General features: G+C 40.5%; 3 protein-coding genes and 1 long non-coding RNA gene across 5 annotated transcripts; 3 read left to right on the top strand and 1 right to left on the bottom strand.

Annotated features, from left to right (window-relative positions):
- The first annotated feature begins 72503 nt into the window (after positions 1 to 72503).
- LOC131256917 (autophagy-related protein 11) lies at positions 72504 to 104697 on the top strand. Its single transcript, XM_058258020.1, has 5 exons — positions 72504 to 74493; positions 79192 to 80812; positions 98237 to 98457; positions 100919 to 101090; positions 104037 to 104697. Exons 1-5 carry the CDS (start codon positions 73547 to 73549, stop codon positions 104436 to 104438), a joined length of 3363 nt encoding a protein of 1120 aa, XP_058114003.1. The 5' UTR covers positions 72504 to 73546; the 3' UTR covers positions 104439 to 104697.
- On the top strand, positions 80822 to 82160 carry LOC131256918 (uncharacterized). The gene is made up of 2 exons (XR_009177014.1): positions 80822 to 81925; positions 82022 to 82160. It is a non-coding gene; the product is annotated as an uncharacterized LOC131256918 (long non-coding RNA).
- Positions 104698 to 118613: 13916 nt separating the features above from the next.
- On the top strand, positions 118614 to 123710 carry LOC131254873 (uncharacterized). The gene is made up of 4 exons (XM_058255574.1): positions 118614 to 120012; positions 121722 to 121919; positions 122209 to 122475; positions 123130 to 123710. Exons 1-4 carry the CDS (start codon positions 118614 to 118616, stop codon positions 123138 to 123140), a joined length of 1875 nt encoding a protein of 624 aa, XP_058111557.1. The 3' UTR covers positions 123141 to 123710.
- A 612-nt stretch (positions 123711 to 124322) lies between these two features.
- Positions 124323 to 136388, bottom strand: LOC131256916 (uncharacterized). Of its 2 annotated transcripts, XM_058258018.1 has the most exons (6): positions 136085 to 136387; positions 132875 to 133159; positions 130903 to 131076; positions 130709 to 130815; positions 128102 to 128436; positions 124323 to 125250 (listed from the first exon to the last, which is right to left on the bottom strand). In XM_058258018.1, the coding sequence occupies exons 1-6, from the start codon at positions 136226 to 136228 to the stop codon at positions 124688 to 124690; spliced, it is 1608 nt and encodes a 535-aa protein (XP_058114001.1). In that variant the 5' UTR covers positions 136229 to 136387; the 3' UTR covers positions 124323 to 124687. The 2 variants fall into 2 exon arrangements, with proteins under 2 accessions (XP_058114001.1, XP_058114002.1); XM_058258019.1 differs by lacking the exon at positions 132875 to 133159 and having other exon boundaries at positions 136085 to 136388.
- Positions 136389 to 144179: the final 7791 nt, after the last annotated feature.

Raw genomic sequence — 144179 nt, 5'->3', positions numbered from 1 at the left:
ATGGCTGTTTTTTTACTGTTGTGCATGACCATTAATCTACTGCATGCTGACTGTTGTGAGATATCAGCTAGCATTTTTCTAGCTTTGGGCTAGCCATGCAGCAGTTACAGCTGGTCTCTACACTAATGGCACAACTGTTATAGTTTCTGCTGCAACAGCTCTTTTCAGTCCCTCTATATATACTGAGGGATATCTCTCCTAGTCCTCTAGTCTCTCTGCCAAGCAGTCACCCATCTTAGCCACGTAGTCGCACCGCGACTCGCACACGTTTCGCTCCGGTTCTCTCAAGGTCGCGAAGGAGTGACCCTCTGCGACATGATGCAGACGTGCGAAGTGCGCCACTAGCACCTCTACAGCCGCACTGCCTCACATTCCCAAGCCCTCGTACCGAGCTCGTGCCCGTGAACGTGACCATAACCGAGACCAAGTCTGAGCACGAGCGCGAGCGCGAGTGCGCGCGCGGGTGTTCCACTGATACGCACTGGAACACGCAAGGTCCATAGTCCTTGGACTAAGTAAATATTATAATACTCCATTGTTTTCATTTAAACCATTTTTTCTTCTCTTCCCTTTCCCATGCGGGACTAATCCTAAAAACCCACAAAACGGTGTTTTTTCAAAATAACTTTATATATCATATATTATTTCTTATTATTAAAAAATGCAACAATCCCCCACTTGATTTTTTATAACATATATTTTCTCGGTTAAACAATTCTACCAGAATAATTAGCTTATATGCATAAAGAAAGATATCTTTCAATTTTAATCTTTTCTTAGTGTAAGTATCTCAAAACTCTGTCGAAATGACTGATAGCCGTAGCGTTGAACCAGTTATTCCTAGATAACAGAGTCGAAAAAATCACACACATATTCGCTATGTGTTTGTTAGAATTCTCACAATCTTGCTCAGCACATTTAATGGCCATGTGCTTATCCTAATTCGTGAACGATCCCGAGAGAAAACTCCTAACTCTCATGAGAGACGGCACCATCTCTACATTCATATAGGTGAAATCCTTCCAGTGTCTCCGTTACTATAAGACACTTGTCTTTATAGACTGGATTTCATTAAGAGTTCTAAAACTCAACCCTCTTTCGTAACGCTCAACACTTATCTATTATGGATGATGTTATATAATTTAGTGCTAAAAAATTTCCACATATCAGTGACTTGTTCTTACCCAATAAACTCAAAATTAGAGATTTTCTGACTTTAGGTTGGGTTACCATCATTGGTGGAACTTTTGTTGAAGAATTTTAACCCCATCCCTCTAGATGTAGCATTTACTGCCTCTCTTGGTAGAGGTTTAGTGAAAGGATCTGCCAGGTTATTGCTTGATTTCATATAAGAAATAACAATGATTCCATCTCGAATTAATTGTCTGACATAATCATGTCGAAGACTGATATGTCTAGACTTACCATTATAAGTGCCACTATAGGCTCTAGCTAATGTGGCTTCACTATCACAATATAGTGACATAGCCGATATAGGCTTTACACAGAAAGAAATTTCTAACAGAAGATCCCTTAGCCACTCAGCCTCTTTGCCTGTTGCTGTCAGGGTTATGAATTTAGACTTCATAGTCGAATGTGTTATGCAAGTCTGTTTCTTGGATCCCCAAGATACAGCTGCACCTCCTAAGGTGAATACACACCCTGTAATAGACTTGTTGTCCCTTACACTCGATATCCAGCTCGCATCGGTATATCCTTCCAATACGGCAGAAAATTCTGAATAAAATAGTCCTAAGTCTTTGGTTGCTTTTAAGTAACTAAAGACTCATACTTGAATCAAATGAGGTCTTTGCTTCTTTTATATTTAGATGGTTAAACTTGTTTAATATCTTCTCAATATAATGAGATTGACACAAAGCATAACCCCCACAATGTTTTTTAACTTTGATACCTAGGATGGTATCAACTTGTCTAAGATCCTTCATTTTGAATACGGAAGATAGAAACCTCTTTGTTTCAGTCACACTTTCCATTTTATTACTTATTATTAACATGTCATCAACATACAGACAAATAATAACGATACAACTATCATCTACTTTTGAATATATGCATTTGTTAGCTACATTATTCATAAAACCATGAGATAGTATTTTGGAATCAAACTTTTCATGTCATTGTTTTGGTGCTTGTTTTAATTCATACAAAGATTTGACTAATCTACATACTTTATTTTCATTTCCTGATAGAACGAAACCTTCAGGTTGTTCCATGTATACCTCCTCATTGAGGTCACCATTCATAAATGCGTTCTTTACATCCATTTGGTGGATGTGAAGATGATGTATAGAAGCTAGCGCAAATAATATCCTAATGGATTTTATCCTAGCTACAGGAGAGTATGTGTAAAAGTAATCTATCCCTTCTTTTTATCTAAAATCCTTAGCTACTAGTCGAGCTTTAAAGGTTTGGATAGTCCCATCAGTGTGATATTTCTTCCTAAATACCCACTTACAACCTATGGGTCTAGAACTTGGAGGTAAGTTTATTAGTTCCCATGTTTGATTTAACAGTATAGATTCCATTTCATCGTTTATAGCTTCTTTCCAGAAAGCTGAGTCTCTATAAGATACAGCCTCTTTATATGTTTTAGGATCATCTTCTATAGTCATCACTATAGGTATTTTTCTTATAATATTTTCTCTATCTGCTTCTATAAGATGGAAAATGATGCGTTGTGAGTCTATGTAGTCATTTCCTAGACTCTTCTCTATTCTTGTCCTTTGACTCCTACAAGGTTCAACAGGAGCTTCCACTATCTGTGGAGCTGTGCTATATGATTCTCTATTGGGAGTTTGGATTTCATTATCCTTTGACTCTAAGGATAGTGAGTTCTCAAAGAACTCAACATCTCTTGATTATATTATTATATTAGACTCTATATCTAAAAGTCTATAAGCTTTACTATTTTGTGCATACCCTACGAAGGCGCACTTAATAGCTCTTGGTCCTAACTTAGTTCTTTTTGGATCAGGGGTTCTGCAATACGTAAGACACCCTCACACTTTTAGATATCCTATATTAGGTTTTCTACCTCTCCATATTTCATATGGAGATATTTTATATTTTTTAAACGAAATTCTGTCTATTATATAGCATGCTGCAAGCAGTGCCTCACCCCATAGACTTAGTGACAACTTTGCTCTTATCAGCATTGAATTGACCATTTCTACTAATGTTCTATTCTTCCTTTCAGCTATTCCGTTTTGTTGAGGTGTGTATGACACTGTACATTGATGTATCAGTCCATGTTCTTTACAGAAATTATCGAATTCATTGGAGAAGTATTCTCCTCCTCTATCGCTATGGAGAATTTTTATCTTCTTATTAAGTTGATTCTCTACTTCTGCTTTATATATTATAAACATGTTTAATGCTTCATCTTTACTCTTTAATAGGTAAACATACACATATCTAGAGCAATCATATATAAAAGTTATGAAGTACTATTTACCTCCACGAGTAAGAATGCCGTTTAACTCACAAATATCACTGTGCACAAGATCCAATACTTGAGACGATCATTCAACACTTGAAAAAAGTTTCTTCGTCATTTTGGATCTTATGCACACTTCACATTTATCGGTTCTATTATCTGTGTATGAGATTAAACCATTTTTAGCCATGAACTTCAAGGTACTATACCCTATATGGGCTAGCCTATCATGCCACAGTTCAGCAGATTCAACCATATACGTAGAAGTGCTACTTTCATTGAGAGAAAACTTAACCATTCCATTACAAGCATATCCCTTATCGATAAAATTTTCATTCTTGGACAGAATCAATTTACCTAACTTGTACACCACCTGTATGCCTGGTTTTCCTAGAAGATCCACATAAACTAAGTTTCGCCTTATGTCTAGGACGTGCAGTATATTAGTCAGAATCACTTTCTTTCTAGAGGTGAAGATCAGTTCGACAGTTCCTTTGCCGACGACATTCGATCGGACTTCATTACCTATTTGGACTTCTTGACCATCAGTCAATTCCTCATAGGTTTTGAAGGCTGATTTGTCGTAGCACACATATATTGTAGCGGCAGTATTATAGCACCAACCTAGAACTTTACCTTGGATGGTATTCACCTCAGTGATTATAGCCACGATATTGTCTTCTTTTACTGCACTTACCTCTTTTTTAGATTTGCGATAGCGGCATACTCGAGCATAGTGCCCGGTTTTCCCACAGACATAGCATGGGCCTTTAAACTTTTCGTTCTTCTTTTGGGTGTTTTTCTTGAATTTCCCTTTATTGGATTTCAAGGAATCGTCCTGCTCGGGATGTTTGTTATTAGTATTCTCTATTGCATGTACCTTGGACGAGGTATTCGCGTTATCATTCTTTCTATCGCGGTTACGAGATTCTTCCTCAATCCTAAGGTGTTTTTGGATTTGTTCCAATGTGTAATCCTCAGTTTTATGCAGCAGCTTCTTTTTATAGTCTTTCCATATCGGTGGTAATTTGGCGATTATAACCCCGACTTGGAATGATTCAGTGTAACACCCCAAACTTTTCAATACCCAAGTATTTAAAGTCCTCGGGTGTTACCATAAATTTAGTCAACCATATATATGAGTACGATACCAATTTAACTATTCTCACCTTGCATCTATCCTCAAACCTGAATCTGACCACGGGGAATGACCTTCATCCATAAATCAAGTCATCCGACCGTTGATCATGTGGTCGGATACATGTACCTTCCCTTGACTAAATCGGTGAATAACTCTTTAACCATAATGATTTAGATGCAAGTTATTTTGTAAGAATTGTTTAGAAATAGACATAGAACCAAGTAGAACTGTTAGATTTCACAAAACTCTTAGATTAACAATAATTACAAAAATGCCATCAACCTATACCTTGAATTCAAATTCACATGGTTCTCATGATCCGTTTCATGTGAAATTTTATACCGGGTCTAATTATCATAAATCAACCGTACACATAAAATTTCAGCCCTTAGATCCCATTAATTTAGCTACTTGATCTCTACATCCGTTCGTACACTTGTCAGATCAAGATTATGATCCGTTCACCTTGTTTACACCATACGAATATGCTTAACCCACCATTAGAATTACAATCTGAGAAACCTACACGTGTGAATAAGACACCCTAATCCGACGATACACATGCTTTACCCCTAATCCTCCTGAAACCCGCTTTACATATTATCCGTTTACGAAACTGACCGTATACCCACCTACATACATAGTAAGAGTGTTAACGATTAAGTTCTCTTATTTTTAGCTAGTCATCTGACCCCCGGTTATATTTAGATCTGCCAAACGGGCCACAAGAACATCACGGTAAATCGATCATCATAAAGATCTTAGGTTCTAAGTCCAAACTGCCCGGTAACTTGTTGATTTGAGGTGTACAAATATTATTTTGGAATTTTGCAGTATATTAGCCATTAAAAGAATATTTTATTCATCTTTGGGAGATCGGGACCCAAACTGTATCACAGGAAAGAGCACGAAAAATGATGCATGTTCGTCAAATTTCAAGACATTCGGACGGCACATTTCGACATGACAGGCGTCGGATGCCGGTTGACAAATGGATGGCGAGTTCGTAAATAGTGAATGCCATTACATGCCACCATTGATGCTTGAATCGGATAGTATGGCACACCCGATCAACAGATCTGCCCCATTTTTGGACCTTAATCCTAGCAGGATATGGGGAACGCGATGAACAGAGCGGATCGTACAACTATAAGTAGTAAAGTGAACTTCTCACAAAATATCTCAATTCATTAAAATTTCTATGTGCATGGGGTTTGACGTTAAATACCATTTAATGTATTAACAGATCGTGTGGCCCACCTGGAAAGCGGATCTGACTCAAACTTGGGGCTGTGGGCTACAACGACATGCAAATAGTGGTGAATGGCATGGATTCTCCGAAAGATCATCACAAGTGGACCCCACCTAATCAAATAGGATTGGCATTTTTTCCGCACAAGCTAGCTGTTGTTACAGCGACTAAACCGAGCGGAATGACGGGTTTCACCCCACTTCCCTACCCCGCGTGTGGGTCACCCGATCAATGGATTCTCACCATATTTTGGCCCCTGGCCTAAAACAACCCTACAAAACTAATGAACGGATTAGATCTATGAAAATGCCATTAAAGTGGACCCCACTCAATGCTATAGTAAGTCACAACTCTTCAAGATAGAAATCCTTCCGAAATATGTATTCAAATTCAAAAAGAACTACCTCCGTTTCTTCCTCCTAAAACAATCACGTTCCAACTAGGATTAGCATCAATAGATCAATCACGTTCCAACTAGGAATAGCATCAATAGATCTCACCACTCCATATGGGATGATCCCCACCCTCAGTGGACCCTGCTAACTGAAGGACCGATTTGGAAAAAGAACTCTCTCGCATGCTACACCAATGCCCATGAAAATCGTCATTGTAATGATATGTAGTTTAGATTTGGGGTGTGCCCCATTAGCATGGGCCACTTGAGTTTTGATCTTGCACCACCCATAGTCAGATGGCCTAAATAGGACCCATAAAACATGACAGACGGTATGGATCTCACTAATCCTCACTGAAGGCCCCACACATTGGTGGTGCATGTACACATAATGTGTACACTCCTGAGGATCACCAAAACCAAGGCTAGCCAAGATTTCAGCCCAGATTTCACGTGAAGGATATGCACGGGTCCTCATGTTTACAAAAGACTTCCCGTCCCACCAGTATAAGCCACGACATAAAGAAAAGAAGAAACGTGGGAGGAAGAGAAAGCTGAAAGATTCAGGTAAAACCCCATATCTGAACTCCAATTCCCACCATTATTAGAATTTAGCCGTTCTCCCGTTTAGTTGGATTTAAATTCTCCTGTTTTGATCACCTCATGTAGTTTTCTGTTTTAAAATTTCGATTCCAGTTCTAGTGCGGATCTCTTGAAACCGGTTGCATTTCGGCCACATTAAAAGGTCTGGCTCTCACTTCCTGATTTTAATATATAAATATCTATCTTTTCATCCATTGCTATAAAACCCCTCTCTTATTGGTATTATTACCAAATAAATCCTAATCGTGCATGCCAGTTGGCCGAAGTTTTCTATCCCACCTGCCATCTTGGATGGGGTACTACTTCTCTAGTAATCTGAGGGGCCCACATGATCTCTGGTTTGATCACTATACATATATTCCATGTGGAGTGTGGTTAACGTTACCTGGATCTTACATGTATCAATGTTCGACCGGCTAGGTAATCTAAACCTTAGGTTGAGACCTAACCCTAAATAGTTTGTAAGCTTGAACATAACTGTATAAATTTATAACTCATGATAGGGTTTGATTCTAAGGAAACACGCACTCCCTAGCAACACTGGTATGCGATTCAAAGTATAAGGTGATGATTTTTCTCCTTAAGCTTTTTATTTCCAAATTGGTTTAAGTTATAGTCTTTATCAAATGTTAAAATTTTTAATTCATAGCATGCGATCTGTTATATGATTTATATATGATTTACAATTGATAAATGGGAAATATGATTGCATGTGATAGTTGTTATATGATAGCTCTCATTTTAATTTATAGTTCACATCATGACCTGTTTTGATTATTATGCTTAACATATGCCTGTCATGCTATCGCAGTATATTCTCATATGAATTGTTGTAAGTCATTATGAACCTATATTCACTACACTTATTAGTGGGTAAACCCTCTAGTGTATGTGAACCCAGACTTAGGATGTAACATGATGGAGTGTGGAATCGAATGAACCCTCGATTGGAGGTTATGTAGGACATGAGATTCCCTATTCAATTAATTTGATTGATCACTGATCGATGGGTTTCATTAAGCATCCTAAGGTGGGAGAAATCTCATGAGATAGGGATGGTGGTAATGGGACACTATGCCCGAGCTGTCGGCCTACGCTAGGTGACGAGCCCCCCATAGTGACCATTGAGTAACTTAAAATGGTTGATTGTAATTGGAATAATAACGGGTTGGCTGATCATGCATCCATAGCATATTGGCGGTGACGGGTGGCTAATTTTGGATGTTGTAGCATGTTCCCTTGGGAGCATTAAGGGATTACTTTGCTAGCTCCCAGACCACCGACTATCGACCTATTTGTCCGACTGGATACATCCCCAGGTCGATGATTGCATGGGTGACGAGCCCAGTCCGACTGGATAAACATCCCCAGGTCGATGCTCATGCATGCATCCATGCATATAAAAAGACTGCATCATGTACTATTTTGAATGTTTGTTGTTTTTAACTATGCTTAGCTAAGGCGGCGGTGTGTAATCTTGAGGGGAATTCACACTGAGCTGGCCACTCATTCATCGAATATCCAACCGTACAGAGTATGCAGGTATAGGTGGAGAAAACGATAGTACTAACCCTGATGGTATGATGGTGGAGCCTGAAAACGGATATTACGAAGATGAGCCACAACAAGAAGCGGCCGGTTGTTTCGATTTAAATTAATAGCAGTAGTGCTCTTATGTTTAATTTGATACATTGATAATTTTTGTTTAAAAATAAAAAAGTGTAATAAGGCCCCCAGCTGAGTGGGCTAAATAATTGAGCTTATATGATATTAATCTATGCTTGCTTACGCTATCATACTCTGGTTTAAACTTCCGCTAGATCTCTGATTTATTAACTCTCGGGTTTCCAGAACAAGTCTCGTACTTGGGTTCTGGAAACACGGGGTGTTACAGTTGGTATCAGAGCAGAGTCTGAGATAGCCAGGCTGTGGGATCAAAAAAAAAAATTTATATGAAACTTTACAAAAATCCCCGTAGAATGTTGGTTGAAAGAACAAATGAAGAAACAAGAAATACTTAGGTCCCCTTAATTAATAATAATAATAAGATTATATATATATATATATATATATATATATATATATATATATATATATATATATAGATTGAACTGGCAAAGAGGCCCGATATTTAGAATGATTTAGGATATTTAGGTTCATTTAATCATGGCTTATTTAATGATTGACATATACTCAATGTTACTGTCATAGTCATACCATGCTAATTCACTAATCTATCACCTGAACCATGAAATTCTAAATCTCTCAGAAACCATGCCGCCAGTATTACGGTCCCAACGAACCAATACGATCGATGTCCACCCCATTCCACCAACCAAGCGCCAGAGGGAGCATAGCCCTGTCTACACACCAGGCCTTCCACCTGGAGTGGCGAATGAGGACACGAGGTCCGAAGCTGTTGGGGATTCTCCATCCTCTCAGGCCCTTGCATCAGGGCCACCCTCGCAATACTTTGAGCAGCGGACGCCTTCGGCTGAACCTTCAGCCAACGCAAATGCCGACACACCTATGGGGGCGGCAGCCTTTTCTGCTTTCGCACAAATGGCCGCGGCAATGCAACAACAACAGGACACATTCGCACGGCAACAGCAGGACATGCATGCATTGATGATGGAGACTTTACGGAGTAGGGATCGTCGAGAGTCATCACGAGATAGAGAGGGTCGAAGTGCAGATCTCTTTGAACGATTTCAGAGGCTTCGCCCGCCCACGTTCGAAGGGGCGCCAGATCCGGTGAAGGCGGAACACTGGTTGGCAAGAATCACTAAGCTAATGCGGCCTCTGGAGTGTTCTGATTCGCAAATGGTGACCTTAGCTACCTATCTGTTAGAAGGAGAAGCAGAAAACTGGTGGCAGAGTGTGCAGCGGGGTGTTCCAACCATGTACGCCTGGACATGGGCAGGCTTCCGAGAAAAATTCCTAGAAAAGTATTTTCCTTGGTCATGTAGGAACGAGAAAATAGCCCAGTTCTTGAAGCTGGAATAGGGTAGTATGACCGTTGCCCAATACGAGGCTAGATTTGACGAACTCTCCCATTTCATGCCTAAGGCCCTGGAAGATATGGAATACAAGCTACAAAAGTTCAAGGAAGGACTCAGGCCAGGTATTCAGTCACGGCTATGCGCCTGGGATTTCAGAGATTTTGCAGAACTAGTGGACAAAGCCATGCGGGTAGAAAAAGATTTTGAACGCACTATGAGGACTCGCCCTCTAGTGAGCGGCACCCTAGTCAGGCCTAGGCAGGCACCTTCCGCTCCACTAATACCAGAGAAAAAGAATAGAGTCATACCTGCGGGCGCTCCAATCATGCCTCCCATGAGGAATTGTGACTACTGCCACAAAGCTGGACATTTTGCACGAAATTGTTTCAAGAAAATGAAGGACGAAGGCATCACTCCACCGGCAAATCGCCCTCAGTCGGGTCCAGTAACAACCAGGGCAGCACCTTGGCAGCAGCCGCCTAGGTCAAGACCTTCAGCTCAGCAGAAGGTTTCCCCTGCCCACATGTATGCCATAGCCGCTACAGAAGCTGAAAAGGACCCTCATCAGACGATTCATGGTACAGCTCACATCAACGGTACCTCTGCACTCCTCCTATTTGATTCTGGTGCAACTTTATCTTTCGTAGACTCTACTATTGCAAATAGACTTGAACTGAAAATAACACGAATGCATGCCCCTTTAGTCGTAGCATCTCCCATGGGGACATTCATCGAAACAGACAAAATATGTCAAGCTTGTCCTCTAACCCTTGCAAGACGCGAAGTGGTTGTGGACCTGGTCATAATACCTATAAAACGGTTCGACATCATCCTAGGCATGGATTGGCTTTCTCAAGTCCGAGCAGTGATGGACTGCCACGGCAAAACGGTCACTATAACAGTCTCTGGGCAACCCTCTTTTACAGTAAAGGGAAAGAGTAGGCACAACATATTTGGAAGCTTACAAGCCCTAGACGAATCAAAATCAGTCGAGTCCACCATCAGCCCAATACCAGTAGTATCGGAATTCTCTGAGGTATTTCAAGAGATACCAGGACTGCCCCCAAGAAGAGCAATAGATTTTTGCATAGATCTTAAACCAGGAACTGCTCCCATATCATTACCCCCGTTTCGCATGCCCCCTTGCGAAATGGAAGAACTCAGGAATCAGATAAAAGAGCTGCTGACCCAGGGTTTCATTCGCCCCAGCGTTTCTCCGTGGGGAGCGCCGGTCTTGTTCGTGAAAAAGAAGGACGGGTCGATGCGTCTCTGCATTGATTACCGACGATTGAACGAAGTCACGATAAAGAACAAGTCTCGTACTTGGGTTCTGGAAACACGGGGTGTTACATTCAGGAAGATCGATTTTTATTGCTTTGATTTTGTTTACTATTAGCTGCAGTTTTTGGATTTGTAGCAGCAGCGGTTTATTATCTACCATGCTGAAGTCAAAATACCTGGCGATGAGAAACTTGTTGGTACCTTCTTCTTCAGCCTTGTATTTGAACTCTAAAGCGGCCCAGATCTCATTTATTGATGACGTCTGTTGGTACAGATCGTACGGGCTGTCGGACAGCTCGTTCAGAATGTGTCCTCAACATAAGAGTTCATCTTCGGCTTGTTTGGTGCAAGCAGCCACCTGTTCAGGTGTGTCTTTGTCGGATGCTTCAGGTAGCGCTTGCAGATTTAGATCTAATATGTAATAGATCTTCAGCGCCGTTAGGAGAAATTTCAGCTTGTCTTGGCATCTTGTAAAATTGGTTCCATCGAACCGATCAAAACGTATCAAGTCCTGATTCATCAGCTTGATGGATGAAACACTGTCGGCTTCCATTACTAAATAACGCTTTAAGATGGTTGAGATTATATAGATTAATATAATTTCTATATAATATGGAAACCGAAAAGTAAAATTAGCTTGAATAAGGACAGGCTAAAGCACATTTGAAAACGCTGTCCTTAAAGCGTTATTTGACCCTACTCAAATGGATTGAGTATGCTGATAGGTTACAGGCAAATCGCTTCTAAGATACGACGAGCCTGGTGTGGGTTTGTGTTCAGCAAACACGAAAGCCCACCAAATGGAACTCTTGTATACACTATCTGGCAGAATTACAATATAGAAAAAATCCCAAATAAGAAAGAAAGAGAAGAAATTCCTTTTGATTTAACCACTGCACTGGTCAGTTTTTCAGCCATTGGTTCAGATGAACCGTTCTAGACCACATCGTTGGTCTGTTCTTCTAGCAAAGGTTCAACCCTTACTATCTTGCTGGAACCACTGGAGTATTGGAGAGAAGTAGTGAGCTGTGTCTCAATTCGTATGGGTCTGCTGGAGTGGGTTGAGAGATGGTTTGGAAACCCATCCAAACCCTCCTTTTATACGCTATGGTGGCTAGGGGGTTATGGTCCAGAGACATAAATTCTATTAAGCTATTTCTGGCTGTTGAAAACTAGCCGTTTTATGGCCTTTTTTTACTGTTGTGCATGGCCATTAATCTGCTGCATGCTGACTGTTGTGAGACAGCAGCTAGCCGTTTTCTAGCTGTTGGGCTAGCCATGCAGTAGTTACAGCTAGTCTCTGCACTAATGGCACAGCTGTTATAGTTTATGCTACAACTGCTCTTTTCAGCCCCTCTATATATACTGAGGGATATCTCTCCCAGTCCTCTAGTCTCTTTGCCAACCATTCACCCCTCTTAGCCACTTAGTCGCACCGCGACTCGGATACGTCTCGCTCCGGTTCGCTCAAGGTTGCGAAGGAGCGACACGATGCGGATGTGCGAAGTGCTCCACTAGCGCCTCTACAGCCACACTGCCTCACATGCCCACTCCCTCGCACTGTGACCATGACCGAGACTGAGCCTGTGCCCGAGCCCGAGCCCGAGTGCGAGCGCGCGCACTAGAACACGCAAGGTCCATAGTCCTTGGACTAGGTGAGTAAATATTATAATACTCCACGGTTTTCATTTAAACCATTTTTTCTTCTCTTCCCTTTCCCATGTGGGACTATTCCTAAAAACCCAAAAAACGGTGTTTTTTCAAAACAACTTTATATATCATATATTATTATTTATTATTAAAATATATTTTATAAAAATCAATATTTTTGCAACATGTCCTTCTACCCACTTGCTGAAAAACAGTGACCAGAAACAATTCTTAAAAGTCTATACTAATTGTCATATTTCTTCGTCATGTGATGATATATTGAATAGGCAAATATGGGACCCATATCAAGGACTCAGGATGGCTAGCCGGCGTCCGGCCCCTAATCGTGTACACATGTTTAAAAAGTGAACAGACTGGGATTTACCAGAAATGACCAAATTCTAAAATATTTGTAGTCATTGATATTTGGTCTGAATTTTTGGTTCCAAACTTTCTGAGTAAAACTGTACCATTGTCGTTCCTTTTCTTCCCATAGGGTCTCTTTCACGGCTTTACCCAGCATTGGACCAACTAGCCTAGAAATTCATTCCTTTTCCTTTTGCATTCCACGTATTAAAGCCCGAATGCTGTGGATGCATGTTTTTTCTTGGTGCATTCCACGTATTGGCTGAATGCTGCGGATGGCATGCTTCCAAACATGTGTCTGAGATTAGAAACGGATCATTCTAGCGCATTCTTCAAGAAATAAGGTAAATACAAAGCTAAAGTGAACCACACCGTACAAAGCAATGGAATTTAACGTCTACCGTTGGTATGTGTCTGGCTATGGTATGCGTTTGTAATTATTTATCAAATGACTTGACGGCAGTTCATCCACATGAGATGTGGCATACGATGGGAGGGCCATCTCGGATGTATCATAGCCCCATCAGGATTATCTAATTGTCTAATTGGTGTCTTATTTTTTCAAAAAAAAAAAAACAATCTTGTTTTTTTTTGCGGCCAGAGTTCAAAGTGTTAATCGATGGTTGAGATTGTCGCATTAGTGCGACACTCAGATCATTGTTTCATCCATATCCGGGCCCACCTTCTGGAAGGTCTAGTTTCACATACATTTTGGCCACGTGTACAGTGGATTCTACTGCCATATTTAGCAAATGGTGGCAAACGCACCGTGTCCATCCAGAGCCTCGCTTGACTCTCAAGTTGACACTGGTGGAAGATTTTTAAACAGTAACTTTTTAGCCGATATTTTGGTAATAACTACTGGCACTTGGTTTGTTTTATGTCACTGGTGATGTGGCCATAATTGATATAACAGCTAGATTCAAGCATATCAATGAGCATAAAAATAATAAAATAAGGTAAGGACATGAAAAACAAAAATAGAATTCTTCTTTTGAAAGTGAATTATGATTTGTCTTTTATAAGATTTTTTTTAAAAAATATATTAATGCAATTAGGTAAAATGAAAAACTCACAACCAATCATAAAAAACGTTCATAAGAATGTATCTCTTAAAAACACTGCTAGATACTTGATAAGGATTAAGCCCATCGGCTAAGCATATACTTAAATTATAACTTTGAATTACTTCTACTAGATTATCGCCACTCTTAAGGTAGATTGAGATATAGTAAATTAATAGATTTGATTTGGTTTTATTGGAGTGAGACACCTTGTTCTATTAATTTTTTCTGCTATTTATAAATTTCTTCCGTAATTATTCCTCATACGTTCTCTTGTTCAATCTAACAGTTATGACAACCGATGAGTCGCCATGTCGACCTTCAAAATCCTTTCTTTCTTGATATGTGTTCATTTGACTATTCCTCTTCTACTTGACCACTTTTTTGCTTTTGGGTGCCTCTTAGCCGCTCGTTCCACTTCTGGACACCTCTCCACTACATCTTTCTTCTCGGGCACACCTTGTTAGATGCCTCTTGGCCACTTGGTTTACTTTTAGATACTTCTCGGTCTCTCCTTGTTTTATCATTCTGCCACATGTGACTTTGTAAAAAGCGCTCCAAGCATAGCATATTTTATCTTTTATTTGTTATAACATGCGTCTACCCTTGATTGACCATTTCAGGAATGGTCAGAAAATAAGGTACAACATTGTCCTCCATGTCGCTTCACCTTCGGTTGAAAAGGTGAGAGTGACGTTGATTCGTCGTTTAATGCAATAAATGTGATTGCTTGGCCGGACAAAAACATCAATTTTGACCATCTTGGTCAAACTCGACCATCTTGATCGAAAAAACATCAAAGTTAGTCGTTTTGATCGAATTCGTTGATAACTCCTAAATATTGCATATTTATCTTCTCAATTGCTTTAACTTTATTGATAATTAGGTGTTAATTTGATTTAATTATATATATATCTTCATTATGCGAGGTAATTTTAGACCTAAAGATGAAATCGTGCTTAAAATGATGAATTTATAACTCAAAATAATAATCGGTGAAGAATTTTAGATTTTGAAAACATTAATGAAGAATTCAAGTGCAAGAGATTAAAGAAAACAAATGACAAATGATAGGGAAAAAAAAAGACTAAAAAATCACAAAGTACAAAACGAAAATAACAGCCCATTCAATCTCACTTAAGGTTAGTTCGGTCCAACCAAATGTGCATATAACAGTCTAACGATAAAAAGTGATTTTAAGATATAATTCGGCTAGATACTTGGGTTCGACTGAAGACGTGTTTAGTGCCATCGAAAGATAGTTCAATGCAACTTTAGAGAAATAAAGACTTCAGACATATTTTAGAGAAATTCGACTGAACTCTATATGACTTCAGTGTGACCGAATGTGATTATTGGTATGATCGAAGCACAACAAAAGTACGTAAAATTGAAGTCAGTTATAAGTCAATATGAGTTTTTTCTATTTAAATGGGTGTTTTAGGCTTTCCAAAGTATGAATTAGGACTTTAAAAAAAGACCTAAAGGTGACGGAACTTCCACGGAGCCGTCCTTCTTCTTTGATCCCTCAAATTTAGTTTGTCTTTTATTTTTCTTCTAAGATGTTAGTCGTGTTAGGCCAATCTCTTAGTTAAGACAAATGGTTGAAGCTTGTAGTTTAATTACAATATTTAATTTATTTGATTCAATGACAATTATTTGAATGATGATAGAAAATTAAATTGGTTTTGATTTACATTAAAGTCTTTAAGCCACTTATTTCTGGATTTGTTATGCATTACGGGTACAATAAATGCTTTGATTTAACAATTGTTTAGCCTGGATTAAAGAATAATTCAATCTTTATGAATTGGTTGATCTATTGTTGCCTAAGAGTGCTTTATGTGATTTTGATTTTCTGTGATCAAGATTCAAGTGCTTCATGAGAGAATCGTTCAAATGAAATCATATCTTGTCGGTGTGAATGAATGATTTAATAGAGCCATCTTCCGATTAGATATAATAGGACTTCGATTTCAATTAAATTATACATTAAATCAATGAATGAGATATTGTAATTGCTATACGTGGATTTATGAATCATCGGTCTATGAATCATCGATCTTTTTTTATTTATTTTAAAAGCTTTTAACCTATTCATTGAATTAAAAATCCAAACAAATCGTTAGATTTATACCAATTCTAAGCTGTGTTCCTTATTCCCTGAGGATTCGACCTCAATTTTACTGAGTTATTGTTGCATCACTACCCTGTACTTGGGGTTGTCAATCATTGGGTTTGATCATTCAACCATCTTGGTAAAAAAATAAAAAAACATCAAGGTCAACCATCTTTGTCGAATTCGGCCATCCTGGTTGAATTCAGCTATTTTGGTCAAAAAATGAAAAATTCGGTTGCGACAAAAGAGATCGTCAGTTAATCCATTTTAGACAAGGCTTGTGGTTGACTGAAGTACTAGTTCGACCAATACCTTGGCCTGCTGCTTCTTGGACTAATTGCATGATTTGGTCACAATCCAGATGGTATGATTCAACCATTGGTGGTGGTACTAGACCTACCTGGTTTTGTCTTTCATGGTACAGTGGATTCCTAGTGAAAGCTTGCCCTCAGGTATACTCTGATTTCCTTATGTAGGAATGACATTCTAACCTCGCATTTCAGTTGCCTAAACTTAGCAAGTGGTGGAGGATTCTGCATTTCTTGTATTGTAGTAGGAGGCGTGTTCCATCATAGAGAAAATGCCTGCAATATTGGTTGTACCGAGGATATTTGTGCCATATTTTCAACAGAACTAGTATTAACCTGTTGATGAAGCACAACGGGTGTTCTTTCGGCAAACATATTTATCAGACGGTTTATGCTATCAGCATGGCTAACCATCAACCTATTAAAGGTTTATGTTTAAATTCGTAATTGTTTAGCTTGAAAATGTGATAATTATGAAATATGCTGAATTCCTCTTTAAACTTCAACTATGCCTATCGACATAATTTCAAGAGGTTCAACCTGAAATGTTGATGCCTTAAATGGGTTTATTAGTGGTGGAATAGGCACCAGATTGGGTGGTAAATTCACTTGCTCAGGTACCCATTGTACCTACAACTATTCCTCCTGAGCAACAATAATTAGTTCGTTAACTACAATAGCATTAGTAGTTGTGGAAGCATTACGACCACCCATTCAGTTAATGATTTCACACAATTAATGTCCCAATATGTATATCTATAATCAATGTTCCACCAAGTGTGCCAAAAATTGTTGGCACTCAATTTGTTTTCTGTCAAGTGTGGTGTGTGTGGTGCGTGCTATAATCAATATAATGGCTTGATTCAAACCGATCAACTTTGACCCAAAGTATCGAAATAAGTAGATACGTCTAATATGACTGTATATGATCAGAATTTAGGAAGTTTGGTCGCCTACTCAGCCAATTGCGAAATTTTATAATAATCAATGGATAATTGGAGGGTGGGGTTCTTTTTCTGAAAGTGGGGTGCACTTTACCTTTCACAAGAAATTACCTTTTAATCTACTAGTGCAATCAGATACAAAGGAAAAACTCACATTTGGTCATTACGAGTGACTACAAGAATGCATCTCTTAAGAGAACTATTTAATAGTGGATAAGGATAAAATTTACCATATGATCCTAGACCTAAATTATAGTTACGGATTACTTCTATTAGATTATCACTGCTTTTAAGATAGACTGAAATAAAGTAAATTGATAAATTTAATTTTTGTTAGTTATAGATTTCTTTTTGGACTATTATTTGTGTGTTTTTCTTCTTCAATCTAATTAGTATGGAAGTTGAGGAGTTGCCGAGTCAGCCTTTTAAATCCTTCGTTTTTACCTTACAAATCCTTCTTTTCTTTATTGTTATTTATTGCTCCACCGTTTCTCCATCGATTGACCAGTTTTCGCTTCCAGGCCCTCTTTGGCTTCTTATTCATGAAACCCATTAGAAGTAGGGTACAACGGTTGTTGGAATATTTGGTTGAATTAAATAGACTATTAAAATTGAGAACCAAAAAAGGAAAATAAAATTTTGAGAAAGAAGAACTTATTGAATTGAGTCGATGCATGACTGAGTCACTCGGCTTGAAATCGAATTTGCTCCCCTTGGACAGCGTCCCAAGTGCAACAGGTTTCCAAAGCAATCGACCTCCAGGATACAACGACTATGACCCGGTCCCAGCAGTGCACTCACTGTACACGGGCTCGAACCACTTGCAGTTTAATCCGAAAGTGCTGAGTTGACTCAGTGATGAACTATGAACTCAATAAAATTCTTAAAACCGTATCAGAGAGAGTTTTATAAGAAATAATAATTTTATATATTTGAAATTTAAACAGAAGTCCTTATATAGACTCTGAAGTGGTGCATAAGCTCCCTTTATAAAGGGTTAGGTCCGTTGGGTTTAAACCCAACAAGTGCGACCAACCGGAAGGGATGCATCTCTCTGTATTAAAAAGAAAAGGCGCAAGTGCGAGTACACTCTCGCAAATAAAGTCCTGCGAGTACCCATACACACACACCTGTGCCCACGCCCAGCCCAACTTGTCCCGTCGCATCGCGCACGCGCACACGCGCACGCACACGGATACAGACATGGACACGGACTCGGACTCGGCTCGGCTCGGCGCGCTCGTGCGTGTGTGGTCAATGACATAGATTAGAACTATTGGCATAGCCCCCCCAGGACCAAATTCACATGCCCCCTGAAAGGGGCTCAAGTCCTAGGCAAAAAGACTATCTTATATACAAGATAATTTATTTTGTCAAATCCGACGTGGGACAAAACCCACAACACAAAAGTACCAAAACTTTTCAAATGTGGAGGAAAATTACCAAAAATTTAAAAATTTAAATTTTTAGTATTATTTTAAAACAAAATATAACAATCCTCGACATGTTTTAAAATAAAACTCTTTCGGATTAAAGCGTAATAGTTGTGCAATGGTGCCGGTGTCACCATAGACTTGAACCGACATTAGAGTAAGCAAGACGGGTCTATAGGAATCAGGTGACATCATAGTCTTGAACTTGAATCCTTTTGATGTAGATCGCAAGTACATGCCACTCACACAACTCTTCCTCTGCAACTGATTCTGCGGTTCGGTGCGTTTCGGTCATACACCATTACCTGTATTTCATGAGTGCTCTAGAGAATTCGCCTAGATTCTCATAAGAAGCGGCCTCCACCTCCACACCCATATAGGTGAATTCCATCAAGTGTATGCAACAACTGTATACACCACCAAATATATGGCTATGGAGTCATTAAGAGTTCTAACAACCCATCCTTCTGCATTGCTGCTTGCACTGCACACCATAGAAGGGGCTCATACAACTCAGTGTAATCGTCTACCTCGTATCTTGTTGTTTACCCATTGAACCTATCTCATGGGATCTCCACTTGTATAGGTTGGGTTGCCAACACTGGCAGCTCATATATTAGGCTCAGCCCCATTCCCTTCGATGTATCATTGACTAACCTTTTAGATAGTCTTTTGATTAGAAGATCTGCTAAATTCTTTTCTGACCTCACAAAGTCAATAGATATGACTCCATCACGCAACATGTGTTTCACTATATTGTGTCTGAGTCTAATATATCTGCTCTTTCCATTATATATTTTACTCTTTACTTTCGCTATAGCCACTTGACAGTCATAATGAATAGACACGGCTGATACAGGATTTGGCCACAATGATATATCAGCTAAGAGATTTCTAAGCCACTCGACTTCTGATCCAGCCTTTTCTAAAGCAATAAACTCGGATTCCATAGTAGACCGAGTGATACATGTCTGCTTGGTAGACTTCCAAGAGACTGCTCCTCCACCCAAAGTGAAGACATATCCACTCGTGGATTTTGTCTCATCTGAATCACTAATCCAGTTAGTATCACTGTATCTTTTTAATACAGCAGGAAAACCATTATAATGTAAACCATACACTATACTGCCTTTTAGGTATCCCAAAATCCTAGACAAAGCATTCCAATGCTCTTTTCCAGGGTTATGTGTATATCTACTTAGCCTTCCTACTGCAAAAGCTATGTTTGATCTACTGCAGTTTATTAGATACATGAGGCTACCAATTATTTTGGAATACTCCAATTGAGACACACTATTTTTTGTATTCTTCATGAGAGTTACACTATAATCATAAGGAGTACTGACAGGTAAACAGTCAAAATGGTTAAACTTTCTCAATATCTTCTTAATGTAATGAGATTGTGATAATATAATAACACCATTTTTCCTGGTTACTTTAATACCCAAGATTACACTAGCATCTTCTAAGTCTTTCATGTCAAACTTAGATGACAAGAATTTCTTAGTTGTATTAACTAATTTTATATTAGTTCCAAAAATAAACATGTCATCAACATAAAGGCATATAATAACATAAACATTTCTATAAATTTTACTATATACACATCTGTCTACATCATTTATATGATAACCATTTGATTTTAAAACACCATAAAATTTTTAATATTATTTTAAAACAAAATATAACTATTCCTGTGGGCACTTCTAAGATCTTCCAATCAGGGTGGATTTTATGCTGTGTTTGATCTACCGTGGGGCCACGGTTTTGATGGAGTAGATTGGCATCTGTACGCATGCCTGCAAGTGAACCGACGGTTCCATCACACGTGCCATGCCAACGAAGCACATGTTTGCAAGAGCTGAGCAATTCGTCAAATAAAGCCCACCATGAACAGGGCCTGGCCCCAAAACCAAGCTACTCTGCACGTGTGCTTTGAACTTCGACAACCTGGATCATAGTTTTCTGTCCTTTCTTGTCACAAGTGTGGGTCACGTGATGAGATCACCGGGATTTTAGTCCAAAAATAAAAAATAAAAAATTTCAAGTGTGGCCCCAAATCCATGTAAAGACATGCCTAAAACATATAAAATTACTTGGTAGGGCTCACTTGGGTTTTGGATGCAGCTGAAACTTTGTCTGACCTCTCATCCAAGTGGAACACACACAATGGATGGGCTAGATTTGTGAACCACATCTCAGTGGGCACAATAAATGATTTTGAATGTTTTAATGGGAGGGTAATCCCTATCAACTGTTGTATGTGGTGTAGCCCACCCAAGTCATAGATTGACTTGAATTTTAAGCTCATGGCCTACCATGGAATGGTGCATCTGGCTGATGGGGAAGATGTTCTACACACATCACGGTGGGGCCCACGCAATTCAACCTCATGGGAAGTTCCCATGAGGTCAACCTCGTAGTACCATTTCCCATGTGTGCATGGTATCCTGAGAACTGCAACTGGTTCTCATGGGAACTTTTGGCACATGATATGGGACAAAATCTACACAATCTATTATATGATTCACATTCGAAAGTGGTCCTGGCTAACTTTTTTGCCCGATCTAAAATTTTAGTGGGCCATACCAAAGTGGAAAGATTTAGGCCCTTTTTTAAGATAAAGGCAGAAGGTTAGCTCAAGAGATTTTATGAGCTGACTCTTTTAGTGGACCGTTTAGATTTTGTGTCCACATCACATGCCAAGAGTTCTCACAAAGTTGTAATGAGCACTAGTTCCTGAGAATATTTTTGTGTACACACATATATATGTATGTGTGGGGAGGGAGAAATGCAAAAAACGCTAGTTATGCGTCCAACTAATTAGCCTTTGGGCCATTGTGGTGTTTATATGATCTAAACGTACGGTCTCATCATGAAAATGGGATGGCTTCAAGAATAAGGTTGATTGAACCATTAGATGTGCACGTCTCATTTGAACATAGATATTTTTAAGTGGTTGTTTATTGCTCTGTATAGTGTGCCCTACCTAATGGTTGGATCAACTTGATTTTTTTGGGCACCCTTTTTTATAGGGTGACAACGCTGCTAGATTGGCAAGATGTCATGTGAACACCATGGCCAATTAGTTGCCCATATAAGTAACTTTACCAGCCGTCCTCACACACAAACACTCATGGGTAGCCATTTCTAAATAACCTCACAAATGATCACGTCTAACCTTCATCTTAATGGCATGCAAGGGCATGAGTTTAGAATATTTCATTGGTTTAACTCACATAAGAAGTCATAAACATATGTTTGCAGTTGGCTACCAGCACGATACAATCCTCCTTTATATAGGTTTGGGACTGATAATAAGAATATAAAACTCCCACAAGCACAATATAATAGACTTTATATAAGTTAATAACAATCAACCACTATCCAATAATTTATTACTGAAGTTCATTTCAATGAGTTATTTATTAATAGTATGCAAATACATTAATAATTTATTTCAACAAATTATGTATTTATTAATGATATTCAAATATAATATTAGAAAGAAATACGTAATAAAGTCGCTTTGGGTGATAGAAAGGATAAAGATTAAATGGCTAGGGTCTTCTGATTTAGGAGATTTTTTAAAGAAATGATCCACCTATGACGATGGTTGTAAGATTAATGAGTAGGATGATTAGTCATGAGATTTGGAATTGCTTCTTTTTTTGAATCATGCCCCAAGATGAGCTTTTAATAAGGATGGATGGCGTGGATGCAGTCACATACATCACAGTGAGCCCCACAGTCATGGGTCGCACCCACCTCGGTTGATCCGGGGTCTCACCTAATCAGCTCCTCAGGCGAGGACTACAGTTTACAATCTGTCAGTGAAAGCTAGGAAACTGATATCAACGCCTGCAATAATTTTTAAGAAATACACCTGTTTTATTCTACTTTTGGTAAAAGGGAAGATCCCCTCTGTAAAAAGTAAAAAGGGGAGAAGATTACGATGCATGTATTCTATGTTCAGGTTGTTCATTCGTTTTTTTATTCTATCATTTTATAACATGAGCCTAAAATTGAAGCAGATCCAATTTTGAAGTATACCATACCATGAGAAATAGCAGTGATTTACCATTAAATTTTATGTGACCTTATCGATTGGATGGGAAATAATCATTACGGAAATATTAAGGTGGGCCCTAGGAAGTTTTTAATAAAAGGGTATTCAATCACCACTGTTTCCTATACCATGGTTCACCTGAGATTTGGATCTTCTTCATTTATGGGCTCATGCCCTGAAATGATCTAGATCTGGCATAATGAATGGATGGTGTGGATATAACTAGACTAAGGGTTGCACCTAATCGGCTTCCAAACTAGAGCGGGTGTAAAATGGTTTTAAGTAGGGGTGTATACAAACCGAGCTACCTCGGTTAGTCGCTCTACTCGACTTGAAAAAGCTCAATTCGACTTGGTTTGAAGCTGAGTTTGAGCCCAGTCGAGCTGATTTTTTGAGCTCGAAAATGAGTTCAAGCCAAGTTCAAGCAGGCCCTAGCTTGACTCGACTAGGATCACATCCAGCTCGAATCCAACTCGAATCAAACTCGAATCGTACCAGTTCGGTGACTCGGTTACTTTGCCATTGATGTTGCTCACCAAGTGTTTGATAAAATGACTCAACGAAAGTATTTGATAGAAAAAAATCCATTTTAAGTGCACTCTTGGACATGCTGTCATGCTTCCCCAAATGGCCGTGTTGTAAAGTGGATGGCCTGCAAAAAGTGCTGGGTGTTATTTTTGGTGCTTTCCAGAGCATAGTGGTATCCTTTCTGCTTCCTAAATCTTCACCGCTTGTTTCCTCTCATCTCATCAAAGTGTTTGTAAAACTTCGAGTCGTGCACCATAATTTTATTGGGTTTGGGCTCTTGGGGGTTATTTTATCACCTCATTTTTTTGTTGTTAAACTTAGGAGAGAGAAAAACTGTATATCTATTTTGGCATCAAGAGGAATTTTGAAGGATTTTGAAGGATTTTGAAGGTGCAGTCAAGGCGTTTGTGGAAATGCCTCAATGGCCAACTCGGCTCGAACTCAGACCGAGCTGCTGACCAAACCAAGTCAAGCTGGCCAGTCAGGCTCGAGGACCGAGCCGAGCCAAGTTTGAGCTGAGGCCAGCTCGACTCGGTTCGACTCAATGTACACCCCTAGTTTTAAGGCTTGGATGGGTCACATGCCACATGGCCGAGTACATTCGGACTCGATTGGAGTTGATCTGAGTCACCGAGTCATTTAACCATATGTACAGCTAGCCTTTAGCCAGGAGTAGCAGTGGGCTTACGTTGGCCTATGGGTCAACTCGATGGACCCATGCTAAATGGGTAGTGGGTCTGGGTCTGGCTCAGGCACAAGCTACAAATGTGACCCATTTAAGTATATGGGTTGTCAACTTGGCTCATGCATGTGGGTTAGCCAATGGACTCTGCCAAACCCATGAAGCGAAAAAGTATACATGCACATGTATGGTTATGTATGTATGTATTTACTAATTAAATGAGGCTGGAAATTCCTGGAGTCCATAACTTAAGGCTGTGATTAAGCCTGAGGTGGACCATGATGAGTTGGGTCGGGTTAAGGTTTGAGTTTTAAGTGAGGTGGGCTAGTAAATAATGAGTCCATGGTTCATTTCAGTTCAGAATTCTTGGCTTGTTTATGGGTCGGGTTCAAGCTTACTCCATAAAGACCTATACCTAATCCATTGCCAACCTTCTTTAACTAGGCTGGGAAAAGAAAATTTTGTGAATTTTGAATTTCTTATCTTATTAGAACGTCAAAAGGAAAGTTATTTGAAACATTGCCAGGGTATTAATACTTGATACACATGTTGTTAGAAATTGCACTTCAACTCATATTAAACAATCAAAATTATGGGACCCATATGACTGGGCAAAATAGGCCATCATCCAAAAATCATATTAATTAAACTACTCTAACCTTCATTAGTGGATGCAGGTTTACCTGACCACTATATATCTTTTATTTCCACTGTCCATTAAATGTCCATCAATCAACTAATTTGGTAATCAAGTAAGTATTACTTTTGGCTTATTGTCCATCAGACACAAATTGCCATGTCAACAAGAAGTTCCTGTAGAAGGAAGCTATGTATCGCCCACCACGACAGCCACGTGACATCCACTCCGTCCATCAGCTTTGCAAGCTCCTGCTAGGACATGAGTCTACAAATGAAGCAGGTCCAAAACATCAGTTTTCAGTTCATCCCCGTTGGAGTAATCTTATGAATGGTTTGAATGGCATATAAACATCATGGTGGGCCCCAAATTGGTTTGAATGGTGAGCATTTTCATCCCCACTATTTCTTGTAGTGTGGCCCACTTTAGTCTTCGATATGCCTCATTTTGGTTCATGTTCTACCATAAGTGGCAAAAATAAAAATAAAAATGGATAGTGTGGATGCCACGTATATATTGTGGGTTGGTATTTTTATAGACAAGAGTTTTGGATATGGATTACGATGGGCCCGCTAATGGTTCGAATGGTGGCTACTATCATCCCTACTTTTTCCGATGGTGTGGTTTACTTGAGTTTTGAATCTAACTCATTTATGGTCAAGTTCTAACATGAACGGGCAAAACAGATGGACCGAGTGAATGTCACATGAATATTGCAGCAGGCCCCATATAACATAGCTTCTTATATGCGGGGCACATAGGCAATTCGGATAGTTGTCCATCTAAGGTCCAAAATTTATATGATTTAATATGAGTTACCTTCATGCAACAAATAAAGTTTTTTATTTTAATGTGCCCATGAGTCATGCACGCCTTCGGCTAGAGTATCAAAGCCTTTTCTCCAACCAAAAAATCATGCAATGTACCAATTGTGGACTCAAAAGGAAGAAAATGACATTTCTTTTTTTCCCCATTCTTCCCAGACCGTGTCTTCGGCCACTTGAAATGGTCAAGGCAAGGCAAATGCCGACTACCCTTTTTTAAGAATTTATATTTCAACTTGGCATTGGAATTTTTTAGGGTTTGTTTGGTGCACATCAAACAGCTGTGTAGATGGTTTGATTAGGTTGACTAGGACAACGACTCTCAACATTGAGTTACATGGATGTTTCTTTAGTCATAATCAATAAGAAAATGAGTATATGAATTATATTTCGCTTCCAATGTTTGGACTTTGGGTGATCTTCCTTTAATATTTGGCCTATATTCTAAATAGGCTTAAAAGCATGAGTTATTAAAGTTATTAAAGTATATGATGTTTATAATAGATAATTTGTCTTCTACAAATATTTGGTAGACATTATAATAAGCTTAAAATGCATGGGTTATAAATGACCATTTGATATCTCTACTAATAAGAGCTTATTTACTTATTTATATAAAAAAATATTTTTCAAATAGAAATTGTTTGGCAATAATTTAATTTTATATGATCTATGGAATTTTTCTAAAGAAAAGATTCAACTTTTAATTGTTTATAATTTAAGTAGAGTATACTCTTGCAGATTTAACTTTTAATTGTTTATAATTTAAGTAGAGTATACTCTTGCTCTGGTGGTAGACTCTCAGGAGCAGCAACACACGGTCAAAGGTTCAAGTATCCATAGATGGTGAAATCCCACCACATGAGTGTGTGGTGGGGTGTGTGCTGGTCTTAAAAAAGAAAAATATCTTACAATCTCTCTTTCTCTCTCAAAGGTGAGTGCACATGATGAATGCCCCGCATGAAGAATGATCCACATCAAAGTATGGCTTCACATGATGGACTATCAACATCAAGTGGGCCCGCATGATAAATGGCCTATATTCAAGGTTGGCCCCACATGATAAATGGTCCACACCAAGATAGGTGTATATAATGGACAAAGTGGGCCTCACATGATGGATGACCCACATCAAAGTGTGACCGTGTATGATGGACGGTTCAGATAAAGTAGCCCCCACCTAATGGATGGTCCACATTCAAGGTCTCGCATGATGGACAACACATATCCAAAGTGGCACAACATGATGGATGATCCACATCGAAAGCGTGACCCAGATGATGGATTGTGGACATTAAAAGTGGGCCTTACATGATGCACATATGCAAAGTGGCCTAACATGATGGATGATCTACATAGAAAGTGCACCCCAGAGGATGGACTACGAACATTAAAAATGGGCCTTGCATGACGGATGGCACACATCAAAGGTAGGCTCCACATGATGAATGATCCACATTAAAGTATGGTCCCGCATGATGAATGACCCACGTCAATTGGGCCCCACATAATGGATGATCCACATCAAGGTACACTCCACATAGTGGACAACCCACATCAAATGTTAGCCCCTAGTGATGAATGGCCCACATCAAAGGCGGGCTCCACATGATGGACAACCCACTTCGAAGGTGGGGCTCACATGATAGAGGCATTAAATGTGGGCTCCATGTGATGGGCAGTGAACATTGAAGGGCCTTAGGTGAATGACAAGTAAAATTGATGGTGGCCCCACATGATGGATGGTCCACATCAAAGGTTGGCCCCTAATGATAAATGGTCCACATCCAAGTCAGGCCTTGCATGATGGATGGTATGCATCAAAGGTTTGACCCACACGATGGATGGTCCACATCAAAGGTGGGCACCACACAATAGACTATCCACACCCAATGTTCGACATTTTAAAAAGAACCTTTTTTTTTTTTTTTTTCCATTTAGAAAAAACAGTTTTAGAAAAAACAGTTTTAGCAAACAAGCTTACTACAAAACAAATGCTCAAATAAAAAAAGAGAGTAAAGTAGCTCTTATTAAATTAAATAAGAGATGCCAAACAAGCCCTTAAACTATAAAATACTTACTATATATAGTTATTTATATGAATTCATGTATATCTACATACATAAGAATCCATCCATCTATCTATTTTAATTAAGCATCTTATTCTCTAATGCAAGGGAATCCAACTTTAGCATCACCTTTGCACAAAGAGAAAATGCATTAGGCAACCAAAATGGTTCATCCAAGGACTATATATCTATTTTTGCCTGATGATAGTGCAATTTTCTACACTCAATGGGAGAAATCTCAAACAATCATACATTTTGAATCGTTCAATCACTATATATGATTATTATGTTATGGCCCATCCACCTGGCCACACCAAATCAACGGTTGGAACTTGAAATCCACTTACATGGCCAATTCTACATTTTAAAAATTCAGTCATCGAAATGATAAGCAATTTGATTAATGTTGATTACAATAACCTCTGCTTAAAAATTCAAGGGTGAAGTGCTTGTTAAGAAAAAAGTGTAAGTTAACCTACAATTATACGAAAATAGTGGAAAAAGAATGAGAGAATGTGGACCATCTATTCAATTTTATCATGCATAGCATGCATGAGCTTCACAAGATAAAGATGGTTTTGGAATGTGGGTTAGAGACAAAATAGGGAATGATCACCTACAACGGGTTGTATTTTAGCCTAACCTACAACCCATCCAATCATCATCAGGTGGGCAACTAGACCTTCGTTGGGCCTGGTCATGGGTCCGATGGGACTCATCAGAGTCGACTTAGACTCAGTCATGTCTAAGTCTATTTAGACTTGGTCGAGTCCAATTTAGTTCAGCCCAATGAGGATCCGTAGTGAAAATAGGCTCAATAGAGATGAGTCACCCTCTGGCTAGGCCGAGTCACAACCCGGCTCAGGAATGAATGAGTTGGACTGACTTGCAAGGTCTTAAAATCATGGGTCTGGTTGAAATTAACCATCCACCCATTTCACACAGGATGGCACCCCTATGATTGGACCCACCTAATTGCTGAACATTGCAATCTTCATGTTGGGGCCCACCATGGCTCAAATTCATGCACCATGGCTCAAATTCATGTATTTGGAACGTTAGTCAAAAACCTTCACTCTCATGAATTTCGTGGGAAAAGGGGGGCGTATTACAATGGTACTGGTGCCACCATAAGCTATGATGGTACTGAGGGGCCCACATCATGCATGCAAAAAATCAAAACCGTCCATCATATGATTAGCACATGTTACTATAAGGCCATAAAAATCAGGCTTACACGTGCATTAGTTGAGCCACACAACGGGGAACAAGTTAGGGACAGAACGTCCACCCTTGATTTGCATGGAGAGCCCACCGTACTTCAAAATTCAAGCCATTTGAGCCTTAATCTGGTCTGGATGAAAGGTCAGGCCAGAAATAAAAGGTGGAATTCAGGTGGGCAACTGTACAAATAAAAGGTGTGTCCATGTTATATTGCTCCCCTGTTCCGGTTCACTTGAGTGTTGGATCTAGCTGATTTTGGTCACCTAGAGTAATATGAGGTGACCTAGATGAGTTGGGTGACCTTGACATATCATGTGGCCTCACATGGAGGCGGATTAGGTGTTTCCTAAGTAACATCGAACTCTCTAAACCCTGATGTGGTATCATTTCATTGGCCTACAAAAGCTTGTCTAAGAAGGGTCGAGTAGCTACTTGACCTTGCGATCCTCATTTGAATGGTGAATAGTTTTATCCTCACTATTTCTTGTAGTGTGACTCACTTGAGTTTTCAATCTACCTCATTTCGTGTCATGTCCTGACATGGGCTAGCAAAATGGATGGATAAAGTGGATGCTTGCCATATGAATACTGTGGTGCGCAGTTCCAAGGAAAGTTTTGGAATTGGATGATTTGTAAATTTGAGATGGGCTTAGTGATGGTTTGAATAGTGGGCGTTTCCATCCCTACCATAACTTGTGGTGTGGCTCACTTAAGTTTTGGATCTACCTAATTTTGGGTCATTTTAGAAATAGATGTATAGAGTAAATGTCATATGGATAATGCAGTGGGCCTCGTATAGTGGCAACTCACATTCTTGTCTATCTAATGTGTGGTCCACAATTTATATGATTTAATTTGAATAACTTGCATGCAATATATAAAGTTTTTTCTCCTTTTTTTTTTTTTTTTTTGCCTGTGAATCATGCATGAAAGCTTTTTCTCTTGGCAAACGATCATGCAATTCTTTCAAGGATTTATACTTCGACTTGGAAATGAAAAGGAAAAAACAAAAACCATTTCCTCAATTCTTCCCAAATCACTTCTTCATGCGATTGAAACAGTCAAGGCATGGATGTTTCTTTCATCATAATCAATAAGAAAATGAGCATATGAATTATTTTCACTTCAAGGATTGTACTTTGGGCACTCATCTAACAATACTGGCATACATTTCAAATAGGCCTGTAAAGGCATGAGCTATCAAAGTATGCTTACTATAAATAACTTGTCCTCTTCCACTAATATTTGGCAAGATTTTTGAATAAGCTTAAAATGCATGGGATGTTATGGCCCGTTTGGATACCACCAAATAAATTACTTCTTCTGCTTATAGTAGTAGATAAGTAAGTTTAGTTTATGATCAATTATCAGTAGTTTTTTTATTTAAATCTACTTAAATCACTTTTGTTTAATAAATAGAAATCAAGATAAGCTACTTAAGGCATAAGAAAGTCACAATTCAAACGCCCCCTTAATGGTCAATTGGCATTGCTACTAATAAGGGCTTATTTATTTATTTTTTTAAAAAGTCTTTGTTAGAAAATAGCTCCTTTGATAAGGTCCTAATTTTATATTTACAAATTTTAGAAATAAAATATTTACCTTTTATTTCTTTGAAGTAATCCCCATCTTATCCTCTTCTATTCTTTTTACTATCTGCTCTCCCTGGGCACACAAGATGAATGATTCATATTGAAGGTGAGGCCCCACATCATGAATGGTCTACATCAAAGGTGGGCACCACATGATGGATTGTCTACACCTAAGTGTGGCCCCATGAACGATCCACATCAAGTGGGCCCGGATTGATGGATGGCCCACATTAAAGGTGGGATCCACATGATGAATGATGGAGATGGAAGGCAGGCTCACATGATGGAAGGTTGACATCTAAGTGGGCCTGCATTTATGGATGGCCCACATTAAAGGTGGGATCCACATGATGAATGATGGAGATCGAAGGCAGGCTCACATGATGGAAGGTTGACATCTAAGTGGGCCCGTATTATGAACGACCCATATTAAAGGTGGGGACCCCACATCATGACTGGTCCACATCAAGGTAGGTCCCACTGTAACATCTCGTCCAATCGGTACAGTGTCCTGAGGCGTCCACGTAGGATTTTACCGCAGGACCGAACGTTTGAAACGTTCGTGGCAGGGATTCCATGAGGTAATTAATCTAGGATTAGCCCATTTGCCTGTACCGGACAGGCCATGGCAAGACCAAGTGCGGGCCGCCAAGCCGGATGACCATTTACAATGAGCTACAGTCCGTCCGGGCTGTACCGCGACGCCGGAAGGTTAGAAAAATCTAGAAATTTAGGGGATCATAGGGCTCATTGGGCTTGTGGTCCATCGCGGACCGCGGACCCGGCAGACGCTTAGAAGTGGGATCTGGCACTGACTTAATGCACCGCATCAGCTTTGCAAGCTCTTGTTAGGACATGAGTCTACAAATGAAGCAGGTCCAAAGCATCAGTTTTCAGTTCATACCCGTCGGAGTAATCTTATGAATGGTTTGAATGGCATATAAACATCATGGTGGGCCCCAAAATGGTTTGAATGGTGAGCATTTTCATCCCCACTATTTCTTGTAGTGTGGCCCACTTTAGTTTTTGATATGCCTGATTTTGGTTCATGTTCTACCATAAGTGGCAAAAATAAAAATAAAAATGGATAGTGTGGATGCCACGTATATATTGTGGGTTGGTATTTTTATAGACAAGAGTTTTGGATATGGATTACGATGGGCCCGCTAATGGTTTGAATGGTGGCTACTATCATCCCTACTTTTTCCGATGGTGTGGTTTACTTGAGTTTTGAATCTAACTCATTTATGGTCAAGTTCTAACATGAACAGGCAAAACAGATGGACCGAGTGAATGTCACATGAATATTGCAGCAGGCCCCATATAACATAGCTTCTTATATGCGGGGCACATAGGCAATTCGGATAGTTGTCTATCTAAGGTCCAAAATTTATATGATTTAATATGAGTTACCTTCATGCAACAAATAAAGTTTTTTATTTTAATGTGCCCATGAGTCATGCACGCCTTCGGCTAGAGTATCAAAGCCTTTTCTCCAACCAAAAAATCATGCAATGCACCAATTGTGGACTCAAAAGGAAGAAAATGACATTTCTTTTTTTCCCCATTCTTCCCAGACCGTGTCTTCGGCCACTTGAAATGGTCAAGGCAAGGCAAATGCCGACTACCCTTTTTTAAGAATTTATATTTCAACTTGGCATTGGAATTTTTTAGGGTTTGTTTGGTGCACATCAAACAGCTGTGTAGATGGTTTGATTAGGTTGACTAGGACAACGACTCTCAACATTGAGTTACATGGATGTTTCTTTAGTCATAATCAATAAGAAAATGAGTATATGAATTATATTTCGCTTCCAATGTTAGGACTTTGGGTGATCTTCCTTTAATATTTGGCCTATATTCTAAATAGGCTTAAAAGCATGAGTTATTAAAGTTATTAAAGTATATGATGTTTATAATAGATAATTTGTCTTCTACAAATATTTGGTAGACATTATAATAAGCTTAAAATGCATGGGTTATAAATGACCATTTGATATCTCTACTAATAAGAGCTTATTTACTTATTTATATAAAAAAATATTTTTCAAATAGAAATTGTTTGGCAATAATTTAATTTTATATGATCTATGGAATTTTTCTAAAGAAAAGATTCAACTTTTAATTGTTTATAATTTAAGTAGAGTATACTCTTGCAGATTTAACTTTTAATTGTTTATAATTTAAGTAGAGTATACTCTTGCTCTGGTGGTAGACTCTCAGGAGCAGCAACACACGGTCAAAGGTTCAAGCATCCATAGATGGTGAAATCCCACCACATGAGTGTGTGGTGGGGTGTGTGCTGGTCTTAAAAAAGAAAAATATCTTACAATCTCTCTTTCTCTCTCAAAGGTGAGTGCACATGATGAATGCCCCGCATGAAGAATGATCCACATCAAAGTATGGCTTCACATGATGGACTATCAACATCAAGTGGGCCCGCATGATAAATGGCCTATATTCAAGGTTGGCCCCACATGATAAATGGTCCACACCAAGATAGGTGTATATAATGGACAAAGTGGGCCTCACATGATGGATGACCCACATCAAAGTGTGACCGTGTATGATGGACGGTTCAGATAAAGTGGCCCCCACCTAAAGGATGGTCCACATTCAAGGTCTCGCATGATGGACAACACATATCCAAAGTGGCACAACATGATGGATGATCCACATCGAAAGCGTGACCCAGATGATGGATTGTGGACATTAAAAGTGGGCCTTACATGATGCACATATGCAAAGTGGCCTAACATGATGGATGATCTACATAGAAAGTGCACCCCAGAGGATGGACTACGAACATTAAAAATGGGCCTTGCATGACAGATGGCACACATCAAAGGTAGGCTCCACATGATGAATGATCCACATTAAAGTATGGTCCCGCATGATGAATGACCCACGTCAATTGGGCCCCACATAATGGATGATCCACATCAAGGTACACTCCACATAGTGGACAACCCACATCAAATGTTAGCCCCTAGTGATGAATGGCCCACATCAAAGGCAGGCTCCACATGATGGACAACCCACTTCGAAGGTGGGGCTCACATGATAGAGGCATTAAATGTGGGCTCCATGTGATGGGCAGTGAACATTGAAGGGCCTTAGGTGAATGACAAGTAAAATTGATGGTGGCCCCACATGATGGATGGTCCACATCAAAGGTTGGCCCCTAATGATAAATGGTCCACATCCAAGTCAGGCCTTGCATGATGGATGGTATGCATCAAAGGTTTGACCCACACGATGGATGGTCCACATCAAAGGTGGGCACCACACAATAGACTATCCACACCCAATGTTCGACATTTTAAAAAGAACCTTTTTTTTTTTTTTTCCATTTAGAAAAAACAGTTTTAGAAAAAACAGTTTTAGCAAACAAGCTTACTACAAAACAAATGCTCAAATAAAAAAAGAGAGTAAAGTAGCTCTTATTAAATTAAATAAGAGATGCCAAACAAGCCCTTAAACTATAAAATACTTACTATATATAGTTATTTATATGAATTCATGTATATCTACATACATAAGAATCCATCCATCTATCTATTTTAATTAAGCATCTTATTCTCTAATGCAAGGGAATCCAACTTTAGCATCACCTTTGCACAAAGAGAAAATGCATTAGGCAACCAAAATGGTTCATCCAAGGACTATATATCTATTTTTGCCTGATGATAGTGCAATTTTCTACACTCAATGGGAGAAATCTCAAACAATCATACATTTTGAATCGTTCAATCACTATATATGATTATTATGTTATGGCCCATCCACCTGGCCACACCAAATCCACTGTTGGAACTTGAAATCCACTTACATGGCCAATTCTACATTTTAAAAATTCAGTCATCGAAATGATAAGCAATTTGATTAATGTTGATTACAATAACCTCTTCTTAAAAATTCAAGGGTGAAGTGCTTGTTAAGAAAAAAGTGTAAGTTAACCTACAATGATACGAAAATAGTGGAAAAAGAATGAGAGAATGTGGACCATCTATTCAATTTTATCATGCATAGCATGCATGAGCTTCACAAGATAAAGATGGTTTTGGAATGTGGGTTAGAGACAAAATAGGGAATGATCACCTACAACGGGTTGTATTTTAGCCTAACCTACAACCCATCCAATCATCATCAGGTGGGCAACTAGACCTTCGTCGGGCCTGGTCACGGGGCCGATGGGACTCATCAGAGTCGACTTAGACTCGGTCATGTCTAAGTCTATTTAGACTCAATCGAGTCCAATTTACTTCAGCCCAGTGAGGATCCGTAGTGAAAATAGGCTCAATAGAGATGAGTCACCCTCTGGCTAGGCCGAGTCACGGCCCGACTCAGGAATGAATGAGTTGGACTGACTTGCAAGGTCTTAAAATCATGGGTCTGGTTGAAATTAACCATCCACCCATTTCACACAGGATGGCACCCCTATGATTGGACCCACCTGATTGCTGAACATTGCAATCTTCATGTTGGGGCCCACCATGGCTCAAATTCATGCACCATGGCTCAAATTCATGTATTTGGAACGTTAGTCAAAAACCTTCACTCTCATGAATTTCGTGGGAAAAGGGGGGCGTATTACAATGGTACTGGTGCCACCATAAGCTACGGTGGTACTGAGGGGCCCACATCATGCATGCAAAAAATCAAAACCGTCCATCATATGATTAGCACATGTTACTATAAGGCCATAAAAATCAGGCTTACACGTGCATTAGTTGAGCCACACAACAGGGAACAAGTTAGGGACAGATCGTCCACCCTTGATTTGCATGGAGAGCCCACCGTACTTCAAAATTCAAGCCATTTGAGCCTTAATCTGGTCTGGATGAAAGGTCAGGCCAGAAATAAAAGGTGGAATTCAGGTGGGCAACTGTACAAATAAAAGGTGTGTGTCCCATGTTATATGTTATATTGTTCCCCTGTTCTGGTTCACTTGATTGTTGGATCTAGCTGATTTTGGTCACCTAGAGTAATATGAGGTGACCTAGATGAGTTGGGTGACCTTGACATATCATGTAGCCTCACATGGAAGCGGATTAGGTGTTTCCTAAGTAACATCGAACTCTCCAGACCCTGATGTGGTATCATTTCATTGGCCTACAAAAGCTTGTCTAAGAAGGGTCGAGTAGGTACTTGACCTCGCGATCCTCATATGAATGGTGAATAGTTTTATCCTCACTATTTCTTGTAGTGCGACTCACTTGAGTTTTCAATCTACCTCATTTCGAGTCATGTCCTGACATGGGCTAGCAAAATGGGTGGATAAAGTGGATGCTTGCCATATGGATACTGTGGTGCGCATTTCCAAGGAAAGTTTTGGAATTGGATGATTTGTAAATATGACGATGGGCTTAGTGATGGTTTGAATAGTGGGCGTTTCCATCCCTACCATAACTTGTGGTGTGGCTCACTTAAGTTTTGGATCTACCTAATTTTGGGTCATTTTAGAAATAGATGTATAGAGTAAATGTCATATGGATAATGCAGTGGGCCTCGTATAGTGGCAACTCACATTCTTGTCTATCTAATGTGTGGTCCACAATTTATATGATTTAATTTGAGTAACTTGCATGCAATATATAAAGTTTTTTCTCTTTTTTTTTTTTTTTTTTTTTTTGCCTGTGAATCATGCATGAAAGCTTTTTCTCTTGGCAAACGATCATGCAATTCTTTCAAGGATTTATACTTCGACTTGGAAATGAAAAGGAAAAAAAAAAAACCATTTCCTCAATTCTTCCCAAATCACTTCTTCATGCGATTGAAACAGTCAAGGCATGGATGTTTCTTTCATCATAATCAATGAGAAAATGAGCATATGAATTATTTTCACTTCAAGGATTGTACTTTGGGCACTCATCTAACAATACTGGCATACATTTCAAATAGGCCTGTAAAGGCATGAGCTATCAAAGTATGCTTACTATAAATAACTTGTCCTCTTCTACTAATATTTGGCAAGATTTTTGAATAAGCTTAAAATGCATGGGATGTTATGGCCGTTTGGATACCACCAAATAAATTACTTCTTCTGCTTATAGTAGTAGATAAGTAAGTTTAGTTTATGATCAATTATCAGTAGTTTTTTTATTTAAATCTACTTAAATCACTTTTGTTTAATAAATAGAAATCAAGATAAGCTACTTAAGGCATAAGAAAGTCACAATTCAAACGCCCCCTTAATTATCAATTGGCATTGCTACTAATAAGGGCTTATTTATTTATTTATTTTTATTTTTTATTTTTAAAAGTCTTTGTTGGAAAATAGCTCCTTTGATAAGGTCCTAATTTTATATTTACAAATTTTAGAAATAAAATATTTACCTTTTATTTCTTTGAAGTAATCCCCATCTTATCCTCTTCTCTTCTTACACAAGATGAATGATTCATATTGAAGGTGAGGCCCCACATCATGAATGGTCTACATCAAAGGTGGGCACCACATGATGGATTGTCTACACCTAAGTGTGGCCCCATGAACGATCCACATCAAGTGGGCCCGGATTGATGGATGGCCCACATTAAAGGTGGGATCCACATGATGAATGATGGAGATGGAAGGCAGGCTCACATGATGGAAGGTTGACATCTAAGTGGGCCTGCATTTATGGATGGCCCACATTAAAGGTGGGATCCACATGATGAATGATGGAGATCGAAGGCAGGCTCACATGATGGAAGGTTGACATCTAAGTGGGCCCGTATTATGAACGACCCATATTAAAGGTGGGGACCCCACATCATGAATGGTCCACATCAAGGTGGGTCCCACATCATGGACTATCCACATCAAGTGGGCCCCACCTGATGGATGTTCCACACAAAGTTGGGACCCACATGATGAACGACCTATATTGAATGTGGGCCCCACATGATAAATGGTCCACATTAAGGTGGGGGCGCATAATGGGAGTGGGCTTCACATGATAGATGGTCCACATCAAAGTGTAATCATGTGTGATGGACGGTTCATATCAAGTGGGCCCCACCTGATGGACGGTCCACATCCAAGGTCTCTCATGATGGAGAACCCATATCCAAAGTGACCCAACATAAATGATGATATATATAGAAAGTGTGCCTCATATGATGGACATGGACGTTAAAAGTGGACCTTGCATGATGGATGACAAACATCAAAGGTGGGCCCCCATGATGGATGGCCCACATCAAAGTGTGGTCTTACATGATGGCGACCCACGTCAAGTGGGCTCCACAAATGGATGACCCATGTCAAGGTGGGCTCCACGTAATGGACAATCCACATTAAAGGCTAGCCCTTAATGATGAATGGTTCACATCTAAGGCAGGCTCCACATGATGGACAACCCACTTGTAAGGTGGGGCCCGCACGATGGACACATCAAATGTGGGCTCCACGTGATGGGTAGTGGACATTAAAGGGTCACATGTGAAGAGCAATAATTAACATTGATAATGGGCCCCACATGATGGATGACCTATATCAAAGTGGGCCCCACATGACAGATGGTCCATATCAAAGTTTGGCTCCTAATGATAAATGGTCCACATCCAAGGTGGGCCCTACACATCAGAGGTTTGACCCACATAAGGAAGATCCACATTGTAGGTGGGCTCGACATGATAGATGATCTACATTCAATGTCTAACATGATGGGTGCCCCACATCAAGGGTGAGGGCACGCAAGTGCATGGTTGTTTAAGGTGGAGTTGCTATAATTTTTTAAAACGACAATAACTACCTTAAGAGAAAAAAAGAAGTCTTATTTAAATATTTTATCAACCACATTTATTTTAAGAGAATTATATATATATATATGGATTGTCTATATTGTCCGTTGTAATAGCATGCTAAAGTGGTCCATTGTACCAGTGCAATGTGGTGGATTAAAAAGATATTTAAAAATAGATTTGAAAAATCTTTAAAAAAAATATTTTTTATCTTTATTAACCAACTTACCTTAATTGTATTTGCTATAGTCATACATTGAAAAGTTGTTTTTGTTTTAGGACCTAGTGGTAGCGGAGCTTCCACGGATTTGTCCTTCCTCTTCAATCCCTCAATTTTAGTTTATTTTTTATTTTTTTATTTTGTTTTAGGATATTAGTCATGCTAAGCTATTCTTTTAGCTAGGGGTAAGAGATGAAGTTTGTAGTTAATTACAATATTTAGTTTATTTGATTCAATAACTATTGTTTGGATGATATATTATATTGAAATTGATTTAAATTTTACTTGAAAGTCTTTGAGTTGTTGATTTTTAGATTTGTTGTAAACCATGGTTACAATGAATATTTTGATTTAACAATTGATTAGCTTGAATTATGGAATGAATTAATCTGTATAATTGATTGATCTATTATAACCTACGAGTACTTTAGATGCTCTTGATTGCCTGCGATGGATGTCCGAGTGCTTAATAAGAGAATCGTTCAATTGAAACCATATTTTTATTTGTGTTTATGATTGGTTTAATAAAATTATTTTTCAATTGGTTATGATAGGACTTCAATTCTGATTGAGTCATAAGTTGAATCATTGAATGAGATATTGTGATTACTATAAGTAGATTTCTGAATTCTTGATTTTTATCTTTTGTTTTTAAAATCTTTTTTTACTTTACTAGATAAAAACCCAGACAACTGTTACCTTTAGATTAGTTCTAGTTGTGTTTCCCATGTCTTAAGGATTTGACCTCGGTCTTACCGAGTTATTACTGCATTGTAGCCCTGCACTTGGGGTTATCAATCCGTGAGTTTGATCAGCGGCGCGTTGCATTGCAGTGTGGTATGGTGTAGTTGCGTTTTTGATCGTACACTTTTGGTTTTATCTGTATCTGTGAGAATACAAAGAGTCGTTGCACACCTACCAATAATTAATGAGCAGGCATGCACTGACAGGCATTTATTACGCCTCGAGTTCTAAAAGCTGCCTACCTTTCATTTATAAAGGCATCTCCTCTCATTTGAAAATGAATTCAAAAAATCTATGTTCTTTGTCAAATTTCTCTAAGTTCTCTCTGGACAAGTCAATTTAAGCTTTATTGAGTTTGTGTAGCTGTGATCGAGAGTGCACCAGATCTAAATCATTCATCTTGGAGGAGAGCTATTCTATCCTAGGGGCAGACTTGTTAGGACCCAGTGCATTAGGGATCATCTTCTCGCGGGGACAAATTTGTCTTTAAGACAGCGACGGTAACGTGCCTTAGTTCTCCAAAATTTTCTGTTCTTATTTTTGGTTTATTATTTTAGATTTTCGACTATATCTCTGTACTTTAGAACCAACACAATGTTTTACACTCAATGAGAAAAATCTAGATCAATTTTAGATCTTGAATCGTTCAATCACTGTGATTATCATGTTATGACCCATCCATCTAGTGACCCCGTATCAACATTTGGAACTTAAAATCCGTTTACATGGCCCAATTTATCAAATCTCATTTTGAAAATTCAATCATGAAAATGATATGCAATTTGATTGATGTTGATTACAATGCAACAATCTTTACTTAAAAATTCAAGGTGAAATGCTTGTTAAGAAAAGAGGGTATGTTAACAAGCAATGACACGAAATAAATGGATAATGAATGAGAGAATGTGGATCATCCGTTTATTTTTTTTTCATATATGCATAGCATGCATGTGCTTCACAATATATAGATGTTTTTGGAATGTGGGTAAGAGACAAAATGGGGAATGATCACCTCCAACCGGTTGTAGGTTAGCCTAACCTACAACCTATCCCCCATGCTTATCACATATGGCGAAAGGAGGGAATGAGGGGAGGGTAACACCTTAGTGGCTGTTAGCATTAGGCTCACCTTGATGAATATCTTGTATATCCACCTTATCCATCCGTTTTCTCAACTCATTTCATTAAGTTATCCCAAAAATTAAGTATATTTGAATCTTTGATGGACCACATCATCGTAAAATGTGATAAATAATAAATAAAAGTTTTTTATAGGCCTCATAAATTTTGGATCAAGCTTATGTTTGTTTATTTGACCTTATCAATGAGTTGGATGACAAATAAAAATTACGTAGAAATTTATATATATCTAGATATAGATAGTGGGCTTTGGAAAGTTTTTAATGGTGAGCGTTCAATCACTACTGTTTTCCGTGTTGTGATCCACTTGAGATTTTGATCTACTTAAATTTTTGGACTTTATCATAAAATGGGCTGGGCTAGAAAAACGGATGGATGACATTGATATATAACGCATTATCAAGGTGGTTCCTAAGGTAAGTCATAAGTGTAACACCCACTAAGTTATTAATTGCAGCTGACCCAGGCATATAGATATACCTAATCCTCCAGCTGTGTGGGGCCCACAGACATATCTGATGAGTCACGATCCTTTGCTTGCCACAAACATGAATTTATTTTTTTTAGTAGTGTCATTCGTGTTTGGTGACTTTGTAAGCAGTGTTGTATTAAATGAAATATACAATGATATGTGATATATATTTCTTGTTTGTGGCAAGCAGAGTATCCGGGCTCATCTTTGAAAAATCCCCTCCGTCTGCATGTTTTTAAAGGCTAAAATAAGACATGAGTCTAAAATAAGGCTTCTAATGGACTGGACCAATTAACCCGACTTGAAGCCAGCCCATTGCCACCTCTTCCATTCAGGTCTTCCAATTGTACAAGTGAGTCCATGGTTAGTTATCCATCCGTTTTCTCAGCTCATTTCATTAAGAAAAACGGATGGATGACATTGATATATAAATGCATTATCAATATAACTAGGCATATAGATATACCTACTCCTCGAGCCGTGTGGGGCCTACAGACATATCTGATGTGTCTGGATCCTCTGCTTGCCACAAATATGGATCTTTTATTTTTTTGTAGCGTGATTCATATTTGATGACTTTGTAAGTACTGCGGTAACACCCGGATCCATAGCTCAAGTGTTAGACTGGGTGAAAGATGCCTCGTTTCAACACGGAGGTCTTGGCATTGATTCCCTAGTAGGGGTGGCTAATAGTGAAGTGTGATCTGACAGTGGGTGTACTAACAAGCTAACAAAAAAAATAGAAATAGCATTACTGGATAGTTTGCAATGATGTGACCCAATCACACCCTATATTTCTTGTTGGTGGCAAGCAGGGTACCCGGACTCATCCCTGACAAATCCTTTCTGTCTACCTACTTTTAAAGACTAAAATGAGACATGAGTCTAAAAATCTGTAAGATCCGAAACTAAGGTGGACCACGTCCAACAATACAGTGGTAATGGAAAGGCCTTCCATTGAAACCTTCTTGGAGCTGACCATGATGTTTATATGCCATCCATACCGTTCATAGGGTTATTAACACTTAGATAAACTGTAGGCACAAATATCATCCTGATACAAAATACCCAGCATTCAATCCACACTGTTTCATGTGGTATGGCTAAGTGAGTTTTGGATGTATCGTATGTTTAGGTTCCTGTCCTATTGTGGTCTTGTAAAAAAAGATGGATGGTGTGGATTTGTCACAGACATCGCTGTGGGCCCCATAGGCCTGATCACGAATCCGTCAAGTCCACTCAGACTCGGTCAGGTTTGAGTAGACTTAGACCTGGTTAACTCCAATATGGTTCAGCCCCATGAGTCTGTAGCCAAAATAGGCTCAACAGTGATGAGTCACCCCCTGACTAGGCCAAGTCGACTCAGGAATGAATGAGTTGGACTGAGTTGCAAGGTCTTAAAACCTTGGGTCTGGTTGAAGCCCCCATGACTGGACCCCCCCTGATTGTTGCACTTGGCAATCTTAATGGTGGGGCCCACCATGGCTCAAATTCATGCACACTTGACACGTCAGCACATGCACTTGGATTGGTTGTAGCAACAGTTATAGTGGAATATTAATGCCAAGAATATTTGCAACGTTAGTCAAAAACCTTCACTCTTACTACAATGGTCCTGGTGCCACCGTAAGCTACGATGGTACTGCATAGATGTGGGGCCCATTTCATACATGCAAAAAATCAAATCCGTCCATCATATGATTCAGCACATGTGGCCTTAGGGCCATAAAAATCAATGAACAAGTTAGGGGCTGAACTTCCACCATACTTCAAAATTCAGACAATTTGGACCCTTCATCTGGTATAGATGAAAAGTAAGGCTGGAAATTAGGCTGTTTCAAAATTCAGGTGGGCCCTGTGCAAATAAAAGGTGTGTGTCCCATGTTACATTGTTTCGCATACTGTTATTCACTTGAGGGTTGGGAATCCAGCTGATTTTAGGCACCTGGCAGAAATACGAGATTGCCCATTTTTGGCAGAAGAGTTGGGTGGCCCGTGGAGACTTATTAGAAAGGAAATAAAGGACTCTTTGAGACTTATTAGAAAGGAAGTGAATTAGGTGAGACCCTACTCACCCAAGACAGTTCAACCCTTATTGTGGGGCCACCTTGATGTATTATGTATACATGTTTTCCATCCATTTTTCCAAATCATTTTAGGGCATTATCCCAAAAAAGGAGTAGATCCAATTATCAGGCAGACTATGCTACAGGAAACAGTAGTGATTGACCATTAATGAGACATGAAAGTTTTGGATCAAGCTGATATTTGTTGTTTCCTTTCATTCAAGCTTACATGACCTTTATCAACTGGTTGGATGAAAAATAAACACCATAAGAAGTTTTTGCGATAATGCCTTAAAATGATTTGAAAAAATTTAAAATTTTTTTTTTTTTTTTTAAAAAAAAAAACCAATTGTTCAATAAGCAAAGATATAAAATACTTACATCAAGGTGGGCCCATCAATAATCACCTTCTTTGTGAGTTCGGGGTCTCTAATCAGCTCCATCTTAGAAAATGATAGATTTCGTACTTGACCTTACAATCTTTTGAAAGTTGGTGGGGCCCTCTATTAAATGTTTGTAGCCTAATGAAATGACACCGTGTCGTTAGGGTCATGAGTTGATGTTTCTTTGGAAACACATTATCCACTCCACGTCAGCCTAATGAAAAAGCGTCATGTGTGCATTGCGAAGAATATTCGAAACGTTAGTAAGAAAACTTTCACTCATGAATTTTCTAGAAAAATGGGGCACACTACAATGGTCCTGGTGCCACCATAAGCTATGGTGGTACCCCTCAGATGTGGGGCCCATTTCATACATGCAAAAAAATCAAAACCGTCCATCATATGATTCAGCACATGTGGCCCTAGGGTCATAAAAATCAGGCTTATATATGCATTAGTTGGGCCACACAACAGTGAACAAGTTAGGGGCTGAACTTCCACCCTTGGGTTATGTGGAGAGCTACCATACTTTAAAATTAAGGCAATTTGGACCCTTAAGCTGGTATAGATGAAAAGTAAGGCTGGAAATCAGGCTGTTTCAAAATTCAGGTGGGCCACTGTGCAAATAAAAGGTGCGTGTGCCATGTTACATTGTTTCCGGTACTGTCATTCACTTGAGTACTGGATCCAGCTGATTTTAGGCACCTGGCAGTAATAGGAGGTTGCCCATTTTTGGTGGAAGGGTTGGGTGGCCTTTACACATCACCTAAAGGGAGGAAATACTGGACTCTTTGAGATCTTACGTGGAGCTATTTCATTGGTCCATAAAGACTTGTAAGAGAGGGAGTGGATTAGGTAAGACCCCGGACTCACCCAAGATGGTTCAGCCCTTATCGTGAGACCCACCTTGATGTATTATGTATCCATGTCGTCCATCCATTTAAAAAAAAAACCATTTTAGGGCATTATCCCAAAAAACGAAGCAAATCCAATTATCAGGCGGACTATGCTACAAGAAACAATAGTGATTGACCATTCATGGGACACAAAAGTTTTGGATCAAGCTGATATTTGTTATTTCCCTTCATCCAGGCTTATGTGACCTTTATCGCCATAATTGAATGGCGAGTTAACAATAGGGAAACATTAAGGAGCACCCTAAGAAGTTTTTGATAGTAGCGTGTTCAGTCACCATTGTTTCATGTAGTATGGTCCACTTAATAATTCAAACTACTTCATTTTTTGGGATAATACCTTAAAATAATTTGAAAAAAAATGTACAAACAACATGGATACAAAATACATACATCAAGGTGGGCCCTGTGGTAGGGGTCGCACCTTCTTGGTAAGTCCAGGATCTCACCTAATCTTCTCCCTATTGGAGAAGGGTTGAGTAGGTACTCAACCTTATAATCTTTTGAAAGTTGGTGGGCCCCTATCCGACAAGTGTTTGTATGTCAATGAAATGACGCCATGTCAGGGCCATATTGAGTTCGATGTTCCCTCAAAAACACCTAATGCACTCCCTTTCAGCCTAGAGAGAGAGAGAGAGAGAGAGAGAGAGAGAGAGTACTTTAAAAAAAAATAAGTGCTTTCACTATTAAAGGACCACAACATCAAGTTCTTATTAGATAAGTGGCCTTTGTTAGTTTTTTAATTTGAGTTATAAATCTCAAGTCTAATGAAAAATGGTCATATGCGCATTTTGGAGAAGTCTGATCTTAATTCTTACAAGGGATTCAGTAATCAGTAGTTACAAGCAATGTCGGCAGGACTTGGATTTGGCAATGAACCTTGCTCCATGGTGGTTAGTATTGGAAAAGCTCTGTGGGCTCTACCATGATGTATGTGTTTTATCTGCACAATCCATTTATTTTTCTGTCTCATTTTATGATATGAGCTCAAAAATGAGACAGATCCAAATCTCAAGTAGACCACACCACAAGAAGTAGTGTAGATTGAAAGTCTGCCGTTGAAACCTTCCTAATGCCTGCTGTAATGTTTATTTTCCATCCAATCAGCTTGATTCAAAATTTCTGCGGCTGATAAGAAGTTTCAATGGTGGGTGTTAAATCCCAAGTGTTTCCTCTGGTGTGGTCCACTTGAACTTTGGATCTATCTCAATTTAGGGCTTATGCCCTAAAATAAAATGAAAAAAATGTATGGATGGTACGTATAAAAAACATACATCATGATGTGCCCACAGACATTTGACCAGTACCAAACTCCGTTTTAGAGGGGTCACTACCAAATCAGACTCCATACTCGCATCCTTTGATTTTTGCTGGATGATCTTCATGGTGGGTCCACCTATTTCATGGTAACGATGCTCAGCCAAGTGACATGTCCAAATAAATGACAGTACACTACCACAAGTTGCGGTACCTTGCCTGAAGGTGATCTGTCCTTATCACACCTACAAGTGGATACCCAGTACATACATCAGGACCATCCATTTAAAGGTGAAGCGAATTGGCTGGTGTACCCCACACCAGCTGTATAGCTGGTGTAGTTACGTCTCGTGCCATGACGACCGCTGATGCTCCTCGAGCTCGGGGTTGTACGAACAGTTCAAAGGAGATCAAAATTACATGTGCCCACAATGATGTATTTATTATATCCACACAGTTCATCCATTTTTCAAGATCATTTTAGAGCTAATGATTTTCACTGTTAAAATTTTCATAGGGACCATCATAAAGATTATTTTCCATCCAGTATGTTCATAAGGTCACAAAGCCCTGGATGAAGAGGAAAAACAAATTTCATATTGATCCAAAACTTCCGTGAACCCAAAAGGGTTTCAATAGCAAACGTTCAATCCCCTACTTTTTTAAAGGTGTGGTCCAACTGATCGTTAGGTATGTTTTATTTTTCGTCTCAAACTTAAGATGAGCTCAAAAAATGGATGGACGGTTTGGATATAAAACATACCTCATGATGAGATCCACAGAGCTTGCTGACGTCAATGCACCAGCTATATAGCTGGGTGTGGTACACCAGCCAATCCGCTTCCATTTAAAGGGCCCCATGTTACCAGATCATGCCATGACCGTAAATAATACAGCATCTCATGCTTTTAAACTTCTGTTAATGCACAAATAAGTGGGCCCCACATGCCCTTTTGTGAATCACATGAGTGGTGGAAGCCGGAAGGAACCTACATGAAATGGGACCTTTCACACCTTTGTGGTCCTTTTCAGGTACTATATTATTATTATTATTATTTTTCACTACTTTACATTTAAAGCTACACGTTGAACTATATCAACGGTCACGATTGAGATATTTGGGTGGCATGGAAAGAGGAATCAAGATTAGGTGGCCTTTCCACCAATTTTTAATATTCCTCTGTGACTATAAAGTCTACTTAGGTGCCACCGCATATGACGACTGTACCCATCAGGGCCTTATTGGAAGTTAATTCAATCCATGTCTATCTCATGTCTATGTTCCATTTAAAAATTTCATAAGAGGAATGGACATTTCATGGCACTTCAGCTAGACAACATGAATCATACATGCATGTTTTCATGTGATGAAATGGTAGAAATCGACATAAAATCCTTTGGAGACTAGATGCAAGAAATAAGAGTTACTTTATCTCCCTGCAAAAGATGTTGAGTTATTTAGAGGATAATACATAGGGAAGAGAAATTTATAAATTGTAATTTAAGAAATTAAAAATGATCGTGCCATATATCGAGTATGGAGACTTTAACGAGTGAAATTTAGATCATATCTCCTTTAGAGAAGAATTAAATGGGAGGGTGAACTTCAAAGGAGACCCAACCCCGTTTTTATAGTTTTAAGATAAAGTAGTTTGAAGCCTACCGCACCTCCTCCTCAAAGGTTGGGATTCTAAGTCCATTCGAAATATTGTTCTTGTATTATAGTCTAAGTGCACCACCCTTTCAATATCCAACATTCAAAATATTGTCATCCTAAGTCCATTCAAAATTTGAGATTGATCTCAACTCTAGTGGGGCCTATTGGTATGCCCCCATCACAATATCCAACATATCCAACATTTAGGTAGATCTAAACCATTGATCAATTAGGCATACCTTATAGAATGTATATAAAATTAAGCCAATCAAATACTTTTGATGAATAAAATAGTAATCCACTTCAATATGTTTGATGAGGTTATAGAATTCTAGGTTGCATGCAATATTGATGGCACCCTTACCATCACAATACAGAGGAAGGTTTGATAAGATGTTGGATGGGCCCCCATTGTGATGGCACCCTTACCATCACAATAAGTCTGGATCATCCCATTAGAATGATTCTTGCACCATGGATTAATCCCGATGGTATCATTGAATGAGCCAGCTTTGGGGACAATTCATGTTGAGTTTAGCCATTTGTTGTCCATTGATACAACTGCATGGACCACTTAATAAGCACATTAGCATATATTTTGTGCTAGCCAACGGCCTATGGTACGACTCTCCTACAAAAGTGGATATCTGAGTGATTCGTGAAAAATCTTTAAAGATATATATATATATATATTTGAATGCTCAGCCATGTACTAGTTCACACAGCACTCGTGCGAACTTTTTTGAGAACTCATCATAAGTGATGTGACTCCAAAATCTAAACAGTAAATATGAAGTAACATCTCATTAAACCCCCGGGCCCATTTTTACTTCGATCCAAAACTTTGGTAGGCCATGAAAAATAAAAACATTTTCCTCCCTTGCTATGGTTCACCAGAATTTTAAATCAAGGTGAAAATTTATCCCTTATAATTTCATGGGATTCTACATCACATGGACCGTTTGAATTAGATGCCCATGACACTTGTGAAAAGGTGCCACGTGCCTAGGTGTGCAAGTGAGCATGAGTGTGTGTGTGTGTGTGTAGAGAGAGAGAGAGAGAGAGTCATGCTCACCTGCACACCTACGCACGTGCGCACCTTTGCACACGTGTCATGGGTGTCTAATCTAAACGGTTCATGTGATGCGGAATCCCATGAAACTCCATGTGACAAAGTTTCACCCTGATTTAAAATTCTGGTGAGCTATAGCAAAGAGAAATGCAAATCAAGGGAAGAAACTATTTTCATTTTTCATGGTCCATCAAAGTTTTGGATCAAAGTAAAACTTGGGCCCGGGGGTTTCACAAGGTGCTGCTTCACATGAACGATTCGGATTTTAGATCCACATCACATATGATGGGTTCTCAAAAAAGTTCGCACCAGTTCCGTGCAAAGTGGTGCGCAGGTGAGCATTTCCATATATATATATATATATATATATATATATATATATATATAAATATATATATATATATATATATATATATATATATATATAGGTACGGGAAAAGGTTTTATGCAGTCGGCCTCACAAGAACTTCCCATGAGGTCGAGTTGTGTGGGCCCCACCATGATGCGTGTCGACCATCTACCCCATCAGTCGGATGCACCATTCCATGGTGGGCCTGGGGCTTAAAAATCAAGTTAATCCGTGACTTGTGTGGGCCACACCACATACAAAAGTTGAGAAGGGTTACCCTCCATCAAAACATTCATAATCATTTGTTGGGCCCACCGAGATGTGGTTCACAAATCTAGCCTATCCATTATGTGTGTCCCACTTGGATGAGGGGTCAGACCAAGTTTCAGATGCATTCAAATTTCAAGTGGGCCCCACCAACTGCTTTTATATGTTTTAGGAATATCTTCACATAATTTTAAATGGTATGGCCCACCTGAGTTCCTTATACAGCTGAGTTTTGGCATATCCAATGATTTAAAGGGGACCCATCAAATGCATGGTGTTGATGGTCCACAAGCATCATGGTGGGGCCCACACAGCTCGACCTAATGGGAAGTTCCCATGCGCTCGACCGCATAGAACCTTTTCCCTATATATATATATATGGAAAAGGTACTATGCGCTACACCTCACGAGTTCGTCCCATGAGATCGAACTATGTGGGCCCCACCGTGATGTGTTTTGAACATCTAACCCATCAGTCAGATGCATCATTCCATCGTGGGCCTAGGTCTCAAAAATCAAGTTAATCCGTGAGTTTTATGGGCCACACCACATACAGAAGTGGGGAGGGGCCGTGCACCATTAAAACATTCATAATCAGTTTTTTGGGCTCACAGAAATGTGGTTTGCAAATCCAGCCCATCCATTATGTGTGTCCCACTTGCATGAGGGTTCAGACCAAGTTTCAGCAGCATTCAAAACTCAGGTGGGCCCAACCAAGTGCTTTTATATGTTTTAACGGTGTTTCACATGATTTTAGATGGTATGGCCCACTTGAGTTCTGTATACGGCTGATTTTTGGGATATCCCATAATTTAGAGGGTACCCATCAAATGCACGATGTTGATGGTCGACACGCATCACGGTGGGGCCCACACAGCTCAACCTCATGGGAGCTAATCATGAGGTCCAGCGCATAGTACCTTTTCCTATATATATATATATATATCGACCTCACTAAGTCCATCCCATAAGGTTGAGCTATGTGGGCCCCACCGTGATGCGTTTTGAACATCTACCCCATCAGTCAGATGCACCATTCCATCGTGGGTCTAGGTCTCAAAAATCAAGTCAATCCGTGACTTGTGTGGGCCACACCACATACAGAAGTGGAGAGGGGCCGTGCACCATTAAAACATTCATAACCATTTTTTGGGCCCACCGAGATGTGGTCTGCAAATCCAGCCCATCCATTATGTGTGTCCCACTTGGATGAGGGTTCAGACCAAGTTTCAGACGCATGAAAATTTCAGGTGAGCCCCATCAAGTGCTTTTATATGTTTTAACGGTGTCTTCACATGATTTTAGATGGTATAGCCCACCTAAGTTCCGTATACAACTGATTTTTGGGATATCTCATAATTTAAAAGGGACCCATCAAATGCACGGTGTTGATGGTCGACACGTATCACAATGGGGCCCACACAGCTCGACCTCAAGGAAGCTTATCGTGAGGTAGAGGGCATAGTACCTTTTCCCATATATATATATATATATATATACACACCCCAGGTACACTAGGATGGGTACTCGAACTCACGACTTTGTCTTGAAATTAGGTAAGTCTACCACCCTTGCATGAGTAAAGACCCATTTTGACAGAAGGCCGACATAGGAGAAATTAGCCGTTGTAGGAGAAATTTTACTTGTTCCCATTGGCGTGGTCCACATGAGTTCGTAACAGGGGTTATCTTTTGTAAGTACGGCTCAAATAGTGCTTCTCACCTGATGGACGTGGTGGATTCAAAATATATATAACATGGTGGGCCCCATAGAACTTTGGTGCTTGAAGAGCCTCTAGAAGATTCCCTTCCGTACTCTACATGTGGTAGATGTAAGTAGAAACTTCTCTTTTGATAAATAGATAAGATCGATCTCTCACACGTGGGATGTCTACACGATGTCTCCATCCATGTTAGACGACGAAAGAGATGCCAGCCACTAATGGCACGAGCCACGTGACCACTCCATTTGGATGTGCTTGAAATGACAACCGTTGATTTTATTTTATTTAAATTAGTGGAGTTATTTGATGCTCTGGCCATGAACAATGCTTGATACGCAGGCACCTAGAATTAATGTTAGGTATGGTATATGTTAAATAAACATGTTGCTGAATTATAGTCTAAAACTTAGGTTGGCTAAAATCCAAGTGCCTGTGTATCATCTATCACACTCTAACAGAGTATCAAAACATCTCTCTCTTCTGTGACTCTGTTCATGGGTACCCTTTTCGCTGCGGTGGGTAAGCTGAATGTGGGCCCCATTGGGTAACCTACTTCGTCGCTTCATGAACAAGCAATGATCCACTCACATATAAAGTTATACGTGGGCCCACATGTGACGTAGAATAGCCGTCCAATATCTACGATGGTTATATAACATCTACACCATCCACAAACTTTGTATATGATCAAAAGCTTAATTAAGTTACAACATTAGAAAAGGTGGGAATTGATTTCCTTGTATCAATATTCTCTTAATCAGGTGTGGAATCATACCTGTACCTCCTCTCTCCTCCACGTTTGTCTCTATTTCTTCCTTCCGCGTGCATTGCATGTGCCATTGCCCCAAAGTCAAATAATAAGAATCTTTCTCTTTTATTTTTCTTTTTTGTGATTATAATGTGATGTGCCAGGTTTAAATACGTGGGCCCACATGTGACGTAGAATAGCCGTCCAACATAAAAACTGTAGGACCCACTACGATGGTTATATAACATCTACACCATCCACAAACTTTGTATATGATCAAAAGCTTAATTAACTTACAACATTAGAAAAAGTGGGAATTGATTTCCTTGTATCAATTTTCAGACGCATGTAAATTTTAGGTGGGCCTCACCATCCACGTTTGTCTCTATTTCTTCCTTCCATGCATTTTAGATGGATGACCCCAGAGTCAATAATAGATCTTTGTTTCCCCATATTTAAGGAACCATGAATGCCAGGTTAAATTTAATGTCGGTGCCACAGCTACTCGTAGTGGAAAAGTTAACGGGGCCCACTGGACAGCATAGTGTCCATTTCCTACGTGTTATAAACTCTAGCCATCCAAAACTTTGTATATGATCATAGGCTGAATTAAGTTTCACATTAAATAGGTGGGAATTGATTTCTCTATGTATTTTGTCTTAATAGTGTAGATTATACCTGACCATTCACTCTCACCTCATTTGTCCTATTTCAAATCTTCTAATGCATGTCATTGCAAAAGTCAAATAGCATAGGTGAATCTTCTCACCTAATGGATTATACAGTGCCTAGACCATTTTTAGTAATGAACTTGCCTGATAAAAGCTATTTAGTCGGAAATGTTCCAAGGGTTCCCCCATTGAATTCATGTGTTTGTCATATGTGGTTCACTGAAATCATCATCCATTTTCACAAACTTACAAGTTAACGCAATTAAAGCTAGGTGATCCTCATCACAATTATATGTTTTAGCCATGACTTCACATAGATACTTTCGCATTGGAACCCAAGTTCCATATGATTTGTTGTTAATATTTATTTGGTCAACCCATCAAATTAAAGTTAGATTTAACAGCATCAAGTGATACACACAAATACTAAGCATAAAACCATTCGATATAGACTTAGGCTTTATAAAACTTCTTTAGTCTATGTTGTTTTTACACGTAACAGGTTATTTAACTTCTATTATTTGACTCGTCTAATGAATGTAGTTCAACTGAAATTCAACAACCTAGATAAAAACATGTCATTGTAGGCCTATGGAGCTTTTCCACCTGGAGATGGGCTGGGAAATCTCTCGTCAGGTCAAGTTCAGGCCAACCATGACCCCGCCAGGCCTGGCCCATTGCCACCCTAAAGTTTGGAAATGTCAACATCGTTTAGTCGTCCACTATCTATTTATTTATGAATTTTCGGCATCCCAAGTTTCCACATTGTACCGCACACACCATTACAAAAGCATTATTTCCTGTTGCTCCAACCGTGCTCCTGTCGGGAGATCCTGCCCGTATGATTGGAACATAGTTGAAACTGTACAGCCGGCCAAACTGAAATATGGTAGAGCCATCTGTCTAGGACATACATGGCAGGGTAACTAATCATTTTGGACCGTCCATCTCGTGTAACACTTATTGAATCGAAAATGGTATAAATAAACATAGATGAAATTATACTTGGTGTTCGATCATTGGTCCTTAAAGCAACGGTAGAAAAGAAGTGGTTAGTGGTCCATAGATTGGTTTTGTCTAAAGGTGTGAAAATTGAAATATAACTAATCCATGATGGGTCCCACTAGATGGATGGCCCCCATTAATATATCATCTTAACATGCGTGTCATGGAGGGAGAGCTCTACCATACTCCGGATCTCCCTTCTATCTCTACCGAATCATTTTCCAGGGCTATCAATTTATGGGCCATAAGATGGACGGTCAGGATCTTTGTTTAGAAGGTAAGTATGAAAGAGCCAACAAAACAAGTAGCCCACATCCTGAGCACACGTCGAGCAGGGAAAATAGAGAAAACTGACACCCTAGCTGGCAAGCCCACGCCCGGGGTTGGATGGTCAGGATCTTTTGAATTATCTAATCTTTTGGCATATGACCAACGAGTGAGTAAACTCTGTAAGGCCCACCCGGGACATATGTGTTTTATCCACTCCATCCATCCTTCTTTTTTTTTTTTGATCATTTTATGGCATGAGCTCAAAATTGAACCATATCTCATTCTCAATTGAACCATACCATATAAAACAATAGAAATGATGATGTACACCATTAAATCCTTCCTAGCGCCCACATTTATATATAATCCAACCTGTTTATAATGTCACACAGACATGGACGAAGGGAAAACACAAATATGGACAGCCTATTTATAACGCGCGCACACACACACAACTCATCAGACCTGTTGATTTAAAATTTATGTGGCCATTAAAAAGTTGTCAACCGTATATGTTCAATTCACACTATTTCCTATGATGTGGTCCTCAGGATGTGTTGGTGAGATACCTGTAAAACTGCATGTGTTTATGAAAATGCTCACATACGGGCTCAGCTCGGTCTTGACTCAAATTCAGCTCCAAGTGGCCCAAGCTGCTGACCAAACTGAGCTGAGCTAGCCAATCAGGCTCGAGGACCGAGCTGAGCCAAGTTGAGCAGGGTCAACTAGCTAGTGGCCCATCTGAGTCAAGCGGTGCCAAGCTTGACTCGGTTCAACTCATGTACACCTCTAGTGGCCTTCAAGATGTGTGGGGCCTATCATCAAATGTTCAAATTTAAACTAACTATCATATCATATGCACCTATATTTTAATATACCATCCAAAAATCATATATTTTCTTTGTTCCCAAAAAATCGGATCCACACCATAGGAAACGATTGTGACCACGATGCCAAATATCAAATGCCTTGTAGCTTGTGTGTGAACATATATAATTTATTTTATTCCATACCATCCAATCCATAAACTCTAGTTTGAACAATCATGCCATTAAAAAATTGCATGTGGGCCACACCACGTGATTTTGAAGGTTTTGGACATGATTTAAGGTGGCGTGGCCATACACGTCTCTTGCTCAGTTAAGTCCATCTGAACTCATTCCACTGATTTTGACAGATTATTGATATGGTTCAATGACAATGTGAAACGCAATTCACGTTTGTTTTTAACCGTCCATCTTCAGGTAAGTAATGACATGGCATGATCATCTTGTTTGCGTGATTCACTCTCCTATCCCGCCTTCTCGGCACATGTTGCATTTAGAATGATCAGGACCATTGATCTGGTGCAACTCTCTTGCTCAACATTTTGAACCGGGACGCACTGATGCAACGGCTGAGATGATCCTATGTTTGGATTGTCTATGCTGTAGCCACGTGGGTATGTGTCTGGCTATGGTATGCGTTTGTAATTATTTATCAAATGATGGCAGTTCATCCACATGAGATGTGGCATACGATGGAGTAGATCTAGGCCACTTAAATTGGGAGGGCCATCTCGGATGTATCATAGCCCCATCAGGATTATCTAATTGTCCAATTGGTGTCTTATTTTTTCAAAAAAAAAAAAAAATCTTGTTTTTTTATGGCCAAAGTTGAAAGTGTTAATCGGATGGTTGAGATTGTCGCATTAGTGCGACACTCAGATTATTGTTTCATCCATATCTGGGCCCACCTTCTGGACGGTCTAGTTTCACATACATTTTGGCCACGTGTACAGCAGATTCTACTGCCATATTTAGCAAATGGTGGCAAACGCACTGTGTCCATCCACAACCACGCTTGACTCTCAAGTCGACACTGGTGGAAGATTTTTAAACAGTAACTTTTTAGCCACTATTTTCATAATAACTACCGGCACTTGGTTTGTTTTATGTCACTTGGTGGTGTGGGCTATAATTGATATAACGGCCAGATTCCAGCGTATCAATAAGCATAAAAATAAAAAAAAATAATCAAATACATTCAATATAAATATATACGACCAAAATTTTAAAAAATCAATCACTTATTCAACCACTTATAGAATTTAGTAATAGTAAGGCGATTACAAAAAATAGAATTCTTTTAAAAGTAAATTATGATTTGTCTTTCATAAAAATATTTTAAAAAAATATATTAATGCAATTAGATAAAATGAAAAACTCACCACGGTCACAAAAAAGGTTCATAAAAATGTATCTCTTAAAAAAAATTGCTTGATATTTGATAAGGATTAAGCCCATCATCTAAGTGTATATTTAAATTATAACTATGAATTACTTCTATTGGATTATCGCCACTCTTAGGGTAGATTGAGATAAACTAAATTAATAGATTTGATTTGGTTTGATTGGAGACACCTTATTCTATTAATTTTTTCTACTATTTATAAATTTCTTCTGTGATTATTCCTCATACGTTTCTCTTGTTCAATCTAACAGTTATGGCAACTGATGAGTCATCATGTCGGCCTTCAAAATCCTTTCTTTCTTGATATGTGTCCATCTAACTGTTCATCTTCTACTTGACCACTTTTTGCTTTCGGGCTCCTCTTAGCCGCTCGTTCCACTTTTGAATGCCTTTCTACTACATCTTTCCTTTTGGGCGCACCTTGTTAGATGCCTCTTGGCTACTTGGTTTACTTTTATATACCTCTCGGTCACTCCTTGTTTTATCATCCTGCCACATGTGATTCTGTAAAAAGCGTTCCAAGTATCTTTGAAGATCTTTAGCATGTTATATTTTTTCTTTGTTATAACATATGTTTATTCCCAATTGACCACTTCAGAAATGGTCAGAAAATAAGGTACAACATCGTCCTCTATGTCACTTCGCCTTTAGTTGAAAAGATGAGAGTGACGTTGATTCGTTGTTCAATGCAATAAATGTGACTGCTTGGTCGAACAAAAACATCAATTTTGGTCATCCTGGTCAAACTCGACCATCTTGATCGAAAAAAAAAACATCAAAGTTAGTTGTCTTGATCGAATTCGTTGATAACGTCTAAATATTACATATTTATTATCTCAATTGCATTAACTTTATTGATAATTACATTTTGATTTGATTTAATTATATATATTTTCATTATGCGAGGTGATTTTATACCTAAAGATGAAATAGCGCTTAAAGTGATGAATTTATAACTCAAAATAATAATCGGTGAAGAATTTTAGATTTCGAAAACATTAATGAAGAATTCAAGTGCAAAAGATTAAAGAAAACAAATGACAAATGATGGGAAAAAAAAAAGGACTGAAAAATCACGAAGTGCAATAACGGAAATAACAAACTGTTTGATTCCACTTGAGGTTGGTTCGGTCCAACCAACTGTGCATAGAACAGTCCAACGATAAAAAGTGATTATAAGATGCAATTCAGTTGGATACTTAGGTCTAATTGAAGACATGTCTGGGGCCATCGAAAGATAGTTTGGTGCAACTTAAGAGAAATAAAGACTTCAAACATATTTTAGAGAAATTCAGTTGGATTCTGTATGACTTCGGTGCGACCGAATGTGATTATTGGTACGATCGAAGCATAATAAAAGTACGTAAAATTGAAGTCAGTTACAAGTCAATGCAGGTTTTTTCTTATTTAGATGGATGTTTTAAGCTTTTTAAAGTATGAATTAGGGATTTGAAAAAAGACTTAAGGGTGACGGAGCTTCCACGGAGCCGTCCTTCTTCTTTGATTCCTCAAATTTAATGTCTTTTATTTTTCTTCTAAGATATTAGTCATGTTAGGCCAATCTCTTAGTTAAGACTAATGGATGAAGCTTGTAGTTTAATTACAATATTTAATTTATTTGATTTAATGACAATGATTTGAATGATGATAGTAAATTAATTTGATTTTGATTTACATTAAAGTCTTTAAGTTGTTTATTTCTAGATTTGTTGTGCATTACGGGTACAATAAATGCTTTGATTTAACAATTGTTTAGCCTAGATTAGATAATAATTCAATCTTTATAAATTGATTGATCTATTGTTGCATAAGAGCGTGTTTGGTCAGTCGGTGGATATAGTATTAAGAGGTATAGGAGGGTTTTAGTTGTCGATCCCATCCCACGTGCTATTTAGGATGGCGGGTGTACTTCATCCGCCGTAGCCCTCGTAAACACTGCCTGCTATGAAGACGGATTCGGTGAATCCCTCTGATATTTCCCGCATCCATCAAAATCCCATGGGATTCAGGATGGGATGGACGATCTGTTTTCGAATGGCGGGCGCAGGATAGTGAATGGGTGATGGAAGAGACGACTCCATCAGAAGGTCTGCGTGCATGTCCATATAAACGGTGCTGCTTGGCGGGGATAGGCAGAAAATCCCTTGATGTTGGTCATCCGTCTTCCTCACCAGCGTTGATTAGGGTGTTGGTCGTTCGTCTTCCTCACTGGCATTGATCAAGGTGTTGGGCGTTCGTATTCCTCACCGGCGTTGATCAGGGTGTAGGTGATTCGTCTTCCTCACCGGTGTTGATCAGGGTGTAAGTGATTCGTCTTCCTCATCGGCGTTGACCAGGGTGTTGAATCTCACTGTTTGCAGGTAAGTACCCGATACAACCCATGGAAAATGGGGATTTTCAGCTTGTGTTGAGTCTGTTCCTAGTTTGTGTTGATGAAGATGTGTTGAAATGGGTATTTTCGTGGGTTGACTAGTGGATGGGGATTTGCGGGTTGGATACTCTGTAGCATGGATGTTTTCACTGTTTTTGAAATTGGAATGGGGAAAGAAGGTGGGTTTGGTTTCTTGACCCACCATATGCATCGATGGGGTGTGTGACTTGTAGGCAGAGGATCGGTGAAATTGAAATGGGGATTTTCAATTTGGAATGAGATCTTCACATCCGAATCCATAAGCTTCATTTAGGTGTGTGCTTTGTAGGGGAGAGGATGGGTCTCTGACTTGCGGAACCTCAACGCACAGTCAAATGCCCCCATTTCACCTTAGGAGCTGCTGTCAAATAAGCTTGGTCTGGTTGATCTATCACCAGATAGAGCTTAAAGCCATAACTACTGATCTCATACTGAAATTAAATTTATATGCATTACGTAGATCTCGAAATGTATGACTATTACATATCTCTTTATGCTTGCATAACTACTGATCTCATACTATATTTTATTGAATAAAGAAAGGAACCCCTTATTTGACATGCTCACCAATAACTCCTTGTTTTATTTTACCTCTTTCTCTGAAGTGTTAAAACATATGAATAGACATTAAGGCTTAATCCTCAATCCTACTTTTGTGGGCCCCCTAAATTCTCAAAATCCACTATTTTCGCTATGGCCCACCAAAGTTAATGATTATGTATTAGAGATGAAGATCTCTAACACATAATTACTGTTAATTAAAAAGAGATCGACTCATTTTTTGGCACTTACTAAACAAGGCCTTAGTAGTTTACATATGTAGGCCCTCCTGCATTTGTTATGTATCCAGTCTTTGTTGAAACTAGGATTGGCATGGGATCTTCTATATCAGATTAATGGCCCCAACCACCACTGACTCCATTTACAAGGATGTTTTATTCTATCTCATTTGAATTGAATTGACAGCCACTTTCTCTACCAAACCAAAGTTATAGCCTTCTTTGAGTTCTACATTTCATTACATTGTTGGCGTCAATCTTATGAGCAGTTATAGAACAAAACGTTAGAAGAGGTTCATTTAATTAGCTCCTCCAACACCCATTACCAAGTCTACGAGGACACTATTTTAATTACAAAATCCAATCTGCTCAAGTTCTATGTTTGATGTTAGGTCTTAAGGTGAAAAATTCAGCTAGGTCTATAACTCAAATGGACCACACTGTGTGTAATAGTGTGAATGGGATGTTGACCATAGGCTTGTGTGTGGGCTATCATGTGGTGTATCTTTCAACATTCTCTTAATCAAGCCTAACTCACCCCGATGAAGAGAAGATACAAAATTATGTATGTTGAAAAGCCCATGGAATCTCCAACTTGTGTACTCATTGTGGTTAATAAGTGCTCTAATACCTTTGAACCATTGTATATGAATTATGTATTCTCATTATTATTTTTTTTAATAATTGAAAATGTTCCAGCATCTGAGACAATGACACTTATTTGTTAAGTTCATTATCATCCATTTCATCTATAAATATTTGTAGCACATATATGGGATATCGACTGGTCATACATTGTACCCTCCAGTCTAGCATTCACCCAAAAAATTGCAAAAGGTTGATGCTTTTAGCTGCCAATTCAAAATTATTTTTCCAGTCGCCAACCGGGGATCTATCTTTCTTAGGATGAGGTCAGATTGGAAGTAGAAGGTTATCGGAAGAGTAGACACCGGGCCTTCAAAAACTGAAAAGAAGCCTCAGCTTATTGGAACAGTCACTACAGTAGCACAATTGCTCAGCCAACTATAGGACAAGCCAAATTTGAGGGATGTGCATCCATTTCGTGTGATGAGCTTGCCTCACGGAGGACTTCATAGTCGTCTACCCAAGAAGCGACCCGAACCATGGTTTCTCGAGCTACTTCGATGGATGATGCCATCTTCTCTATTGGCGAGAGAGTAGCTGTAATTGTAACAGGTCTCATGGTTTTGTTTTTCATTTTATATATCGTCATTAAACTCTAATTCTATAATGGAAAAAACATATTACTATTTTGGTTAAGCATACCATGATACATTTTTTCATGCTTTGCAAGACATGCATTAGGTTCCTTGCTAGTTAATTACTTATGTTTAGTGAGGTATATAAGATAAAAGTGAGTGTATGCATTTCTGTGTATGTCAACACAATTAGATGATAGTGAACGGTCCACACTGATACCCTGGATGGGCTTGATTTACGGTCCAGAGATACTGTTGAACAGTCCGGATCTCACAAATTTCATTTCATCATTGGACCTTGACATGTCGTGTTCCACACTGTGGTGATTGAACCATCCATCTTATGGAGTCCAATGTAGCCGATAGATCAGACCGTAGGATTTTCCAATAAGATCAACGGTTGTGTGTATGAAGCAATCCATTCTCATTTTTTCGGACGCGGATTTCCTGCGAAAGCCTTTCGCAGGAAGTTCCTATGCAAGGATGGTGGGTGGGGACTACTACAATGTATGTGAGAAATCCATTCAGTCCATCTCTTTTGAGAGCTCAATTTAGAATGTGCGATCGAAAATTAGGTGGATACGAAACTTAAGATGGTCACACGAGAGGGAAAATTGGGGAAAGAAATTCCTACCGTTGAGACCTTCCTAGGCTCCACCTTGATGTTTATATGCTATCCAAACCATTTATATGGTCGTTCCTAATGGGATGAAGTGAAAACACAAAAAATATAGCCTGATACATAAGTTTTATGGCCAATATACTGCTTTTAACGATTATTACTGAATGTCTATTGTTTCCTCTCGTGTGGTCCAATTGAGTGTTGGATACACTTAAATTTTGGTCTTAAATCCTAAATTGATCTCTAAATCATCATGGATGGGGTGGATTTCTCAAAAACATCGAGGTGGGCCCCACCTGTCATCCTCGCATTTGGAACTTCCTGCCAAAGGCTTTCGTAGGAAATCCGTATACCGGTTTTCCACTGTCAGACGAAGATCCACCCGCCAAAAAGGCCAGGTGCAAGAGCTTTATACAGCAATCCCACAGCTGCCAAACACATCAACAGGTGTTGACGATCATCATAGACAAACCTAGTGACCGTTTAAACACGATGTTGTATATCCCATGGGCTATTGCAAACCGATAGGATCAACGGACAAACACTGACGGTCCATCTAAAACCTTAAAATTGATCTCATCCCATGTAAGTCGCCTGCCCAAACACGCCTTAAGAGTGCTTTATGCGATTTTGATTTTTTGCGATCAAGATCCGAGTACTTCAAGAGAGAATCGTTCAAATGAAATTATATCTTGTCGATGTGAAAGAATGATTTAATAGAGCCATCTTCCAATTAGATTTGATAAGACTTCGATTTCAATTTAGTTATACATTAAATCAATGAATTCGATATTGTAATTGTTATAAGTGGATTTATGAATAATCGGTCTTTTATTTATTTATTTTAAAAGTTTTTAACCTATTTGTTGGATTAAAAAACCAAACAAATCGTTAGATTTATATTAGTTCTAAGCTATGTTCCCCATTCCCTGAGGATTCGACCTCAATCTTATCGAGTTATTGCTGCATCATAGCCCTGTACTTGAGGTTGTCAATCATTGGGTTTGATCATTCAACCATCTTGGTTTTTTAAAAAAAAAAAAACATAAAGGTCAACTATCTTTGTTGAATTTGACCATCCCGGTTGAATTCGGCCATCTTGGTCGAAAAATGGAAAATTCGGTCGCGACAAAAGAGACTGTTAGTCAATCCATTTTAGATAAGGCTTGTGGTCGACCAGAGTACTAGTTCGACCAATAACTTGACCTGCTGCTTCTTGGACTGATTACATGATTTGGTCACAATCCAGATGGTATGATTCAACCACTGGCAGCGGTACCAGACCTACATGGTTTTGTTTTCCATGGTACGGTGGATTCCCAATGAAAGCTTGCCCTCAGGTATACTTTGATTTCCTTATGTGGGAATGACATTTCTAACCTCCCATTCCAATTGCCTAAACTTTGCAAGTGACGAAGATTCTTCACTTCCTGTATTGTAGTAAGAGGCGTGTTCCATTGTAGAGAAAATGCTTGCGATATCGGTGCCATATTTCCAACAGAACTAGTATCAACCTGTTGATGAGACACAATGAGTGTTCTTTCGGCAAACATATTTATCAGACGGTTTGTATTATCAGCATGACTAACCATCTACCTATTAAAGATTTATGTCTAAATTCGTGATTGTTCAGTTTGAAAATGTGCTAATTATGCGATATGCCGAATTCCTCTTTGAACTTCAACTATCCCTATTGACATAATTTCAAGAGGTTCAACCTGAAATGTCGATGCCTTATCTGGGTTTAATAGTGGTAGAATAGGCACCAAATTTGGTAAATTCTCTTGCTCAGGTACCTATTGTACCTGCAACTATTCCTCTTGAGCAATAATAATTAGTTTGTTAACTACAATAATATTAACAGCTGCGGAAGCGTTACGACCACCCATTCAGCTAATGATTTCACATGATTAATGTATTAGTAAGTATATCTATAATCAATGTTCCACTAGGCGTGCAAAAAATTGTTGGTACTCAGTTTGTTTTCTGTCAAGTGTAGTGTGTGTGGTGTGTTATAATCAATATAACAACTTGATTCAAACTGATCAACTTCCTATAAAAGTATTTCGCAGGAACTCCAAGTCCCACCATGATGCATGTGTTTTATACATGGATGATCAACATCCATTTTACAAACTCAAAGTTAAGCATATCTAAAGCTCGGGTGAACCACAATATAAGAAATAAGTCATTCGAATAGACTACTTTCCATTGGAAAATTTTTGAGGGTTTGTTGTAATATTTATTTGCCGTCCAACCTAATCAAAAAGTTATTTAACCTTAATAAACAGAAAACACGAACATAAGCTTGATCTAAAACTTGTATAGTTGGTAGGCATTCTATCCCCATTATCTCATGTGGTGTGGTTTACCTAGGCTTTGGATTTACTTTATTTTTTGGACTCGTGCCCTAAAATGAGCTGCCAAATAAATCAACAACCTAGATAAAAACATGTCATTGTAGGCCTATGGAGCTTTTCCACCTGGAGATGGGCTGGGAAATCTCTCGTAAGGTCAAGTTCAGGCCAACCATGACCCCGCCAGGCCTGGCCCTTGGAAATGTCAACATCGTTTACTCGTCTACTATCTATTTATTTATGAATTTTCAGCATCCCAGGTTTCCAGGTTGTACGGCACACACCATTACAAAAGCATTATTTCCTGTTGCTCCAATCGTGCTCCTGTCGGGAGATCCTGCCCGTATGATTGGAACGTAGTTGAAACTGTACAGCCGGCCAAACTGAAATATGGTAGAGCCATCTGTCTAGGACATACATGGCAGGGTAACTAATCATTTTGGACCGTCCATCTCGTGTAACACTTACTGAATTGAAAATGGTATAAATAAACATAGATGAAATTATACTTGGTGTTCGATCATTGGTCCTTAAAGCAACGGTAGAAAAGAAGTGGTTAGTGGTCCATAGATTGGTTTTGTCTAAAGGTGTGAAAATTGAAATATAACTAATCCATGATGGGTCCCACTAGATGGATGGCCCCCCATTAATATATCATCTTAACATGCGTGTCATGGAGGGAGAGCTCTACCATACTCCGGATCTCCCTTCTATCACTACCGAATCATTTTCCTGAGCAGTCAATTTATGGGCCATAAGATGGACGGTCGGGATCTTTGTTTAGAAGGTTAGTAAGAAAGAGCCAACAAACCAAGTAGCCCACATACTGAGCACACGCCGAGCAGGGAAAATAGAGAAAACTGACACCCTAGCTGGCGAGCCCACGCCTGGGGTTGGACGGTCAGGATCTTCTGTATTATCTACTTTTTTGGTCTATGATCAACGAGTGAGTAAACTTTGTGAGGCCCACCCAGGATATATGTGTTTTATCCACTCCGTCCAGCCGTTTTTTCAGATCATTTTATGGCATGAGCCCAAAATTGAATCATATCCCAGTCTCAATTGAACCACACCATATAAAACAATGGAAATTATGATGTACACAATTAAAACCTTCCTAAGGCCCACATTTATATATAATCCAACCTGTTTATAACGTCACATGGACATGGACGAAGGGAAAACACAAATATCAGGTTAATTTAAAATTTACGTGGCCATTAAAAAGTTGTCAACCGTATGTGTCCAATTCACACTATTTCCTATGATGTGGTCCTCAGGATGTGTTGGTGAGATACCTGTAAAACCGCATGTGTTTATGAAAATGCTGACATATGAACTTTTCTCGATCTTGACTCAAATTCAGATCGAAGTGGCCCAAGCTGCTCACCAAATCGAGCTGAGCTGGCCAGTCGGGCTTAAGGACTAGGCCGAGCCAAGTTCAGCAGGGTCAACTAATAGCCCAGCCGAGTCAAGTGGTGCCAAGCTTGACTTGGGTCAACTCATGTACACCTCTAGTGGCCTTCAAGATGTGTGGGGCCTATCATCAAATGTTCAAATTTAAACTAACTATCATATCATATGCACCTATATTTTAATATACCATCCAAAAATCATATATTTTCTTTGTTCCCAAAAAATCGGATCCACCACTAATGTGGGCCACACCATAGGAAAAGATTGTGACCATGATGGCCAAATATCAAATGCCTTGTAGCTTGTGTGTGTGAGCATAATTTATTTTATTCTATACCATTAAAAAATTACAAGTGGGCCATGCCACGTGATTTTTTCTTTGGATCATTTTATGGCATGAGCCCAAAATTGAACCATATCAGTCTCAATTGAACCACACCATATAAAACAATGGAAATTATGATGTATACCATTAAAACCTTCTTAGGGCCCACATTTATATATAATCCCACCCGTTTATAATGTCACACTACATGGACCAAGGGAAAACACAAATACCAGGTTGATTTAAAATTTATGTGGCCCTTAAAATGTTTTCAACCATATGTGTTCAAGTCACACTATTTCCTATGGTGTGGTCCTCTAGATGTGTTTGTGAAATACCTGTTAAACCGCTGCTGCCGTGGTTTTCCATATACAGTTTATGTGTTTGTGAAAATGCTGTGCAAGCGAGCTCGGCTGGATCATAGCTTGAATTAGATTTGGCCCAAGCTGCTGACCAAACCAAGCTAAGTTGGCCAGTCAAGCTCAAAGACTGAGCTGAGCTGAGTTCGAGCGGGGCCAACCAGTGGCCCAGCCAAGTCAAGCAGTGCCAATCTTGACTCAGTTCAACCCGTGTACGCCTCTAGTGGCCTTCAAGATGTGTGGGGCTAGCTACCATCAAATGTTCAAATTTAAACCGTCTATCATATCATATGCACTTATATTTTAATATACCATCCAAAAATCATATATTTTCTTTGTTTCCAAAAAATCGGATCCAACACTCAGGTGGGCCACACCATAGGAAATGATTGTGACCACAATGCCAAATATCAAATGCCTTGCAGCTCATGTGTAAGCATAATTTTTTTGACTCTGTACCATTCAATCCATAAACTCTAGCTTGAACAATCATGCCATTAGAAAATTGCAAGTGAGCCACACCACGTGATTTTAAAGGTTTTGGGCATGATTTAAGGTGGCGTGGCCATACACGTCTCTTGGTCAGTTAAGTCGATCTGACCTCATTCCACTGATTTTGACAGATTATTAGTATAATTCAATGACAATGTGAAACGCAAATCATGTTTGTTTTTAACCGTCACATGTTGCATTTAGAATGATCAGGACCATTGATCAGGACGCACTGATGCAACGGCTAAGATGATCCTGTGTTTGGATTGTCTATGCTTTAGCCACGTTGGTATGTGTCTGGCTATGGTATGCGTTTGTAATTATTTATCAAATGACTTGACGGCAGTTCATTCACATGAGATGTGGCATACGATGGGAGTAGATCTAGGCCACTTAAATTGGGAGGGTCATCTCGGATGTGTCATGGCCCCATCAGGATTATCTAATTGTCCAATTGGTGTCTTCTTTTTTCAAAAAAAAAAAAAAAAACTAGTTTTTTTGCGGCCAAAGTTCAAAGTGTTAATCGGATGGTTGAGATTGTCGCATTAGTGGGACACTCAGATTATTGTTTCATCCATATTTGGGCCCACCTTCTGGACGGTCTAGTTTCACATACATTTTGGCCACGGGTACAGCGGATTCTACTGCCATGTTTAGCAAATGGTGGCAAACGCACTGTGTACATCCACAACCTCGGTTGACTCTCTAGTCGACGCGGTGGAAGATTTTTAAACAGTAACTTTTTAGCCGTTATTTTCATAAAAACTACTGTCACTTGGTTTGTTTTATGTCACTAAGTGGTGCGGGCCATAATTGATATAATGGCTAGATTCAAGCATATCAATAAGCATAAAAATAATAAAAATAAGCAAATACATTTAATATGAATATATGCAATTAAATTATAAAAAAATCAATCACTTACTCAACCACTTATATAATTTCGTAACAGCGAGGCGAAAAAATAAAATAAAATACTTCTTTTGAAAGTCAATTATGATTTGTCTTTTATAAAAAATTTTTTTAAAAATATATTAATGCAATCAAATAAAATGAAAAACTCACGACCGATCACGAAAAACATTCATAAGGATGTATCTCTTAAAAAAATCGCTTGATATTTGATAAGGATCAAGCCCATCGTCTAAGCGTATACTTAAATTATAACTATGAATTACTTTTACTGGATTATCGCCACTCTTAAGGTAGATTGAAATAAAGTAAATTAATAGATTTGATTTAGAGCGAGACACCTTGTTCTATTAATTTTTTTCGCTATTTATAAATTTCTTCCGTAATTATTCCTCATATGTTTCTCTTGTTCAATCTAACCGTTATGGCAACTAATGAGTCGCCATGTCGGCTTTCAAAATCCTCTCTTTCTTGATATGTATCCATCTGACCATTCTCCTTTTACTTGACCACTTTTTGCTTTTAGGCGTCTCTTAACCGCTCGTTCCACTTTTGGATGCCTCTCCACTACATCTTTCCTCTCGGGCACACCTTGTTAGATGCCTCTTGGCCACTTGGTTTACTTTTAGATACCTTTTGGTCACTCCTTGTTTTATCATCCTGCCACATATGATTTTGTAAAAAACACTTCAATTATTTTTTAAGATCTTTAGCATGTTATATCTTTTCTTTGCTTTAACATGTGTCTATTCCTAATTGACCACTTCAGGAATGGTTAGAAAATAAGGTACAACATTGTCTTTTATGTGGCTTCGACCTTTAGTTGAAAAGGTGGGAGTGATGTTAATTCATCTTTCAATGCAATAAATGTGACTGCTTGGCCGAACAAAAACATCAATTTTGACCATCTTGGTCAAACTCGACCATCTTGATCGAAAAAAACATCAAAGTTAGTTGTCTTAATCGAATTCGTTGGTAACGTCTAAATATTGCATATTTATCATCTCAATTACGTTAACCTTATTGATAATTGGGTGTTAATTTGATTTAATTATATATTTTTTCAATGTGAGGTGATTTTATACCTAAATATGAAATCGCACTTAAAATGATGAATTTATAACTTAAAATAATAATCGGTGAAGAATTTTAGATTTCAAAAACATTAACGAAGAATTCAAGTGCAAAAGATTAAAGAAAACAAATGACAAATGATGGAAAAAAAAAAAAAAAGACTGAAAAATCACGAAGTGCAATGATGGAAATAACAAACTGTTCGATCCCACTTGGGGTTAGTTCAGTCAAACCAAATGTGCATAAAACAGTCCAACGATAAAAAGTAATTTTAAGATGTAATTCAGTTAGATACTTAGGTCCGACTGAGGGCATGTCTGTTGCCATCGAAAGATAGTTCGGTACAACTTAAGAGAAATAAAGACTTCGGACATATTTTAGAGAAATTCGGTTGGACTTTGTATGACTTCGGTGCGATCGAATGTGATTATTGGTACGATCGAAACACAACAAAAGTACGTAAAATTGAAGTCAGTTACAAGTCAATGCAGATTTTTTCTATTTAAATGAGTATTTTAAGATTTTAAAAGTATGAATTAAGGCTTTGAAAAAAGACCTAAGGTTGACAGAGCTTTCACGGAGCCGTCCTTCTTCTTTGATCCTTCAAATATAGTTTGTCTTTTATTTTTCTTCTAATATGTTAGTCATGTTAGGTCAATCTCTTAGTTAAGACTAATAGATGAAGCTTGTAGTTTAATTAAATATTTAATTTATTTGATTCAATGACAATGATTTGAATGATGATAATAAATTAATTTGGTTTTGATTTACATTAAAGTCTTTAAGCTATTTATTTCTGGATTTGTTGTGCATTATGGGTACAATAAATGCTTTAATTTAACAAATGTTTAGCATGGATTAGATAATAATTCAATCTTTATAAAATGGTTGATCTATTGTTGCCTAAGAGTGCTTTATGCGATTTTGATTTTCTGCGATCAAGATCCGAATGCTTCATGAAAGAATCGTTCAAATGAAATCATATTTTGTCGGTGTGAATGAATGATTTAATAGAGCCATTTTCCGATTAGATATGATATGACTTCGATTTCAATTGAGTTATACATTAAATAAATGAATAAGATATTGTAATTGCTATAAGTGGATTTATGAATCATCGGTCTTTTATTTATTTATTTTCAAAGCTTTTAACTTATTCGTTGGATTAAAAATCCAAACAAATTGCTAGATTTATAGCAGTTTTAAGCTATGTTCCCCATTCCCTGAGGATCCGACCTCAATCTCACCGAGTTATTGCTGCATCACAGCCCTATACTTGGGGTTGTTAATCATTGGGTTTTATCATTCAACCATCTTGGTTTTAAAAAAACATCAAGGTTAACTATCTTTGTCGAATTCGGCCATCCTGGTTGAATTTGGCCATCCTGGTCGAAAAATGGAAAATTCGGTTGCGACAAAAGAGACCGTCAGTCAATCCATTTTAGATAAGGCTTGTGGTCAATTGGAGTACTAGTTCGACTAATAATTTGGCTTGCTGCTTCTTAGACTAATTGCATGATTTGGTCACATGATTTGGTCACAATCTAGATGGTATGATTCAGCCACTGGTAGCGGTATCAGACCTACCTAATTCTGTCTTCCATGGTACGGTGTATTCCCGGTGAAAGCTTGCCCTCAGGTATATTTTGATTTCCTTATGCGGGATGACATTTCTAACCTCTCATTTCAGTTGCCTAAATTAAGCAAATAACGGAAGATTCTGCACTTCCTATATTGTAGTAGGAGGCGTGTTCCATCATAGAGAAAATGCTTACGATATTGGTTATAACGAGGATATCGGTGCCATATTTCCAACAGAACTAGTATCAACCTGTTGATGAGGCACAACAGGTGTTCTTTCGGTAAATATATTTATCAGACGGTTTATACTATTAGCATGGCTAACCATCCGCCTATTAAAGGTTTATGTATAAATTTGTGATTGTTCAGCTTGAAAATGTGATAATTATGCTATATGTGAAATTTCTCTTTAAACTTCAACTATTCCCATCGACATAATTTCAAGAGGTTTAACCTGAAATGTCGATACCTTATTTGGGTTTAGTAGTGGTTGAATAAGCACCAGATTGGGTGGTAAATTCACTTGCTCGAGCACTTGTTGTATCTACAACTATTCCTCTTGAGCAACAATAATCAGTTCGTTAACTACAATAGCATTAGTAACTGCAGAAGCGTTACGACGACCCATTTAACTAATGATTTCACATGATTAACGTACTAGTAAGTATATCTATAATCGATGTTTCACCAGGCATGCCAAAAATTATTAGCACTCAGTTTATTTTCGGTCAAGTGCGGTGTGTGTGGTGTGTGCTATAATCGATATAACAACTTGATTCAAACCGATTAACTTTGACCCAAAGCACCGAAATAAGTACGTACGTCCAATATGACTGTATACGATCAGAATCTGAGAAGATTGGTCACCTACTCAGCCATTTGCAAAATTTTATAATGATCAATGGATACTTGAAGGGTGAGGTTCTTCCTTCGAAAGTGGATTGCACTTTACCTTTCACAAGAAATTTCCTTTTAATATACTGGTGCAATCGGACACAAAGGAAAAACTCACATTTGATCATTATGAGTGACTAGGAGAACGCATCTTTTAAGAGAACTATTTGATAGTGGATAACGATAAAATTTATCATATGAGCGTAGACATAAATTATAGTTACGAATTACTCCTATTAGATTATTATAGATAGATTGAAATAAAGTAAATTAGTAAATTTGATTTACGATTTGTTATAGATTTCTTTCTAAACTATTATTTGCATGTTTTTCTTCTTCAATCTAATTATTATGGCAATTCAGGAGTTGCTTAGTCAGCCTTTTAAATCCTTCTTTTCACCTTCCAAATCTTTATTTTCTTTATTGTTATTTGTTGCTCCACCGTTTCTCCATCTATCGGTTGACCGGTTATCGCTTCCAGGCACTCCTTGGCTTCTTCTTCACGACACCCATCAAAAGTAAGGTACAACGGCAACTATTCCTGTGGGCACTTCTGAGATCTCCCAATCAGGGTGGATTTTATGCTGTGTTTGATCTACCATGGGGCCCCGGTTTTGATGGTGTAGATTGGCATCTGCACGCATGCCTGCAAGTGTACCGACGGTTCCATCACACGTGCCATGCCAACGAAGCACATGTTTGCAAGAGCTGATCAATTCGTCAAATAAGGCCCACCATTAACAGGGCCTGGTCCAAAAACCAGACTACTCCGCACGTTTGCTTTGAACTTCGACCACCCGGTTCATATTTTTCTGTCCTTTCTTGTCACACGCGTGGGTCACGTGATGAGATATCACCAGGATTTTAGTCCAAAAAAAAAAATTTCAAGTGTGGGCCCTACTTGTGATTGTCCTAGATCTTGCCACGTATGTGCCACCCATTCGATTATCTCAAGACTCGCAGCTGATAGATGATTGCAAGCGAAGAGAAGACCTAAACGCAGATGGGGACGTCAAACAGGTGGGGTCCACCGCGAACATGCCTTGAATGGCCTAAACCAAACACCGGGCTGGCCCACTTATCAGATGGCCACAGCTCTGAGAACAATGAACGGCTGAAATACGATGACCTCTCTACTCGACGCACAGGTGGCCCACCCAGTAGTTGGTCAGAGCCAGCTCAACCGGTGGGACCATCCTGGACGCACCATAGACGGAAGCGGATTGGCTACTCCCCATGCCACCAGCCTGGTCGGAGCTCTGTGGGCCCATTATGATGTATTTGTTTCATCTATGCCGTCCATCTACTTTTATAGATCATTTTAGGTATGATGCCAAAAATGAGGTATATCCGAATCTCAAGTGGACTACTTTACAGGAAACAATGTTGAATAAACGTTGACTATAAAAAAACTTTTTGAGGCATAAAAGTTTTGGACCAAGCCTATTTTTTTTACCTTAATATAGGTCTGTATGACCTAATCAACAGATTGGATGTCAAATAAATAGTACAACGGACATTACGTTTTCTGGTCCACCTGATATTTATATCCCTCCGCTTTTTGGGATCAAGCCATAAAATGTTATGTGAAAATGGATGAACGCCATGTATGAAATAAATACATCATGGTGTGGCCCACAGAGCACCGACCACCAGCCACCGGGTGGCAGGGGAGTAGCCAATCCGCATTCTTCCGCCATAGACCGAAAGATTAGAGCAGACCTGAGTCCACGGCTCCAGATGTGAACATTTGAAACAGACTGTTGAAAAAACGACGACAGACCGTCTTTATTCAACACAAAGGTGCGTCGCACTCGTAGAGCCATCCAGCTCGACTCTCCAGCCAGGCCATCCTCATGCCGGAGCCCCATCCGATGAACGGCCCAGATAGCCCCCACGCGCGCAAAATCGTCACGTGTGTTTTGAGTCCGCGTAAACTGTGGCGCACGTACATTGTAGCCAGCACCCAAGTACGCAAGTACATGTGAGGCCCATAGTACCGTAATCCAGACCGTTGATCTGTTGACTCTCACCATAGGTGGGCCACATCCAAAGATATCCCAAGACAGACAGACCCTAGCAACCAACATCAGAACCCTTTCAACTGAACGTGGACCATTGCTGTATTCTCTTCTTATCCTTAAACTACAGTCGACATCAGGACACCGACGTACCAAACAAATAGACCTACGAGTCACCTATCTAGGAAATCCAAACCGTTCAAACAGTGGGCCCCACCACGAAGATCACCTGGTACAAAAATAAGCCCATGTACTCTAACAGGCGATCCACACTGTAGAAATCAACGACGGTCAATGGTCTGGTTCAACATACAAGTGTGTCCCAGTTAATGATCCGATCGACCTGATATTATGAAAAGATGATCTTCATGGTTGGGCTCACCTTCCGCACGTGTGAAATGTTTTACATTTGTGACACGTGGCTGTATGCTAATATATAGGGAGAAAAGAGGAGCAGTGATTAAAAAGGAGTCCTACTTCTTTCCAAACTCCTCCTCTTCTCTTCCCCTGTGTTTATGTGATTAGAAAAGGAGAAGGATTCTTCTGCCAGAGAGATTGGGCGAAAAGCCATCTGTAGTTGTTGCTTGCGGTAGAAGCTTCTTCTTCTTATCTCTCTGTTTTTATTGAAGAAAAAAAAATAAAAATACAATCCCAATCTGATTAGGAATCTCTAAAATCACGATTTCATAACGCTTTCTTGCAAGGAATTCTCCTCCATCTCTAAGCAATCTCTGTTCTCTGTTCCTCACATTTGCTGTTTTATCCATCAACGACACCGTCCGTTGAAGATAAAATACACATGCTTTCTTTTCTACCGTTGGATTGAGGTTGTCATCTTTTAGAAATCAGTTTTCCTTCCTTCCTTTTCATGATTTTGGTTTCTGGGTTTTTTTGATTTTTTATTTTCGATTACAAAAATTCCTGTTTGGGTTTTGGAGAAAAGGCGGTTTTTTCCCCCCTTTGTTGGGTTTGGGAGATTTGAAGAGTTTGGGGTTTCGTTGCTGGTATCTTTGACGGGTTTGTGAGAATTTGGGGTTTTGTCGAGGGAATCGTTGTTGGGTGCGATAGATTTTGATGGGTTTGTGTTTTTTTCGCTGATATCCTTGTTGGGTGTGATAGATTTTGATGGATTTGTGGGTTTTTCATTGATACCCTCGCTGGGTTTGGGAGGATTGGGTTTTTGTTGGGTTTGAGGGTTTTTTTCTTTTTTGGGAAATTGGAGGTTGTATTGCTGATATCAATTTTGGGTTTTAGAAAATTTGAAGAATTTCTGGTTTCATCGCTGATTTTTGTGGCCGTGAGAGATTTTTGTTTTTCCTTTAAAGGTTGTCGTGATTGTCTGAGGAGATTATGAATGGAGTTTTCTATATTTCATTTTGCTTGAATTCAGGCAAATCAGGATTCCTTCTGTGAGGATTTAGTTGCAAAATTCAGTCGGGTTTTGGTGGGAATTGATGCTAACGGATTTGTAGCACTGGGTTTTGTTGATTGGGTTTTCAGTGAGAAGATTTCGATATTTGGGATAAGATGAGTTCGATCGTTACTGAGGATTTTGTTCCTGGAAGGAAGCTTGTGGTCCACGTTGCGGAGAATGGGCGGACGTTCGAGCTGGACTGTGATGAATCGGCGCCTGTTGAGGCGGTCCAACGATTCATTGAGTCAGTGTCTGGAATCCGTTTCTGCGACCAGCTTCTTCTCTGCTTGGACATGAAGCTAGAACCCCAACAGCCTCTTTCAGCCTATAAGCTTCCTCGTGATGACCGAGAGGTCTTCCTTTACAATCGAGCCAGATTGCACCAGGATTCCCCGCCCCCTCCACGGGAGCAATTTGACATTCCTGAGATCCCTGACCCCCCATCCCCGTCCTCTTCCCAGAATCCACACGCCTTGGACGATGCATCGGATCCGGCTCTTAAGGCCCTGCCTTCCTATGAGCGGCAATTCCGCTACCACTTCCAACGCGGGCATGTAATTTATGTCCGCACCCAAAGGAAATTTGAGGCTTGTGAGCAGCTCTTGAAGGAGCAAAGGGTACAAGAGAGGGCCTTGGACACTGCAAGGGGTAGCATGGACCATTACTATCAGATAGTGCATCAGATGTATTCAGATTTTATGAAGTGTTACTCACAGCAGCACCGGTACCATTCAGACCTTTTGGTCAATCTCGGGAGGGATATTGAGAGACTGCGGTCGTGCAAGCTCCATCCAACTCTACAAACAGAAACCCGAAGGTGCTTGTTGGATCTCTTGAAGGAAGAGAATCTGCCAAAGTGGGCAGAGGTCTGCGCCGGCTCACACCGGCAGTTTGAGACGAAGATCACAACACAACTCAAGCCGGCTTTTACTGAGTTGAAGCGCAGGGTTGAAGATCTCTTTTCATGCACGGCTTCTACCAGTATTAGGGATGTGGAGACTATGATTAAAGATCATCACCGCTATCTCAATGAGCAAAAGAGCATAATGCAATCTTTGAGGTTGGTTTCTTTTCCTTCTTTAGCAACTGGTCTTGCATTTATTTATTTATTTTTTTTTGATCGAGAACAAATAAATTCTATTAAAAGTTCAAAATACAAAAGATGCCCAAACTATCAAGATAATGGATAAGATTCCCTATACAAAGTGTCTACAAAACCCTTCCTTTGGGAGCGAATCCATGATACATTTTGGCATATTTAGAAAATTGCTGAAAGCCAAGTAGTATAGAGTGAATTTGGATGCAGCTTGTTAGTGGAGCTGGTAGTGTGTGACCTCTTCTAGCTGGGAGACTCAGGCTCAAGTCCTATTGATTCCGACTATGTAATCCAGATAGAATTTCTGACCTGTATGACCCACCTGTGCTCATTTGACTAGTAGAGGACTAGTTGGCCTGAACTAATGAGGGTACCTTCCATGTGGTTTACAGAGATCTCCACCCCAACTTTGGTTGCTGACAATTCTGGACCCCCACAGGCCCTGAAAAGGAGAACATGATGTTGCCATGCTTACTCTTCAGGACCCCATATGTCAGATTCCCCATGGTTACCCAAAGGGTCCCATCTGCATTCAATTTCTAAACACCCGGATAAGGTTTAAATGAAATAACATTTTGAGGAATCCATGAGTATTCCTGGATAACCCTACTCTCAAAGAAGACATGTTGTTCGAACTCCATCATGAATTTGAGTAGCAGTTTCGGAACTGGTACAGCTTGTTCCATGTCGCTCCATTTTCATACCTGTTTTGGGTTGGTGAATCGGGTGGAAAGTGATACAACTTCATTCAGCTCACTTGACGAGCTACTCCAAATAATCATGTTTATCTTGATCTTAGTCACAAGACAAGCTATGCTCGAGGATTTCTCTTCAACCTTCTCTTGCTTCTCACTTTCCAAATTCCCGACATAATTGCGTGTGGGTATGGTTTTAATACTCGGAGACTCGGACCAACTCATGCGATCTTGTGTTAAGACGCATCAGATGAGTTGCTGGTGACTCTCTCGCCAAGATAGCACCTGCACCTACACGCATGTGTACTCTTACTTGGGCATTGGTTGTGCACTGATTTGTGCTAATTAAGTGGATTGAATTTTTGCAACAGCTAGTAGTCTTCTTATTTTCTCATATAATCAATTTTGACAGTATTCAAAGATCCATAAAATGGAATAATAGAACTTTGATGGAAACTATGAGCTAGATTCTCTGTGTTATTAACTTAGGGCCTGTTTGGAACGTGGGATTAGGTGGTATTGAATTGCATTTGGTCCAATGTAAATATTTCATCTAGCGATTGGAAATGACAGGAATGATTGGATTAATCTAGGTATCATATCATCCAACCCCAGCATGAGATACGACAGGATTTCCAGTGGATTTCAAAATCCCCTACATCTGTGGCCCCCTCGTTGATGCATGCGTTTTATCCACATTGTCCACCCATATGCACCTTTACATGTGACAATCGAGTTGCATATGCATGCAAGTGACTGACATCAGTTGTGAAATTTGGTCTTTTGTCCATGGTCCACCAAACTCAGGTTTCAATTAATACAATGTTTTTATCAAACGAAGAATTTGATCCCAAACGTGGGATGGGATGGTCAAAATACCATTGATATTTCCAAACATATAAACGAAGAATTTAATCCCCCATTCCAAACAGGCTAATTTCATTGGTTTGTATTTAATTTCAGTCAGTTCCACAAAATACCAGAAAGCTTGTCAATGGGTGTTGCTTCTATTGCGGCATCCATTGTATGTAACATGTTACTTTTCTTATTCTTATGACCATCAGCATTATAGCAAGATTTTTCATCAATTTTTGACTATTGTTTTTTTTTTTTTTTTTGTTCTCATATTCTTTGCTAATCTTTTCCAGTTTTAGGGTTGGAATTTGCTCGAGTACTCAATAATTACAATTTTCAGAAAATTTCAAAATCATAGAATAAACATAATATTTGGAACAAATATTTGTTGCATCTCTCTATATGACCTTGTGGAAAACAGCTCACATTTGTAAAACAGCTCATATTGGATGTGTCCTTAGTTGCACGAACCTTACACCCAGGTGCCTCTTTCGCTCTGAATCATGCATCAAACATGTTCCCTCTCCCTCTTCTGAGCCATTTATACTTCTTAACATTTTGAAAGCCCGCTCCCTGTCGCAGGCTTGGAGGCTCTTCTATGGAATTTGCCATTTTTGGCTCCCATTATACATAAGAGGCTTTTACATGGCCTGTATAGACATCAGTGTTTCAAATCGCGCCTGTAGCGTACGCTACGTAGCGTAGCGTGGCCGTAGTGCTACGTAGCGTCCCAAATAGCGTAAATCCTCTGTAGCGTATGCTACAGGGGTCGTAGCGTGTAGCATCCTTAACGTAAGCTACAATGTATTTTTTTACTATTTTATTTATTTTTTATTTTTTTCACGTTTTCTTTGTTTCTAATGTTGAGGAATGTGACACTTGTATTATACTTGATACTTTTAACCTATGGGATTTTTATTTCTTTTCATAATTGTGACTTGTGGTTTCAATTAGACATTATTAATTAAAGTGGTTTGCTTAGAAAGTTGTTGATGTGATAATTATTTGATTTGGCTTATATATGTGGATTGGCTTTTGAAAAATGATAACTAATAACTTTTTTTAACATGCTTATAATTGATAAAATGAATCATCTTTTAGGCATTTTTATATTTTTTTCCTTTTTTTTCACTATTTATTAAATTTGTCTTATTTTTAAATTAAAAAATAGAAGTATCATGTAGCTTACGCTACACGCTACATATTTACGCTACACACTATAGAGGGCTGAGCGCTATGCATCACGCTACTGCTATTTAAAACACTGATAGACATTGAGAATAGCCTAGAGTCTTGTAGAGTTGTGTAGAGAATCTGGGATTTGCAGAATAGGTGGATGTATTCGGGATCATCAGGGTGCCATTGTGATGTGTTTCTCCAGGTTGATTGGTTTTCAAACTATGCTGAGGCTGCTGTGTTCTTGCCAGCGGTCAAACTTCTGACCAGATGTGGCTTTGTGCCAGCATAGTGGAAGGAAACTTGAGAAACACTAAAGGATGGGTGTCTTCAGAATGATGTCTGTGGAATGTCGCTGACCTGCTTGAAGAAACGTGGGATTTATGCAGAGAGGAAAAAAAATATAATTTTCTCGCATGTAGGTAAAGACGCCAATGAAGTAGCTGATGAGCATGCTAAACAGTGTTTTGGATCGTGGATCTGTGTAGCCCACTGTCATACGGTGTTTGTGTTATCTGGATGTGATTGGCTGGTGCCGATCTTGTATCAGTCTTAAGCTAGCCTTTCGTGGTACTTTATTTTTGCTCTTTTCTAATAAAAGCTAGATTACCCTTTAAAAAAAAAAAGAACCCTGGAATTTTGTAGAGTTCTTTTGGATAGTCTTATAGCTTGACTTGTGGAGAATAATGTAGTAGTCTACAAAATTCTTGACCATTTGATGAATGCCACATGGCACCATCCAAGCCATTGTTTATGCTTCTAGAGATTTCTTCTGCCTTAGATATGGGGGAGGGCTCCTCATTTAGGACTCACTCCTTAAGAGTTGTACTTTTCTCTTCAAAGTGCAACACAAGCTTCCCAATTCACACTATTTTGTTCTCGTGCATCTATTAAGTCCTTGCTCCTTGGGTTCTAGTTCTTAGTGGTGTAAGTTAGAGTTGGGCTGAGTCAAGTGGTGTTGGGGCATTGTGAGTGCCGTACAGTTGTGGGTGCTAAGAATTTAGCAAGTCCATGAATGGCATCCTGCATCTAATCCATTGTCACTTTGCTTCATGCAACTATTCATGCATCCAACAGCTTGCTTGTTGGGCACCTTATGGAGATTGGTTAGTATGAATCGTGAGTGATCTATCTGATGCAGGGTGCATGCAACATCTCATAAAATTTTATTTTTGAAAGGTGTGTTTTTTTTTTTTTTTTTTTTGAGAATCAAAAGGTGATGTATTTCACATCTCAAAAAACGAAAATTATTTTCCACAATCGAAGCTGAATTACATTATCCCAAAACAAGTGTAACTAGACTTGTACAAAATCCTAATTCTAACCCAATTAGGAAAACCGACGTAATTAAATACTATAAACCTAAGGGCTCCTAAAATTCTATATTAGAAATTACTAAATCTGGCTAAAGGTATAAAATTCTAACATTAACCATTAGCAAACTCAAACTAAAACTCAAATGCGATAACCTGCTCTCTAAAAATGAAATACCACATTATGGGCACTCAAATTTCTGCGGTCAAGGTTTGTAACTAGGCACATCACAACTGGTGAAGCGGGGTTAGTTCATGGTGTAGAGCACATAATTCTGGTTGGAACAGGTACTCATGGGCTACATATGGATGCCCAAGCACGAATTTATACATTCTGAATGTTGTGGTGTGTGTAACTGCATTAATTCTGCATCCTTTCACTAAAATTAGGTCACCCCTATAAAGTCACATGTGCATCCCATTCCGCATTTCAATATAAAATGCCCACAGATGTAAAATCTCATTTGATGCTGTCTTCTCTTTTATTTTCTTCTTTTTAAATTTCATGTTTGTGATTTTTTTATTTTTTTTTGAAGGTTTAAAAAAAGTTAGTGATCTTTTTGAATAGCCATGCCTTCTGTTTTGGATACATGAAGGACTTCATGTGTGCTTCTACTGTGCAGCAAAGATGTCAACACCGTGAAGAAACTTGTGGATGACTGCGTGAACTGCCAGCTAACAGCGTCGCTTCGTCCTCATGATGCAGTTTCTGCCCTTGGTCCCATGTATGATGTACATGACAAGAACCACATACCCAAGATGCAGGTCTGCGATCGGGCAATCACCAAGCTTCTAGAGATGTCCAAGATTAAAAAGAATGAAATGAACCTGTTTGTGCATAACTGTATGCAAAAAGTAGCATATATTCAGTATATTATCAAAGACATCCGTTCACAGTTTCCAGTTTACAAGTTGGCAATGGAACGTCAGGATGGTCAGTTCCAACATCTACAAGTGGTCCGTGGGATCGGGCCTGCATATAGGGCTTGCCTTGCAGAAGTCGTAAGAAGGAAGGCTTCGATGAAGCTCTATATGGGCCTGGCTGGACAGCTTGCTGATAGGCTCGCAGCAAAGAGGGAAGTCGAGGTTAGAAGGCGAGAGGACTTCTTAAAAGCACAGGGCATTTATATACCTCGTGATATACTAGCATCAATGGGATTGTTTGATTCTCCCAGTCACTGCGATGTTAAGGTGGATCCTTTTGACACCGAACTGCTGGAAGTTGATATTGTCGACTTGGATCGTTATGCACCTGAGTATTTGTTGGGTATGGCTTCTAAGGCCGAGAGACATGCGATGTCAAAGGGTTCTATTTCTGGTGATAGTTGTCATTTGGCTGAATCAGGAGAAAAGTCACTCGAGAAATCTGAATCCGAAGAGCTTCTTGACTGTTGTGAGTCAGTGGAGATTGCCGGAACAAGCAAGCTGGAGGTTGAGAATGCACGGCTAAAAGCTGAACTTGCCTCAGCACTAGCGCAGATCTGTTCGTTTGGCCTTGAGTTCGAATATATGTCGTTGGATGACAGTAAGCTGGATACTCTACTGAAGAACAATGCAGAAAAGACAGCTGAAGCTTTGCATTTGAAGGATGAGTATGGCAAGCATCTGCAGTCCATGCTAAAGATGAAGAACATGCAGTGCTTGTCATATGAAAAGCGCATTCAAGAGCTTGAGCAGAGATTGTCCGATCAGTATCAAAAGTTTTTGGGCGGTAAGGATGCCTCTGAGTCCTGCAAGTCGGAAGTATCCGGTAATGAAGAAGTCAACATGCCCTATGTTTCGACCGAGCCCATGGAAGAGGTCTCTTGTACATCGGCATCCTTAGATGCAAAACTGGCCCAGTTCTCTGGACAGCCTGGTAAAGCCCGAGAAGGCGTAGATGAAAATATGGCTGATTTTTTGGGCATGTCGAATCAGCAAGCAGTCAGTTCTGCACGCAACTCAATGGATTCGTCAATGCGTGAGCAGCATCAGGATGAGCTGCAAGTGGGTGAGAAATGTGGGAAAGAGACTGCCGAGAGCATGGTGGAGCCTCCGAACATCACATTGCCATGTGGAACTGCCGAGGAACTGGATTCAGCCTCTAAACCTCAGGATGATCTTTTGTTGGAACTGCAAAATGCACTTGACGAGAAATCCAACCAGTGTAGTGAGACTGAAAGCAAGCTCAAAGCCACTCTGGAGGAGGTTGCTGTCCTTAGGAGAGATCTCGAGGTCAGCCGGAAGCTTCTGGATGAATCTCAGGTATTTTTGGATGACCTCCTTTCCTTTTATAAATGTGTTTTTTTTTTCCTGCCTCCAGCTTGAGTAGTTTATCAACACATAGCATAATGAGTGCGCTATCCAACATGTGCCATTTTAACACTATGATGTGTTATGTTTTTGCTGAACCTGCAGGGATGCATAGCAACAATTATTATTGTATTTTGCAAACTATTGAAACATGGACATATTGTGATATTTTCAGTTAATTGTTGACAGGAAAAATAAAATAAAATAAAAATCGTGGTGTAATTCAGTGTGACAGTCTGCATAGAAAAATTACCATAAGGCTTTGACGATAATGAGTACTTAGAAACAATAGAGATGAAAGATATTGATGTGGTCCAATATTCTCAGTGTTGATAGGAATGGCAGAGACTAGCATCTTTCTTTAGAAGCTAAATGAGCCACTGGTGGTGATAATACACGAGAGATGAATCTGAAATCTCATAAATGTTCATTGATTTGTGAAGATTGCTTAGACAGAACACCATCAGTTGGTTCTTTTGGTGTTGAACTTGGTGGAGCATTTAAAGAACTAATTGGCAAAATGGCCCCAAATCGGCTTGTGTGAAGGCCCAAACTTCAAGCTCCCTGGGCAATACTGTGGGCCCCATGGGTTTTTATGTCCATGCCTCAAGCCTTAGAAGGCTTCTTCAAAATAGAAAAAATATTTACAATTCTTTTTGGGTTAGTTTTGAATATCATTGTTGGACAGTTGGAGGGCCTACTTACTTCATGTGAAGGATAGGAAGCCTAAAAGGCTAAGATGTCCTTGGCAACTATTTTTAATGTGAGAATGCTTAGAGACTAAGGGAAACATAGCCATAACCCATGGATTGGGATTTCTTAGCAGTATTCAAATGGATTATGTGGGTCCCACTTGCATTGGATGTTTTAGTAGTCCCTAGTTGGAAGGCTAGCTTTGCTGGTTCTCGTAGGCGATTTCTTTGTTTTTGAGTCTTAGGTGTCTTGGAAGGTTGGTTTTTAGTAATTTATGGAAACTAGTCATTACTTTAATTCAAAGAAATTGTGGCTGAGACAAGATAGGAAACAAGGAGTAACAAGGGGTTTTCAATGCCTTCTCTCTAGTTGGTATGTCTTCTTCTTCTTCTTTTTTGTTTTTTTTGTTTTTTTTTTTTTTTTTTTTTTTTTTTTTTTGTTTTATATACGTATTACATTAAGGTACAGACAAGAAAAGGAAGCTGGTGAGTGGAGGATAAGCATCATGGTGCCTAATTCCAAGAGCAAAGGAGGAGATGCATAAGCTTGCACCAACTATCATGTGATCAAACTGACTCATATTATGAAGCTTTGGGAGAGGGTGGTGGAACAAAGAGTGAGGCAAGCATAAGTATGTCACAAGTTTGGTTTGATGATGTCATTTTTGGAATGTCCACATTTCATGTTTAGAAAGCACAAAGGCAAATATTTTCATATGAAAACTATCTTTTATGAGAGAAAACAAGCCTTAAAGCCTATCTTGTAGGCCTTCGCATGGCTACCTAGCAATAATGCATGGATCCAGATTTCTTACTACTAGCTGAATGGGTTATGTAGGTCCAACCTGCATAACAAATGGAATATTAGGTATCTTGGTTAATACTTGGAAGATTGGTTTGGTTTTAGTAGGCGCTTCTTGTGATCTTGACGGTAGTCAAATGGGTTATATATGTATGATCTGCATACCAAGTGGAATATTGAGTGTTTTAGTAGTCCCTAGTTGGAAGACTAATTTGGTTGGTTTTAGTTGGTGTTTCGTGGGGTTTGTTGTATTTAAATGTCTTAGGAGGTTGGTTTTTATTTACTTTTAGAAACCGTTTATTCGTTTGAGGTAGTTGTAGTTGAGATGAACTAGGAAATAATGGGGAAGTGTCTCAAGGATTTCAAGGCCTTTTCTCTAGTTAACATGTCCTTTTTTCAATTTTATTTATATTGCATTGACGTATAGGTAAAGGATGCCTGCTGAATGTAGGAGAAGCATAATGAATTAATGATGCCCGCTTAGAAGAGCAAAGGAGATGCATAAAGTTGCACCAATTATCAGGGGATCAAATTTATGAGTTGCACTGTCAACGTCTTGGGAGAGGGGCTGCAGATCAAAGATTAAGACAAGAAACAAGGGTGTAATAAGTTCAGGGAAACCATCAAATTTGGTTTGATGGTGTCATTTTAGGACCAGTTATTTCATGTGAAGGGTAGGAATTAGGAAGCCTAAAAAGGCTAGAGTATCTGTTCATCATTATTTTTAATGAGGAAAGGCTTAAATACTATTTTGACCGACTACGTAGGGTTGTTAACAATAATGCATGGTTTTGGATTAATTAGTGGATGTCACATATATGTGGTTCTATGATGTAGGATGATGGAAACTATCTTGGGATGCAAGATGAGAGATCAATTTACGCTTTAATTTCATCAATCAACATGTAAAGTCAAACATAATCACATAATAGATTCGAAAATTCAGATTTATAATGTGAAGGTCCTAGGTTATCACATATGTGGTGCACGAAAATATAAAATAATTCTAGAGTGGCCCACTTGGAAGTAGGGACTTCCAATTTAGCATGGGTAGTGCAACGACCACGCGGATAGACAAAGATGCAAGCAAAATTCTAATTTTTTTTTTCTTCCCCAGAAGTAACGAAGCATTCATTGAAAGGAAAAGGAATACAAGGAGGGGATAACCTGCTGAGATGGCGGGCCGATCACCCTCAAAAAAGAGAAAAATTACAACCTGACGGATTGACCACACTACAGGCCCATTCAATGATAAACTGATGCACTCTTTTGACTATGAAATCCACCGAATTGTAGACATCTCTAAAACATCTACTATTTCTTTCTTCCCAAACTGCCCACCATATAGCTAACAGGGACATTCTCCAAACCAGAGAAATATCTCTACCGAGGGAGACACCATGCCAGGCTGAAAGAAGACGATTTGTTGAATGAGGAAAAGACCATGAGACCACAAAAGAGGAGAGCGGAACTGACCAAACATGATAAAAGAAAGGGCAGTGGATGAATAGATGGTCTATCGTTTCTTCATTTGCCATGTAACAAAGACAAATATTAGTGATTATCATTCCCCTTTTTCTTAGATTGTCGATTGTACGGACCTTCCTCTTACCCACCAACCACCCAAAAACTGCAATCTTGGGAGGCACTTTATAATTCCAAACTTTAGCTGTCATCACCTCCTTAGTTATTTTTGTTTTCCTGTCCATACAGAGATGCAAGGATTTCACTGAAAATAGTCCCTTTATGTCGGGTCTCCAAACGAGCTCGTCATTTTGAAGAAAATCTGGTTTACATTTGCCAATGCGATCAAGTAAGGCAGCAAATTCTTCTATTTCCCAATCATATAAGTTCCTTCTGCATGGCGGATACCAAACGACATCCTTACCTCGCATGGAGTAACAATGAGCAACCACGATGGAGGAGTTGGGAGCCAGATGGTATATAGAAGGGAAATCATCTTTCAAAACCGTAACCTACCCAGATATCCTCCCAAAATCGAGTTTTATCTCCATTGCCAATAGAATGGCCGATACTCCTATGAACTTCCTTTTTAGAGCACAACACGCCTCTCCATAATGCTGAGGCTCTATATGAAGAAGAATTTTTAGTCCACCAACCCTTTGCCGAGCGCCCATATTTGCATTTGATCAAAATGTTCCAGAGAGATCCATTTTCTATACCAAGTCTCCACCACCACTTGCCTATCCGATTCATAATTTTGAGATTTCTAACTCCTACTCCCCCTTCTTGAATTTGCTGACAAACCTCCTTCCAATCCACCATATGAAATTTCTTCTTTTTCACCGTCCCATGCCAAAGAAAGTCACACCTTTGTCTTTCTAAGATACCAAGAATCTTAGCCGGGCATTTGAAAAGGGACATAAAATATAGGGGAAGATTAGAAAGTGCTGCTTTGATCAAAGTAAGGAGACCTAGAGATAGATATCTACATTTCCACCTGGCTAAATATGATTCAAACCTATCGATTATTTTTTCTCATAAAACCATCGGGGGTTTACCCACGCATAAAGGAAGCCCAACAAAATTGGTCGGAAGAGATCCTGGTGCACAGTCAAAAAAATCAGCGAATACACTGGATTCAGCTTCATCCATATTCACGCCAATCATCAACAACTTTTTCAAATTAACTTTGAGGCCCGAAACCGCTTCGAAGCAACGGATAGTAGTACGAAGATTGCTGACTTTGTTAAGATCTGCTTCACAAAAAAGAAGGGTATCGTCTGCGAATTGAATATGTGATATGGGGGAGTCCATGCCTTTTACCTTAAAGCCGCCGATAATGCCTTCTGATTGACCTTTGCTCAACATACTTGCAAGGGCCTCCCCCACAATAAGGAATAAGAAGGGGGATAGCGGATCTCCTTGACGCTCACGCCTTGAACTCTGAAAAAAGCCTTTAGGGGAACCATTTATAAGAATTGAAAAGAATGCTGACCTGATACATTCCTTCATCCAAGAAATCCATTTGATCACAAAACCCATCCCCAGAAGCATATATTGGAGGAAATTCCAATCGACATGGTCGTAGGCCTTTTCTAAATCAAGTTTACATAAGAGGCCCTTGGATCCAGATTTATGACTTGAATTGAGACATTCGAAGGCAATGAGAGCATTGTCGATGATTTGTCTTCCCGGAATAAACGCACTTTGATTTTGAGAAATGATCTTACCTAAAACCCCCTTCAACCGAGAAGCTAGTACTTTGGCCAAAATTTTGTAGGGCCCACCGAGAAGACTAATCGGTTTGAAATCTTGCAAAGAATCTGCTCCCTGAATTTTTGGGATAAGCACAATGAAGGACGCCCCAAGCAATTTGGACAATCGACCTCTATCGTGCAATTCCTTGACAAATCCAATACGTCTCCCTAAATAGTTTCCCAAAAATGCTGGAAAAACAGGATCGGAAAACCATCAAGACCGAGGGCCTTGTCTCCTCCCAACGCCTGCATTGCATCTTTAACCTCCTCTATCATGAACTTAGATTCAAGGAATGATGCTTCCAAGTCAGAAATACGATTAAAGGAGAGGTCTAGATTTGGTCTGTGCCAATCTTCTGCCTGAAGGAGATTTCTGAAAAAAGAAATAGCCTCTTCGGAAATAAGATGCTTGTCTTTGATGCGCACCCCATTCACCAACAAGCTACTAATCTTGTTAACTCTAGCCCGAGCGCTGGCCGTACTATGAAAATATTTGGTATTTTTGTCGCCTTCCTTTATCCATTTACTTCTAAATTTCTGCATCCAAGAGATCTCATCTTCGATCACCCTAGCCGAGTAATCTTGGACTAGCTGAGCTCTTCCGGACCAGGTTGCACTATCGATCGGAATGTCTTCAGCCACAGTATCTATAGACTGGATTTCAGCAAGGAAAGCATCTGTTTCTTCTTGTCTTTTACGAAGATCAACCTTCTTCCACCCTTTTATCTTCTCCTTCAGCATATTCAGCTTTTTACCTAATCTGTACCTTGCATAGCCATCAACCTTAAAACCTTTCCACCAATTTGTAATGAGCTGCTGAAATCCTTTGATCTTCGGCCATGATATATCAAATCTGTACGGTTTCAGGGCTTGATTTTCCTCCTCCATTGAAAGAATAAGCGGACTGTGATCAGATGTGGGACGAGGCAGAGCAGATTGCGAGAGCATAGGGAACGCATCGATCCAATCACCTGAAACAAGAAATCTATCCAACCGCGCAAGAATCGGATCCGATCTCTGATTAGACCAGGTAAATCTTGAACCGCTCAGGGTGAGATCCACCAATTCTTGGTTGTCGATCTAGCGAGAGAAGGAACGCATTGTTGAAGAGACTCTGCCAGCATTGGATTTCTCCTCCGCATATCGCGTAATGTTAAAATCGCCTCCGGTGCACCAGGGACCATCGAATATTTGTTTGATTGCATTTAATTCATCCCAAAAAGCAAAGAAAGGAGGAAATGAGGGTCCCGCATGAGATCCTGTGATGGCGAGATCCTGTGATACTGGGAACGGCGAGAACCCGTTGCTGGCGTGATCGCGAGATACCGGGAATGGCGAGATCCCGGTAATGGTGAGATCGGAAAGAGGAGAGATACTGATAGAGGCGAGATTCCAGAAAATACAGATATCAGCGACCCTGCCCGAGATTCTTTGCAGAGCAAGGCAGACCCAGGGGATTGGCATCAGGTTAATCGAATCAAAGATGAAGGCAAAATGGTCGCTTCAAAGGGTAGAAGCTACGCTAGCTATCCAACTCTCTTCGTCAAGGGCTAGCCAGCGAGATGGCTTCCTATTAACATTTTAAGAGTGTTCGGACGCGCTGGAGCTGTTATGGATGTGGTGATGCCTAGGGATAGAACAAGTGGTAAATACAGAGGATTCGCGTTGGTGAGAATGGGCTCCGAAGTTGAACTTGTCAGGGCTGTTGAAATGCTCCATGGCGAAAGTTTTGGAGGGGAGAAAATTCTAGTCCAAATAGCTAGGTTCGTTCCTGAACATAGCGATAAGAAGAGAGTCCCCCGAAAATCGACGAATCATAGTGTTATGGCTCAAACAAATACGCAGAATCAATGGAGGCAAGATAGGGCTATTCAAAAATCAGGAGGATCCTTCAAGGAGGCGCTTCTAAATTCTATAAGGCCCCCACAACAATTTGAAAGCACCAATCAGATAAACAGAAAAGAGAATAATAAGAAGAACCAAACTCTCGATCATGTGTTAGAACTGCTTCGATCTGAATATGTTCTGAACATTTCGCAAGACCGACTGGAAAAATCTAGGGGGGAATTACAGGACTCAATGGTGGTGATAACAAAAGAAGGCACTTCCATTCCTCGAGTGAGGAGATGGATAGATGAATGCTGTAACATGAAACCAGAGAATTACTCCATCAAACCTATTGGCTACAACGAACTCTAGATTAGAGTCTGCCCGAGAGTTAACCCGGACACACTTGTCATGGCTGGAGCGTTATTTTCAGATGGGCCGGTAGTTCGGATCCGGAGGTGGGATGAATTTTCTATGTTTGGGATGGAAGATGTTTGGTTTCTCATTTGGGCGAGTCCTTTGGAGCTATGGTACGATGAATTCTTCACGGAAGTAGCATCATGCTTAGGGTTTTTCATTGAGTTAGATCCCAAAACGATAATCGGTGAAGAGATAGGCGTCATTAGAGTTCGTGTAAGAAGAAAGAAGGGGGACTTTCTCCCTCCTCATATTCAGGTCATGGCTGATAGCAGAAAGATATTACTGCCAATCCAAAGGGAGATGAAAAACGATCCAATTCCAAGTTGGGGAGATCTGTGGAGAAGTATCAGTTCGCACATTGCCAGAGAAGATGGCAGTGGCAGGGGTGCAGGTTGATATACGAGCCCCGTGCTCCGCTGGAACACCAAAACATAGTCATATCCCGCCAGCTTGTACCCATACTGATAGCGTTTGAAACACACCTCAGTGTCTGACGCTTGTATCGGAAGTTACCGACAGCAACTTTTTTAATCAAAATATCGTCTCGCGAGTTTCCGATTTGATTGCGTGGAAGGATATGGCTCTTCCACGTCTCCCAAGGGAAGCAACTTATTTGAGAGAGTCAGAGGGTAATAAACTCGGACAGCGGACAGGGATATGTGGCATCATCGGGAACGCTATTGAAGGGTCCAGAGAGCTTTGCTCATTCAGTCGGGTTGGGTCGCGAGGTCGGGTTTGCTTCAGGTCCCTTTGGAAACGAAAAGTTTAATCTCAACCTTTCGTTAAATCGCAAACCCATTCACGACCGCTGTTTGGTGAACTACCCAGTAGCTTCAATAGCGGATAGCTCTGAGATATCCTTTCATGCGAGAGAAAATCTCATCCCTTTCAATTCTCGGGCATTTTGGAAGGTCACGCAAGAGTCGAAAGGAGCCAACGGTTCGGAAAATTGTGAGAGCCAATTTCCTGCTTCTACTCGGGTCACGAAGATGAAGCCGGATCTGATTCCGACAACGCTTCATATTTCTCGGAGAATTCGGTCTCTCCAGTTTCTCTCTCCTCTTCCCCTCTATCTCCTAAGGATGGATTCTCTGATCAGGCACTCACGATTCTATTCCAGGAAGAATCAGGACAAGGGATTATAGAGGTTGAACCATTGTAGATCTGCATCGAAACTTCAGCAGAACAGATGGGCCCTCAGGCTCAGAATTCGGAAATTGATGGTCATAGGGCCAAATTGATCAAAATCATTAGAAAAAAGAAATGGATTAGAGATGCAATAGGCCATGCTGGTAGATCCATTGGGCTATCATTTGGGGATTGACCTGAGGATTACTTAACTTTGTTTTAGTGTGTCGAGAATCGTGGAAGACCTTTAATAGAATCAAGATCTCCCAGGAGTCGCCTTTCCAGATCACGCAGTAACAGAGAGCTACAACGGCCGGCCCTCAGCTCAGGTACGATCACAGAGGGCAAGGCAGATAAAGCACGTAAGGGTAGTCGCGGCAGATCAGTTCCTCAATGAAGATTTTCTCTTGTAATGTCAGAGGAGTGGGGTCCAGTCAGAAAAGAAGGCTCATTAAGGAAGCCCGTGGCAGAAGTAAGGCAAATATAGTCTGTTTTCAGGAAACTAAAGTCAATCTATTTACAGATTCCTTGTTGGGATCCCAATGGAAAGCTAAAGATGCCAAATGGGTGTGCCGTGAAGCTATAAGTAATGCAGGAGGCATTCTGATAGCTTGGAAATCCTCTCAGTGGATGCTCCAGAGAAGTTGGGTTGGTGAATATTCGGTTTCAATAATTCTGCAAGATCAATCTTCAGATTTTAGATGCCTGATTTCTTCTGTTTATGGTCCAGTTATTGTGGCCAATAGGCATGATTTTTGGGAGGAGCTGAATTCTGTTAGACAGTACTTCAATGGCATATGGTGTATAACAGGAGATTTTAACATCACTAGATATGCAGAAGAAAAATCGAATGGCAGAAGAGTTACTTCAGGAATGCGAGCTTTCTCGAGCTGGATTGATGAGCAAGAGTTAGTTGATCTTCCGCTTCATGGTTCTAAATTCACTTGGACCAATTGTAGAATGAATCCAATCTTCTCTAGATTGGACCAATTTTTGTCCCTAGATTGGCTGGAAGCTTTCCCCTGCACCCTTCAATTAGCTCTCCCAAGAACGATGTCTGACCATTGTCCAGTATGTCTTTCAGTTGAGGGGCAGAACTGGGGCCCGAAACCTTTCAGGTTTGAGATCTCTTGGCTTAAGATCAAAAGGTTCCACTAGAAAATCGTCGACTGGTGGAATGAATGTCAGGTGGATGGTTTTGCAGGTTATAAGCTATGCAGTAAACTCAGATTTCTAAAGGAAAAAATTAAAGCTTGGAGATAGCAGGACCAATACATAAGGGAAGCAGAAACAAATTCGATTCTAGCAGAGCTGCAATCGATTGATACATGAGCTGAAGATGGGGCGATGTCTTCAGAAATTCTTGCCAGGAGAATCCAACTTATTCAATCTCTGTCAGCTAGGGTTCTTCAAAAAGAAGTTTACTGGAAACAAAGATCTTTGGCCAAATGGATTAAGGCGACAAGAACACGAAATTCTTTCACAACATTGCTAGTATGCGGGCAAGATGCAATAAGATAAGCAACATAGTCGTTAATGATGTCATTACTGAGGGCAGAGAAAATTGCGGAAGAGACCATTTCGTTTTTCAGTTCGTTGCTCAAGAAAGATGAATGGGAGAGACCAAAGCTGGACAATCTCCATGTGGACAGCCTGTCAGTCGAAGATGCTATCAACATTGAAGCCCCCTTTAGCCCCGATGAAGTGAAGATGGCTGTGGATTCTCTAAGTGGTGAGAAGGCTCCTGGGCCTGATGGTTTCCCTTTGCTATTCTTTCAAAAATTTTGAGAGGTTTTTCAAGGGGACGTTATGAGCTTTCTCAATGAATTTTATGAAAGAGGCAGACTTTCTAAAGGCCTAGGGGCTTCATTCATTTTGCTCTAATCCCAAAAATTCCGGGAGCCACCTCTTTTAAAGACTTTTGTCCGATCAGTCTATTAGGTGGCCCCTACAAAATTCTGGCCAAGGTACTAGCATCTCGATTAAAGAAGGTTATTGGGAAGATTATCTCTGAAAATTAAAGCGCGTTTATCCAAGGAAGGCAGATTCTTGATTGTGCTCTCATAGCGAATGAATGTTTGCATTCAAGTCATATATCAGGAAAGAAATGTATTATCTGCAAGTTGGATATTGAAAAGGCCTACGATCATGTGGATTGGGGCTTTTTGCAATATATGTTAAGGAGTATGGGCTTTGGTGACAAATGGAGAGGGTGGATTCGAGAATGTGTGGGAACGGCTTACTTTTCAATTCTCTTAAATGGATCTCCGAAAGGTTTTTTCGAAAGCTTTAGAGGCTTGCAGCAAGGTGATCCTCTCTCCCCATTTTTATTTCTCATAGTCGGCGAGGCCCTTTCAAGAATGCTTCAAAAAGGTCAAGAAGTTGGAATCTTAAGCGGTATTAGAGTGCAAGGGATGGCCACTTTGATCTCTCATATCCAGTTTGCGGATGATACTCTCCTTTTTAGTGAAGCCAATATTGTCAAGGTAAATAATCCGCGTACTACAATTCGTTGTTGTGAAGCTGTCTTGGGGCTTAGAGTTACATGTCAAAATCAAAGATGCTTGGAGTAAATATGGAGGAAGAAGAGTTGAGGAGTTATGCGGATGAGCTTGAATGCTCTATGGCCTTCTTTCCGACCACTTTTGTTGGGCTTCCCTGTATAGGCAGACCCCCTAAGTATTTATGGGATTAGGTCATTGATAGATTTGAAAGGTATCTTGCTTCTTGGAAATGCAGATACTTATCTTTGGGAGGGAGACTCACTCTCATCAAGGTTGCCTTTTCTAATCTCCCTCTTTACTTCATGTCTTTATTTAAATGTCCATCTTCAGTTCTGGCAAGACTCGAAAAACTAAGGCGGAATTTCCTTTGGCAAGGCAAGCAGGAGAAAGAAGTTTCATCTAGTTGATTGGTAGTAGGTGTGCAAAAAATATCAGGAAGGTGGTGTAGGTATCAAGGACCTTAAAATAATGAATCGAGCTCTCCTTGGTAAGTGGATATGGAGGTTAGGATCCGAGAAAGGTGCTCTTTGGAACAAGCTTATTAAAAACAAATATGGTTGTTCAGATGGAGGATGGTGGACTAAAGAATCTTTCATTTATAGGGCCTCTGCCCTATGGAAGGGAATTGTCTCTTTACATAGGGAGGTGATAAAAGGGGTCGGATATGAGATCGAAAAAGGGGATAAAATCAGATTCTGGGAAGATTATAGATAGGGGACACGCCATTGAAAGACGAATTTCGAAACATTTACCTCCTCACTCCTAGCCAAGCAGCTATAGTGAATTCTTTCTTTTCTATCCCAGGTGGGAAAACTGTTTGGAATGTGGACTGCAGAAGAAACCTTCAAGACTAGGAAATCAACGAGTATGTTTCTCTTCTGGATCGCATTTTCAGAGTAGTGCCAGATCTGCCAAATGAAGATAAATTAATCTGGAGGCCAGATAAATCTTGCTCTTTCACAGTAAAGTCGCTATTTAATCAGATGGTAAGTAGTCCTCCCTTATCTGATCCCCTGATCAATCAAATTTGGAAATACTCTATTCCCCCCAAGTTCGTTTCTTTTGGGTGGCTGGTTGGAAAGAAGAATATCCTTACGGTTGACAATCTCAGAAAAATGGGTATGATTCTTGTCAATGTCTGTCTGTGTTGCATGCAGCAAGAAGAAATGGTGGATCATCTGCTAATTCATTGTCCATTTATCAATCTCATGTGGTCAGATTTTCTCTCTCGGTTCGGTATTAGCTGGTGTTTCTTAGAGTCCGTGGATTTTCTGTTAAAAGCTTGGCATGGGGTCAGATTTGGTAAACAGAGAATGCGGATCTGGAGAATGGCTATCATCGCTATTTGGTGGTGTGTCTGGGAAGAAAGGAATGAAAGATGTTTTCAGGACAGGGCGCACTCAGCTGAGAGTGTAGCTGGTAAGGCCAAGCGCATTATCATTGAATGGGCCACTTTTGTAGTCAATGTTAAGGATTGTAATCTTCTTTTCCTTGGAGTTTAGATGGGCTTGCCTTCTCAGCATCCCCGCTTCTCCTCTTTTGGTTTTTCTTGTTCTCCTTTTAATATAATTCTGTGATCTTTCAAAAAAAAAAAAAAAAATCATCCCAAAAAGCAATTCTTCTATCTTCCTGGTTAGGACTGTAAACCTAAGAAATAAGACAACTAAAATCAGAACTAACCTGTTTGAGAACAACTGAGGCCGAGAAGACTCCAATCCAACTGCACTCCATGGACCATAGAGATGAATTCCAGGCTAACAAGATACCGCCCGCACTTCCTATCACATTTAATGTCACCCACTTTGCGTCCGCCTCCTTCCAAAGAGAGCCCATAAGTTTGATATTGAATTCCTGAACCTTGGTTTCCTGAAGGCCGATGATTTCTGCTTTACTTCTGCCGTTGATATCTTTTATAAGACTTCTCTTCTTCTTTGAACCCACCCCTCTAACATTCCATGAAAGAATAATCATCTAAGAGACAGATCTTCCCCGTCGACCTCCTCCGGTACTACCCAACATAATTTCCTTGCTGTAAAAGGGATTGGATTGAAGACTTTGTAATTCTCTGTTCCTACCTGATTTGGGAGACTGAATTCTGGGTGATTTAGATCTTTGTACGGGATCACGAGACTCGATGCAATGAAATCTTCCGGATGGTCTCCAAACGAAAGGCCTAAGGATCGACCGACGTGGCCCATGGCGTCCCTAATCCACCGTTTTTTTCTTTTTTGGATAGTATTAACTAATTTTGCCCTCTGCATTGCGATATCCTTCTTTGGCATATCATCATCTCCCCAGGTTTGTGATAGGCTCCCCATTCTAATATGAAGAGGCTCTGCTTCGATGATACCTTCCTCATCTTCTTCCTGGAAAAGAGCTAAGAGTGCTGAATTTGACATTATCTCTGATTGGGAAACAGAGCGGGGCGAAGAACAACTCTAAGAATTGGCATGATGTGAGGATGAAAAAGGAGACTCAAAGTTGGAATCGGAGAGATCTCCACCTTCCAAAGCTAGAGAATGGGGAGGGAAATCTAGATTGTAACTAGAATCAGAATCCTTGGTATCATTTGCAACTAGACGATCGTCCCTTTGATGAATGGAAGGGAGCTGAGACGGAAACTTCCTATGGAGGAAGTCGGATGCTATAGAGATAGCTGGTTTGGGGATAATACATCATTCGGAGCTTGGGTCTGACTGAGGAAAGAGGTTGAGATTCAAGGCCAGTTGGTTCGGAACATCCGGATCACCTGTCCGAGTCGGAATAGAGGACCCGAGCCTACAAAGAGTCGCCCGAGCCTCCCGATGGTCACCGGTTGTCTCTAAGGGGCTAGAGCTATCGATAGGTGTCCCTGAGATATGGCTGGGGGTTGGGATCCAAGCACAATCGACGTTTGAATCCTTTTCCACTGTCCATCTGTGCGAAGGAGAAGGAGCTCTACCCACGATGGCTTGACACGTATCGCCTAATAAAGCACTTCTGACGTCCTTCTGCTCGTTCTGTCCTCTTCGATCTGCGCCTTCCACGTATCAAGAGCTTTCAATAGGATGAGAACAACTGTCGATTGGTAAGATTGTTAGTCCTGCAGAACACAAACTGTTTGTCTGTCTGTGGAGGTGAACCTAAGGAGCACCGAAGGCGTGCTCCTTCGTCCCCAGCTGTCCTAGGTACAGATGATGAAGGGATCGACTCTTTTGACCTCTAAAGGTCTCCCCATCTTGGGATCGGGTCGTTTTTGGCTTCCTGTTGGATAGGTAAGATTACCTTCCTATCATCAATCGAAACTTGGATGTAGGACGGTAATGGCTCGCCCTTCCTCCTACGAACTCAACTCTGATTACTCCCAACTCCTCACCCAGCTTCATTTTGGGATCCAACTCAATGAAATTTCCCAGACGAGACGTGATAGAGAGAGAATTCTTCGTACCATAATTCCAAAGGGACCAACCAAATCAGAATCCAGACATCTTCGAACCCAAACATCGAAAATTCTTCCCATCTCTCGATGGAGATAACCGGACCGTCTTTATGTAGCACGCCTGCCATTATTAGAAGGTCTGTGTTATACTTTGGACTCATCTTTATCCACAACTCATTGAATCCGATAGGTTTGATTGTGTAGCAGGTTGTTAGAGCACTACAGCACTCATCGAGCCACCCCCTAACTTGTGCTATGGAAGCACCCTCTTTGGTGATTGCTACCACCGAATCCTGCAGGGCTTTTTTTAAAATTTATTTATTTAAAAAATAAATTATTTTTCAAATGCTGATGGATTAATGAAGATGCCTCTGTCATTGTTATTTGCTACCTTCTCTGCTTCCCTAACCTTTTCCTTATGCCCATTATCTTCACTATTTGGGTCCACCTCTTGTGGAGAAATACCGTATCTGTTATTGAGGAGAATCTCTTTAAAGGAGATTGAGCCCTATTGAAATGTTCTTCTAGAGTTAATATTCCCATAAGACGTCTGAGTTGGTTTAGGCTTATAAGGCCTTCCTCTTGGTTTTACCCTGAGTTTCGGTCCGAATCTCGCTCTTTTGACTCGCATTTTAACACCCTCAAAAGTCTCATCATTGAGGGTTTGAATCGCCTTATGTAGCTCGCTCTCGGAGCTCATTCTAACCACCGCGAAACCCCTATAGGATCCATTTGCTTTGTTCCTTGGCATAACTACATCCATCACAATACCAGCCCGTCCAAACACTCTAGCAAAGTTAATGGATAGCCACCCTGCTGGATATCCCTTGACGAACAAGGTTGGGTAACTGGCTACATCCCTATTACTCTTCCTAGGTAAGATCTCTTTCTTGTGTTTCTTTGAAACTAAGACCCAATCTTCCCCTCCGTCTCGTTGGTTTGAGTTAACAGTCGCTACCTTCTTTGTTGTGCTGGTTCCGCTCGGTCCCCCCTTTTCCGTCATCTCCTTTGCTCCTCTACTGTGTTTAGATGCTGCTTTTGCTTTCGCCTCTGCTTTCGTCTCTACTTCTGCCATTTCCTTAAGCTTCTGCTTCTGCTTTTGCTTCTATTTCTAAAGTTTCACAAAAATTCGGATTTTCATTAGGGTTTTGTATTCATAGATGGATATTTAGGAATGGGGTTTTTAGAGATTCAAATGATCTAGGGATTAGGAAGTTTTGGAGGAAAATCCCAAATGGAGGCCCACACGTGTCTAGGTAAAGGAGAAGAAAGAGGGGGATCATCGAGTGGCGTTTTATGGGTTTACAAGGTTGTAATGGAAGGGGAAAGAGGAAGGTAAGAGAAGAAGAAGAATACTTTTTGAAGAAGACAAAGAAGAAGGATGTATCTTGGGGAATCTATCACCAAACAAGCTTTTACCCTTCCACAATTTAATTGGAATGAAGGGTTTCTCACAAACCCCTTAAACGTAAGGAGGACAATTCTTTCACGCAAGAGAGCTTCTCTCTGTTTTTCTTTCTTTTCAATAACACCACTAGAGTTGGACCTCCACCCTGGCCCCCGTGCTTTTATAATTAAAAATTCGGGATAATTACAACTATGCCACACTCACTTGAGTGAAATGACCCATCATTCGGAATAAGAAAACTAAAACACTTATTATCATTCTCAACCATCAAATAAATCCTGAAAATAACAAAAATCATAAAGGAAGCAAGATTAGAGTCCAAGGGCTCAAATCTAGAAGATCTGGCGGCCCGATGGCTTGATCGACAAGATCCAACGGTCGGATCAACACGAAATAAAAATCCTATGATTAAAATGGTCTCCTAAGCAGCCCACATGCATCATCTCAAAGTGGGATCTTCCTGATGCACGCCCAATGCATGTGGGGTCTTCAAAATGGCCTGGAGGGCTCCATCTAAAACTCGTCTCCCAATCACAAAAAAAGCTGCGCTGATGTGGGTGGTCATCTTCATCTTTGGTACACCTAAGTAAGTCCTCTGATGTCCCCATCAGTCCAACTTGCATAACAAGTTGAATTTATTGGGTGTTTTGGTTAGTCCTTAGTTGGAAGGCTACTTTTGGGAGTGGGTGGTGGAACAAAGACTAAAACAGGACATATGGATGTCATAAAATCGATTTGGCTTCTTGTCGGTGAGATTGACAATTACAGGTATGTTTCCACTTACACAGTTCATGTTAAGTTATAAAGAAGTGGAAGCATCTAAACATGGTTTTATGGATATGGGGAGAGTATAAAATAAAGTGCCTAAGGTGGTTAGGTAGTGAGTTATTCTTAGGAGGATATGTCAAACATCATTAAAAGACATGTATGTTACAAGAGTGAGAAAGGTTTGTGGCGAGGCAAATGAGTTCCCTCTAGAAACGTGTCTTCATTAGGGTAGGCATTAAGCCCTTACATTTTGTACTTGTTACAGATGAATTAACCGCTGATGTCAAGGATTAGGTCCCTTGGAGTATGTTGTTTGCAAAGAACAGTTCGGTGGTTGAGAAGACGATGGAAATAGTACTAAAATACATTTTTGCAGGGAATGGCTCTAGAGAGTCTAGAGGCTTAAAAATTAGCTGAAGTGCAGTATTTGAAATGAACCTTTAGTAGGCATAGTTATAGAAGTGTGGCTGCAGTTAAAAACTTAAAACTGATGGTCAAGAGATCGTCAGATTGAATCAATAAAAACAAGTGTTTCATCAAATCTCTTGGACATAGAAATTCTTGTACAGTCAAAAAGGGGATCGATGAGTTGCAATAGATAGAGATGCATTCATCAAAGATGGCTGAGGCACATGGAAAGTTGGCGGGAGGAGGAAGAATAGAGATTCCCGAGTCCCATTCTCCAGTTTCATGGCTAGATTTGATCTAGCATGGATGGAAGGTGATGTACCTCCATCTTCAAGGAGTATGGAAAAATTCAAAAGCTAGTTATTCATTGCTACAGGACAACTGGAGCCCTTCATATATTTGCTTTTGTGTGGTTCTGGTATCTAGATGAAACAAAATGCAATTACCGCGCTTGGTAGGAAGAAACAGAAATTCATGTATTCAATTTGAAAGATAGAGTTACGGAGAGTGTTGTGCCCCAGATGTCCGCTTACAGGCGAGTTTCTACTGTTCAGATTCAACCAATTGTTTTTCCAGCTTGTTTCAGGGAGGATATGGAGCTTTTGGTCCTACTATTTACAAGACATTCAATTAAGACTTGTTTTGTGTGTTTATTTGTTTGAATGTTGTACTTTTCTGGAACATTGATCTGGTAGGCTTGCATTGCGCCCATCCTAGTTCCAGTCGCGAGTCATGACCCATTCAGTGCATATTCTGATGTATTCTTTCTCTGGGAAACAGATGAATTGCGCACACCTAGAGAATTGTCTGCATGAAGCAAGAGAAGAAGCTCATACCAATCTCTGCGCTGCTGATCGGAGGGCCTCTGAATATAGTGCACTGCGTGCTTCTGCTGTGAAGATGCGTGGGCTGTTTGAAAGGCTTCGCAGCTGCATTAATGCTTCGCCCGGACCAGCTGGTTTTGCTGACTCATTGCACTCTTTAGCTCTTTCTTTGGCCAGGTATGCACTGTTAAGCTGAATGGCATATTTCGGTACTCTTGCGAGCTATCTTTGGTATGTGATTCCGATCTCGATGATTATGGGCTCAGTTTCAATCATCTTTCATTTTGAGATTCAGAGGCAATCTGGTTCTGGTGAGGGAAATGAGGATTTGAATTTAAAGAACACACTCTCTCTCTCTCTCTCTCTCTCTCTCTCTCTCTCTCTCTCTCTTCATCATCATCTTTTTTTCCTTGAAAATCAACTACTTCAGTAAGCCTCAGAAAGATACAAAAAAGCCCAAAAATGATCAATAACAGTGCTTGTCACCCCACGAAGAATGAAAGATGGCTTAGTCAACAGGAAAAAAAGCAAAAAAAAAAAAAAAAAAAAACCGAAGCAACGACTCAAGAAACCATGCACCATAGACCAAGCCCAAGACAGGAATCATTATGAAATAACTGATTCCCAATCTCTAACCAGCCCTGCATATGATAAACCGGTGAACTCCTGCAGAACTAGCACCCATTGAACTCTAACAATGCCGCTTGACCTTCAAATATTCAAGCATTTCTCTCCCTAAATACCTCATTATATGCCAGAAGGCAACATTTTCCCAATGATTTTCCCTGATCTGAAAATGGGCTAGCAGGCCATTCTGCATTAAAGCTCAAAGACCAAACTATTTAACACCCAATGCACACCAAGGAGCTGTCAGACAGATTCCCAGACTGCAATTGCAACCCCAGAGTGCAGAAACAGATGATCACCAGACTCCTCTGCCTTCCTACACATTGAATGCATATTTGGGATTGCAATACCCCACTTTTTAAATTATCGACGGTGACAATCTTATTTGCTTGGGACTGCCTAAGCAAACACCTTGCACTCTAGGAAGAATGGGAACTTTAAACACGTAAACGCAGGGATGAATGCCTCCACCTGATTCACATAGCTTAGACATAAATGATTCAGAGAAAAAAAAACTACCCCTGAAGGCCACTTCCAAACCCTCCGGTCCTCACTTGAAGGATCGATTCTGGCTTCGTGAAGGACCTCCAAAAGGGCAAAGAAGTCCCTTGTTGCATCAGCCTTCAAGTTACACCTGAGTCTGACATTCCAGTCCACCAAACCCCCAACCATTTCGTGCAACTCATTGATAAAGGCCTCTTCGTGCAGCTATAGAGAACGAAATTAACTGTCTCCAGACAATGATTTCCAATCCATACATCTTTCCAGAACCAAATGCTACCCGCCATGAACTTTTTGTCTAAAGCATGCAGCCCATTTTGCTTGCAATATAGTGGCCATCCCCCTTATATAAAAATAACTATTTACTGCTACATTCTAAACATTTTCTAGTTTTTGCAGTTGGCGATTAGATATCAGTATTCAAGCTGGGAATTAATCACCATCCTTTCCCCTCTAACCACTGTTTCTAAAGATGCATCATATGGTACTGATGCATGAGGATGTGAAAAGTGCCGTGATGCACCACTCCATACCTGTGGGGCCCATGATTCATTGATCCAGAATGCCAATCTATTAAATGAGGGTTGTCATAAAAGCCTCCAATATTGGAATATCACTGGACTGTAAATGGATGGTTGATTCAACAGTTTGGTTGGAAAATGACATTAGCCTTTATAAGTATTATTCTCTATGCTCTAGCCCTCTAGCCTTCCCAGGTGAAGGCCACTGATACCCTCCCATTTACTGTAAATATTGTTCATAGGCTGGTCCCATTGATTGATGGGAGATACATAAAGTTATCCCATCGGATTATCCTGTCTGAGTGGGCCCATATTGTGGACCTTGGTTGTGATTACCAATTTTCATTTGGGTGGCCAAGATAATCTGATAGGGAAGATATGAGGTGTGGTCCATTCGATGAAGTACCAAAAGGTGGGTCCCACTATGCTATTGCTTGGTCAGCACAAAAAAAAAAAAAAAAGAACAAAAAAAAAAGAAAGAAAAAGAAAAGAAAAGAAAATTTGCTTCTTTCATTGGGCACCATATGATATCTTTACTGTATCAGATTTACAATTTACTGAATTTCTACACTTTTGGGATACCCATGTCCTGGAGTTTTTTTAGGAATGTCCCTGCTCCCAAATCTTTGGACATTGGACTCTCTGGGACTGTTTCAGGACATTGGACTCTCTGGGAACCCCCCCCCCCCAATGGGAAGGCTTTATAAGAGCTTGTGTTTAGCAGTTGAAATCAACTTAAATCATGTGATGAATTTATAAATGTTTTTAGTATTGGCTCTTCCTTCTCTTGTTAGCCACATTACACTGTCTCATTGGAACTAATGACTGGTAGACTGGATTTCTCTCCAATCATGTTATGCATTTTGTCTGGCTTTGAGGGGGCGCCTCTGCATTGTTGATGACTCTCTCTCTCTCTCTCTCTCTCTCTCTCTCTCTCTCTCTCTTTTATAAATTTCTTTTTTCCTTTCCCTTCTTTCTTTTCTTTCCAGCCCCCTTAATGACAATGAAGACGATGGTACTGTGGAGTTCCGGGCATGTGTCAAGGTCCTTGCAGAAAGAGTTGGTTTGCTGTCGCAGCAGCGTGCTCGTCTCATTAAGGAACTTGAGGAGAAGAAGGAGCTGGTTCAAAGCTTATACACGAAGCATCAACTCGAGAAACAGGTTAGTTTTCTGGTATTTGTGGCTAAATAAATAGAATGGAGATATATATACCATGTTGGTTGCACACCCGCTTCTTTCTACCTTTTGGTAATACAATAGTAAAAGGTCTTCCAATTGTATTATAAGAAGTAGAAAGAAAGCGTGTCTATCAATAAGGGTGTGTGTAGTGTAAACACCGGGTCGCTACATAGAAACATGAGCATGCTCTCATCATATAGGCTTGTAGTTTACTAGTTCACAGTAGGGCTGCAACTTTTGTTTGGGTTGACGCAAATAGCCAACTTTAGTTCTGGTCGGGTTGGCTTTAGGTTGGAAAATGCCAAACCGATTTGAAATCAGGTTAGGTTCGGGTCGAGCGAACTCGGGTCGGGTCGGGTTGGGTTGGGTCGAGCATAAAGGAAGTCGGGTGGGGCACCTTGGGTTGAATTCAGGTTGGGTTGTGGGCTAGGTCCTCTTGATTTTGGGTTGGGTTGGATGGAGCACAAAGGTGATAGGTTGAAAACTGTCCACTGGTTGAATGGTAAGCTAGTGATCCAACCATTTGAATGTGAGCATTTCTCATAATAATAATAAAAGATATAGGATAGCCTTCTTCCAGCATTTTTTTTTAATTTTAAAGGAGAGATAACAGAGACTTTCATTATTAAGAAAAAGGAAATACAGGGAGGAAATCCACCCACTGAGATAGCGAGTCAATTACCTCCATACAAAAGCAAGTTACAATCCTTTAAAAGCATTACATTGGAGGCCCACTCAAAGATATAAAACTGGACTCTTTTCACTATGGATCCCGTCGAGTTAGACTCCCCTTTAAAACATCTCCCATTCCTTTCTTCCCACACCGCCCACCAAACTGCCATAAGGGATATTCTCCAAACCATAGATCTTTGCTTTCCAAGGGTAACGCCATGCCAAGCTTTTAGCAACCGCCCCGTCGAATTTGGGAAGACCCAGGAGATATCAAACCAGGAGAGAATAGTTGACCAGATCTGGTTAATGAAAGGGCAGCTCGGGGTTGGCTTGACAAAAGTTTTATGATTACCTGCTTGCCAAACACCAACCTTCCTCTTTCACCTAGGACCAGCCATGGTAGAGAGAGGTTCACGTTGATACCACTGACATGCCAGAACAGCCATGCGATGACTTGTCAGAGTTGGATTCAACTCGTTTGAGTCGACTCGGACTTTTTTTTTACTCCGATCCTGTTCGGCATCTCAAGTCAGCATAGTAGATATTGGTGACACGACTTGGAGCAAGCGAGTCGGTCCGAGTTGCCGAGTCTTAAAACCATGTGTGTATCCTAACAGATAGTTTTTACTCTTTTTTTTTTTTTAAAGGGGGGGGGGGGGGAAGCTTTGTGGGTCCATCTGATGCATGTCTTGGATGGGAACATGTGACAAACGGCATGTGTGACCAACTGCATTCAGGTGTGTGTGCGCGCGCGCGGTAGTTCCCCCTACCTAGCACTTAGAATCATATGATCTTGGATCCAAGGGCATTCATACTATCCTCAGCTCTTCATTTTGTACGACTGAGGACCATCTTTTGGTGATCCACTCTGTTCTTCTGATGGGCCCCATTGTGGATGGACCCTGCCAAATATCTCCCAGGTACTTGTCTAATCCAACCTTTTGGCCTCATTTCATTTCAGTGTGAACCATTGCTGAGTTTATTTTCTCAATTCTTCCATCAAGAAGATTTTTGGGGCATGGCCCATCCACCGTGGGGTCCATCAGGCAAGACCAATATCAATGGTCTGGATCACCAAAGCCTGGGCCCCAGTTATGCAGGATATGGATGCTATATTCACATAATATTACTCTCTGTTGGGAAGGGATGTGGGACTCTTTTGGAACACATTAATCAAGTGCAAATATGGCAGTTCAGCGGGAGGATGGTGGACCGATGTCTTATCTCTCAAAAAAGAGGTCCTTAAAGGAATCAGATTTGCTGTTGGGAAGGGAGGGAACATTCGGTTCTGGGAAGACATTTGGGTGGGAGAAGTGGCCCTAAAAGACGGTTTTCCTAATATATTTTGTCTTGCCCCAAATCGATTCACTTCGGTAGTCGACTGTTATTCCATTAGCGGGTAGGAAATAATTTGGAATCCCATGTGTCGTAGAAATCTGTTAGATTGGGAGATTGAAGAATATGCGGCTCTTCTGGGGTGCGTCAGCAGTTGTAAAATCCAGATCAGTCCGGAGAAGACAGGTTAATTTCGAGTTTCGACAATCTGGGAAAGTTCTCCACCACATCCTTATACGGTTCTCTCAGTAGTATTCCCTCCCCCTCGGTAGACTCAATGACACATCACGTGTGGAAGTACAAAGTCCCTCCAAAGATAGCAGTTTTCGGGTGGTTGGTGGGTAAGAAGAAGGTCCTGACAGTAGATAACTTGAGAAAAAGGGGAATGATAATCACAAATGTCTGCCTGTGTTGCTTGGCTAACAAAGAATCGGTAGATCACCTTTTCATTCACTGCCCCTTCTTCAAGCGGGTTTGGATGGCAACCTTACAGTCATTCGGTCTTTCATGGGTATTTCCTGATTTGACGAACTGGTTACTTAAAGCATGGCATGGACCTTCCCTTGTAAAGGAAAAGACTATAGTCTGGAGAATGGCCCTCCTGGCCGTTTGGTGGGCAATATGGGAAGAAAGGAATTGGAGGTGCTTCAACGATATTTCTAATACGTCGGAGTCTGTCCGGTGTAGAGTTCAGCATTTTATAGTAGAGTGGGCCTCTATTTGTGTTAATTTAGATGGTTATAATTTGTTTTCTTTAGGAGGATGATCGCCCTGCTACCCCAGTGGTCTGATCTCCTCCCTTCTGTTTGCTGTTTTCCTTCTCTCTTTTTAATGAAGAATCTGTTACCTCTCAAAAATAAATAAATAAATAAAATATTACTCTCTGTGGCCCCCATTAACAAACCAATGATCCCTTGACAGGCGAACAAGGAGAAGATTTCATTTGGACATCTCGAGGTCCATGAGCTCGCGGCCTTCATCCTCAACTCTGCTGGCCACTATGAAGCAATCAACCGGAACTGTTCAAACTACTACCTATCTGCAGAATCAGTTGCCCTTTTCACAGAACACAGTCCCAGTAGACCCAGTTACATAATCGGGCAGATTGTGCACATAGAACGGAGGACCGTCAGGGCTCCAGCACCCATCCGGTCCAATCAAGGTGATCAAGTGAATCTGCTGAGTGCCTCCAATGTGGGTGGCAGCCGCTTGGGTCCTGTGCCAGGCCCCACGTCGAACCCGTACGATCTGCCCATCGGATGTGAATATTTCGTCGTAACAGTAGCAATGCTACCTGACACCATTCATTCCCCAGCTTCCTGATCCTGCTGTGGGCAGACATGATGGAAGAATCTCAACTGTACATATATAAATAGACTTTGGTGGAGTTAACTTTCTTTGTACAGCTAATCTTAACTCTTCAGTTTCTTTTGTATATGAACCCATCCTTATGTAATTAGATGTGAATATCATCCATCAGCTCTGTAGATGGTTTGTGGGGCCCACCACCACTCATCAATGGTTCAAAGGAGAGATTCTCCCAAGTCACTTGATATCTATACAGACTGCTGTTTTTTGGTTATGGCAACTCTTTCATGTGTTTGACATTCAGGTACATGCTCGTTTCGACATCCATGAAATCCATGGAATTTCAGGAAATGAATCAATTAGTATGCATGGTTTATGCCTTCTCTTCCGCAGATTGTGATTGGCAATGATCCTGGCGCTGATTGGGTGGAGAAGCTTCCCAACGGGATATCAGCATGCATCGAAATGCTCTTTTGACGCTCAGGTATGTGCTCACGCTCAGGTATGTGCTCGTTTGGATATTCATGAAACCCATGTTGGTTTGTATTTTGTGTTCAAATGAGGGTAAGGTTGTGTTCTGGATCTGGTCCATGTTTGGGGGCCATAGGAATTTCATGAAATAAATGCCTTCCCATCTCCAGATTGATTGGGCATGAATCGGGCGCCGCCCTTAACAATAGGGTCGTGAAATTCCCTGCCTGGATTTTTGGGCAGGTGTAGTTTGCTTGAAAAAAAATCAGATGTTGAGGTGCATATTTTCAAAACCAAATGTAGCTGATGAGATTGGTATGCTTCTCCGTTGATTTCCACCGTCTGATTGTTGGTGGGCGGATGCCCAAATATCATACTGATGGTAAGTTTATAATAATTGTCTATTAATACAACCTGTTTTCAGACTGTTGATACAATGGTCCACCGACGGTTGTGAGAACTCTCTCAATAGTGAAGTTTTGGGCTGCCTTGGCCACTCATCGAAGTGATATTTGAGATGTTAATAGGGATTTGTATGGCTGGGATGGGGCCGGTGTGGGGGCATCTTTATCCATACCTGCTAATGGGTATTGCACCTATACTCATGTTGGGCCTAAAATGCATTTTGGTTGAATGCCTGTCTTGTTGTTCTTATGATATGATTTGAAAGTTTCGAAAGTTTAGGAAATAAAAATAAAATCCCCACAGAAAAGATTAAGCCATTTTGGTTGCCACTTAAAAATGATTTCATCTCATTTTTTATTTTTTATTTACTTAACAGTAAAGATTAGGTCATGTTTGAGAAATGCTCCAGTTCTCTCGGAAGGTTGCAATGCTCCTAGTTGCATTGGGTCACTTGCACAGTCCAATCAATTGATCTGAACTGTCCATTATGTCCAGAACAGATTTTATGTGATACCAGGCAAAAATAACACTGATTGGAAGATCCAACAGGACGTGAATTGGTGTTATGACTACTACACAATAACACCCACCTGAAGTAGGTGTGGAGGGGGAAGCAATGGAAGCGAGAGACTGACGACGAAGGCTGGAATAAGGTGCAACCCGCCGTCCGTCCTCTCACCCCCACTCCCTCTTCATTGCATACATACCCTTCCGATTCACTTCTGCAGACCTAAGGCCCTCCTTCGCAAGATTTGGGGCCTCTCCGATATCTTCATCCCTAAAATCCCGAATGCCTCTAGAAATAGAGGATTCGGTTTTGTTAGGTATGTCCGGAAGGAAGATGCTATAGCGGCTATGGCTAAGATGCAAAGAATTTCTCTGGGAGGGCGAAACCTTCTCATCCAGCAAGCCGGCAACAACCTACCCAAACCATCCAATCCCCCATCCACCTCACCCCCAGAACCAGCTGGCAACCACTCCACCCATCTACCCGTCGCAGGAAGCATCCCCAAATAGCTCCACCCTGCAGATTCCTCCCTCGATCTCAGTGGCTGGGAGAAGACGGCTAGCATCGGCCCTCATTGGGGTGACCTCATCTCCCTCTTGCTCCATCATCCAGCTTATTGATGCCCTAAGACTCTCTTGATATGGCGCTTCGAAGGATGATGTGACCAGAGTTTTGAGCCAAAACTTCCTTTTCACCTTTCAGTCCAGGCAGGAAGCCCTCGCTTTCCTGTATGACTCTTCTCTTCATCAATCCACGGGTCTCAGCTCAATATCACCTTGGGTGCCATCAGCTGTCTCCACCAACAATGGCATCTGGATCCGCATCCAGGGTATACCCATTCACATGTGGTGCAGATAGACATTCGAGCAGATTGCCGGTTTCTATGGAGTTGTGGTGGAATGCAACCAATTATCCCTAACCTCAGCCTTCCTCATGTTTGCCCGAGTAAAGATCATCTCCAACCTAGGCCCCATTACCTCGATCCTGGATCTCGAAGTTGACGACCTTTCCTTTCCGATCATCACCACCTTCGAGCACCCACATCTGGCCCAAGGCGTCAATCTTCCAACCAGCCATCCAACCCCACCCCAGCTGACAGAAGACTCCCTTGTTTATCAACCAATCCAGGACAGACCAAGCCCACCAGCTGTTTGACCTAATGCCACATCCAGCCAGGACAGAATATGCCCTCCAACTGCCCGATTCAATGCCTCCGCTAGCCAGGATAGAACATGCCCTCCAACTACTCGTTGCAATGCCTCACCCAACCTGGCTAGAGAAACCCAAGCCCTGCCCATGCTCCCAGGCCATCCAATCATCCAAGCAACCCAAGCTCGCTCACTCACTCACTATACATAACCAGTCCACCCATATTCATCCTACTCCTAACAACCAACACCTGCTTCCAACCACAACCACCCCCCCTTCAAGCCCCTCCCCAGACCCCTGCCAATCAAAGCGACCCCATAGATCTCACCCTGGCCCATTACTCCTTCACCATCCTCCCAGCCAACCCAACCCACCTAATAGCTAATTCACAACCCTATCCTTCCCTTCAGCCTCCTCCATCCTCACCCCCTGCTCACCCCTTAACCCAAACTGATGCCCCTAGCAAGGCACCAATAGCCCCACATGCCACCCGATCACCCAACTCCATTACTCCGCATCTTCCTCTTGACCCCATGATCCCACATCCCTCCACCATTCTCCCAGATACAACAATGTTGCCAACGCACATCTCCCCATTCTCCATATCCCAGCCCCTCCACACTCTAAGGCCCAACCCACGCAAACCACTTCAATCTCCCTCTGCTGCCACCTCGCCAGCAGGGCTGGACGATCACAACTCCCAGCTAGACCCCTACCATAGCTCGATCCTCCAACCGACTCAACATCATCTTTTAGCTGAGGCTGGCTCGTCCCAGCCCTTGGAGATAGCTGCTTAGACCTTCAGGACTATAGACAATAGGATGGACAATCAAGGGAGGTGGAGCTGGCCCTGCAATCTGAACATTTTCTCTCTAGCCAAAAACTCATAATTAGATGAAGAGAATTCCCTCTCAGAATACGTCTCCGACTCTCAGCCTAAATCCCCTGCCTCTCCTGTCCCAACTTGCAATGCCGATGGAGAGCTTGAACTTTGGGTGGACATCAGTGGGCTCCCAAACCAACATTCCCGTGCTCCTTCCTCGACGCCAGCACACATCCGCTCAGCCATCAAGAAAAAAAAAGGAGTCAATCAAGCGAAGTTTCAATCTAGCAAAATCAGAAAAAGGGCCACTGCTAAGGGAGGTGAAGTCAATGCCCAGCATCCTTTCATGGAATGTGCGTGGTGCTGGCAACGACCCTTCGGCACCTCAGAAGACTAGTTCGCGTCCAGAAGATAGCCATCCTATTGCTGCAGGAGCCCATGGTACACCCCAGTAAAAGGGCTGAAGTTGCGGCTAAGCTGGGCTACCATCAGTCCATAATTGAAGATTCAACTGGTGGGAAGATCTGGATTCTATCCAGCCCCCCTTTCAACCTACAGACAATCGCAGCCTCGAACTAGAGTGTCACCCTCCGCTTGTCTATTGAAGACCGCGATTAGCCCATCACCATTACAGTTGTATATGCTGCTTGCAATAGATAAGAGAGAACCCAACTATGGGACGATATCACCTCCACATGCAACTCCCATCAAGGGCCGTGGCTGGTTTGCGGTGACTTCAACACTACCACTTGCGCAGATGAGAGAATCGGCAGCCACTCTCCAAACATCAGAAGCATGGAGTAATTCAAGGCAGCCATTGAGGACGCTGGTCTGATAGATGCCGGGTTCACTGGATCAAGATTCACTTAATTGGTGCAATAATAGATCGGGACAGAACCATCGATTGGCCAGGCTCGACAAAATGTTGTTCAACTCTACCTGGCTCCAAGCATTCCCAAACAGCAAAGTCGAACACCTACCTCGGGTATTCCCGAATCACTCCCCTTTGCTCCTCACCCTTGAAGTCTTAGCAGGTTACAGTCCCAGGCCCTTTAAATTCCAGAATACGTGGATTCATCATGATAGCTTTCGCTCCCTAGTTCACGATGCATGGCAGTTAGATGTTCAGGTCATGCTAATGGTTAAGTTGTTTTTAAAATTGAAAAGGTTAAAGTCGACCTTGAGAGCTTGGAACTCCCAAGTCTTTGGGAATGCCTTCTAGAATGTTAAGGTAGCAGAAGACGGAGTCACGGTTGCTGAAGCCCAGCTCCTCTATTCTAAATCAGAGGATGACAGGATCAACTTGAATTGAGCTCAAGCATCCCTCAAGCAGGCCCTCCTTCTAGAAGAGATTTTCTGAAAACAGAAATCCAGAATATCTTGGCTTAAGGAGGGAGATCGAAACACCCATTTCTTCCATGCTTCAGTCCTTGACAGGAGGAGGTCAGCTATAAAATCCATCCAACTTCCCTTAGGCTCCACCTTCTCCTTGGACAATGAGATTGGTGTGGAGGCAGTCAGATTCTATGAAGATCTCTTCAAGTCCAAGGCCAACCACCCTCCCCTCAGCCTTCTTGAAAACATCCCCACCCTTGTTTCCCATCATACGAATGAGGCCCTCCTGCGCCCACCCAGCTTGGATGAAGTAAAAGAGGCCATCTTTGCAATCCCAGCCAACAGCGCGCCTAGCCTGGACGGCTTCACGGGCCTTTTCTTCTCCTCTTATTAGGATATTGTCCAGGGCGACATTTTTCATACTGCCTTGGAATTCTTCCAGGGAGGCACCATACCGAGATCCTTTCGATGATCGTCACTTTTCCTCATTCCCAAAAAGAAAAACGCGTCCACCTTTCCAGATTATCGTCTCATCAGCTTATGCAATTGCATCCACAAGATCCTATACAAAAATCTAGCAACCAGGCTGTCCAAGATCCTCCCCTCCATCATATCCGAAGAACAAAGCGTCTTCGTCAAGAACCGATCCATTGTTGAAAGCATTTCCATAGCTTCGGAAATGGCTAGCGATATCGACCATAGAGCTCATGGTCGCAATATCATTATAAAACTGGACATGAAAAAGTCCTATGATTGGATGGAGTGACCCTTCATTTGCGCCGTCCTCCTTAAATTTGGCTTTCATCTGTCTTGGATTCAGCTGGCTAGGCAATGTTGGGAAGGATGCTAGTTCTCCATCATCATCAATGGGAAGCCTCATAATTTCTTTCCATCATCAAGGGGCCTCCGCCAAGGAGACCCACTTTCACCGGCCATCTTTATTATTGCGGTGGAGGTCCTCAGCCGAGGCCTCAAATCCATCTTTCAGTCGGGGAGATGCCTCCCATATAACCTTCCAAGAAGCTGCCCCATCATATCTCATATTCTCTTTGCTGATGACACCATTATTTTCTTGAATGGAAGGCTCTCTTCGATCTGTTCGTTGCTAGCATTCATGAAGTCCTATGAAAATGCGTTGGGACAGAAAGTTAACTCCTTCAAGAGCAACTTCGTACTTCCTAAGAGAGCTCCTCTCAATAGAGCTAGGCAAATAAAAAGAATAACTGATTTTCAGCAATCCTCCTTCCCTATTACATATCTTGGCGTCCCTTTGCTTAAAGGGAGGATCCGATATCGCCACATGTTGTCCCTCATTCAAAAAATCGAATAGAGAATCGCCGGATGGAAGACTAAACTCCTCAATCAGGCCACAAAGATAGTTCTCATTCAACACGTCCTTGCTAGCATGCCCATGCATATCCTTTCCTCAGTCAACATCCCAATAAGAGCCATCCAGCACATTGAAAAATCCATGGCTTTTTTCATCTGGGGATCCAAACAACACCACTAGGTCAGCTGGAAAGCGATTTGCTACCCAACCTCAGAGGGAGGTCTAGGGATCCGTCGAATGCGTGACACCATGCAAGCATTCTGTTGCAAGATGGCTTGACACCTCATCCAGGGAAAATCCCAATGTGTCAGGCTTATTTCAGTGAAGTATCTTTGGTTGCCTACCCTTTCATTCCACCTTGGCAGGAGCAGCGGTTCTAGCCTTTGGAAAGATGTTAACAACAATTTACATTTTTGCATCCACTACTCCAAATGGTTGATTGGCTCCGGGATCGTTAAGTTTTGGTTCCAAAACTGGATAGGGAAGGGCCTTCTTTTAGGTGTGGCCACCTCTCCTCTGCAGCCTCCTCTTAGAGACATGCTTGTCTCCGAATTCTGGGATCCATCTAGTACCTGGAACCTCACCTAAGCAGCGAACCTCCTGCCCCCTCAGGCCATCCAAGCTATCACGGAATGCAGTATAGTGTTCATAGACAGAGAGGATAAGCTCAGCTGGAACCTCTCCCTGGACGACAAATTCTCTCTCAAATCAACATGGGCCAACCTCCGCTCATCACGGCCTAAACAAAGATGGGCAATCTGGGCCTGGAACCAGTACATTCTTCCTAAGATTGCCGTTTTCTACTGGAAGGTAATGTATATGGCAATTCTTGTTGATGCGGCTATCCAACGCGTTGGGATTAGTCTTGCCTCCAAATGTTCCTGCTGTGATCACCTCACCTCTCTCGGCATCAATCCCTCCATCCGACCTCCTCTCCGGTAGACTGCAACCGCCAGCCTACAACCCAACATTCCAAACACCCTAGCCTCTACGTCTCATCCCCAGCAAACCCGCCCTTTTCTTCCTTGGAATGCAGCACCTGACTCCCCATCCAGCATTCTCCCTGCTCAGCAAATAGCTGTTGATCTGCGCCAATCCCCCCCATCTCCTTCCTAGCATCTAGGGCCCAACTCCTTCTCATCTCCCATCTGTACAACCAGTCCAAGCAGGCAACCATGTTGGCCTCCCCTCTCGACCGCGGCCAGTGGCCCCCTCCCCAACATCAGCCATCCATCCAACCCCACTCAACCTCAAGCATCAACCACTGCCCAGCAAGAGCCTCACCCAGCCCCTCCCCATGGTCCAAATAACCTTCAGCCTCCACCCCTCCTCAGTAGCAGCTAGGGGTGCACACGGGTCGATTCGGTCCGATTTTGGGGTGAAACCGGAACCGAACCGTTCCTAACGGTTCTGCAAATATTGGAACCGGAACCGGACAGTTAGCACCCTAGAACCGAACCAGAATCGGATCGTGAAGAACGGTTTGGTCCCGGATCGGATCCACGGTTCTAGGCTTTTAAAAATCTAGCCCAGTTGTTGATTTAAAAAAAAAGAAACAAAAAAGAAGATGAAATAGAAGAAAAAGAATAATTTTTTGGGCCACATTAGTACTCTAGGTCATACGATCAGTTGTCTAATAATATTTACTTTGTATCCTCTTCTATAAGTCGATGTGTTGATTTTCATATAAAATGATCAACATGGCATTGCCAAGATTTTTTACGGATAGGATTTTTAATGTATACGAAATGTTGGCACAAAAACATGGATGCATCATAACTCATGATACACAGCTACTGTATAGCCTGTATCTGATCATTTCTCGCATCACAAATTCCGGCCAACAGGATCATTCATAAAACTCCTTTCTACTTCAGACAAACACTCTGTGGATTATAACCATCTACGTACAAACATACTACTTCCATGGATGCTGCCCATAATTCCACAAATCTAGTTGTTCAAATACGGGGCCCACGTATATTGGTCATAACCCTAAAATCACCGTACCTATCAACAAGATGATCGAGAAAAACCCTATAAAGAGAAAAGGAAAGAATCAAAACCTAGAAAGAAAAGGGCGTGGACTTAGGCAACTTAGGGTTTTTTTTTTTTTTTTTTTAAAATACATCAGATTGACGATTTGGATCCACGGTTCCTGTCATGGATCGGTTCTACGGTTCGGATCAACGGTTCGGTTCTACAGGACCCTAAACCGGAACTGATTCGTAATCAACGGTTTTCAAAATTTGGGAACCGGAACCGGACCGTTAGCACCCTGGAACCGGACCGATCCAACGGTTCCGGTCCGATTACACGGTTCCAACGATTAAATGTGCATCCCTAGCAGCAGCCACTCCCACTAGCTCCACCCATTCAAACCCCATCTTGGGTCCCAACCTACACAACCCCCAGCCCAACTTGCCAACCCCCCCACCCCCCCTTGCTCTCTTCCAACCCCAATATCTCTTCACCCATCAATAATGCTATCTTCAGCTCTTAGTCTCATGCCGAAGATATTCACCACATCTTCTCCCACAACAAGATTGCGTCCGCGGTCTGGACCCACTTCACCACCCTCTTCCAAATGCCTCTCAGCCAAAACCAGTCTATTCACGCTATAATTCACCAGTGGTCCTCAGCTGCCTCGACGTCTTCACTGCGTTGACTTCTCATTGGTTTGGCCCCAGCTATCATTGTATGGGAAATCTGGATTGGCAAGAACGGAGCTAGATTTGACAACATTAAGGCCAACGCCATCATCATCAAAATATCCAACCAGCTCATTAAGATAGGTTCGCTCCTTCCTGATATTGACCACTCAAGATGGCAAGAGCTAGTCCTCAGAGGCTCTCGAGTGACTCCTTCTACTCCTTCCTTTTCCATGATGGCCTCTATTGTCAAGTGGGTCAAGCCTCCTGAGAATTTGATCAAGTTGAACGTTGATGGCTCTGCCAAGAGCAACCTTGGAGCAGGGGGTAGGGGAGGCTTGTGTCGCGACCACCGAGGTAATATGATCTTCGCCTTCAACAACCAGTTTGGTCAGGTTTCCAACATGGTGGTAGAAGCCCGTGCCATGGCTGACGGCATCCATCTGTGCAAAGTCATGGGGTTGTCTTCCATTATTGTTGAAACAGACTCCCGTACTCTATTCGATGCGGCCTCATCCTCCTCCTCTTCTTGTGGCTGAAACCTCTGGTACCTCTTTGGTTACATACACCAGCAATCCCAGCCCCTGAACCTTCGCTATTCCCATATGCTCCATGAAGGCAACTCTGTGGCATACGGTCTTACTAACCTGGCCAGCAGTGGCTCCTCTGATAGACTGTATCTCAGGCCATCAGATCTTCCCTATCTCATTAGAGGCAACCTCGTCTTGGACAAAGCTGGTATGGGCCGTGTTAGACATCGTAAAATCAAGAAAGGAGTGGGTAAATCACTCCTTCCCGTCCACCCAACCCCTCTCTACCTCCTTTTCATCTGATCCCGCTGACGAGACTACCCTCCTTGCCGGCGGCTTCTCTCTTCTTCTCTAGCTTTGTATTTGATTTGGGTATATGATAGTCGGGGCCGATTGTGTTTTCCTGTCATCTGTGGCCCGTCCGAAAGTAAGGATGTACATTGTCTCATCAATACAAATATACAGAGATTTGAAAAAAAGAAAAAGAAAAAGAAAAAGAAAAAAAGATAGGACGTGGATTGCCTGTACCCCCGGTGTAGGAAGTTCCTGTAGTTGGAAGCTGTGTGGGGCACACATATGCTTGTGTAAACAATTTTGACCGTCCATATTAAAGGTTAGTAATCAGATGGTTATGATTGTCACATCAGTTCGGAAGAATTTATATTCTAACCCATGAAATGTGTTGTGAATCTAATGGACGGTCTAGATTACCCTCAAAGTGTCCCAATACAACTAGGAGCACTATATAGTGCTCTGTGAGAACTGGACCATTTCTGATTATTTTATTAGAGTAGAGATTTTGGTAAGCCATTATCAATTTGGCTGTCCATCATGTGGACCCACTTACTATTTACCATGACTCAAAGAACAACATCCGTTGGATGATGTTTCTATCCACTCATCAATGCCAATGGGCTTGGATTGTCTTTTGCAAGCCTTTAATTTCAACGGTCAAGATCATTAAAACAGAGTTCCAGTTGACTATTTGATCCATCTATTTGTTAGGGATCATGGATGGTTTGAAAATGCAAAAGAGGCCGGATTGGATCATCCTATCAGTGTGATTTTTGATGGACGGTTCAGGTTGATCGGTTGAACTGATGGAAAGTGGGCCAGGGCAAAAGAGCCCAATGGGCAAGCCTGGCCCAATGTTATATCCACTCCGTCCATTCGTTTCGTCAGGGAGACCCAAAACAGATGTGGGCCATACCATAGAAACAGTGAGCTGGAGACACCCATGAAACCTTTTGTGGCCTACCGTGATGTTTAGATGCCATCCGAACCGTTCATAAGGTGATTCCCATCCGGATGAACAGAAAACACGAATATCACCATGATCCAAAACTGCAAAGACTTCAACGGTTGACGTTCAATCCTCACTCGTGTGGCCCACTTGAATTTTGGATCTCCCTCACGTTTGGCCTCTCGTCCTAAAATGAGCGGATGAAATGGATGCACCAAGTGGATATAACACAAACATCGTGGTGGGCCCACAGAGCTTTGGGTTACAGGGGAGCCGTGTAACCCTTTTCAACTGTACACGTCATTCGTACACGTGTGATACGTCTTACTTGAAATAAAACTTCAAATCATGGGCCCATCCCAAAAGTCAGACTGAATGTACAAACGGTGGATATCTAATGAATAGTTCATATAGATCAATGGTCCAGATTCAACAAGCAAAATACATATTAATCAGTGGTCAAGATGGCTTGATCAAACTGATATCGGTCCATGACGCGGGCATCAATACTAGGAAGGTTTAGATGTATGCCACGTGTCCATATGAATGGCTCTCGACTGTCAACAAAGCCCCCTTCCTACGGACGCGTATTGCCAGCGAAAGCGTCGCATGAACTTCCTGCAACAGGAAGCTAGGTGGGGTCCACTGTCATGTTAGTAAGAAATCCACTCCCTCCATCTGTTTTGCAGATCCTAACATGGGCCAATGAATGAAGCAGATCTAAAGCTTAAGTGGGCCACACGGCCAGAAAAAGTGGGTAAAGAATGCTAACCGTTGAAACCTCCCTGGGTCCACCGTGATGTTTATATGCCATCTATACCGTTCATAAGGACATTCCTACTGGAATGAACCAAAAACCACAAAAATATTAGCCTGATCCAAAACTTCTGTGGCCCAACGAATGTATCAACGGTGGATGTTCAGTCCTCACTTTTTTCCTATCGTGCGGCCCACTTGAATTTTGGATCTACCTTATTTTTTTGACCCATATCCTACATAATCTCATAAAACAGATGGACGGGTTGGATATTTCACAAACATCACGGTGGGCCCCACTTAGCGTCCTGTAGCCGTACTCGGATTAGGTAGTGATACCTCCATTACTACGCTCCGTACTTGTCGATGTGGGAAAAATTACTGTGGACCTCACCATGATATGTTTGTTTTATCCATGACGTTCATCCATTATTTCAAATCATTTTAGGGCATGATGCAAAAAATGAGGTAGATCTAAATCTCAATAGACTACACCATGAGATATAGTGGTAATAGAACGTCCACCGTTAAAACCGTATGGGGCCACAAAAGTTTTGGATCAAACTGATATTTGTTTTTTCCCTTCATCCATGTCTTTGTGACCTAATCAATATAGGTTGGATGGCAAATAAACATAACGGTAGGACTTAGGAAGTTTTTAATGATGAATGTTTAGTTACCGCTATTTTTTGTAATGTGGTCCACTTGAGATTTGCTTCTACCTAATTTTTGGTACTACTACCTAAAATGATATGAAAAAATGGATGGACGGAGTGGATAAGATAAATACATCATGGTGGGTCCTACCGGTATTTTCCGGCACCGACCAGTACCGCGCTCGGTACTAGAGGGTCACTTCAGAAGCCGAGTCCGTCGCGGGAAGTTCCTAGTGATTCGCGACTCCGTCCTACCAGGAAGCGGATTGCGTATTAACTCACTGCCTTAAACTATGTGGGGTCCACCGTGATTTATATATTTTATCCACTCCGTCCATCCATTTTACCAGAAAATTTTAGGGCTTGATCCCAAAATTGAAAATATCCGGAGCTAAGTGGACCACACCACAAGAGAAAGTGTGAATTTAACTTCTACCGTTGAAAATTTCTTAGGGACCACAGAAGTTTTGGATCAAGCTGGTATTTGTAATCTTGTGAACAGGTTGGATGAAAAATAAACATCACTGTCGGAACTAAGAAGGTTTCAACGGTGGAAATCATTATTCTCCTGTGGTGTGGTCCACTTGAGCTTTGGTACGCTTCAATTTGGGCACAATACATAAAATAATCTGGAAAATGGATGGACGGTGTGGATGAATCACATACCTTAACGGTGGGCCCAAAACCGTTCTGAGTAACTCCATACGCAATCCGATTTCTTCCTACCTACGTCTGCAGCCGGGCGGCCGTTGTGCACCGGACGCGGATTTTGAAAGCCTTTGCGGGGAGTTCCTGCCTGTGATGCTAGGTGGGGCCTACATTGATATTTTTGAGAAATCCACACCGTCCATCCTTTTTTACGAGCTCATTTTAGGAGTAAAAAAAATTTACGGATCAAAAACTCAATTGGGCCACACAAGGGGAAACAGTGGAGATTGAATGACCAAAGTTGAAATATTCGTATGGCAACAGAAGTTTTGTATCAGGCTAATATTTTCATGTTTTCACTTCATCCCAGTATTACTGACCTTATAAACGGTTTGGATGTCATATAAACATCAAGGTGGAGCCCAGGAAGGTTTCAACGGTAGCCATTTCCTTTCTCACTTTTTCCTTTCGAGTGGCCCACTTTCTTATTGTATAAGCCTAAAATTTCTTCAAACACCATAAAATGACTCCTAAAAACTGATGGACGGAATAGATTTATTAAAAACATCACGGTGGGCCCCACCTAACATCCCAGCGCAGGAACTTCCTGCGAAAGCCTTTCCCATGAAATCCGCCTCCATGTAAACCAGTCCTTCGCGCCAAAATCACAATCTCTCCTTCCAACTTGAAAAGAATCTCTCTCTCGCTCTCCAAATCCTCTACACATCTACAAAATCTCCGAAGAAATAGAAATCTTGGAATTTCTCTTCTTCTATCACTACAGGTAAGAACACCTCGAAATCTCTCGAATTTTTTGAATTTCTTTCGTTTACGATCCTTGCTATGGAATCTATAGATATGATAGAAAAACCCAACTTCAAATCCACCGTTTATTTCATCTCTTTATTTTTGAATTTTGCTCCATATAATCATCATCCGCACCGTTATCTTGTTAGAATCTTTTGAATTCTTGATAATCAATGGAATGGTTCATGACCCATTTGAGTCCCCACCCCCACAAGTGGGGCCCACTTCTCATGATCAGGACCATTGATCAGATGGGCCCCACTCTAGTACATTCTCAGGGCCTGGTGTTCAATCTAGCGAAAAAAAAAAACCAGAAATTGCTTCTTGGGGCCCACCAGATTTGTATTTTGCTCATGTTATGTTAAAAATTCTATGATTTATGTGTAAGAATCTTCTAAAATTCATATGCATTGCATTATCCACCGTTGATTTCAGATCTTGCCGATTTGATTTTCAAGTCCTGTAATCAACATTCTGAAATCCAAATTGTGTTTGGGCTTGCCAAGGGACCCGTAGCCGGCACATGGCAATCGGCACGTGTGTGCAATTTCAAACCGTTCAATAGGCGGGACCCACTGTCTGGATTCCCGCCAAAAAATTGGGCTGTGGAAAGCTGATATGGTATGTGGGCCATGGGTCCCTTGTAAACCAACATTAATGGCGCGTTTGGATGTGCCGTTGAATCAAATTGCAATTTGAGTTTGTAATTCAATTCGCTTGTGTATCCAAACACGGTCTAAACCTTTGATCATGAAAATCCAATGCAAGTTAAGATCTAACAGCCATCCTCTCTGCTTTTCTCTATGATTCTTGCAATATCAGCATCTTCCAGACTTCAGAGAGATTGGGCTAGTAAATATGTAAGCTGAAAATTCAGAATGAGTGATCCAACAGAGGCTGTCGATTCCGGCCTACAGGATAACAGACCGCCTGAATTTGGCAGTCGGCTGAATGGAGCCGAACCATGTTCTAGTCGATCAGTAATAGACCGATGGGCCTCACAAGATGGTACGACTACGGTCCCCAATTCTCTTCGTGCCCCACCGTCTTTGTTCCATAGAGGCAATGCCATGATGAACGATTCTGCGAATCATGGAGCGGCCCCACATAATGATGCTAGAGCAGGACCTGTTCCTCGGATGATCATACCTGAAATTCTACGATCTCGCTCACATCCATTGCCTACTCGGTTCATACCGAGTCATGTTCAATCCAATGAATTTGGAGTTAATACACCTACGGCATTTCTATCCAATAATCATAGCGGGCCAAAGTCGAATGCAATCCAGTTTCATCACCCACATGGCCCGCCGACTACTAGGAGCCTATTCCACCAAAACCAATCTGCCGAGGGCGTCGTGGCCCACTCAATCCAATCCAATGGCCTCAGTAGGCCGCAGTTTCGCTCCGGAGCTCCGATACAAGAACTTGGAGGTAATTCAGCTGCGGGGATTCCCTCCAACAGTCAGACTAGAAGCATGATGCATAGTAACAATGGGAGGATGAACCCCGCCCAATTGAATATGTTGCGCCATCTTCACAGCAAGCACATTCGTGCAAAAGCCATGGCTAGCGGCACCGTCGGAGCTGGTTCGAACCCATCTAATATCTTCCAAACACCACAAGCTTCAACACAAAATCAGATGTTGGGGCCTAGCGATGAGATTCTTGGATGCAACAGAGTCGACGGAGGATCTGTAGATCTGGATGAATTAGAGCTTATTGAACCGGACCCAGAAGGTAATCTGTTAATACTGAGAGATCCTGGTCACAGTGCTGCTGCTTCGAGCTTTGAAGTGTCTGATACTGAGCAAGCAGAGCAAGTGGGCCACTCGGAGATGGCATCGGCACTCAATGCTATCAGAGATTTTCTCAATGAATTGCCTCGAATCCAACGGCACCAAGGTTATCTGCATAATGTCATGGGCCCAGATGATGAACTGTTTAGTCCTACTGCTTCAAGTGAGTCCCGTAGCATCCAAGCTGCATCGATCGATAATGGGAATGTCGAGCAGGCGGGCCTGTCCATTGCAAATCAGGTGCCTGGAATCACTTCTTATTTGTGCGGCGAATCAACTCTCATCCGAGCACTTGAAGGTAATCAATTCAATCGTGGCCGCCCAAATGATCAGCTGTTCTCATCGAACGGTTGCCATAGCTGCGAAATTGGTGCAAGTTCTACAGCTGTCACGGAATTTAAAAGAACCCCAACAGAGAGTTGCTTGGAACCGACCATTATGGGGGCCACCGGCAGCGTTGTGGCCCATGATCAATCTGGTATATCACGGATGCTCTTAGCCTTTGCTTTGCAGAGTGCTATTTATTATTATTATTATTATTATTATTATTATTATTATTATTATAATTATTATTATTTTTGTGTTAGCTGGTTAGCACACCCCACTGTCAGTTCACACTCACTGTTAGCCACCCCCACTAGGGATCGATACCAAGACCTCAGTGTTGAAACGAGGTATCTTTCACTCAATCTACCACTTTGCAGAATGCTATGATTCGATAGAATGTGACATCACTTGCTTCCGAGCCTGTAGTATTTCTTGTTTTCATCGATGTTATCGGTGCGGATGTTTCAACTGTGGATGAGGTCCACCTGAAGATCACATGGGTCAGATGATCTTAGGCATTGATGAAGGTCTTTCAAAGATCTAGAAAGAACAGAGAAAATCCAGCCATTGTTGAAGTATCAGATGGAAAAAAAAGAAAAAAGACCTTTGATATCATTAGTTTGGATCATCTGATCACTGTGATTTTTGGTTAAAATCAAATGGAGGTGACCAAATAGGGGCTAGCTGTTGGATCAAATGGCCATGAGGCCCTCTTGATCCTAGCCGTTCATGGTGGAGATCCTAGTTAATCTCGCTTCTAATTTGTTTTCTTTTTGTATCATTATTATTAACATTATTTATTCTCAAAGTGGGGTTTGAACTGTTAACAATCGAGATTTAGTGGATGAACATTTCACAAATGAGATAAATCGAGAAAATCACCTACAGTCAGGAAGAGCACTCTTCCATTGCGATTCCAAGTGTCACAACCCTCTTCTCATTTGGGTAATGATCATGGTCTCGATTGTAGAAAATTTCATCGCCCTGCTCTGTTCGTAACTAAGGACTAGACGTTAATTCGAATTACATCCGTTTCAGATCGATCTTGATATACACATGTAAATCAATTTGAAATTTGATCATCGTTGTGAACTAAAATGGGTGCCACCCCACTTTGGTCATTTCTTTCAGATTGAATTGGATTAATGTAATTTATTTCCATTTAGCATCCAAACACACCCTTTAATACACTGTTCGGATGATTTTCTTACTTAACCAGAATCAATTTCATATCTAGAGAATTTAAAAGTGTTTTTATAGCTGTTAGCTCCCTTGTGGTTGCGTTTGGATGTACCAATGAACGTTACTGTTTTTATTCTCTCAAATTCTTCTATCTTTTATGATACAAGACCCATTTTATTATTGAGACCCATATTACTATTGAGAATACAGGTTCTTTTGCCTGCGGATGCTTTCTTAGATGTGTGAGCATGTGGTGTCTTTGTTGCCCTTCTTTCAAGTTGTGTTTGGATACTCAAATAGAACGAATCGCAATAACTAAATTCAGTCAAGGGGTTAGCTGCGCTCCTAGTATATCATTAGACTCAACCTTTTCAAGGTGTGCTTGGATGCTCAAATAAAACGAATCCCAATAATTAAATTAACTCAAAGAGAAACTTACTATCATGACGTTAGTCCCTCATACATCATTAGACTTGACCATTTCCATTTACTCTTTGTTAATCGACTTACTGCGATTCAATTCAATTGAGCTTCCAAACACGCCCTCAATCTCATACTCTAAATTGCTTATAATGCTTATATCAAAACAGGCATTCAAATACAATGGCACTTGCAAATCCAAACAGAACTCTTTTATTCTTTTTTTTCAGTGTAATGCCTTTCAATGTCCGGTTGCAGGAAAACCCAATTCCTTGGATGAGGATCTAACCATCCAACCTGCTAAAGATCTTCAAATCCAAGCTAATAAGAGCGGGCCAACAACATCTTCTGCGGAAAATCCCAATTCAGTAAATGAGAATGGAGCTACTCCAAAGACTAGGAAGAGAAAACCGCGTCAGCTAGCTCCTGCAAGAATTCCTCCAATTCTCCGCAAAGGTCAGACACTGTTTGGAATTTACATTACTAATTAAAAAAAAAAAAAAAAAATCTATGTTCATGTCAGTTAGTCTGCATTTGGATGCAAAACTGAGTCGAATAGTGAAAATTAAGTTGAATAAAAAAGAAAAAAATGACCAAACAGCAATCAAATTTCTTACCATTAATAGCCTCTTTACTGAATTAAATTATTGCGAATTGGTTCAATAGTGCATCCAAACGCGGGCTAGCTTTTTAGGCCAAACGAAGCGTAGTTGTGAGATTGGCAATGTTTTGACATTGGTTGCAGTTAACACAAGATCAGCAAACAAGGGCCAGTGTTCTCAATCTGGTAAACAACTGGTGGAACCGTCTCAAACGGCCCCACCTCAGCGTTGTGTCGATGGGTCCACCAATGTTTTGACATTGGTTGCAGCTAACCCAAGATCGGTAAACAAGGGCCAGTGTGCTCAATCTGCTAAACTGGTCGAACCGTCTCAAACGGCCCCACCTCAGCTTTGCGTCGGCAGGCCCACCAGATCCTCAGACCATACTCATGGCCCTCAGAAATGGGGAGGTATGTTGAAAGCTTCTCCCTCATGATTCAATCATCAGCATTAATGTTATGGAGCATGATAGGAGAAACAGGGCAGGAACCGTTACGGTGTGGATTATACATGACCATATATGCGATCCCCACAACTGTTGGATTTAAGCAATCAAATCATTATCTTTTAAATCCGACGGCTTTCGCATACTTAGATTCGTGATTTTTACTAGGAAAGTTTTGAGTAGGCTATTACCAGTAAGAGTATTCACACCATTCAACCCATTCATCAGATGGGTAACATCCAAAAACCCGTAGCATCCAACATGATCCAAAGAGAAGGTGGGCCATAACAAAAGGACAGAGATTGGAGGGAATGCCCACACTTGAATTCCACAGCAGCCCACCTGAGTTGAAAAACAGCCTGAATAATGTCCTGACTGGCCTTGATTATATATAAACAACATGGCGTCTGTTGCCCATATGAGTTTTGGAGTGGGATGATTTTGTGGGGTCCGGGTTTTCTGAGGCAACGCATCTAATGAATAGGTTTGGAAGCTTGTGTACCAATGGCCACTCGAACCCATGACCATAGTGTTGAAATGCACTCAGTTTTACCGTTGAGCCATGAGTTGGATCCCAAGTACGGCCCTATTTACTTGCAAATTTATTTATTTTTTTTAGTTCCAGACTGACATCCAGCCTCCTCTCATCATGGCCAAAGGGAGCTGCCAGGCGTGCTGGGGGGATCTGAGCTCCACTTCAGTGGGGCCCAGCGAACCTGTTCGAGTCCTGCCATGCAACCATGCCTTTCACAAGCAATGCTTGATTTTTATGACTACTGCAGAATGGACTGGCGATCACCCTCCGTGCGCAAAGTGTGCCAACAGCAAGCCTGGGCGTGATCATGGACCATGAGATTTTTTATACTTTGTACAGCTTATATGTATTTAAATGCACCTTATTGGTCAATGACTTCACTTCTTCTTATCTTCATATCTTCATATCTTAAAGGTGCATTTGGATGCTTTGTCGAAATGAGTTATAATATCTTGACATAGAGGATTTATAATGCTGGGTAACCCACTAAAATTATTCTTTACATTTTATGAACTGAATTTATTTTGATTCAATTCGATGGAGCATCCAAACACACCTAACAAGACAACATTGAGGGTGATGAACATTTTATTAAATCAGACAATAATCAGACATGTTTATGCAATTGCACTCGTCCATCTTAATTTTACCAGTGAATTTAGTCATTTAATGGCTCTCTCTCTCTCTCTCTCTCTCTCTCTCTCCTTTTACATTTTTTTTTTTTTAATTATCTATTTTCTTCATGATTGATATTTATATGATGGTAGATGTCTAAAACACAAACAAAATATGAGTCCGGATCCTCTGTTTGTCAAAAGCACGATATTCCTGCTTTTTTCCTCATTTGCTGAATAGCGATTGGTACATCTCAATCACTGATGCAATTACACAATCACGCGGTCCAATTAGATTGCAACAACCACCAAGAGGATCGGCATTCACAAAATATACACACTCAATAGGAGGCATGCGCCATATGATCACGTCTTCAACTATGTGCCAGGTGGATCCAGGGAAATAAGAAAAAGTGGGGGGAGAGGTTGGACAAAACCCTTTAATCAGACCCACCCCACTGGGATTTAGGGACCCCAAGAGATGTGAACATGGCTGATGAAGCGCTACATAGATCACGGCAGGCGGCCCCATGGTTTGAATTGTGCACCGATGTCACAATGAGCCCCACAAAAGCTCAACCATATGGGAATAAGAATATAAGTGATCATGTGCATGTATGGGTAATGATGATCTTGATCACCAAACCATGTGCCAGACGTGTCTAAGCCATCCAACTTAGCTTAGGATTATATACTCCATCCATACAAAACAACTAGGATTATATACTTCATCCATACAAAGCAACATTAAATAAGAATATCCAAACCTCACATGAAACTGCCCAAATGTTCTAAGATGAGATTTCATCAGGACCCATCATCAACAAATTTCAGGATCCCAACGATTCTCTACTTCAACATCTCCCATTCACAGTGAGATACTGCAAAATGAAGACTTAAATCTTTTGACCCCAACTTCTATACAAGAAACCTACTCCATGAGGTTGCCATCTATGCTGGAAAATGAAGACTAAAAAACTTCCGTACAAGAAACCTACTCCCACACAAGGATGCCTTGACAGTGACCATTACCTAGCTTGGTTATCCCTGTCTTCTGCAATATTGAACAAGAACTGCGGCACTGATGCAATCCGAGGAAGATGAAGCAGCAGCTCCCCAACAGAATCTTTTCTTGAAATAGCTGGCAGTTGCTTACAGCCAGAGCCTTCGGATGCCAGAGTATCACCATGTGTCGAATTTGGCTGACCATTCATGGAATCTTCACCTCCCAACCCACCTTCATTTCTTGGTTTTTGGATGGTGGCAGGGTCTTTTTGGAGCAGACAGCAGAGGGAGTTGACCCTTGACATGAGGGACTGCTCGTCGGATGCAGACGTGCCCTGGGAATCACTGAGCAGGTATTGTGTTATCTCATCCAGCATCTCTCTGCTTTGAGAGCGAGCTTGGCTGGATAAGAGCGGATTTGCGGAATTCATCTGCTCAGAAATGCAGTTGCCAATGTGGTTCACCAAATCACTCATAGACATGGACGGGTGGAGCCCATGAAATTTTAACTGGTCCCATTGGTTGGGTTCCTTATGCTCTTCATTTTCACTGCTCCCGTTATCTTCGGTGGCCTGACTATCCATCACTGAAATAGGGAACCTATGTTAGAAACCAAGTAAAGATTGCAAGAAAGGACAGCTACCACAAAGGCAATTCAATTTTATTTTATTTTTAAAAAAAAAGCCAAAGCAGTTTGAATCTGTGAAAATATAGAAATTAGTGACATCTCAAAATGCAGCAAGTGGTATCATTTTATGAACAAAACAAAGCAATCAACTTATTGATTAAATTCTAAGAAATGTGAAGATCTCAAATATGTAGTCTTTTTAGCTTTGGAAATGTATTTGATAATGGTGTAACGAACACTCTTTAGTAAGAGGGTTGTCTGCCAGGAGGGCTCAGCTGGGCCCCCTGAAGTAAACCAATCAGCCCTAATCGATTCTTTTATTTTTATTGTAAGGTAACAAATTGGCCCTAATTGAACACAAATGAAGCTTGATTTGGTGGATGAGGCCCCGTTAAAAATAAATACAACAAAAAGAAGATAGAAAATGAAAAAATAAAAAATAAAAAAAAAGGATGATTTACCCTTTTTTCAATACTCCCAAAATGGTCCATACCACTTTGATTCATCGAGGAAATTGTGTTTGATCCCAAAAAAAAAGGCCTGGATCTAGTTTAAAATGAGTTTCTAAGCTTTCTTCGTAGTTGAAATTAAGAAAAGAGAGAATTGAAGAAAAAAATGTTCAAAATGGAACTTTTATGGTTGTATTGGCCATATAACAGCACCGAGACGGGGCATATTCGCTGATACAGGCGGATACAACCTATTTTTTTCATAATGGACCGACTCACCCCATACCAAGTAAAGGGGGTGACAATTTTCCTTTATGCATCGGCGGATATGTAACCATTTTTTAATACCATGGTTGAAACATGCCCTGTCTACTATTGTGCTATGGGCTAGAACCCATCAATATAATGATAGAAGAGCGTATAATATAGAAATGAATCTATAATACCAAAATACCCTAAATCCAATATACCAAATTATGTTTTTGGTATTTGCTCGAGTACCAATAACAAATTATTTAGGGGCTGTTTGGGGTGAGGGATTGGGGGCAAGGATCTGTGAAATTCACAGATTTCAAATTTCCCCTGGGATTTGCTAGATCCATGGATTTCCCAATCCACACCTCTATAAATCCATGTATTTGGGGCAAATTCAAGTCCTAAAAAAACACTAAACACTTGTCAAATCCTCAAAATGAGAGACATTTTAAAGCAAAAATAAAATAAAAATAAAAATCCTTTGCAATAAATAATTACCTTGCAACAAATGCTCCCCAAATCCATAGATTTGTACTTGAATTGCCACTGAGTGTGGACTTTCAAATTTGCTAAATACGAATCCAATGCAAATCCATGAATTTGACAAGTTCATGGATTTACTATATTCCCATTTCTCATTTCCTTGATCCCAAACAGGGCCTTGGGGTAGGTCGGGTGATGCAGCTTGAATGTTGACACATGGCTGACTTATCACCAACAAATGGCTGCAGGTTACATACAACCCATTTTTTACAAGCATTTACATACATCTTCAGGGGGGGGCATAGAGAAAATGGGCCGTACCACACTTTGGTTGTAGGTGAGTCGGATGGTCTGCTAACCATGCCAGTTTCCAACATATGTGAGCATAAGTGGTCCAAACAGTTCATCAGTGAGCCCCATGGTGGATGAACTCTAGTGCTAAAATTGCTGATCGAGCAAGCTAACCTTCTGTCCAGTCTATGGATTTTCACATCAAATGAGAACTGTTTGACATGTTGGTTTTAACTAATTGTTGACACACTGCCAATTGGATGGTTAGGAACATCCTTCTTTTTAAAAGTATAGTTAGGAACATTCTTCTGTTATGATTTTCACATTGACAATCTGTGGAGGGGACCACAAGATGAATGGCCCTGACCACTGAAGGTGGGCTTTGTGCATGTAGGGTGTTGTACAATGGTGTGGAAGTACAGGTATGAGGTAATTTTGGGCCCTTCCAGGTCACCTTCCCAATTCCCAAATCCATCAAGGATCGGGAGCATTTTGACAAGCATCAGTACGAGGTATTGTTAGAAGAAGCTCTGGATTGGATGATAAGTGTAAATTTAGTGTATGGATTTTATTTTATTTTATTTTTAAAAAAAAAAAAGACATTCTGTTCATAGAAAAACAACAACAGTTCTTGGAACAATATCATTGTTTTCCTTGGAAGGTGATACCATTGGTTGATGCCAGATTTTCCTAAGCACAGTTCAAGTTTTCAATGAATCCATTCTCTTTTTTACTTGACAAGATGGTATGAAATATTTGGTATTAAATGTGCACATCCAAACGTTTTGAAGCAGAGTAATAAACATAGTGATAAATCTCATTCTCGGCAATTTCTCAGCCTGGAAATTTTGAGGATTTTCAGAATATTATTGGGAAATTCTCACCAAAAAATAAAATAATTTTAAAATATTTATTGTAAATTAATAAATAAATTTAAATTTTAAGTAGATACATACAACAAATTCCTTAAGGTACTTACTATAGGAGTTAATATCATGATAAAATGCAATATTTGAAAATATGCCAGAAAAAAAAAAGAAGAAGATTTCGTGATGATATGGTTTAGTGTAATTTTTCACAATATTATCATGAGATCCTCAAAATCTTGCCAATACAAGTCACACTAATTCTCAACATGTTTCCCCCAAATGTGCTTTTGTCAGTCCCAATTGTAGTAGAGTAATGAATGGAAAGTTTAGAATATGCAGCATGACATGGTGTCCTATTCAGCACAGGGCTTGAGAAAGGGGAAGCATTATCACAAGTTTCTAGAGAATAATCCTCTGTCATACTCGCCATTAACTACTATGATGTGAAGTTCAAGAGCATACCTGAGCATGGAGAAGGCGATCCCATGGATGCCGCTTCGGATGCTCTACTGACAGGATGCCGCAGTTCGCTCCCAGAGGAAGATGATTGGGCAACACTTGGCGATGGTGACTCTCGGAAACTTGAGAAGGTGGATACATACTCGGTCTTCATATGATTGAGGATACAGGATTTGGCATCGCTTTGGTCCTCGAAGAAAGAGCCCCTTGCTTCAAAGTATGGGGAATCTAGCACTACCTCTGGTTGTTGGCTCAGCAGTTTAAGGCGAGGATCACATTGGATGAGCTTTTCAAAATGCTTGTTTAACGAGCCTTGCGGGCACTGTAGATAATGTCTCCTGAATGCACCAAATCAAGAATTCCATGATTCTGGGTCTGTGATGTGTTAAACCGAATGCTTAGCATCTTCTAAAAAATATACATGGCCCACAATAAGGGAACCGGGGGTTTCTAGAGCGAGCTAAATTATCCATGCTCAAATTGCTAACAATTTGCAGCAACCAAGGTTGACAGTACTATCTGAAACCGGTATGTACCATCTGATGCATGCTGGTTTTGTCCATAACCAATATGGCTGTATCAACCCGATGCCGAGCGATATGATCCAGCTGTGGTGGTGACTGATACGTCACTCCAAACCAATTTTCAATCCTCGGCAGTAAAAGTCGCACGTGTGTTTCAGACTAAAGTAGGCTTTGTTTACATGTATTGTTTAATTTAAATGGACCAGGAAAAGCAACTACAAACTTCCCAAACATTAAACACAAGCATATTTGCAAGAAGCATATATATGAAAGCAAAAATAAAAATAAAAAAGTATTTTCCTTAATTTTTTGTGTAGAAGCATTCTGGTCATTTCCTACGCACTTGTTTCCCCTTTCATTGTTTTACCCTCACAAACAGTGTTTCACTGGGGGGTTATTGTAAATCACTTATTGTTAACCATGTCTCCAAACAAGGGAAACTCCTCACTATTCGTGATTCCTCCTATCATACTGCTCTCACCTATGATACCCACAGGCAACTACTGATTTGGGAACAGAGATAGGACTCTGCACTACGAGAGTAATGCGACTCCCCAAGGATAAATATTATAGCTTCCAAATATAATTGTGACATTGGCGGATGGTGCACTAAGAGAACTTCCTATTATAGAGCTTCAGCGATTTAGAAAGGGGTCCTTTCCGTTAAGTCAAGCTTTGATGAAGGGGATTGTTTCAGCCTTGGGGATGGAAGGAAGATTCAGTTTTGGGAAAACGAATGGGCAGGAGATACACCATTACAAAGCCTGTTTCCGAATGTTGTCTCTGTCTCGCAACATCATGGTTGCGGACTGTTTCTTATTGGATAGGTCTTTTGGAGTGTGGTCTCCTCCATGTTGCTTGCTTTTGTCTGACAAAGAGGTGATTGAATTGACCTTACTCCTTACTCATATTCACCTGTATCATCCAAGTAGTGGGGAGTTGGACCTTCTGTTTGGTAGATGGGTAATTCCAGGTGCTTTTCAGTTAAGGTCCTTCTACACAATGTTATACAATGAGGGGAATGGGGCATTTAAGAACATGAGATATGTGTGGCACTATGGTGCCCTTCCAAAGAATGCAGCTTTCTCTTGGCTTGTTGGTAGGGAAAGGGTGGTAACTGTGGATGGTATTAAAAAAAGAGGGATGATTTTACCCAATGTTTGTCTGCTTTGTGGAGCGGATGCAAAATTGATTAACCATCTTTTTCTTCACTGCCCATTTGCTTCTAAGCTGTGGAGTGGCCTCCTATCTCCTATTAATATCTCTTGGATCATGTCATGTTCAGTGGGTAATTTTTTGGTGGCTTGGCAAGGAGGGGAGGTTGGCAAGGAGATAAAGGCTTCATGGAGGTTATGCTTGCTGGCTGGTCTTTGGGCGATTTGGAAGAAAGAAATGGGAGATGTTTTTGTAATGTTTCTCATGATGTAGAGTAGGTGATGAGGAGAGCTTGGGTCTTTGCCTAAAAATAGGGTTTGTGTATGGGTTAGGTGAATTCATCCTCGTTGTCTTTGTGATGTGGTGGGGTGTCTTGCTCGTATTGTTTTTCTTTGCTCCCTTTTTGGTGCTTGTTTATAATAAAAAATTTGTTACCTCTCAAAAAAAAAAGGAGGAAAGAAAGAAAAAGAAAGAAAGAAAAGAAAAGAAAACCATTTTTTGAATGGTACAAACAAACAATTGAAATCTTTTGAATGGTACAAACATGCACATACATTATGACACGAATGAAAATGAAATCGTCGGAGTTTCAAAATTAAGTAACACAATACAATAAGGTTTAGTTAAAACATTTCTGACAAGTATCCTACAATATCATTACAAGTAGCAGCATCGTGCCATGTCAGACACAACACGTTGAGCAAATACAAGCATCTGTGTATCATAGCATTATCATCAATATCGCTCATATCAATGACAATTGGATTGTAGTAACTCACAATGTACTTCAGATATTACTGCCATGGATAAGCATGCATTCAGTTATGCTAAAGCACATATTCTGAAAAATGCATGACAACATCTAATAACATCACCAATCTGCAGCTTATAAACAGATAAAATTTTGACCAGCATGACTGGAATATATTACCTGTGCATACTTGTTTGTCCACCAGTAAAATCTGAAGTTGCCTGCCATAAGGTATGCTTCCTAGGTTGCGGATTCGTCTCCCTGAAGAAGAGAGGTGGCCTAGCCAACTAAACAGAATAAACACACCATTGTCAGAACAAATCCAAAACAACGAAGTACAACAATCCTTCGTAGGCAAGGCATCTTCAACATACCACTACATCCAAGGTACCAGGTCCACTCTCAGGGCAGGTTGCCTTCAGAGCTGTAATATCTGACCATTGGATTTCCATCTTGTTCTTGAGACCACCCTCGAGAACTTCCCACACAAGCTTATGCTTCGCAAAATAGCACTTTGCCACTAAATCACCTTCATATCTTGACACGCACTGTGGATGGTAAAGAGTTTCAATTAGCAGCAATATGTCGTGTAACTATAATTGCATTCCAATGAACTAGACAATAACTTCCTATAACGAAGAAAATTAAAAGAGTTCTTTTTATAAAGCCCCCTCCCTTTTTGTTATACAACAAATAAATTTAAAAAAAAAAAAAAAAAAAAAAAAACCCTGAATTTACCTTATTTCTAAATAACCACTTACCTTTTTTTAATTGGCAAAGGATTTATTAAAAGAAGCAAAATGACATCTACAAAGAGCTCAAAGCAGAAGAAAAGGGGCCAGCCAACTGCCAGCCAAAGACTAAAAAATTACAGAGGAAAGAAGGCCAGCAAATTCCACCCATGGGCAAACAAGCAGTTTGACTAGACAGGCTCTCCAACAACCCAGAAAATAACCACCTACCATTTCCAAAATTGTAAAAAATTAAATTAAATTTTTTTTGTTTTTAAAAAAAAAAAAGGGAAAAAACCCCTTCATTAGGTTTTTAATTAGCCCTAAATGGGTTGGATGCAAGGAGTTTAATCTTACCCCTTTAAAACAAAAGGTTTGATAATTCCACATATGTGGGATCCATACAAGTGATCTAGACCATCAAGTTAACAGCCCCATCGTGGATAAGCCATGGGCACTCCTATCCACATTGAACTTTTAAAAAAGAAAAAAGAAAAAAAGAGCTAAAGTTTGGAAGGCTGGATCCACTATGGAATATACAAACTACAAGTGGGGCTCACCAGATAAAGTGGGGCCATTTAGATGATTGATCAGATCTCACACACACCCATTGGATCAACTAAAAAAGGAGAAATGGTAATTTTGAAATGGTTAACAACTCATGCACAGTGTAAGGCATTTTGAATAATTGAAGAGGCAAAATGGTCAATTAGTCACAAAAAAAAAAAAAAAACCGTCTACACATTGTAACATATCCATTGATGGAATTTAAGCACATGGGTGTGATTGCATAAATACACAAAAGTTTGAGGGTTATTTGCAAATACGGTCACTACACACACACACACACACACACACACACACAGAGGAGGTCTTCAAGTCCAACTGGTTGGACCACAAGTTACAGTCCACCTAGTAGATAACTTCCAACGTAGTAAGTGCATGAGACATCCAATCCTTCCAATAGGTTGGCCCACCATCGAAAATAATGTCTGGCCATTGATAAATAACAAAATACAAGTTTGGTCCACTTGATGAATAGATGTGGCTGATTTTTGCACAAGGTGATCCTCATGACGAGGCAACATATTGGACGGGTGGATGTTGCAGAAACATGAAAGGTTGCAAGTTATACACTGGTGGACCGTAGCTTATAGTCCAACCAGTTGGACTTGAGACCTTCTCACACTCGCACAGCAAAGAGGGAGGTGGTTTTGTACAAAAAAAAAGAAGAAGAAAAAAAAAAACTCACATTAGAAACACAGAGCATAAGTTTTTAGATGTTCCCGTGTTTGGTAGCTTTCAGGATGCACTCTACCCAAACCAAGATTTTAAGGACTTATCACACTTGAGATCCAGGGCTAGAAAAAGTTGAGGACCAGAAAGCTTTATCTGACTTCTGCAGCACTCCAATGCATATTTGGATTGGTTCTGCCAAAAAAAATATGCAACCAATCCAAATTTTTTGTACAGTGGAACAGGCCCCAACAAAACAATGAGAAACGCGTGTTGGAAGTAACGACAAGCAGAGACTGAAATCTTTAATAGTGCATTAACAATGCCGACCATAATTTTCCCATGATTCATACCATCAACTCAAAACCTAAGCATTTACCTCCCAAGTGCCTATTCTTAGAAGTGAAGCAGGAAAGTTCGAAGCCTTCAGCTTTTCAGTAGTACCCGAAACACTGTTGCACTTAGCATCTTTTATTTTTCCCACTTCAAGATTTTCACCACTTGCCGCTCCTAATGTAGCGGCATTCACTTGAGAGAGCCTCATCTGAATCAAATCCAACAATGACGGACTCTTCCTCAGCCGCAAACCCAATGGACTAGGTTCATTGAGTGGGTTGTATTGCGCAGGATGAGTTGTTGTATTGCTATCACCGGTGCTCCACTGCTGTAGTACACAAAACTCATGAAAAATAAGAAACCAAGTAAACGGCAGCAGCATAACAAGTTCCTAACAAACCAAGTAAACGGCAGCAGCATTGTAAGTTCCTAATCCCTGCATCTGTTACGGTTCTCTTCAAAGAACTCAATCACGTGTCGAGGAATATTGGGTCTGACAAAATCCCACCTTCGTCACGATATAAAGATTTTCTAGAAGCAATTTCTATTCAACAAACAGAGAAATTGTTTTAATATCATCCCAAACGCGATGACGTGGGATTGATTTGTAATCTTTGCTGTGGTGAATGATGATGTGGCCAAATGCTATGTCATACAATGAGTCAAACAGACTCTCGGCCATGCTAACTCTTGCGACTATCAATTACTATAACATCCAACTGTAACCCCATAGTCGATGTTATATAGCAAAATGGCACTAAGGGCTTGGATGCACTATCAAATTGAATTGCGCTTATTAATCTAATAAAGATCAAATGACCAAACAGCAGTTTCCTTGCTTTTAAAGTTCAACCTGGTAGGATTGCAACTGCAATTGTTGGGCTCTTCACAAAACGTAATCACAATTTGGTCACTTCTCTGTGTGTGTGTGTGTTTTTTTTCTTTTTTTTTTTTGCAATTCAGTTCACTTGTACATCCACACGCAAATGCTTGTCAGATGTTAATCATCATAACATAGGATATAATCTGCATTTAAAGTGGCTTCATCCATTTTTGTGTTTCTACTTTTTTTTCTTAAGAGAAATGATCAAACACAATGTTGTATGCTAAATTTAGCATAAAATGTTTAAATTCCTCCAACATGTCATTTGTGTGTAACACATCCAATCCATTCAAGGACCAAAAGGAGCACCATCATAAATGTTACCATGGGCAAAAACCATGTGTTCCGTTCATCAGGTGCCCTACAATGTTGAAATCAATGTACAAACGATGGTTGGGCTCATCTTCGCATGTGACGCATCTTATGATTAAATTCACTCTAGGCAATCCCCATGGTAACTCATTAACTGTAATCAAGTTTTGATTGTAATCAACCTATGTAATAGTCTATTGCATTCTGCCTGTGGGATTTCTATGCTCTCATTGCCAGTTCCCGGCCTAGATAAAGGAAAGGAGCAAGTTGCATCAGGTTTGCAGCACATGTCAAGCTTATGCCAAAACTTCCAACATCAATCCAAACAATATGACATTCCAAACTCATGCTAGGGCATTGTCTAACTGAAGTTATAACCCTTGATAGTGGAATGGTGGAAAAGGATTAGTGTAACTGACCCAATTGTTGGGAACTTGGGATAAGGCTTAGATGATTATGATGATTTGAGGCAATCATCATGGTATTGTCCACCTTTTCCCAAATTAGCTGTTCAATTTAAGTGACACATCAGTGGAAAAATAAAAATGTTGTGTTAACCAAATTGTATGGTCCACCCATTACAACCGCCACTAACCATTATAACAATAACACCACTAAACTGTCACATTTGCATGACCGCCAACATTAAAATAGATGCAAACTTTCTCAGGGCATGCAACCAGAACATTGTCTAATTTTCCACAGATGCAAAAACCCAATGTGGAGGGTCCACCATGGTTGTCAACATAACAAACAACGTAACGCAACCTATATAAATGGGCTACACTTGTATGTTAGTTTTGCACCATGTAAAACATGGTAGTGACCCATTGTGAATTGATGAACAGCTATCAAGACCATCCAAATTGTGGGTTCCATTGAGGAGTGGGCATATCTCCAACATAAATTGATCAAGCAATCGAACATTATTCAAAGCCAAACCCATTGAAATACCCCTTTATCAAAGAAAAAATATGCTATGGACCTCACCTTTTTAGTGGATTATCCTGAAGCATGGGTTAATATTTATTCCATTTCGTTGGTAATAATTGAACAATTCTGTTCTTCGAAACAAAGAGAAGTGGATCTATTCTATACCCAATAATTACCAATATGAATGGGGGTTGGTCCCATTTTTTGTGAGTGAATGCATAGATACTTGTTCATCATTCAAATCCCCCATTCGTAAGAAATTTTCTTTATTCATTCTATCTTCCTCCATGAACTTTCAAGTCTATGGATAAAATACGATTATTGGCAATATTATGAAGACAATAAACCCACCATCCAATTAGTGGTAACAAATGGACGGTTGAAAGTAAAATAGAGAGTGGGCCACATTCAAAGAGAAAACTAGATGGATAATGTTATCTTATCGGTGCAATTTTTCGGTTATGCTCCATCAACAGTTGGGTCAGCAGTTTGTATAGAATGAATTGCTATACAAGTATGTCATTTGCACATTGGAAGGGTCCCCACCATTTTTAAGTGGTGCAAACTAGGACGGCCGCCCAACCCATATTTGGACCAGGCTTGGGCCCTAGTCATTTTAGCCAACCCGAGCAGCCCGACCAGACCCAAATTCAGATGTACATGTGACCAATCCTACAAATATGCCATTCCAATTCTTGATTAGGCAACCCATGCATCTTGAATGCAGACAGTTAGTTTCCTTCCTCTAAGTGTCTATTTCTTTCTGCATTCCAATTCTTGATTAGGCAACCCGTGCATCTTGAATGCAGACAGTTAGTTTCCTTCCTCTAAGTGTCTATTTCTTTCTGCATGTGTGGTCCACTTGATCACCGGACAGAGAAGGAACATTCAAGTCAGAAATAGGGATTTTTATTAATTATCAGGCCAGGGCGGGTTAGGCCCAGACTGACCCGAACCCAATCCGTCACCACCCGCAGGTTCGAAACTAGCACAAGAATCTAGCAACTACCTCAAACCAACACAAGAACTGCAGCTTCCAAACCCGACCCCATTCCGAAACCGAAGAAATCCACAGCAAGAATCAGAAACTAGAAAAGCGCTGAGGTAAGCGAAAGAGAACCGAACCTGATGAAAAGGCACGGAGAACTTGGACCGTTTATTGAGTGGGCCGTGCTCCTCATCCAACGGATCCTCGATCTCCAACTTCACCGGAAGCTTCCGAGACTCGGATACCGGCCCGATGTTGCCGGAATTTACCAGCTGAACCATCAAAATCGCACCAGCAACGAAGAAATCAGCGATACGGAGAGAAATAGAGAGATGGGGCTGAAACCCTAGATAGAAACCCTAACCCTAATAGAGCAATCTGTCGCTGCTGCAGCAAAAGCCCCTTCCAGTAGTTTTTCTGTAAAACCCTCTTTCGCTCTTCCATGGCGATTTTATAGGAGGAAGATGAAAAGAAAGAGGCCGAAATGGCAACTATTCAGTAGTCCGACAGACTATTGAAGTAGTGTACTCCTCGATGATGAGGCCCACTCTGATCAAAGCAATTTTAATAGATTGATTTGAATCTCACCGTCCATATAGATTCTACTGTCTGTATGTCGCCTTCGAGTAGTTGATCGATCAATCTATTCTGCTGAATTTCATTTCGATCGTCCATTTGAAGGCAGCATCCATGTAGATGGAACCAGCCGTGTTGATTTCCAATACGGGCCATTCGTGGAAAGAAACCAGTGGATGGAGGGTCTGGATTCGCTGCATTAATAAGGCATGGACCGGTATCATAGATCGTACCACCATGTGGGACTATAGTACTATAATACACGTCAGAGTACATGTGTGGTGAGCTCGTCGCACGTGACACTAGAAACGTCGGCGGATTTTGTAAGGATATGGATTAAAACAAAAATTAATTTACTAAAATGCCCCTATTGAAGATGACTTTTTGGTAAGCCGCCACTTGGACTGACTCAGTCCAGCCAGTCGTTCTGTGGGGCCCACAGTGATTTATGGTTTCATCCACGCTGTCCATCCGTTTTTTCAGATCATTTTAAGGATATGAGAAAAAAGAGAGACAGATACAAGGTCCACGTGGACGACACAGTGAGGATTGAATTTCCACCGTTAAAATCTTCTTGAGAGCAATAGAAGTTTTGATCAAGCTGATGTTTTTTGTTTTCCCTTCATCCATGTCTATGTGACCTTATTAACAGGTTGGATATATTGGATTGTAAATAAAAATCACGGTGGGCTCTAGGAAGGTTTCAACGGTAAGGGTCATTATCACTTCTGCTTCCTGTGGTGTGGTCCGTTTGATCCTTTTAATATATCATTTTTTGTATCAAATTTTAAAATGATCTGAAAAAATGGTTGGACGGCTTGGATTAAATCTATACATAACAATTCGCCCCACAGATCCCCTTCGTGGACCGAGTCTGTTCTAGCAGGGACTGGACGCAATCGGTTCCGTCTATTATAAGATTTTATATATTAATAACTCGTGGATTTTATATTTGCATTCAGGCACCTAACTAAATAAAATTCTTCATTTCAATTTCATCTTAAATTACAAAAAAGCCCCTCTACACCCTATGGACGATCCACAAAAAACCGGCTTCTGTTCATGAATAAATGGGCACAAAATGATCACATTATAAAAAATGCATATACTTTCAAAGTAAATGGTAGGACCCACTATGATAAAACTTATTCTAAATTAATAATCAAGCATATCATTTAAGATTGTACTCTACATACATGGCATATATGCATGATATCATTATTCTTTCATCAATTGTATTGTATTGTGAGCTGGCCATACTTTTTTTATTTTTGGTTAGTACACCCCACTGTCAGTTCACACTTCACTGTTATCTATACTAAGACCTCAGTGTTGAAACGAGGTATCTTTCACTGAGCGGGCCATACATCAAAAGCCACGTCAATCAAATGATCCTAACCACGAACTGAAATACTCTTACATGAATACCATTGGTTGGATACTCCTTTTACTATTTGTCAGTAGACCTCAACGGTTATCTGATCAATAGGTATGGCTAAGTAAATGAAAGGTTTAGATCTCACTCATGTGCATTATGTATAGAAATATGTGTTTGATGACTAAAATAAGAATATAGTTTCTTGGCTGTTGCAAACCTAAGTGATGATGTGGCTCAATCACATTGCAACGAGCATAAATCCGCTGCTTGTGGCAAGCATAGATATGGACTCGCGAAATAAATATTATAGCAATTGAATCACATATCTCATTTTTGCATCATAGATGCCAACATGGCAAATGTACTTTAAATATGAGATCCATGTTCATTAGTTGTAGTCCACCATGAATATGACCTAGCAACAAAATAATTAGGCCAGATGTATATATTAAATATAGTTGGTTAGTCAATTTCTAACAACTGTTTTATACATGCGACGCATTTAATGATTAGACAAGCCTAATTATTGGGCTAAAGAGTTTAGATGAGCTTGATGAATAGCTTGTATATCCATGCCATTTTCTAATAATGCACTGTGCTTTTTTTTTCTTTTTTTTTCAAATACACAAACTCACACACCGGAGTGAGATTTCACCACCTATAGATACACGAACCCTTGACCGGGTGTTGAAACTCCTGGGAGTCTACCACCAAGGAAGAGTAAGGAGAGAGACATAATGGCTCCTCATTTGCCATGGATATATGGTCCACCTGATGACAAAAGCTACCATGTTTTTTAAAAAAATAAATAAATTACCGCGGAAGATACTTGACAGGGCCCACTAGTGACAGGCTCGGATCCACCTAGTATATCTAAAGCAATCACATGGTGGATGTATGTACGCAATCCAGTCCGTCAGATTTACAGCTCACAACATGTATTTTTTTCATACCCATGATGCACATCAAATGAAACGGATTGAATGGCATATATAAACACCATGGTGGGCCCTACATAGAAACAGATTGAATGCCATATATAAACACCATGGTGGGCCCTACATAGAAGCGGATTGAATGCCATATATAAACACCATGGTGGGTCCTACATAAAACTAATTGTGGACATCCCATCTCAACTTTTTTCCTAAGGTGAGGCTTACCCAAGATCTAAATGGTCATGATTTTTTGAGATTCGCATCTGGACTGTGGAGTAAAATGATATTGAATTATATTAGATGGAATTAACTTTGTTATTGCACAATGATTGCATGTTTGGAAATTCCATGATATTTTAGCCATACAATCTTATGTATGGGATAAAATTCTTACTACGTGAAAACACTGGATTAAAAAAATAATTCTTGTTTGATGGAAGATGAAATTGTAGTCAACGGACCAAATTCACAACGTATGCCGTTCACTTGTACAAATATATGACTAGAATGTCACTTATAAACGGTGTATATGAATGGACATTAAACGCATGCATCAATGTGGAGGCTGCATGTGTAGTGGATTTTAAATTCCACGAAACTCCTCTATGTGACCAAATGCAATTCCAAAGAATTTGCACAAGACCAAATACAATTCTATCCCACCTAATCCGTTATGCCAAACACCCCCTAAGGTAAACATGAGCCAACATACCTAATGGACATTGTGGACCTCATGAAAGTTCCACCTATGTAGTTCTCAGTTAGGTAGCATATGAGTTGTTTTATTAATTATAAAATAAAAGCATTTGTCTTATATGGAGGGTCATTTTCATCATTTATGTAAAATAATATTCTTAACCTAACAGAATTTAGAGAAAAAACAAGTGAAAGTTACCGCCATGACATATAGCTTAATTAATGAAGGAGTTAAATAAAAAGTTAATTTAAATAGGTACTGGCATGTAAATATCAAAATAGTGAGGTAGTATTATACCAAAAATCCTTTTTTGACCAGGGTGGGCGAAAAGTACAACTGCCACGATTGGAAAGGGTCGTCACGCGCGGAGGGGAAAACGTGTCGGAGATCTGGACCATTCATCAGGTAATACAAATTTCGAGAACATGGTTTGGAAATTTTTTTATAGTTTCGATATGCTGTCCAAGCACCTCGAACTTGTATGAAAAAAATGAGCGGTTAGAAAATATCCCAACAGTGTAAATTCCAAAGACGTGGCCCTTCTGATGATCAGAAGAATCCTATGTTTGTTAAAGATGATCTTGATGGTGGACCTATCATTTTCAATGGTGCGGATCTTCTGCAAAAGTGGCACCTATCATTTTCAATGGTGCGGATCTTCTACACAAGTGGCAACTGGCATGTTAGAGGGAGACGTGCAGCCTTTTGCACGCCTTTCCTTTTTCAACGACGGAGATGGGAAGCAGATTTCGTCCTGCCCCCGCCTGGATGGACGGGGTCCAAGCAGGGGCTCTGTGGGGTCCACCGTGAGGTATGGATTTTATCGACACCGTCTAAACACTCTTTCAGATCATTTAAAAGTATGAAGCCATAGAATATGTAGATCCAACTTTCAATTGGACCACACAATGGAGATTAAACGTCCACCGTTAAAAAAATATTGGGAGCCACGGAAGTTTTGATCGATACTATATTTGTGTTTTCCCTTAATCCAGATCTATATGGCCTTATGAAAATGTTGGATGGCAAATAACATCAAGGTGGGCCCTGGGAAGGTTTCAACGGTAGGCGTCATTAGTACCTTTACTTCCTGTGGTATGGTCTACTTGAGCCTCGGATCTGAATCAATTTTGGGATCATACTCTAAAATGACCTGAAAATATTGATGGACGGCTTGGATAAAATCCATACATCATGGTTTGCCCCCACAGAGCCCCTGTTTGGACCGAGTCTGTCCAGGTGGAAGCAGGATGCAATCCGATTCCTTCTTTTTCGGCCCGGGAAGATCATACGGTGAAGCCGGAAAACTGGAATATGGTAAATCTACGTGGCAGAATGATGAGAAAATCGGATCCGCCCATATGTGGGGCCCTACCATAGATTTTTATATCAGCAATTAAATGATCGTATCCATCTGATCTCTGTCTATTAAAGTAAGGGTGAAAAGCAAAATTAACGGTCAGATTTGCAGTTTAATTAAGTGGTTATAAGTAACGAATAGGATTGTTTCATGAGCTTTATTTTTAAAATGTAAGCCGTCCGTCCTTCTTATAATAAGTGGGTGGGCCCCATCGATAAATCACCCTGCCAGGTGTACCGTGGAGAGGTGGTTTAACATATTTCGGTGCTTCGTATTGTACCGAATCATCATCCGGGAAAGAAGGGCAATTTTGTCATTTAGCTAGAAAATGGATTTAGACACGTGGATACCAACACCAGCAGATTTATGTGGGGCCCAGTTCACGAACCTTCTCAATTTTGGACGGCTGACCGAACAGCTTTGCTGATTGTACACACGCGACCGTATGTCTCCACACGTGGGCGCATGTGTTGAATTTTGGCACGTGTGGCATCCGAACTTTCCATCAGGTGAGCTACACGGTCGAGATCTTTTCACAACTCAGGGGGTCAACAGTCTATCAAAACAATCAAGAGCTAGGAAAAGCTTGGCCGTCAATTTACTAACATCGTGGCCCACTTAAAGAGTGAAATTATCTGATTTTTTTCTACCAGGTAAAAGATCTGAGCATTATTCTCTACCTGATGGAAAGCTCAGATCTTCCACACGTGTTTCATATATACACGTGTGCCCGCGTGTAGAATGTACCGTCTTTACATGCGTGTGGAACTAGCAAACCTCTAGGTCGAACGCGACAAAAGGTTGGTTTGTGGTACACGACACGTGTCAAATCTCAAGAATATGAATTATACAATTGACACGTGTACGGTGAAGAATGTCGCGTGTTTTTTGGATAAGAGATGCTTTGTCGTATCTGTCAACTTATTTTGTCGGTTTCTTCGTTTTTCACACGTTTGGCAGATGGGTTTAGAAATTTGCGGAGATCTCACTCTAAGTGGCGATCCACACTGTTCATTTGGTGGGCGTACGGGAGATTGCCGACTACCAAAAAGTAATTTAAACCGGACATTGTTAGTGGCAGCTAAACTACTTGTGGGCCAGGTAGTTGACCGTGGCTCAAATTCGGCTCAGCTTAGGCTCGGTCTTTGAGCCTGATTGGCTAGTCAGTTTGGCCAGCAGCTTAGGCTAATTTGAGCCAAGTTCAACGTTAGATCGAATTTATATTACATCTTCTCAAATATATAAAGTACATTTTTTATATTTTATGGTATGTAAAATAATAACAGCAGTTTATATATATTTCATCAAATGCTTAATGGGCAATATCAAAACCAAGATACAATAGTATTTATTTCATATCTATACTTTCCTTGCCCCCAGTCAACACTTTACTGAATTATTTCATTAAACACTTCATGAGCAACATCAATATTAAAATAACCGAGTCACCAAATTAGTTCGTTTGAAGTCCGATTCAAGTTGAGTGGAGCACGGGCAAGCTCAAACTTGCTTTGAAATTTTTTCGAACCAAAAAAATCAGCTTGACTTGGTTCGAACTCAGTTTCGAACTGAGTGAAATTGTCCGAGTCGAGTCATATGAGCTAACCGAGCTAACTTGCTTCATGTACAGCTCTACTTCTAGCCGTTGGATACTAGCGTTTGGCCAGCACGTGTAGAGAGGGCATCCGACCACAAAGCATACTCTCCTGCGCGTGACCCATGTGGAGTTTTGGACGCGGCTTGCCTTCTGCCCGGGCCACAGGAGCTTCCTGTGGTCGGCAGCTATGTGAAGTGAAGAAACAGTTTATTTTTCTAGTATTTGTAGTGTAGAAGTAGCCTGCAGACATTTCTTTCAACCTAGTCACAATTGGAGTATAAACCTAGTGGACTAGTAATTGCAATTCAATTTGATAGTACATCCAAACGCACCTTCAAGGAAGGGTATTTTTACTGCTTTATTCTTCAATAATACTGGGTTTATTAACAAATGCCTTAATTTTTTAAAGTACCAAAATCTACCTTTTTTATTTTTCTCCAGAGGGGTGGAGTTGAGCATTATGGGGCCCATATGGTGCTTGCATGACATCCAATCATCCCAACAGGTGAACTCTACCATGATGATCAGATGAGCAAAAAATAAGACCGATCAAATCTTCAAGTGGGCCGCACCATAAAAGACAATGTACACCACCCAAGAATTTCCAAATTCGCGTATGATCCACATGATGTTGGATCAGCCTGATTCTTAGGTCATCTAGTCATCATGATCAGGCCTACCAGTTGGATGGGCTGGATATCATACACACATCACATGGACCCCACAAAGCTTGATTCCATCACTTTTCAGAAAAACAAAGTAGATGGTGGAAATTTGGTCATTTAAGCCCCTAAAAAGCATCTTCCATCAATTGAAAAAAAATCAAGTCATTCCTTGGCAAAATCGGAATTCTTTAGGAATTTTGCAATAAAAATCCCCAAACTACTAACAATCCAACTTGAGATGAGTAAAAGATGTGGATGATGCTTTATATGCAGACATGCTCTTCTCAAACCAGCTCTCATGGGAACTTCATGAGAACTTTCAACACGGGATGTGGGCACAAAATCCAGATGGTCCATTAGATGAGTCATCTCATGAAACCCTAGGGCTAACTTTTTGGCCTGATAAAAAAATCCGGTGCCTCTAATTGTGCCCGAGCGTGTTTAAGTGTGGTCTAAGTGTGTCTAAGTATATTGCACTTAGATGAGCTTAAACACACTTCTATTCCATACAAAGCTTTGTATTGGATCCGGACTCTTTTGACATAAGAAATTTACATTGCTAAGAACTTGCTTAGAGGTGTCCAATTTGGGATTGGTTGTTCTTGTTCTGCAAAATTCACCATAGGCCAATCCAAGATAGAGGTAGGGATGATATGTTTTGGGCGTGTTTGGTTCCGCTATCAAATCGGATTGCCATTATTGGCATGATGAAGTGGAAGTACTTTCCTCAGCATTTTATTGACGGTCTATATTCCAATTGCAATTAGATTACTTTCAAATTGGATTAGGAAGAAAACCCAACTGCAACAGGAAGGCCACTTCATTTCACATACTATGGATAATAACTACTTTTTGTCATTGTACCTTTTGATTGAACTGAATGTCAAAATTCATTCATATGTGCATCCAAACGCGGACTCGGGACCTGATAATCATTCTCAAGATTCCAGTCACCCCATTTCTGAAAAGAATCTTCTTGAACCTTCAACCAGATTGCTATCAGTCCTCTAAGCAAGATTTC

The sequence above is a fragment of the Magnolia sinica genome, chromosome 9, assembly GCF_029962835.1.
Source record: "Magnolia sinica isolate HGM2019 chromosome 9, MsV1, whole genome shotgun sequence".
Lineage (NCBI taxonomy): Eukaryota > Viridiplantae > Streptophyta > Magnoliopsida > Magnoliales > Magnoliaceae > Magnolia > Magnolia sinica.
Note: the sequence above shows the minus strand (reverse complement) of the source record. Positions and strands in the feature narration are given on the sequence as shown.

What these genes read in the sequence shown, in the direction of transcription:
- LOC131256916 (XM_058258018.1), bottom strand. Translation starts at nt 136,228, where the DNA reads ATGGTTCAGCTGGTAAATTCCGGCAACATCGGGCCGGTATCCGAGTCT. An exon ending in GGACAAACAAGTATGCACAG is followed by an intron (nt 128,437 to 130,708) that starts GTAATATATTCC and finishes TGGTGCATTCAG; the next exon opens with GAGACATTATCTACAGTGCC. An exon ending in ATCGCCTTCTCCATGCTCAG is followed by an intron (nt 125,251 to 128,101) that starts GTATGCTCTTGA and finishes TCCCTATTTCAG; the next exon opens with TGATGGATAGTCAGGCCACC.
- LOC131254873 (XM_058255574.1), top strand. Translation starts at nt 118,614, where the DNA reads ATGAGTGATCCAACAGAGGCTGTCGATTCCGGCCTACAGGATAACAGA. An exon ending in TGTGGCCCATGATCAATCTG is followed by an intron (nt 120,013 to 121,721) that starts GTATATCACGGA and finishes GTCCGGTTGCAG; the next exon opens with GAAAACCCAATTCCTTGGAT. An exon ending in TCCTCCAATTCTCCGCAAAG is followed by an intron (nt 121,920 to 122,208) that starts GTCAGACACTGT and finishes CATTGGTTGCAG; the next exon opens with TTAACACAAGATCAGCAAAC.
- LOC131256917 (XM_058258020.1), top strand. Translation starts at nt 73,547, where the DNA reads ATGAGTTCGATCGTTACTGAGGATTTTGTTCCTGGAAGGAAGCTTGTG. An exon ending in TTAGCTCTTTCTTTGGCCAG is followed by an intron (nt 98,458 to 100,918) that starts GTATGCACTGTT and finishes TTTTCTTTCCAG; the next exon opens with CCCCCTTAATGACAATGAAG. An exon ending in AGCATCAACTCGAGAAACAG is followed by an intron (nt 101,091 to 104,036) that starts GTTAGTTTTCTG and finishes ATCCCTTGACAG; the next exon opens with GCGAACAAGGAGAAGATTTC.